Source organism: Mytilus galloprovincialis, chromosome 8 (assembly GCF_965363235.1).
Source record: "Mytilus galloprovincialis chromosome 8, xbMytGall1.hap1.1, whole genome shotgun sequence".
NCBI lineage: Eukaryota > Metazoa > Mollusca > Bivalvia > Mytilida > Mytilidae > Mytilus > Mytilus galloprovincialis.
In genome coordinates, this window is record NC_134845.1 from 2,085,028 (window position 1) to 2,210,320 (window position 125,293).

Consider the following 125,293-nt stretch of genomic DNA (forward strand, 5'->3'; position numbering starts at 1 on the left):
CCTTCCGGAGCACTCATGGGTTTTGCTGTGGTTCGTTTTGCATACATTCTTTGTCGTCAAAGTTGTGTTTTCTGTACTGCTGTTTTGGTCGTTTTTCATTTTCTATCGCGGCATTGTCAGTTTTTCGACTTATAAGTTTGAATACTATTTTGATATCTTTCGTTTCTCTTCTATACATGGAATATTATATTTTGCCACTAGATTTCCAAATGTCGCGTCACTAGGCGGCTTAACTCATTTAATTGAAACATGTTCTTTCCGTACAAAAATTTAAAAATTTAAGAAAATATATTCCCTTGAAAATGTTCTGCCGTAGGGGATGACCGTTGCGTTTTTCTTGATTTACTTTATGTACACTTGTGAACAGTTGTATGAACAAAAGGACCTAAATAATGATAAATATTATATCTTTTTGCAGGAGTGCCAGCGATGGATTCTGTTTCACAAATGATTTTGACAGTAAATAGACAAATTTTGGACTTCTTTTTTTTTTTGGAATGACTGCACAAATATGTGTACTTTTTACATTACATGGTCGCCTTTTCAATGACGTAATCTTGAAACATGACGTTGGAATAGGAATAGGAATCTATAGGAGATGAAGAAAAATTGACGCAATGTGGCACCGTTAAAGTCCACAATTCCTCTTACAATAAAATAGAACTACAATAGAACTTTAATTACCGAAGAACGTTGGTAATAAAAACTGATTATCTCTTTTTACTTCAAATGAATTTAGTTACATACTATAACTAAGGAGACTGTATATTTGATAAAATATTCAGATATTTCATGTTGAGACAATGGGCGTTTCTGACTTTTAATCATTTATACAATCGTTAGTTTCGGTAAAAACGACAGCGTTTGTCAGCTGTGTAAATTGATAAATGGGTACACAATAAAACATGTCAAAAGCAGACAAAACCTTCGGGGTTCAACAGTCCACCAAATGGTGTGATTACTTTGTAAATGTTCACGATGGACCATCAAACGGTTCTGCCTCCTAATTCTGATTATTTCAATTGACCATCAAACGGTTCTGCCTCCTAATTCTGATTATTTCAATTGACCATATTCCCCGTTTTTCGATTGTCTCTAGATCCATGTTAAGACCTGGGTGTGCGCTTTGTTTGCTAAAGTGAACAATATTCATCTCAACGATTCATACGCATTTTATGGATTCAATCAACGGCGTGGTAAATAAAGGGTGATATATAAGAGTAAAGAGTGTAAAAATGTATTAATGCCAAGCACGACATTTATATGAAAAAAAACGAAAACGCCTTCCTCTTGATATGTTGTTAACTTCTAATAAATGAACTTGGGACATTTTTTTTTTAATTATCTGAATCCACTTCACGGTAAATTCTTTCCTTTTCACGCCTTTCAATAGCTGCTGTTTTTTTTATTGCGAGCATGTTAGTTGTGTCTGATATACCGGTATGTCTAGATTTTAATGGGGTGATCTACAATCTTTTGGATATCTTGTTCATTCATTTCATAAACGAGCAGGCGGTTTAAAAAAAACGCAGCTCAGTGCATATGGAAAATCTGATTTAAAGACCAAAAAAGACATAACATAAATTTTGGGAAAACTGCACATGCGTAGTTAGTAAGCAAATATTTTAAGCCAGTTTTCGATCTCTGTAATGTGTTAATGTACGTCGAACAAATTTTACACAATTAAAAACATGTTGTTAAATTTAACAGGATTTATAAATATGTTTAAGTCTTGTAATAAATATAATGTAGATTGAGCGTGGGTGAAAATGAACGTTTCATGCATTACTGTAGCGGGGGGGGGGGGGGGATCGTTTAAAATGGAAAAAAATCAAGAAAGAGCTCTCAGATTCATCTATAAAGATTATGATAGCTCATACAAAAAACTGCTAGAAAAATTACCTTCTTTAAAAATAAGAAAAATTAAAAACAATTGCAAGAGAAACATTTAAAATAACCCACGAGGCAATTCTACGCTACCTTCATAATTTAATTGATATCGAAATTAATGAGTATGATTTAAGATCACAAGCAACATTAGTACTCCCGAGAGTCAGAACTACCAGGTATGATGGAATATCGTTCCGCTAGCTATAATGCTGCACAAATCTGGAACGAGCTGCCGAACCATTGTCGAATGGAAACATCTTTTGACCAATTAAAAAAATTGGTACATGGGATCCAAATAACAGCTCATGTCAGTGTAGTGCATGCATATAGCGTTTATGCCTGTGCTTTTTTGTTTTTGTTTTTTGTATGACTATTCGATTTGTGCTTATCATATTATAACAGTAACTTTATTTTGCATACTACATGCATTACGTTTACATGTCATTTATGGTATCTTACTATGGTCGGGTTGTTGTCCGCTCTTTGACACATTCCCCATTTCCATTTTCAATTTTATACTGTACATGTATGCTTTAAGTTGTGTTATGTTCATGACTTTGGTATGCGTGTATATAATTTGTTATTTGGTCGATTTGAAAAGCTCACTTGACTATCGACTTTAAATCAATATAAACAAGAAGATGTGGTATGATTGTCAATGAGACAACTGTCCACAAGAGACCAAAATGACACAGAAACTAACAACTATAGATCACCGTACGGCCTTCAACAATGAGCAAAGTCCATACCGCATAGTCAGCTATAAAAGGCATCGAAATAACAATGTAAAACAATTCAAACAAGAAAACTAATGGCCTTATCTATGTAAACTCTGAATTGAATTAAATTGAATAAATAAAAATTTTAAATAACTGCTTGAATGCGCGGGCGAAATTGGACGCCCAACTAGACCCGAAACCGAAATAATAATACCGGGACAGAAGTATATATATATAGACGTCTACAATAGTTCTGTCTGGTTCTCTATATACTGGTTTGAAAGTGTATGTCATTGATGCTAAAATTGTTAACATATTTTTAATGATTTTATATTTAATTTCATCAAGCAATAAAAATAAAATCTGATAACAAATACAATATATATATTATACATATTATAGTCACGAGGATTTCAATGCCGTATATAACATATAAACAAACAACAATCCATCCTAAGACCCATGTACAATTTGGCAAGTATGGTGGCGTTCCATATTAAAATATATTCGTGCTACTCTACACCAACATGGCATTTTACATTTTCATTTTAACAGTTTGAAACTTCCAACAATTCAATTGTCCTGCTAAATAAATCCTTTAGACTAATACAAATGTGTCTCTTCTACAAATGCATGCATGTAGGGAATTTTTTGAAAAATGCGGCTAAAAATTCTTCAAACTTAATTTTCTATCAAAAAGATTCTTTATTATTTCCGAAAATTTGATTATTTAATAAATAACCTATATCATGTACATATATACAAATAAATATTCAAAAATAATCAATAGCGTATATGCATCTCCTTATTCTTTATATTAAATATTGATACATGAATTAACAATATACACGTTTGTTTGTGTTTTATATACATAGCACCATAAACATAGCTGAAATATACATCTTTGTCTAATATCACATACATCAAAAATATACATATACAATGGTTTATAGATCACTTTTAAAGCACTATCCAAAAAACATGCGATTTAAACAGAAAACATTTCGTAAAATAGTCTGTATGAGTATTGAAACTTAGGACGAAATAGCGAAACAAAGTCATCAAAAATACATATAGATGTTCGCACAGGAGGCTCTTGTTCCGTATTGCTTTGACATCAATATAAGAAAGGGTTTTCCGGAAGTAAAGTTTTGTTCCGTTTTGTTTTAACTGTGATGTCCTCCTTATCACCTTCCCCACCCGTAGCTTCCATAAGTTCATTAAACAAATCAAGTGTATCCTGACTGGATAACGTGACCTCCATTGGCTTACGTTTTGTGTAATGGCTATATCTTTTATTGTTTGCATACCCTTCGTCATCAACTCGGTCCATCACGCGATCATACAGCACGCGCCTTTGTTCGTCTGCGTAGAAATAAATTTCGACAACCCGCGTGACAATTGCTTGATTTTTTCGCCAAACGTGGAACTCATAATCGATTGGTGTAAGTCTCTCTGCTGTCACTATAACTGTGATGATAGCTTTCCCATCTCTCATTTCCAAGTCTACGTTTTCAGTAACTGTGTCGTAATTGGAAGTCGTGATAAATTTCGAGCTTGTGCCATCTGCTTGCTGAAGTGGTGGATCTCCATAAATATCCTCGTGGTGGTGCTTGACGTCCAAGGATTGTCGAATGTCTTTGGCGTCCATTGTGGAGAGTCTGGCGAGCAGTAGATTGGTCAAGTTTTGTTTTGAACGCGGTGCCCTTCGTCTTTCACCATCACCAGCCTTTCGAGTAACTACAAAACATAAATTAAACTTTGCATCAGTTTGGTTAGTTTGGCATTTAAGAAACATTGGAAAGACAGCCAGAGGCGGATTTAGGGGGGGGGGCCCAGGGGGCCCGGGCCCCCCCTTTTTGGGAAAAAATTTGGTTGCTTATATAGGGAATCACTGAAGCGTGACTGGAGCGGGCCCCCTCTTAGGTCAGTCAGCGGGCCCCCACTTATGAAAATTTCTGGATCCGCCACTGACAGCAGCCGATGTAAAAGTTTTTTTAGAATGAAAAGATACCTACGTGACTAATAATTCCATTAAAATTATATTCATTCATTCATTAATGTTTAAAAAATGTTTTTTGGGTTTCTTTTTTGCATTTCAATCCAGTTTTTAACTCAATGAACAATAAACTGTACTATAATGGAGAAAATTATAAGAAATATTAATTAATTCAGTACCCTCTTCCCCCCTTCAATATAAAATTCTTCAAATGTCATGTATATTTATTTACTAGTATGTCGATTTGTCAAGATAATAATGAACCCTCTATGTGGTTTCGTGGTAGAGTGCTCAAATATTGGTTCGAACCAAAGCAGGGTCGTCCCCAAAACTTTAAAATTGGTATCTGTTGCTTCTACACTCAGTACGCGGTTTTAATGAGTGAGAGCAAAGATCGGTCGTCCTGGAGTCAGAATAATGTTTCTTAGTAAGATGTCCTCCTGTGGACTTTCGCATAAACTAGCACATAGGCTCAGCATGTCAATCCAGTACAAACCTTGACTCCTTTCTGAATGCCCAGCGACGTATGTATTATTGTAACAATTATAAAAAATCATTGTAAAAAATTACTTTGCTCTTCATGGGCACTTTAACCTGGAATAAAAATATTTTATCTTATCTTATCTTATCTTATGTGACGAATGTTTATGGGTGTTTTTTTCAACGAGTCAAACGGGTCGTTTCTTCTCATTGTCGAATATCTGGACATTAATAATGAACATCAGGATATAAGCAAATTTCATAAGAGATATAGTAACGAATAATATATTTTAAATGTATTTCTAGACAGTATCAATAAGTTATCGGTGAGCAAGGTTTTTTTAACTTTCGATTGTACCTAATAATGAGGTATTATTTAAAGCAGAAAAACGGACAATGTGTGTGGAATTAATTTGGTATCTTTTGTTTCAATATTGTCTGTTAAAGCTATAAGAGATACAAAAGTAAAACCAATAGTCAAACGAAAACAAATTACCTACAGACTTAATTTAATCTGTTCAGATGTGAATGCGTGCCCTATATACCTTTTTCGTTTCATGATCTTTCATCAATATAAACTTCCGCAACATAAATGACCTTATGGAATTTAAAAGTTTGAGATTTACGATTTTCAATTCAGTACATGAATGTAGTCTTAAATCGTGGCTGTTTAAGTATTTAAAATTTTAACCTTTATTGTCACTCAAACAAATAAATAAATTTTATTTTATGGACACACTGACCTATTTGTGTCTTGTCACTTGAATTTACTACGTACTTATGTCAACAATTTTTTGTCTGTCTGAATGCATAGAGTTACGAAAACTTTAATAATAATTTTATAACATTTAACAATTATGTTTTGTTGCATGTCATGCATGATTAACGTTATTCAAGTTTTAATAATTACTCAGCATCAAAACACCATATTATATATGTTATATATATAACGACACATAATAATTATAATGATTTTCGACAAAGTAAGTGGAGCTTGACTTCCGTTATGTAAGACTTGATTTGAACCCCTGGTCACTTCTTTGTGTTTGTCTAGATATTTGTAAGCCCTCAACCCAAATGTAGGTCTATTTGATTGAACCCCGTGTTCCCTGTTTATGTCTTAATGCTTGAAGACCTCTTATCCTATTAATGTATGTTTATATACTTCAACCCTTTTTTCCCTGTTTATGTCTTAATGCTTGAAGACCTCTTATCCTATTAATGTATGTTTATATACTTCAACCCTTTTTTCCCTGTTTATGTCTTAATGCTTGAAGACCTCTTATCCTATTAATGTATGTTTATATACTTCAACCCTTTTTTCCCTGTTTATGTCTTAATGCTTGAAGACCTCTTATCCTATTAATGTATGTTTATATACTTCAACCCTTTTTTCCCTTTTTATGTCTTAATGCTTGAAGACCTCTTATCCTATTAATGTATGTTTATATACTTCAACCCTTTTTTCCCTGTTTATGTCTTAATGCTTGAAGACCTCGTATCCTATTAATGTATGTTTATATACTTCAACCCTTTTTTCCCTTTTTATGTCTTAATGCTTGAAGACCTCGTATCCTATTAATGTATGTTTATATACTTCAACCCTTTTTTCCCTGTTTATGTCTTAATGCTTGAAGACCTCTTATCCTATTAATGTATGTTTATATACTTCAACCCTTTTTTCCCTGTTTATGTCTTAATGCTTGAAGACCTCTTATCCTATTAATGTATGTTTATATACTTCAACCCTTTTTTCCCTGTTTATGTCTTAATGCTTGAAGACCTCGTATCCTATTAATGTATGTTTATATACTTCAACCCTTTTTTCCCTGTTTATGTCTTAATGCTTGAAGACCTCTTATCCTATTAATGTATGTTTATATACTTCAACCCTTTTTTCCCTGTTTATGTCTTAATGCTTGAAGACCTCGTATCCTATTAATGTATGTTTATATACTTCAACCCTTTTTTCCCTGTTTATGTCTTAATGCTTGAAGACCTCTTATCCTATTAATGTATGTTTATATACTTCAACCCTTTTTTCCCTGTTTATGTCTTAATGCTTGAAGACCTCGTATCCTATTAATGTATGTTTATATACTTCAACCCCGTGTTCCCTTTTATGTCTTAATGCTTGAAGACCTCGTATCCTATTAATGTATGTTTATATACTTCAACCCTTTTTTTTCCCTTTTTATGTCTTAATGCTTGAAGACCTCTTATCCTATTAATGTATGTTTATATACTTGAAATCTTCACGTATGCCTTTATGTTTGAACCCTTTGTTTCACTTTTCAGGTACATGCCTTTATGCTTGTACCCTTGGTTCCCCTATTCATGTATGCCTTTATGTTTGAACCCTTTGTTTTCTTTTTCATGTATGCCTTTATGCTTGAACCCTTGGTCTCCTATTCATGTATGCCTTTATGCTTGAACCCTTGGTCTCTTATTCATGTATGCCTTTTTGTTTGAACCCTTTGTTCCCCTATTCATGTATGCCTTTATGCTTGAACCCTTTGTTCCCTTTTTCATATATGCCTTTATGCTTGAACCCTTGGTCCCCTATTCATGTATGCCGTTATGCTTGAACCCTTGGTCTCTTATTCATGTATGCCTTTATGTTTGAACCCTTTGTTCCCTTTTTCATATATGCCTTTATGCTTGAACCCTTGGTCCCCTATTCATGTATGCCTTTATGCTTGAACCCTTGGTCCCCTATTCGTGTGTCTCTCTATGCATGTACATTTATGTTTGGATCCCTCGCTCGTTTTAAACAAGATTGAAATATTTGACAATGGACGTGCCAGAGGACGGGAAAATAATCGTGTTCTAGACATTTTTCGGTCTCTAACGATTAGTACAGACCTTTATAGGATAAGACGCAAAAGATCCATAAAACAATTCAACAGAGACAACTTATCCAATACATGCTTCCATATGCTTAGAGGATGTGCATCAAGTATTGGACAGGGATTTATTGTTTTATGTGCTAATACATCTTACTATCATGGGACAGTGATATAACAGAAGCATTTTACTTTACAAAGTAAAATCTAACTTTAGATATAATTTTATAATATTAAATACTTGTTATATATAACATGTATAATCTGCATAAACCGTTGGAGGCGTAGAGGAATTATATTTTAAGATATGCTGCATTAAAATATTCAGGAATTTTGATATGAATATAAAAAAGATGTGGAACAAACGTAAATGATACAGACACCCAACAACGAAGCGTTACCAAGCATAGATAATATTTTAAATTGATAAAGAATGATCCTGCAGATTTAAAATGGTATGTGTGCATTAAATGCATTATATGCACTGTTTACATACGGATTTTATATAAAAAGTAAATTAAGGAAACAAGTAGGAGTAAAAATACTTCGTTTGACTACCCGAGTGTAAATAGTAATATGTTGAATGTTCCACTCTATCAAATTATATCAAGGTAATCTTTTATCAATAGTGTGCACTTACACGCCCCCTCTCAAAACATGTATTCAAAGCATATACTAATGTGAAATGATGTTTACAATTTTGTGCATTTTTAATTCATTATTTATAACTTGTGATTCATTTATTCATTTAGAAAACGGTAAACATGAACCTGTAGTAAAACACAAAATTATAATATTAACCGTTAAAGATATAACTGTTAATTTTTCCATAGTTTTCATGCCGATGGTGGGTGGTTCTCTCAGTGTTCTTCCATTAACAAAAACTGTCCGCCATAAAATATACTATTAGTGCAGAAAGTGGAATTAAAACAACCCAAAATCAATCAATTAATCAATTGTTCTATTTTTAAATTATACGGTATTATTAAGGATTAGATATTAAATAAGTCTTGGGCGCGATGTTCAAATAAATTTTAAGATGAAGAACATCAATAATAGCTTTATTGTAAAAGTTCAATTTCTCATATTTTGGGACTGTTGTCCGATGTTGAACCAATCTACAATTTCCTTTGAACATGGGTATTTTTTTTCTCAGAAATTTTCAAATGTAGGGCAATTTGAAGCTATTTTCAGTATTTTTAAAACCTAACGGCAGCCTAGTTTTTATAAGATATTGCAATATTAAAAACTTTTTTTTGTATTTAAAGGGAAGTTATGGAAACGAAATTCAGACCGAAGCAGAAACAACGTTACGAGACAAAAGCTCATAAGTCTTCACTTAACATGGGAAGGGAGGGGGGTAAATGTTCATGAGTTACTTTTTTAAGCTTTTAAATTGATTTATTTATAATATTAATTAACACGAATGTTCAGCATTCTTTGGATCAGTCAGCAGATTATTTATCTGTACATGTATACATGCGTATGTTTTAAGGTCACAAAATGCATTAATAACTGTCTATTAAAGACATTAGATCCCTAGGGGCTAAGGAGGGGAGATCAGATATTAATCCTTCTGTATCAAATACAATATGACTTTAAGATGATACACAACTGGCCAAGAGGCATACAACTACATACATCAAATACCTCAACGTTTTCAAGTACATAAGTAGAAATGTGGATGCAGTTGGAAGATTTTTCAACATAAGTCAATTTATATCAGCTAATATGTATATAAAAGAAGAAAATGTGGTATGATTGCCAATGAGACAACTATTCACAATAGACCAAATGACACAGAAATTAACAACTATAGGTCATCGTCGGATTTCACCAATGAGCAAAATACCGCATAGTCAGCTATAGAAGGTTCCGAAATAACAAATGTAAAACAATTCAAAAAAGAAAACTAACGGCCTAATTATTGTAAAAAATAATATGAACGAAACACAAATAAGTACCACAGCAACAAACGACATCATCATGATTTATTTCCTCCTTTATCTCTCTTCTTTCCTTAATATTGCAAATCGTATGTTTTGAATAAAGACAACAATTCAGAGAGAAACATAAACAGAGGAAGTTTTAAAAGTTTTTGGCAGTATACTACATTAGAGAGGCTTAAGTTAAACTGCCAGCACTATTTTAAAACTTTAAGGGGATATAAATATAAGGAAGATAAGGTATGATCTCCCATGAGACCATTCTTCCCCGGAGACCAACTTACGTAGAAGTTAAGAACTTATGTCACTGTACGGCCTTCAACAATGAGCAAAAAACATACTGCATAGTAATCTATACGAATTTACGTATACCACTAAGAAGTGCGTGGAATCCTCGCTTGGCTCTTTCATTTGATCTTTGGTAAGCAGGTTTATAAAAAAAATGTGTATAAACATGGGGATGTATACAGTTAAAAAATGAATTTAATGAATATTATCTAAACAATTTTTTTTCAAATACTAGTGTGTTAATGACCCATAGTTGATTTTCGTATTGTTAAATGCTTGTTTCAAAACGTTTAAAACCGATTTTTTTTTTTTTGAGAAATGCATGTCGGATTAACCCTTCTGTGGACTATTCCAATCAGTACACGTGAACTTCCTTTGATGCTGTGGTATTTGAACATATTAAGAACCACGTACCTTTATCTTTTGTTAATTGTTTATTTGTTTATTGAGAGAAGACAAAGATATTGCGACATTTTTTCAAATTGAAATCTCACGTCAGAAATCAAATCTGTTCAATGGACAATTTATATCATAGCTAATTTGTAAAGTTAAATATTTAATAGTTATAACATTATTTCCCAGTTCATTCTAACGCCTAACCCTTGTAAACTAGACAGTACACTCATATAAAAACAATTTATCATCGTAACTCCAATAAAAAATGTTATATCTTCAGGGTGGGGTGTCACTTTATAAAATACATGTAGGATTTAATGTGTATTAAGGTGTTAACAATACATGTGTTTTATCTTATCAATCTATACTACAGAACGAGTCAAATCGATCATTTATTATAACTTTGTATAGGTAATTGTTCATTTACTAACCATGAAAAGAATTACATATTAAAAGGTTTACGCAAAAAGGTTTACGCAAGCATAAAATTTGTAAAAGTAACCCTTTGACCTGTTTCTACAAAGTTGTTGTATAAGTTACAAATTGTTTTAATTTACAGGTGTTCCTATTTAATTTAAACAATTAATAAGCAGCAAAATTGAAATTGAAAAATAAAACATTAATTCATCGAAATTTCAACTGATCACGATAAACAATGAATTCCCCCTTTTTTCGTTGAATGATCTACCAACGTAATGTGCTTTCTATCTTTTGATATGGAGCAGAATGCTGGAGAATAACCCAGAAAGACAGCCAGAGTCTTTCTTGATTTAACACCAAATGTATGAGGAATAGTTGTAAAATATATGGACTAGAAAAGATATCAAATAAAGAACTGACTACCAAAGAACAGAACAAAAAGATCAGATGACCACCATAACACAACTGAGATTAAGATGGACACACCTAAGAAGATCAGAATAACATCACCAAAAAAGCTCTGAAGTGGTCATCATCGGAAGGTGAAAGGAACAGAGGAACACCAAAAGAAACACGGAGAAGGACAATTGACAGTAATTTGAAAGCAAAGGAAAGACCTGGATAAAATAGAAAAGATTGCAAAGGACAGACAACAGTAGGGAGATCTAGAGTGGTATCAGCCTTATATGCCAGTCAGCATGAGGATTAATATGTATTCCACTGAATGACTAAAAAAAATAGATTAAAAAATGGAGTATTATTTTTTCCAATTTTCATTCGGATTAAGATTACATTGTTTTCTCCTACATTTGGCCCTACACAATTTTTAAGAGAGACGTTATTCGTTTTACCAGGTTTAGTTGATAGAACCTTTTATTGACTCAAAGTAATTTGTAATTTACAGGACTGGACACAAGTAAATGTTGGGTTTTTTTTAATCAGTAATTGATATTTTGAGTTGAACATCACGAAAACCAATTTAAATGTAAATATATATTCGATCTTATAGAGAGTCACATGCAGCCATTTGAATTAGATCACTTAAAAAGATATAGGAAGATGTGGTATGAGTGCCATTGAGACAACTCTCCATCCAAATAACAATTTTTAAAAGTAAACCATTATAGGTCAATGTACGGCCTTCAACAATTATTCCTTCTCACTTTCTAATGGATTCATTATTGATTGCCTAACGTCCAGTTGCAAATATTTAATGCATTTTCAGGACTAGGACGATAAAGATATTTAAACAATCGAATCGATCATAATTGCATTTTGTTAAAATAGTGACCCACATGTTCATTAAAGTCTCGACCAAACAAAAGGTTTACTTTATAAACGCAAATCACTATTAACTAGATTGTTTAGTATCATCCAAAAGGTTTCCAAAAACAAACAAAACAAAATAATGTTTCATAAATATTTCACATATTTTAGGAGCATATTCATGTAAAATACGTTTAAACATACTAATTCGTGTGTACAACGTTTGTATTATATAAAGATTTGGATACAGTGAGTTTGGTTACGTAACTTATAGGGTGTTTACATTTAAAACTGCACTTTAAATTACAGTGATTATTACATTAGAAAGGTAAATTTTAATGTTACAGACGAAGACATCCGTTTGTTTAACCACAACTGACATTTTATTTAATTCAAAACATTTCTATATATATATCATTTTATTCTGGTATCACCTAAGTTGGACAAAGGTATACAGAAAAACACATTAGTTTACATTACATTGCATATATGTACATTTGTTGAGGAAGCATTAAATATGAGCCAAAACAGTCAGAGGTTGAGAACAAAACATTTCAGTAATAAGACTAGCTATCAACACTACATGTGATTGTTATCCTAACCAAGCGATCGTGAATTCATCTAAGTTCCAATTGTCTTGCCAGTACGTATATTTTTGCCGTCCGTTCGATACCAAGTAATGTTAGAATAAAGTTCCTGTCGTTTAATAATTTTCAATTTTGAATTGTTTTACACTACATGACATATATGTAAATGCTATTGACCTTCATATTTACTTTAACATATACAAAACATAGTTAAATAATGCGTATTTATTTGTTTTTGTGAGTGTCATTAAATGATATCAATCAATCAAGTAATTATTTCCTTCAGTACTGTTCTTTTGCGTTTGTTAAATATGTGTAATGGTATTATCTTATTTTGCCCCTTCAATTTAATTTGGAATAAAGTATATTCTATTCTATTCTATTCTATGCATTATTTCTTATACGTAGTTGCTAGCATTTCATGTTCAGATCGTTTAAATCGACATTAGTGATCGTGTGAACTGAACAACGGGGATATTAAAAGCTTACAGAAGGAATAGAAGTTTGCATCAGTTCTTTTCCAAGTGGCCAGCCATTGTAAGTCGTATCAATAATCTCATCTTAGCTTACATAACCGCCAATTGACGAAGACGTATGGCCCCCAGGGTACTTCATGGTAATCCTTCAGTGTTATAAAATATAGATTTTATCATTTCTATACACATCTACTGAAGTTTAGTAACTTACTAGAATTTGAAATATTCACTAAATTAATGTTTATTTGTGTGTAGAAATATCTCGAGAAATAATAAACACGCATGCCAGTTTACTTAGTGATTCCTTTTTATCTGTCCAACTTTTTTAGTTTGAAATTGATGCAACTTTTAAAGAAAAATTTGACCTATGACGTTACAATTATAAAGTTAAAAAACCATGGTTCAACTAATAAAGTAATTGGAATTTTCTCTGAAGCGACCGATAGTGCAAATATAGACATCATCAATATAATTCCATTGTTACGAAGTCACGAGCAGCCCCATTATTATACATGTAATTCATTGATACTGTACCGACATTCATCACAAACTTTTAGTAATTTTACGCTCAAATAAAATAAATATACATGTTATTACAATGTACATATTTTATGACAGTTATACACTTTAAAGTAAGGAAGATTAATAGAGCACATTAATTTACATAAAATAAGATGACAATCTTAGTATTCAATTTCTTTTCTGAATGGAATTAGGTTGATGTTCGAGTTAGTCTCAAAAGGAAGATTAAGTGTACTAATATGAACTTATATTGTCAATATCTACAGTAATCTTTAATATTCCAGCATTCTCAGGAATTGCTACAATAATAACATTTAAACATTAAGATAAGATTTCAAGGTATGGCAATAGTTTTGCAATTTTCGCTTAGGCAAGTTACACTTAAGATCACTTTTGGAGTGCGCAAACTAACTACATAGCATTATAAAAAAACTGTATTTCACCCACTCCTCACCCCACCCCACAAAAAAATTGAAATAGAAACCCATGATATCTACAAAGTAGCATTACCCCACCTGCAAAACCCTAGTCCTCGTCCGATATTGGTACCCGTTTATTTTTATTTGACGGTATTAATCTATCTTGCGACAGATTTTAAAAGAATATTAAACACTCCAAAAACCTGATATAAAAAACTAACATAATTGTAGACATAACAAATCAGATATTTAACACTTACCATTTTTGGATTTAGAAAATCTGTCAACAGTTTCAAACGCCATATTCTCCATTTCTCTGATATCTTTCTCCTGTTGTACCCTCTTTTCCTCCTCGTACCTCTTATATATATCCTCATCACTATGGTACAGAGGATTAGTCTTACTCATGTTAAACTTGTTGTCAAACATATTAATGTTATCATTGTACTCATCCAGATTCTCATCGAAATTGTTCTTAATCAGTATATTACCCCTCACGACGCGCATGTCTCGGTCAACATCAGTGTATGTTTTCCTTTCTGGTTCCGGCGTTCCTTGGTAATTTTGCTGGTGGTTAAGTATACTAGATAACTTCGACTGGTACCCATCCATTTGGTCGTACGATTTCTGTCTACCACTACTACCACTATTGACCTCGACTGATGATCGGAATTGACGACCTTGACCCTCGGCAGCAGGTCGTCCTACATTTAAAGTTCTTTCGGTGGAATATCTCGGTGACATAAACTCAGCATTTCCATTAAAAGCAATCGGTCGATTATGTCCCACATCTATAGAGCTTACATTTCGATTCTGGTCTACAAATTGTCCACCAGTAACGTTGTTGACGTTTTCTGTTTTCATTGTAGTTATAGTTTTTGTTGTCTCTTCATATTCCATTGTTTCCTCCTTGACGTCATCAGAGGCACTCGATTTGACAACTTTATATTTTCGTCCGCTGTCAACTTCGTCTGTCGGTGGTTCATATGGCCGATGTTTCTTTGCTGTATGCCATTTTGGTGACTCGTAAGGGCCTTTGACTAGAGCTACAGATTTATACACGGGTCGTTCTTGAAACTGTTTCGAGTCAGTTTCGTCAATCCTAGCCACGATTGTGTGTTCCTCCTTCGGTTTAGCGATTTGACGATTCTCCTCTTTGTGTGTAACGATTTGATATTCCTCTTTCGGTTGTGTCATCACCTGAACACCAGTAGTTACCTTTTGTGGAATAGGTTCTATCTGGAGAAGGTTGTATTGAGGAACCTGAATTTGTGGAACCGGAAGTTGTGGTAACATAAATGGCTGTTGAACATAATAAGGATTAATCTGAGGTATCGGAGGGACGGAGGAGTTAGCCTCTACCATGTAAGCTGCTGACATGGCGTTAAGTCCACTTTTGTCGTACGAAGATGATTGATTAGTCACTTCCTTCTTCATGTTCACATCTTGGTTGCCAACGTAACTAGATTTACCATCTGTTACCCATGGACCGTCAGAAGACATTTCGTAAGACTGTTTAACAGTTTTAAGGGATGATGAACCATACGGATTCTGTTGTGGAGCAGAACCATCTTCGTACTCGTACGATGTGGTCCGTTTATTGGAGGAGCTGTCACTGTATCCATAAGGCTGCAACTGATGACCTTGCCTTAATCTTTCGTCCGTGTATTGTCCCGACTGATAGCGGTTGTCAGTTTCAGTATATTCCATTGAATTCGGATTATACAAACTAAGTATGACTTCCTCAGCGGTATTATAATCAACGCCCGAATTTCCATGAGCTCTGAGATTATGAATTCTCTGATATGACGGACTGCCACTTTTAGGACTTGCACTATCATATTCCGAGCTATATCTATGATCAGAAGTGCTGTACTCGTAGCTTTCATCAGTAATATCCTCTATCATATATGTATCCCCTTTATGATCTTGGACTATATATTGATTCCTATTACCATGATTACTCGGCTCCGAAACTACCGGAAGTGACGCAGTATCTGACTTGTCTCCATCCTCCTCCTCTTCCTCTACAACCCGGTGTGTGAGAGTTGTAATCACTAGGTTCCCACCATTTAACTTTGTGATCGTCTGGTTAATTTCAGGTATAATATCGTCATTATTTTCTCCATTAAGTTTAGATATGGCATCAGTCAGGAGTGCAAGATTCCGTTTTTGTGCTGTCTGCTCTTCATCATTAAAACCATCACTATTAACAGAGCTTGATGTTTTTGTCGTTATCTTTTTACCCCCTTTATATTCCGACATTTGGGAGGTTTTAGTATTTCCCGACGATTTCTCTGGCATTGTAGAACCAGTCCTTAGTTCCTGTATTATCGCTATTTTGGAATCGTTAGATGCACCACCGATTGTTTTATTATCCAAATCTGTTGTATGTACGTCCACAGTTGTCGAGAATCTATGGTCCTTATAATCTAGATGAGGATTTAAAGGTGTAAAAGTTTTACCTGTAAAATTATCAGTCACATGATCACAGCCTGCGGTATGACACGCGTGAATGACTTCACTTTCTTCTGTTGTATTTACATCAAATGTAACTGATCGTCTACTTTTGTGCTCCGTATTATTATAATCTTGTGTATGTTTATTTACTTTATTGTTCGTTAGAGGTAATTTTTCCACTTTATTTGTAGCTTCAAGCAAAGATGTTTGACAGTCTACATCTATTTCTTCTTCATCTTCCGCCTCTTGTAAAAAGTCAAGATTAAGTTTCAGGGCAGATCGTAAATCCTCTGTATTATCAGTGTTTGTATTTTCGTGTGTTCCTGGATCATCCGATGAAGTTTCGTACTGATGTTCATCGCTTCTTATTTGAGGCATTTCCACCTCATTTGTATCATAATTACTTTCTCTTTCATTAATTTCATCTATTTCACTAGGAATAACTTCGCCGTTTTCATCGTATTGAGTAAAATCACCTCTAGAGTTTATTTCAAAAGTCTGGTCTCCCCGACCAGTCGTTAAAACTTCATTTTCTTTAGCAATCGCTGTTTCTACTATATATTCCCCTTCCACAGAACTATCGTCTTGCTCAGAACTATCTGACGATTCTGATTGGTCAGAACGTTTAAGTGAAATGTCATGGTTTATTTCAGATTTTGCATTGTATGTATCAATATTGTTATCGGTCTTTCGGTTCTTTGTCCGTTTTGCTAACCAGGTATCCATTAAGTCTAGATACGTCTGACACAATTCTTGTTCGGTATTTCTTAAAACCTCATCCATTGGAGGTGTATCGGTAGATCTAGCAATATCAGGATTTATTGGTGAAGTATTGCTAGAAAAACGAACAACATCAGAATTGCTTAAAACTTTTTGCGTGTTTGTCAGATCAACATTTCTATTTTCATTTTTATTATTAGTACAAGAAGTTTGGTAAGAATTTGTAAACTGTAAAACATCGCCTTCCGTACGAGAATCATGTTTAATGCCACTTTCTATATTATTTTCCAGTTTAGTACTGTGATTGTTATACTGTCTAATTTCATACCCACAATTTCCTTGTTCAATGTCTGTCATTGCGTTATTTTGTAGTTTGGTGGTATTAACTTCAGGTGTCTCCCCATTTACAGAAGATACGTTATCGATATCTATTAAGGTTGCTTCATTCACATCTGCATTGCTAGCTTTTCTTCGATCCAACCCACCTAGACAAGGAGATGGTGGTGCTCCTGTTTTAGATGTCTCAATTTCTATTTGACCTTTCAACTTCACATTATTATTATTTGAGTTCGCCGAAATATGACTATAACTTTTAGTTTTATTATCAGATTGGAATTGTATTGAATTGTCATTATAATGTTTTGCAAGACATTTAGTTTTTACTTCGTTATCATTGGTAGAAACAGATTTAACACTTTTGTCGGGTGAATCAATACTGAAGTGAGGCTCTGTTAAATCGACGCTGATTGGTGACGGATCGACATATGTTTCTACAATTGATTCTTTAAATTCCTGAGGTAGCGTTTCAAGGTTCGGGTTAGATTTCTTCTTTCTTGGTGGTTTTTTTGGAGGGGTCTTTTTCGGATATATATTTATAACATCGGCACATGTGTCCGTTCTATTTATAACATCGCTACTTATGTCCGTTCTATTGTGGTCCATACGTAAGACACCCACAGCTTCATCTTTAGTTGTATTTAGATTGTCATTTACAAAAGTATACTTTAACGGAATATCCGGTTCAACTATTCTATAATGTTCAGCGGACTCCTCGCTTTTCTCGGTAATTTCTTCAACAGTTTCTATAGTCAATTGTAAATTATCTATAACTCGTTGATCTTGTACATGATACAAGACGTGAGATGAATCACGTTCTTCAGTTTGTAGGATATTTTCCTCAACAGCGAAATACTTTGTCTGATTACTTGGTGATTCTCTAGAGTTATTTGTAAGCTGTGATCCGTTTGTTTCGCACTTTTCAATAGGTCTTAAAGGTAAAACCGACATTTCAGCTGGCATATCGGCAATTTGTTGTTCTCTGTTTTCTTCTAAATTAAAATTTTCAATATTTGTATTATTATCATAGCCATTTATTATTTCTATAGTATTATTTTCAGACAGGGATGCAACCTGTTCTGTATACTTTGGAGAGCTTAATTCAACTTTTAAATATGACGTTTTTGTTTCACAACTGTTTGCATGTTCCTGTGTAGTAGAATAATGTAATAAATCCGGCGTATATGTTCCGGATATATCATCTAAGTCGTGAGTGTCGTTATTGGTTTCACTGTTAATGCACACATCCGAGGTCAAAATTTCCTCGCTTGATACATACTGAGTAGAAGCTGCAGAGACACTAGAAGCACTGTTTTTCATTGAACATGTTTCATTGTAATGAATACTATTACATTGTTCAGGCCCATCTAGTGCATATGTATTTTGATTGTGTGGATAATTATCATTTACGATTGGTGGTTTAAGTGTAACATTCAAATAACTACTGACATTTTCGGTTTCATGTCGTTCTGGTAGAGACGTCGGTTTTTCACCACTGATAGGTTTTTGTTTCGATTTTGGTAATCGTTTTTCCAGCTCTGACTTTTGTTGATAATAGGAAACAGGCTGTTCAGAAATGTCTTTTCCAAGTAAAGTTGTCGTTCGTGAAGTGACATTTTCTTGTCGAAAAGATATCGGTGGAGATGACAATTCTGGTAAAGCGTTGTCAGAAAAATAACACGAATCAACTGTATCCGCTAAATCTCTTTCCGCTAGTTCTCTTTCTGCATCTTTTTGTTGATCACTTGCATTTTCATGCGATTTATCCAATAGTTGAAATGGTAAATCTATGTTTTGTTCTTGAAAGTTTTCATGTTTATAAAGAGTACTATCAGACTGGGTTTCTAGTAAAGGCGTTGGTATATCTATTCCTCGTTCTTGAAAGGTTTTATTATTTTCATATACTGGTTGAGTTTCTATGATTGGAGTAGGACATTGGATCAGCCTCGGTTCCATTTGACGTGAGGAAGGCGACGATTGCGAAAATTTACCTCTATGTTCTTCAATTTTAGAATTCGTTATTTTATCCCAGTCTTGTTCTGACTTATTTCCTATTCCAAATTTAAAGATAAGACGATCTATTTCAGTTTCCTCTTTATTATCTTCCGACTTATCAGAGGATTGGTCAATGTTTGGATGATTTGATTCGTCCTCTCGTGAAGGATATCGTTTACGTAAGAAACTTTTCAACGCATCAGCAGAAGTTACCGATCTGTTAGGATCTGTTCTGTTGAAAGGTGGACTTGATGTTTCCTTTTGCTTTGACGAAATTCTTACTCTGTCGCTGCCAAGTTTTTGGTAGTTTGAATTTTTATCATTGACTGATTGTGTGATTTTTTTCGGACTATTAGCTTTTCGGTTGCTACCAGCTCTATGAAATATGGGTCCATTATTGAAACTCTTAGTGTTCGACCGATCCACGTCATCCTCTGTAATGTTACTTCTATTTTTAATTTCAACTGGTTTTTGTTCAATGTTATCTTTACCTACAGCTATTGTGTTTGCGATTCTTTCACTAACGCTTCGTTGTAATATTGACTTCCTATGTGCAGGAGCTTTATCATATGGCTTTGATTCTATTTTTGTCAGATTGTCATTGCTTCTGTTATATTCTGTGTTTACTTCTGTATGATGAACACTTTTAAAAAGTAAATCGCTGTTTTCAGTTTGTCTGCTTTTGTCTACTAATCTAGGGCTATATGTCGACTTTTCATTTTGATTTGATCGAGGTGAATACAGTTTGTCAGATGATTCGTTCTTGTGATTGTCAATTTTATTTTGAGTTCTTTTCTCCCAGTCGTCTTTCACTTTATAATCAGGTTGCAAAACAAAGTTATTGACCTCTGTATTATTTCTATCTTTACAACTTTCACCTGTTACGGATTGATGCAATTCTTTATCAATGTCTTCTTCGTCAGGATATTGTTTCTGAAGGAAATTTCTTAATGCACTCGTTGAGCGCATACTACCTGTTCGATTAATTGATTCGTTCGTCCTTGTGTCAAGTTGATGTTTGTTTTGTATGTGCATGCTCACCGAACGCTGTAAACTATTAGTATTTTCAGCAGATCCAACAGTCCACAAACTGCCAGAGCTTGCCATACTTTGATTGTTTGTATTATTGACCATGTGTGATTTTCCCGGCAATTCTCCTTTTGGGCGAACTCTTTTCCTATGTTCTGGTATTTGGTGAGGTTTATTTCTACTGTTACTGATGTTCACTTTATCTTTGTGTGTCTGATGATATTGCCCTTCTCTTATGATATCGTCAGAGTTCACCTTAAAATCTGAGACGTATGTGTCTGTTGGGTTAAATCTGGCCTGTTCGTGTTGTGGTTTAAAAGCTAGATTCTCTGTTGATTTAGAACGTAGGATGTACGGCTCGCCACGTTCGTCATAAGATTGGCGTAACGAAGAAACACTTGCTTTGTTGTTAATGTTAGATAATGAATTAGTCCTCTGTGAAGGTGTTATAGTCATTTTAGCGACAGACAAATATCTGTTGGAAACGTCATTGGCACTATTATGTCTTTTGAGCGAACTTGTCCTTGAACTTATATCCATGTCCTTAGTAAGTGAATCATCCTGTGACGAAAACATCTTTTTTAAATGAGACACGTATCCTGGTTTAATTTTTTGCCGAACGGATTGTTTATTGTCTTTTAGTTTTTGCACTATGGGTTGCCAATCGGAACCTTCAGTGGTTTCTTTTACCTTTCGCTTACGTTTAACTTTTTCTTTCGGATCTTGAGTATTTATCGTATAAAATCCAATGTTGCTGTCCGAATCAGAATCAGCAAATGAACTGTCATGTGACTCTTGTGGAAGACTTAGTTTGAAACGTACTGAATCTTTTCTGTCCAGAGACTGTTTTTGTGACGAACTCCAAGAAGTCATACGCTGACTTGATGTCCTTAAAATCGACGCTCGCGTAAGTACCGGCGTAGAAGTTTCTGGAACTACTTGATTCACTTGGGTGTGAGCATGCGTGATGCTTTCCTCCATTCCATTTGTATTGAAATATTCTTGCACATTCGGAGGTGTTGAACATCCGCCATGTATAAACCCGGAGTCAAGAGACGAGAACGAGGTAGAAGGTGACAGTGTCGGAGTATCATTCAGTGAGGAGTAGATTATTTTGGGTGTTCTTCCTCTCTCGTGATATGTCGGTTTATCTCCCCTGACTAATGGTGCAGTGAGAGTTTCTATCTTTTCCATTTTGTTTTAAGTTTACCTGAAATAAATGTAAAATAGTACATATAATATCTTCTAATTATAATAAACAGTTTTACAATGCATTTGAACAAAAATCATTAGCACACAAAAATATACAATTTGTGCATGTTTGCCTAATGAATTGGCGTACACCTCTATATGTATATGATGTTTTGTGTAAGAACGATCCCTTTCTGATAATGTTGGTTTTTTAAAATTATTAATTGTTTCTTGTTGGGCCACATTATGAACCCTTAATGAATATGTATGGCAAATTTGCAGATATATCTAGGATTTTGTATTTGTCACTCCTATATTTCTCTTGCAAAACACTTTTTACAGAGGATGACCTTGAGGTCACTCCGATGTATTGTTATCGCTGAAATTTCCGTCATTCATAAATTCTAGTCAAATTAGTTTTGGGTTTTCAACACCACTGTAAAAAGTGCATTTTCATACCTGCGATTTCTGTTCTCCGGGTTTACGATGTTTCAACAAAATATGGAATCATTTCAGTTGTTGATTTAGTGGTGAAAATTTGACTGAATTATATCTTAATTAATACGATTTTATATGTTTAATTGGTGTTTCAGAAAGAGGTCAGGTGCTCTTGTTCATTCATAAAATTATCGTTCATTCATAAATTTATCGTAAAATAAAAATCACTACACAGGTTATACGTGTAGTGTAATGACCACCTGTAATCTAAAAATAGCGGTCTCACTAATAACGACAAGAAGCGTCAAGAACGGACAAGAAGAATAAATTAAGCGACAAGAAGACTATTTAGCGACATGAAAACTTCTCGTACCGCATGAGGATGACACATATCAAATGAACAATTATGTGTGGACTTAGTTTTAAGAAATGATGTCAAAGTAACACTATGAAAATATTTTTAGTAAGCTGAAATATATATTTATTTTTTACATGTTTATGTCTTGTAAGTTATTTTATTTCTGTCCCATTTTTCAACATTAGCGTCTCGAAAGGTGAAATGTTTTAAGGTGGTACCCAACACCTTGACTAAAATTTATTTGGCTCGTTTAATTTTCATAAAATTTTGATAAAAATATTTACTTTGACCCTTTGACAAAAATATAAAAATTTCAAAAAATTTGAACCAACCAATTTATCAGAAAAATTACACTGGTTATATAGCAGTTTCACAAACACTCATTTTGATCATTGAGAAGCTTAATATTCCCTTAACAACACAACGTTATTAAAACGTTAGCTGATTATACAGAGTTATCTCCCTGTAGTGTTAGGTACCACCTTAACTGAATGGTTAATTTAAATTAATTATGAAAATTGTTAAAATTAAATAAATAAAAGTAATTATTGCCCAGTTACAAACACTACCAGGGGATAATCCATAATTACCCCAACTTTAGCCTGGTAATTAAACTTGTTGTCTCCTTATGAAATATAAAACATATTATAAATGATTTCCTGCTTAAGTCTTTTATTGATATAAAGTCAAAACCTTCTTGCTTTTCACTAGACAACCATGTCCTGTCAGGTTTAATTCTTATATATGTAGATGAAAAATAAAAGTGTCCTAAAACATTAACATGGCAGCAATTGCTTTTACAGCCTTTAAGGCTTTGATTTTTTTACAGAAGAGTGTCCACCATGCACTCGCCCTGCACTATAATAATAGTAGAATAGAATTATCATATATACAAATAGATGAAAATGATATTTATCGGTCGTCCAACTGTCTATATCAATCTGCTCAGCTCTTAATAAAACTCCATATCACGGCTTTGTGACGTCAAATACGTTGACTTGGCCTTAATAACTTTGACCCGGACATATCAGCGACGTCATAATGTTTTAACCGACGTTGATAAGTTTGACCCGAACTTATCAAGTCAACTTCCGGTTGCTGGTGAAACTAAGACAATACTTCCAAAAGACGAAAATACAGCCCGATGAATCGATTATCAGGTTATCGGCATATTAATATTGTAAAATATCAGCTGCTCGACATTATATGAAGGCTTTTTGATCTCGTTCGCTGCGCTTACTCGACAAAAAGCTTAATATTATGTCTCGCAGCTGATATTTTACGATATCAACATGCAGACAACCTGATAATCGGTACATACATGCAATCGTAATATTAATAATATATATAACAACAAACCAGTGTATTCTCTATGACTATTATTATACAAGTATAATAGTCCAAGGTATACTGATTTCTTGCACTACAATATAATAGTTATTACGGTGAGGTTGAATTTCCTGTCATTTATTCATCATCCAAGCACGAACTTGTATCAGAAAAAAATATCTCTGTAAATTAACCCAAGTTTCAGGTATAGAGATGTGATCTGTTTCTGTGATATGTGCTTTTGACCATCCACAAGAACCTGCGGTCATCCGATGTTCAGTACTTCAGTACTTTGATTTATTTTGATATGATTAGCTACCTCTGAACATATTTAATCTTGACATTACGATTTTTGTCCTGTTCGCAGAAATGTTACTATTGTGAAATAAATCTTAAAACTAGAGATACTGCAAATTAAGTGATGCGTTTTTGCGTTATTTTTATTTTCAAATGATTACGTGGGTGTTTTTTGTTGTTGATCTTTGTAACATGAAGCAAATTCACAAAATTAAGAAGTGAAAGAAAGTCAATGTTTTAAATGTATGTTATTTTGGATACAGCATTCGCAGTTGAAATTATATACACTTTGTATTGTTTTGGAAACTAAAGTCTCGATTAAATTCTTGAATAAACTAAATGTTCTAAACAGGACCACGAAAACCCCAGTGAAATTAAATGTAATGTTTAATGAAACGCGCACATTGTAAATAGATAAAAGTTTGAGCTTTCTGGGGTTTTTTTTAATGATTTAAATATTTTGATATCACAATCGGGTAGGACTAATCAGATTTGCCTTTTTATCAGTCGGATTGTGTTTATAGCTCCTAAGTTCTTAAATCTAAATAGTATGGCACATCATATCGTATACTGAATGATATAGAGTAAATCATAAATTATATATACGGCTTACACTTGCAACGTTGAAATAATTATGTTGACGTAAAGATGCATTCTACGAAGGACATTTCAGACTAAGGCAAAACACTGAAAGTAGTGACGCTTGGTCCAAGCGAAAATAAGTTCAAAATTCGATATTTGCAATTATAGATGTATTCTATCAAAATATTCCTCAACTATTTCGTGTACATTGAATAGAAGTGGATTACATTCTGATTTGAAAATTATTCAGGAAAAAAATATTCTCAAGTGTGTGCATATTTTGATGAGATATGCATTATGTATGGTTATTGTATCAAATGGACCGTTGTTTTAAGAAGGTTTATTATGGTATCATATATAATAAATCAAACTATATTATTGTAACAAGTGGTGCCATCTAAATCAATGTTCTTTGTTTACATATTTTATCATAAATAGCAAAATCAATGTTGATTTAATAGATAAATGTGAGTTTTACCAATAAAAGTCCTGATAAATATAAGTAACATATAAATCAAAGTGGACCATTACAACATTCTTCTATCTAGTCCCATTTATGCTTTCTCGAGTCAATTACCGTAAACTCCAGAAAAATTCTCGTTTGAATTGTTTTACATTTGTCACTTCGGGGCCTTATAGCTGACTATGTTTTATCGGCTTTGTTCATTGATGAAGGCCGTACGGTGACCTATAATTGTTAATTTCTGTGTCATTTGGTCTCTTGTGGAGATAATAGTTTTATTTATTATAGAGAATACCATAATACACGTAATAAAAACAAAAGACTATGAGTTGTCTCATCAATCATACCATATCTTCTTTTTTTATATATGTGATATTACTTACTCCTTTGGAATGTGTGCTTCTTTTATAATTATGTCAAAAGCTGGCCATTCAATCTGTAACGTAGGACTGCTTTACTGTTTCATTCTTGGTGTACTACATAAATAAAGATAGATAAGTTATATTATTTAAATCAAAATCATTAAAACATTAAATGGTGAAAAAAAATAAGCAAAACCGAAAAAGTTATGTAAAAAATATCGAATTTACAAATACATGTGACAGTTGCGCTACAAAATGAGTTTGTATTTTAGTTCTATAACGAAATAAAATTTGACAAGGTTAGAATGTGGCGGACCTAAGATTAGTAGTACTTAATGAAAGAAACAAAAGATACACAAAACAAGTCAATATTATTCATAATGATTATTCCTTTCCATTCTCAATTTAATCATTCAATGTTCCACGGTTCACTTTTGTATAAGCATGAATATAAAGTTAAGTTACGCTGATTTTGTGTAACTGTGATGTGAATTAAAATAAGTTACGATTACCGTACATGTAACAAGTCCATGTCTTCAAAAATCCAATAGATGATGCTAATAAGAATAAAAAGAGATATAGTCCTTGGTGCGGGAGCACAACAACACATTTAAACAAAAATAGCTCACCATTGGTAACTTATGGACAACATTACTTATGTAGGACGTGTACTGAAGTATGATATTATTTTCCAATACTGCACATCTTATCCCAATTTATTTTGAACTGACGTGAGGTGGGTGTACATTCCACTGTTATCCTAACTTACAATGATATCTCATATATAGGTAAATATACACTCTAAAATGCATGCTCATGGTGCAATTTTTACTCCCGCAGTGTAAAAAAAATCATTTGAATACGCCTTAAAACTATTGGCAAATATTTAGCATGTTTCTTTTGAATAGTGCGATCGAATCCAGTTATAACATTTTTTAGGACATATTTAGGCAGGAGTTTGCGAATGATCATCGAACGTGAGTGTTCAGACTTTGACCTTCAGTAATGATGCAGTCGGTGTTTTTGTTAGTATAAAAACAAAAGGAACATTTTAATCTTATTTCAATTTTATTTAAAAGTCAAGGATATTTCATCTATATAGACTAATGTCACTAATAGACTATATCTCTTCAACATTGGTGACTTTATTTTCGAGACTTTTAAAAGAATTACTTTATCTTTCAAAAAGATAAATTAAAACAATGTCTCTTATCACGGACTAAAGCGATAACCGTAACAACACAGAGAACTGTCGCTGACCTGGACGTAGGTTGCTGAATGGTTTTCGTTTAAAATTATATTTCCTTAAGTAACAAAAAATAAAGCTCATACCACATATCACGTTATATAGGGAGACGACAAGACAAAATATAAATTAATTTAAGAGAAAAACAACGGCCTGATTAATTTCGAAACGAATAAAAAATGACATGTAGAAACAAACGATATCTACTAAATAACAGGTTCGTGGCATTGGACAGCCATAGCTGTCGGTTTCCGAGCGCCTAGGAAAAAGGCGTTGAAATCAATGTTTTCAGAATGCAGTACTTGAATAGTAGAGAAATTAGGTAACTCCATCCCCCAGTTTGTAGTACTTTCTATCAAAATGTGAAGAAGGTCTTGCTCACAACACTAATGCGATGACATTGTATTTATGAATAATTACATTAGTTGCATGTTTCATTATAATACGTTATTCGGATTGACTATCTGCACATCACGTGTTATTCCCTAGGCAATTGCATCACACAATAAAACTTACCATTCATGATAACACGAGGTTCCACAATAAAGTGCACAGGTGAATTAAATTAAAAAAAATGATAAAATTCGTGTTTTCATGAGCCTAGCTAAAAAATGTAATTATAAGTATTGAATGCTTCTTTTTGTAACTTCATAGGGTTGTAAAAGCGTTGACCGTGCGCACATTTTTAGCGCTTCATACAAAATGTACTTCGGTCAACGCTTTTACACCCCAATGAAGTTTCAAAAAGAAGCATTCAATTCTTAATTAAGTCACTAGTGTGTCAAAGAAGTGCATTTACTATTCGTTCCTGTCTATATATAGCTTTAATTGTACAGGTTTTCAAATAAATTGTCGAATAGATGTAACATTCTGTTAGAAATTGAAATTTATCATTTTAAATAACTTGCATGGTTGAAAAATATTGAAATATTTCATTTTTTTTTCATTTCACAAGTAAAACGACTGACTCGTACGTAATGCTCGTTCAAGATATTAACTATCTGTCGACATAATCCTAAAACAATCACCAAAGTCATAAGAATTGGCTATGTATACTTACATTTATAAATGCTAAATTCCAAAACTAAATGCAATAAATACATGGATGTCGACGCACTCAATGAAAACATTCACTACATACTATCAAGTTTATCCATCCGATAAGTTAGTATTATAATTTATGTAAATTTTACATTATATTTGATTCTTTTATTAAATTTCAAGACTGTTCACATTAGACTTATTAATAACATCAATGCTCAGACGTATCTTACACATAAACAATTTGTTGATCACAAATCCTCACAAAAAACAATGTTGATTTTGTAATAGTAATCTGAAGATTTAGACCCGACAACAAAGTTTTAATTCGTTTAATTCCCAAAACATTAAATCTGTTTAGTCTTTAACATTTGACTTTTACTGCGGTGTAATGTTAATACCCTGTATTTAATCCATCAACTTCTAGTTAACTGTTTTAAATGGCTATTTAGAGTATTAAATACTTGACCAGTTTATCATTATTTTGTGTAAAATACAACAGTGATTCGATAATGCCTTCTTATTAAACAAAAGAACGTGAAGGTACCAGTTCTTTTATTGGCTATTAAACGCCCAATTTAAGAAAGCAGTCACCCGAATACGAAAGAAATAACTTTTCCTTATCTAAAATAAATTATCGTCATATAAGGCCAAATTAAGAAAAAGAAGTTTCATGTCCCTCGTGTCGCTTGTCTCGTAATCTGATAGCTACATAGAGGTGGTGAAAATAATTGCCCTCCAAGACACATCTTAGCTGGCCAAGGGTTATGATCCAGTCCCTTTCTGTTCTAACCCTTGGTTAACGAAGATGTCCAAGACGGTGACTTAAGAATTATCAGATTTAGCGCGCGCAATACAGGAGCGACAACGCTCTTACTGCCACTCAGTCAGATTATTGTTAAATCTGGTTGTTTATTTTGGTCATGTTTATATATAATAATTAAAACTTGTCATAAAAAATCCACAAAAAATGAGGACGTTAGTGTTTTAATCGACTTAAATGAGTATCATTAATTTAATATAGTGATGCTAGTATTTCCGAGTAGAATGCAAAAGTTTGATTTATAGAAAGAAAATTCATCGAAGATACCGGGCTTAAAACTATAGACGTTTAAAACTATTAGTCAAGGGGATGGGCTTCTTATTAATGGAGATATGGTGGTCAAGTCAGAACATATGTTTCCGTATGTGGAAACGGATTAATATAAGTTGCAAAACTTGATTTCCTATCCATTATAAATACATATATGATTAAAATGGAGAATGGAAATGGGGAATGTTTCAAAGAGACAACAACCTGACCATTGAAAAAACAACAGTATATGTTTCCAAAATTTCCCCCATCCTCCCCAAAAAATCAAAGGACAACTCCCCTAATGCAGATCGATTATACCATTTACCATCCGCCTAGCTGAAGCTACTCCCTACACATGTTATTGTTCGCCATCATTTATTCGTCACTGATACTTTATCACGACGTTTTAGTTCAATACGATTCCGTTGGCTCAGGATTTTGTCTCTTAAGCTTGGTTGGTGTATTCAAAATACATTTTACAAGTTAAGAAAACCGGGGAAATATTGTCACCTTTTTTTTTTACTGATAATTTAAAAAACCCAGATATACCAAACAAAAGATATTATGGCATCAAAATTCATTGTCTGAAAATTATATCATTCGAGGTAAGAAATTTGTATAAAAACTCATCGTAGGTACCAGGATTGAAATTTTGTATTTGCGGCAGACGCGCATTTCGTCTACAAAAGACTCATCAGTGACGCTCGAATAAAAAAAAAGTTAAAACGGCCAAATATTAAAAGTATGAAGTTGAAAAGCATTGAGGACCAAAACATCCTAAAGGTTTTGCCAAATACAGCTATGGTAATCATTTGAACAAAATAATAAGAATCAATAATACTAATATTCACTTTTCTGGCCTGTCTGAAATTTAAACCTTGAAATCTTAAGCTCATATTTTAAAACAAAACATGTTAAAAATTCTGAGGTGAAATAAAACAATAGATCTAAATACCACAACGATAGATAGACATCTAAAGAAAGAGAATGTCACTTCTGCTCTGTCATTATTCTAATACAACAATTACAAACACTTTAATAACCATTACTCTGACACAAATCTTTTCACTTCATTTGACATATTGATTTATTTTAATTCAAACAATAAAATAATGCGGGTTAATCTAAGTAGATCACCGTATATTTTGATATTTACCAGTTATAATATTGTTAAAATTTTAAAATAAATCAAGAAATCGAGTTAATAAATAAATGCATCTCTACATGCATCGAGTTTCGCGAATCCCGCATTGCCTGTTGCCTGACAGTCGTTTAGGTGGGAAGATAGTCAATCACCTAGAATGTAGATCTCTGGAACAAGCTAAATAGTTTGTAAGCACTGAATGGTAAAGATTGCTTTAATTTATCAGTGGGAAGAAATTTTGAATATTTCATGGTTATAGTTGACTTAACAAAGAAAGATAACTCAAATTTTCAAGAAGATTTTAAACAAGAGCGCACACCTTCATTACTTCTCATTGTTATGATGTTGATAGTCTAAAATACAAAGCTTTACTACAACTTTCACATAATCTTAACCACATTCAAGAAAATGAGGTCAAGGTCATATAAATCTTACAAGTAATACATGTACACCTTACAATCATTTAATACCATTTAGTTGACCTATTGCTTTGTTTCTAAGAAACAGACTTAATCAAGAAATCTAAACATTGAACCATGAAAATGAGGTCAAGGTTAGATGACACTATGCCAGGCAGACATGTACACCTTACAGCCATTACATAAAACAAATATAGTAAACCTATTGCTTATAGTTTAAGAAAAAAAACCAGACCAAAACACAAACAGATGCTCTGCAGGGTGCAGCTTAATACGACCGCAGAGGTCAAACCCTGAACATTTGGGGCAAGTATGGACACAACATTCAAGCTTGATACAGCTCTGAATTGGGATTGTGATAAAATAGTTGACACAGCATAGGTTTCTGAAAAGTATGAAAGTGGTCTAATGAACTTATAATTTAAATTTACCTATTACAGTCTAATATCCAAAATCCAATGTTTGATGAATTCAAATGAAGTTTAATTTTGGACCCTTTTGACCTCAATGTGGACCAATTTGTTAACAGGGCCTAAAAAAATCTAAATACATGGTTAGATTTAGCATATTAAAGGACCCCATATATTCAATTTTTGTTGAAATCAGTTTGATTTTAGACCCCAATTTGGACCAACTTGAAAACTGGGCCCCTAATATAAATTCATATACATGTTAAGAGTCAGCATATCAATGAACCCGAAGAATTCAATTTTTGTAAAAATCAAACTAAATTCATTTTGGACCCTTTGGACCTATATGTAGACCAATTTGAAAACGGGACCCAAAATTAACAGTTAAATCCATGGTAAGATTCGACATATCAATGTACCTCAATAATTCAATTTTTGATGAAATCAATCAAAAGATTAATTTTAGACCCTTTGAACCTCATGTGGACGAATTTAAAAATGGAGATCAAATTCCAACCAGATGCTCCGCAGGGTGCAGCTTTATACGACCGCAGAGGTTGAACCCTGAACGGTTGGGACAAGTATGGACACAACATTCAAGCTGGATTCAGCTCTAAAATTGGATTGTGATTAAATAGTTGACACAGCATAGGTTTCTGACACAGAATGAACGTGGTCTAATGAACTCAAAATATTGTTTTTGCCCTTGAGCAATTCACTATGCTGTTGAATATTAATACTCTCAAAAAAATGTTTGAAGAAATTTTCTTTTTATTTATGAAATCTGAAATGAAAAGAATTGAACCCCCCCCCCCCCAATTTTTTTTCCACATCCCCCTTTCCTTTCAAATTTCTATTGGAGTTTGCAACAATAACTGCTCATTTTAATACATCATAAAATTTTAAAATGTAACAAAAGGTGCTTGTTATCACCGAATGGTAAAGATTGTTTTAATTTATCAGTTGGTAGTAAAAGTGAATATACATTGTATATTGTATAAAACAATGATTTAAGTTGATTCAACTACTATTCTGGACAAAGAAAGATAACTCCAATCAATTGAAAATTTCTTGCTATTGCACAATATTGTGCAATTAGATTTTTCTTGCTATTGCGCAATACTGTGCAATTGAAAATATTTGCTATTGCACAATACTGTGCAATTGAAAATTTCTTGCTATTGCACAATACTGTACAATTGAAGATTTCTTGCTATTGCTGAATACTGTGCAATTGACAACTTCTTGCTATTGCACAATACATAATATAATAGTTTTGGATCCCGATTTGAACCTACTTGAAAACTGGGCCCATAATAAAAAATCTAAATACATGTTTAGATTCAGCATATCAAAAAAGCCCAAGAATTCAATTTTTGTTAAAATCAAACTTAGTTTAATTTTGGACCCTTTGGACTTTAATGTAGACCAATTTGAAAACGGGACTAAAAATTAAGAATCTACATACACAGTTAGATTTGGCATATCAAAGCACCCCAATTATTCAATTTTTGATGAAATCAAACAAAGTTCAATTTTGGACCCTTTGGGCCCCTTATTCCTAAACTGTTGGGACAAAAACTCCCAAAATCAAACCCAACCTTTTAAGGTCATAAACCTTGTGTTTAAATTTCATAGATTTCTATTTACTTATACTAAAGTTATGGTGCGAACACCAAGAATAATGCTTACTTGGGCCCCTTTTTTGGCCCTTAATTCCTAAACTGTTCAGACCCCAACTCCCAAAATCAATCCCAACCTTCCTTATGTGGTCATAAACCTTGTGTCAAAATTTCATAGATTTCTATTTACTTAAACTAAAGTTATAGTGCGAAAACCAAGAAAATGCTTATTTGGGCCCTTTTTGGCCCCTAATTCCTAAAATGTTGGGACCATAACTCCCAAAATCAATACCAACCTTCCTTTTGTGGTCATAAACCTTGTGTTAAAATTTCATAGATTTCTATTCACTTTTACTAAAGTAAGAGTGCGAAAACTAAAAGTTTTCGGACGACGACGACGCCAACGTGATACCAATATACGACCAAAAATTTTTCAATTTTTGCGGTCGTATAAAAACTTAATACACGGTTAGATTCAGAATAATTAAGAACCCCAAGAACAAAACCCCATTGAAATTGGTCATGAAATAAGCAATTTATATAAATATTTGTTAGACTCAGATCTACGTCCGGCCTCTAATCGACGTCCGTTCCTCAAATCGACGTCCGTTCCTCAAATCGACGTCCGTTTCACAAATCGACGTCCAAATCTGACGTCACATTCTCAAATCGACGTCCAATATTTTGATACTCTAATCGACGTCCAATATTTTGATACTCTAATCTGGCACTACTTGCCAAAACTACACCCGATTGATTGTTGTCGTCTTAAATCAATGTCCAATATCAATATATAATAAATTATTGGTCACAGATAAGGCTTTTATTTTATTCGTTTGAATTGTTTTACACGGTCATTTCGGGGCCTTTTATAGCTGACTATGCGGTATGGGCTTTGCGCATTGTTGAAGGCCGTATGGTGACCTATAGTTGTAGAGAGTTGTCTCATTGGCAGTCATACCACATCTTCTTTTTTTATATCAATTGTTTACACTTATACATGTACATAATTTATTTTTCAATCCGAAATAGGTATCATGCATATTAAAGTTTTTCTTGATATTAATTAAAGTTAATCCATTTGATCCACACCAAGGAGCGTGTGTCATTCCTATTCATAATAATTAGGCAATTAGTAATGCAACCCAACGACTAAGAAAACCAAACGACATGTAGGAGCTTTATTCAGTCTTCATCAATAAACAAAATAAAGAAGCACAGCCAAGCATATTCAAGTCTAAATTGAAAACTACGTTCAAACCTATGACTGCGTTGGATAAAAACCGCGATTTTTATGCGTGTGCATGTAAAACAAATTTCGTTGTAGAAGAGTCTAAATACAGCACAAAACATTTTCCAAAAATATATACAAAGTCTTAGAAAAGTATTGTTTTTTGGTCCCCAATTCCTAAAACAGTTTAGGCCATAACCCCCAAATCATTCCTTACCTTCCTTTTTTTTTGGAATGGAACCTTGTGGTATAATTTCAGAAAGATCCATACACTTACACACAAGTTATTGTCTGGAAATTATAAAAATACATATTTTGACCCCTTGTTCCTAAACTGTTGAAACGCGATACCAATATACCATATAATATAGTATCAAAACTCAACACTGAGCAATGAACCATGAAAATGAGATCAAGGTCAAATAAAACCTACAAGAATAACATGAACATCATCAAAATTTCCATACACCGAATATAGTTGACCTATTGCATATAGTGTTAGAAAAAGACCAAAACAAACTAGAGGCTCTAAAGAGCCTGTGTCGCTCACCTTGGTCTATGTGAATATTAAACAATGGACAGATGGATTCATGACAAAATTGTGTTTTGGTGATGTGTTTGTAGATCTTACTTTACTAAACATTCTTGCTGCTTACAATTATCTCTATCTATAACAGTACTTTCTGTGGAAAATGTTATTGAAAATCTTCAAATTTTAAGAAAATTGTTAAAAATTGACTACGAAGGGCAATAACTCCTTAGGGGGTCAATTGACTATTTTGGTCATACTGACTTATTTTTAGTTCTTACTTTGCTGTACATTATTGCTGTTTACAGTTTATCTCTATCTATAATAATATTCAAGATAATAACAAAAAAAAACAGCAAAATTTCCTCAACATTACCAATTCAGGGGCAGCAACCAAACAACCGATTATCCGATTCATCTGAAAATTGCAGGGCAGATAGATCGTTACCTGATCAACAAATTTACTTCCTGTCAGATTTGCTTGTAATGCTTTGGTTTTTGAGTTATAAGCCAAAAACTGCATTTTACCCCTATGTTCTATTTTTAGCCATGACGGCCATCTTGGTTGGTTGGGCGGGTCACCGGACACAGTTTTTTAACTAGATACCCCAATGATGATTATGGCTAAGTTTGGTTAAATTTGGCCCAGTAGTTTCAGAGAAGATTTTTCTAAAAGATTACTAAGATTTACGAAAAATAGTTAAAAATTGACTATAAAGGGCAATAACTCCTAAAGTGGTCAACTGACCATTTTGGTCATGTTGACTTATTTGTAGATCTTACTTTGCTGAACATTATTGCTGTTTACAGTTTATCTCTATCTAAAATAATATTCAAGATAATAACCAAAAGCAGCAAAATTTCCTTAAAATTACCATTTCAGGGGCAGCAATTACCAACAACAAATGTCCGATTCATCTGAAAATTTCAGGGCAGATAGATCTTGACCTGATGAACAATTTTACCCCCATGTCAGATTTGCTCTTAATGCTTTGGTTTTTGAGTTATAAGCCAAAAACTGCATTTTACCCCTATGTTCTATTTTTAGCCATGGCGGCCATCTTGGTTGGTTGGGTCACTGGACACATTTTTAAAACTAGATACCCCAATAATGATTGTGGCCAAGTTTGTTTATATTTGGCCCAGTACTTTCAGAGGAGAAGATTTTTGTAAAAATTAATGCAGGACGACGACGGACGCCAAGTGATGAGAAAAGCTCACTTGGCCCTTTGGGCCAGCTGGTGAGCTAAAAACTTAACTAGAACCACTGAACCATGAAAATGAGGTCATGGTCAGATGACACCTGCCAGTTGGACATATACCCCCAACAATCATTCTATACACCAACTAAAGTAGACATATTGCTTGTAGTATCTGAGATATAGACATTTTCACATGAAAGTGAGACGGGACACTGGAAGCTTGCTAACATAAGGCATCTCTAACATGCTGGGCAAGAGTTAGACAATAGCATTTTGTAAATATGTGCATTCTAACAACATTCATTTTTATTTATACATTTATAGCACCTATAATCAGAATCAGAAATGCTGATTGAAATTGATATTAATGTACTATTTTTATTTCGGGGCCAGCTGAAACATGCCTTTGGGTCTGGGATTTCTTTAGCTGTGTTGAAGACCAATCAGTGGCTTTTGCTCTTTGGTCGGTTTGTCTCATTGACACATTCCCCATTTCCATTCTCAATTTTATCTGGTTCAAATAGAGGCTGTTAGTAGGAAGACATGTCACCAAACCAGAACACATTCATTATGAGAAGACCAGTATTTGCTCTTAACAGAAGCATCAAATTTTAAATCTGGTTTGACCGAGAGGAGCTCAAACTCGGGAAAATCCCTCGCTTGAGGCAAACATGATACCACAGCTTAAGGCCAATGCGGTAGTAATTTAAGGCTGAAGAACTGACAACACAAGCATGATGTTTTATATAGTTTTACTGACATTAAAGATGTTAAATTAGCACTATGATTGGAGCTGGGTAGAATGTATATCACAGTCCTGCATGTATACAATCAAACAAAGGACATAAACATAAATTGCTGTAAAACAGGAGGGATTATTGTCTTTAGAATTTGGAAAGTCATTCGTATACCATGGGTGCCTCAATAAGAGAATAAGTGATGACCTCCTCAGGTTTGAACCACAGATCTATTTCTCTCTTGGCACTTTCTACTGCATCACTACCGTGGCATATATTTCTGAAAGAAAGAAATTAATATGAAATACAATATTTAGTAGATGTTTAGCAAGTAGGGCTTTTTTTCTCCTCATTGTCTAATAAAGGGTATTACTGAAATGAATGTTGATAAGCATTCCTTTTTTCTTGCATTCTGTTACTTTTGTCACGAACAAAACACAAGAGGCTGTCACAACGACAGCAAACCGGATTTATTAACATTTATTTGTGTCCTGGCAATATCACAAGAACCATTACTGATGAATGGTGAAAGTGAAAATCGTCAATATCAAATTTGACCTCCATTTTGTCATCAGTATCAACATATTAAAATTTGAAAAGCTTAGATTGAATGGTTCATGAGTAAATGCAACAACGTGAATGGAAACGCCATTTTACAATCTTTCAAGAACCATAACTCCTGAACGGTAAAAGTCAAAATCGTCATTATTGAACTTGACCTCTATTTTGTCATCAGTAACAACATATAAAAATTTTAAAAGCTTTGGTTTAATAGTTCATGAGAAAATGCACAGACATGACTGGAAACACCATTTTACAATCTTTCAAGAACCATAACTCCTGAACGGTAAAAGTCAAAATCGTCATTATTGAACTTGACCTCTATTTTGTCATCAGTAACAACATATTAAAATTAGTGAAGCTTTGGCAGAACAGTTCATGCGTAAATGCACGGACACGACTGGAAACTCCATTTTTCAATCTTTCAAGAACCATAACTCCTGAACGGTAAAAGTCAAAATCACCATTATTGAACTTGACCTTCATTTAGTTGTCAGTAACAACATATCAAAATTTTAAAAGCTTTGGTTGAACGGTTCATGAGTTAATGCACGGACAACATTTGATCGCTGCCTGCCCGCCGTACATCCCCAATTCAATAACCCACATTTTTGTCACAAAAATCCGGTTAAAAATGTTGGTAAAAGAAGGAAAGTTTCAACAATGGCGATTAAAAACCAAAATTCCTCTATAACTTCTTCAGTCAATAATTATACACAATGATATTCTAATGCTGAAAAAGGTCATATTTTTTAAGGGGTCATCCATAATTGTCAACCATTTTCCAAAGTGTACAAAACGTACACTTTTTCAGACCCCCCACCCTCCCTCAAAAAGTGTACATCAACCATTTTCAGATTTCAAGAGAAGAATCAGTCATTCTTAATAAAAAAAAAGAAGATCCTGTCTATTATATTTTAGTTTAATATAGAAATTTGCATTGAAAAAAAACTAAAACATATCTGACTGTTTTATTTGATGACATCTATCTGTGATCATGGTGATGCTTGTGTTTTGTCAGAATAAAAAGTACAAAAATTAGTGTTTCCCCTATCACACAGTGGGAAGGGTAACTCCAATAAAAAAAAGGGTACCTAGAGCATGCAAAAGATTAACAAAAGGGCACATAAATGATGCTAAGAATCAAAGAAAGGGAAATGCATGGTTATATTGCATTGGTAAAGTATGGACTGACAGTTGTTGATGGAATCAGAGCTCAAGACAGCAGTCAATAAAAGTGTAATATTTTAAAACATTTTGAGTTTTTAAATTTCCCGCCTGTATTTCTATTTAAAAGATCCCTGTAAATATGCCATTCATGGCACTACTATCGTTTATGTATATATACTGTAACGTGTACATATATTGGATATTTTTTAAGTTAAGGTTAAACTTCATATGGAGGTGCTCCTAATAAAAGGAGGCTTATACTAAGAAAAAATAAGTTTACTTCCGGTTTACTGGTTTACTATTTTGGAATGCATTACAAGGAAATTAATCGAAGGACCAGTTTAAAATCTTTTCACAAAATCGCGTCTTGTCAAAATCAAAACATTCAAAGAATTTAGCATGTTAGTGTTTCCATCAATTTAATTTTGTTTATTAAACAGAGTAAAACGATATCGATCAATAATAAAGTAGGTGAAATTGACAATCGGGAGTACTGAGAAATGCTTGCAAACTTTTTGTTTAAATAATTTTACTAGTTCATAATTTTGAAAGATTTAGTTTTCATATGATTTGATCTTTTAATCGTTCAATCCCGATTGAGTAGAATTATGATATCGAAATCAATATCATCAAGTGGAAATAATAAAGAAGAAATAAGAAGAGAAACACACCCAAGCCAATTCTCGATTTTATAAATTCCGGAAATAAAAAAAAAGCGTACGGTAAAAATGTTGATTTTTTAACCCCCTCCCCCCAAGTGTACGTTTTGTACACTTTGGAAAATGGTTGACAATTATGGATGACCCCTAAAGGTGTATGTGAAACTTTTAATATAATACAGGAGTACCAGCAAATTAATCATTTTCTGAGCTTTTCTTTTTCAAACATCTTTGACAAGCTTCTTACATGTCTTTTGACTTCATGGTTCCAATCTTTTTATAAATTTTGTATGGACATTGTATGCTGTCCAACTTTTCCCCCTCTACAAGTTCCAACACTGATGATATTAAATTATTATCAAACTTTTAACATTTGGAAGCAGAATGTGATCTTAACAAGTTTCCGTAGTGACCTACCTTCCAAGATCAACACAATAATCTCCACGAATTGTTCCTGGAGCAGAGGCTAATGGATTTGTTTCACCCAACATTTTACGTCCAGTTTTCACAACATCTTTGCCTTCAAATACCTGTAGAAATACAGTAAAGCTGATTATTATGAAGAAACAAAATTTGTACAGGACATAAAGTAAATGATTACATACATTGTACTTGCAATATAAAGGAACTCCTGAAATCAGAGTAATAATTCATGTTAATCTCACATTTTTGTCCATTTTTCAAACATCACAATACTAAATACATGCAATTGTTTTTGAATTTACAGAAATCTTCAAGTCCATTCAGGTCTTTACTTTAATCCATTTAGCCTTATGTCGGAGATTTGGCTTCCAAACCATTTTTTTTTCTAATTTCCAAATTCAAAACCTAAGACCATGCCATTGTTAATTACTTCCACTGGTTCAAAAAAAAGGATTCCAACCAACAATGATTAAAGGCTGAAACATTTACACTGTGGATTTATTATTATTTGTTGCATACCAATTTTCGTGGGTACAGGTCCACCACACAATTAAATGTTTAACGAGAGACAATTTTTCTATAGGCTTGTATGCAGATCGCTGCAAAACAACACAATTAATTATCCACAAACATACAAGTTTTCCTTTATCCACAAAAACAAATGAATCCACAGTATATCAGACCAGTGTTACATTATTTGACCAAATACCCTGAGCTGGCAAGGTTTTTTTGTGTGTATCTAACGTATTCCCATGTACTATATATAGTCTTCATGATTAAAACACAAGCATTACAACCAAATAAAAATCTCTTAAGAGTTTAAAACCAACATAATACATTGTAATATTTTCAAATTCTACCGCACAATAATCTTATATTTGAAATTCAAACTTTTTGGTAAACAACTTCTATACATTGTACATACCATAAAGAATCAGTATGGGACATTGCAATAATAAAGTAATTCTCCAAACCAATGAAAGAAGACTTACACAAGCACACACTGGTCCAGAAGAGGACATGTATTCTACCAACCCATTGAAGAAAGGTTTGCTAGATAAATCAGCATAGTGCTTCTGCATAAATTCCTTGGATGGCTGAAACATAAAATATTACAAATTATTTGAATGCATAATTTTAATAACAATTATTGCAATTGCCTTCCTCTAAATCATTAACTTATTCTTCAAATAACTTTTTGCATTTATGTTGAATTTGAATCATCATATTTTACTGCTATTTCTTTTTGTTTTCATTAAACAAGTCCTTTTGACTGTAGCCGGCAGCGTAGGGTATTGCAGCCACTATGTCGCCTGTACCATGTTTACCAACCGAGGGATCATGATGGGAGATTGGCCAGGTAAGCATGAGAGGTCCCTTATTAGCAAGGCAGGCAACATTTATGCCTTTTATCTAAATATGAGGATGTACATGTAACTCCTGTGTCCTGTTCCCTCGGTAAGGACAATGATTCCATCCCATTACTTGCTTTGTAGCTGCAGCCTAGGAGTGATTTACTCTTTGTACATATGGCATTTACAGCTGTTAACGAAAGAAAACTTGCAGGTTTATAATTCAAACATCAATACATGTTTGTTGTTGGTGAAAGAAAAGACACCCCTCCCCAATTCAATAAATAGGAATTGTGTCCATACCAAACTTTATAATGGGACATAACTCTGTCACAAATGGTAAAAGTGACGCTACCCAAATTCCTAATACCGTATAGAAGGTTATTTTTTCGCGAGTGTAAAATTTCAGTTTTCATTCAATGAGGTTTTTGCTATAAAAAAAAATAAGTGTAAAATGCATTTTAGTTAAGTGTAGGGGTGGACATTTTTGGTGCTGTATTCTCTTCATTAATTGTCTATTATAGAATGGATCCAAAGCAGCTATGTACTATTTAATATATTTGATGTGGGATTTGTCAGTAAACAAGAGGCTCTCAAGAGCCTGAATCGCTCACCTTAATTCTTTTGGTTAAATCTCTCATCAATGATTATTTTGGCTTTTCAATTTATTTAAATGTTTTTTGGATCGTCCTATTTTCTTCAAAAGCCAAAAAAAATAATCATTTTCTCCTATGTTCTATTTTAGCCATAGGAGCTATGTTTCTTGACATACAAGGAAATAAAATATAAAATTTATACTAGATACTCTGAAACTCATTTAGCCTAAGTTTGGCTGAAATTGATACAGCAGTTTCAAAGGAGAAGATTTTTTAAAGTAAGTCAACATGATGAACAAATTGTGAAAAAAGTCTTTAAAGGGCAATAACTCCTTAAGTGCTCAATTGACAATTTTGGTCAATTTGACTTAATTGAAGATCTTACTTTGCTGAACATTATTGCTGTTTACAGTTTATTTCTATCTATAATTATATTCAAGATAATAAACAAAAACAGCAAAATTTCCTTAAAATTATCAATTCAGGGGCAGCAACCCAACAACAGGTTGTCTGATTCATCTGAAAATTTCAGGGCAGATAGATCTTGCTTGACATGATAAACAATATTACCCAACGTCAGATTTGCTCTAAATGCTTTGGTTTTTGAGTTATAAGCCAAAAACTGCATTTGACCCCTATGTTCCATTTTTAGCAATGGCGACCATGTTTGTTGATAGATCATAACTTCGGATACAATTTACAAACTAGATACCCTAAGGAACATTCAGTTAAAGTTTGGAAGTATTTGGCCCAGTAGTTTCAGAGGAGAAGGTTTTTGTAAAAGATTACTAAGATTTACGAAAAATGGTTAAAAATTGACTATAAAGGGTAATAACTCCTAAAGGGGTCAACTGACCATTTCCATCATGTTGACTTATTTGTAAATCTTACTTTGCTGAACATTATTGCTGTTTACAGTTTATCTCTATCTATAATAATATTCAATTTATCTCTATCTATAATAATATGCAAGATAATAACCAAAAACAGCAAAATTTCTTTAAAATTACCAATTCAGGGGCAGTAACCCAACAACAGGTTGTCCGATTCATCTGAAAATTTCAGGGCAGATAGATCTTGACCTGATAAACAATTTAACCCCATGTCAGATTTGCCCTAAATGCTTTGGTTTTTGAGTTATAAGCCAAAAACTGCATTTGACCCCTATGTTCTATTTTTAGCAATGGCGACCATGTTTGTTGATAGATCAAAACTTTGGATACAATTTATAAATTAGATACCCTAAGGAACATTCAGTTAAAGTTTGAAAGTATTTGGCCCAGTAGTTTCAGGAGAAGATTCTTGAAATAGTTTACGACGACAGACGACGACGGACGCCAAGTGATGGCATAAGCTCACTTGTTCCTTCGGGACAGGTGAGCTAAAAAAAAAGGTGGGCTAGCTGCACAACCGTAGCTCTTTTTTTTATTATTTTACTGATTTTTCCTATTTCAAAACGTTAGGAATTGTGACCCAGGTTCAGGCCACACTTATTTCCCAATGCAAAGCTTGTCAATTTATATAGTTCGTTTCGTTAATTATTTTTCTTGGATATAACGTACCGAATTATGATTGAATATTCATTTCCTAAACACTATTATATAATTATTCCCATTTGTATACATTCTCCGCCTATTTTGTTCAGCCATATTGAATCTCGTGTGACGTCACGGAAAACAATTTCTAAAGAAACGAACTATATAAATTGACAAGCTTTGCATTGACGGTAAACAATATTTTTAGGGTATTCAATAAGTGCGACCTGAACCATTTTAAAAAATGGAAAATCCGTAGGTCTATGGTCTGCAAATAGTAAGATAGCATAAGCACCTAAGAGCTATGGTTCCCCAGCTAAGGGCCAGCTTGTGCCCTCTACGCCACCGTCCGCCCTGATTCTGGTTCGCCCTAGTTTCTGTTCGCCCTAATACCTGTTTGCCCCGAGTCCGTTCGCCCTGATTTTATTTTTTAGTATAGTGTTGCGTTGTGTTTATATAATTGAATGTGCTGAAGACCGCTAGTCTACAATTTCGCCGAATATTTGCGATGTTTCATGTTAACTTGTCCAAAGCTAGCTGCTATATATATATATATATGAGGATAAGTTTCTGTAAATTCAAAGACTACAAAGTATTTGACATAAAACAACTAAAGACTAACATGACTAAGTTATTTATATATTTAACTTTATTGATACATTTTAACAATTTTAAACTATTCAGTAACAGTTATAACAAGATCAATTCAGAACTGTACTTCACACACATTTATTTACTAAACGAATATTTAAAAGCACTAAATAGAATGAAGTGAAAAGCATTGATCACTTGTCATCAGTTTGTTTATTCATCCTTTTTTTTTTATATAATTCAAACTGAATTTTACCCATCCAAGCTGACGATTTTATTTCAAATGACACCTAATCAGCAATCAAAACCCAATCAACAGTAATTATAAAATAAAAGTGTAACAATGCAGACAAGAATTTTATTTAATTAATATACATTTGGCAAATATTCTGTATATAACTTTTAATAGATATACATAAATTTTATATATTTCGTTCATTGATGTAACATATATATACATATCATAAATGAATATAGGGCGAAAGAACCCAGAGCGAACGGACTATCAGGGCGAACAAACTCAGTGCGAACGAACCTAGGGCGAACATGTTATCAGGGCGAACGATCCCGATACCCCTCTGGATCAGCCACTGGTACGGACACTGACAAGGGGAATAAAAATCTAAACAACCTTTCAAGAAGGTAATAATTATTTGGACTAGGTAACTGAACTTATTCTGAATACATATGTCTTGAATTTCAAGAGTTGAAAGGCTATATTTATATTTTTTGGCTTTGAACCCTGCGCAGAAAGGCTTCAAGTTGTCTTGAATAGAAATATTTATACATGTATTTGTCATCCCACGGATTAAACAGTTAAACTGTAATATGTTAGTGTGTTCATGTAGTCTGAGAGCTGACATTGAACTCACCTCTACACAATATATTTTTTTTATAATTTATAATGCATTTGACATTTTGGGAAAATATATCACCTGAACTAATTTACATGCAACCAGTTTATAGCCTCTATTGTTAAATCTTTTGATGATTTCGCCTGTTAACCCTCTTTGAACACCATCAGGTTTAACCATGATGAAAGATCTTTCGTTGTTGGCAGCCATTTCTGATGAAAATTGTGAGAAAATGGCTAAGAGGGTAGCAACCATGTGGCAGAAAAGTGAAAAAGGAAGTTGAACAAATTTCGCCGGTATCACGTGTATACAGTTTCATTGACAACAGATGGCGTTCTAAGCAAGTATAGTCTGTTCTACATTTTTTAATAATGTATAGTCTATTGCAAATTAGTTGGGAGATTTCGTGGAGGTCCGCGTTTTGAAGGGTGTTTTCGGTGAGGTCCGCGTCCAGTGACCGTCTTGCAATCTTCCTCCTCTTCTTTTTCTTCTACATGTGTCTATGTATATACTTCCAATTATGGAACACCTCCGCAACGGATATTATGCAGACGGGAGTTAATTAAAACTTATCATCAATTCTCTGTAATAATAGACCAAATATGAAAAATTTTGGCCAGATTATTATTTTTCGATTACTTTTTTTTAAGGTGAAATGGTCCAAACTTACAGTCAAATTAAAAAAAAATCAATAAAAAAAATCTGTATAGTCTGGTTGCCATGGAAACAACATGACATCATATGTATATATTAGTATAGCAAGGAGAAATGGCTAACATCGTATTTTATGGTAAAAATGAGATAAAGCATAACATTTTTTGTTATTTTCATGGGTATAAGAGAGGAATTCAATCATTTAAACTGCTAACTGACAAATTTTTTGAATAAAAACAGTTTTTTGGTTCAACGGGGGATCCACCTAACACACAAAATCGGCATGATTTTTCCCTATTTTTGTAATTTTGTACATCTGATTTTAGCGAAAACGCAGAAATCCTCACATAAAGGACTATATAATATAAAATAATGGATGTTTTGTCAACAAATTGCTGCAAAAAAATGGATGCTTTTTCAACAAATTGCTGCAAAAAAATTCTTGGGTAAATGTTGCAGAAAGTTGTCAAAAGAGGAATACTAGTCATTGTAATTTACCCTGAAATTCCCCTTTTTTAGGTTCTGTTTGTAAATAAATATTTTTCATATGAATATTTTCATGATAAAATAGTCCTTTCTTATGAAAAAAAACTATTTTTAGATGTATTGAGGGTAAATATATCATATAACATATTCCAGCAATTGAAAATTTCATGATCAAACAAATTTGGATGTAATTTCGAAAAACGAGTTATTTCCCCTTTTTGAAAATCTTCGTCCGTCGTCGTTAACTTTACAAAAATCTTCTCCTCTGAAACTATTTGGTTAAACTAAACCAAACTTGGCAACAATCATTATTGGGGTATCTAGTTTTAAAAATGTATCCGGTAACCCGGCCAACCAACCAAGAACATAGGGGTAAAATGCAGTTTTTGGCTCATAACACAAAAATCAAAGCATTTAGAGCAACTCTGACATGGGTAAAATTGTTTATCAGGTCAAGATCTATCTGCCCTGAAATTTTCAGATGAATCGGACAACCCGTTGTTGGGTTGATGCCCCTGAATTAGTCATTTTAAGGAAATTTTGCTGTTTTTGGTTATTATCTTGCATATTATTATAGATAGAGATAAATTGAAAACAGCAATAATGTACAGCAAAGTAAGACCTAAAAGAAGTCAAAACGACCAAAATGGTCAATTGACTCCCTAGGGAGTTATTGTCCTGTATAGTCAATTTTTAACAATTTTCATAAAATTTGTAAATTTTTACTAACATTTTCCACTGAAACTACTGGGCCAAGTTCATTATAGATAGAGATAATTGTAAGCAGTAAGAATGTTTAGTAAAGTAAGATGTACCAACACATCACCATCGATTTAAATGTATACTTTATTATGTTTTGACCTCTTGTACACGTTTGTGTCTAAGAAAATAAAATATTTTGTCTTGTCTTGCCATCACCAAAACACAATTTTGTCATGAATCAATCTGTTTCCTTTGTTTATTACTCACATAGACCAAGGTGAGCTACACGGGCTCTTTAGAAACTCTAGTTCTGAAACAATAGCATAACATTACAACATAGAAAAAGTGATACTTATTAGAATTAGCATCTGCCTAAAGTACACTTCATTCCAAAATTACGGTTTTTTAACAAAGATGTAGTATTTTGTCCTCTAACCTTTACTTTAATTTGAATTGAAGAAAACAATTACCAAGTTATATGTTCAGTTTTGATTCAAAAGAGTTTTTACTTAATTACTCAAAATAAACCCTGTAAAATGTGATTTTCAAAATCCCCAATTTTTAACATAAAACCCAAATTTTCCATAAATATAATGAACTTAGTGATGAACCCATTTTGCTTATCTCTGTATTTAAAGAAAATCATTTGTAGTATCCATCCCAAAATTCTTTGATTTTAGTGCCTCTCTATTTTTAAATTTTTTGTGCAAAAAAGAAAAAAAAGAAAAAATGTCCCTACCCCCCCCCCCCTCTATTTTTAAGGTTTACATTAAGTTTTTTTTATTGTCAACCATGGGTCAGTCATTTGAACAAACATATTCAACACAAACACCAACATAAATATAACATGTTAGTTGGTTTATATGGTGGAAATTGTCTGGTATGATAGCAAACATAAAAAATTGACCTACATGAACAGTTTACACCCCGAATATGAACCAATTTGAACTATCCGCCATTGATTTAAAATATGTTTACCCAGAGATCTTTTTTCATTAATGATTAGCTAAATACCTAATCTTTAAGTGTAGTGAGTCATGTGTTGGCTATATTTCTGCAAAAAAAATATTTTAGGGACCAAATTTGGTCGAATTTGACTCTTTTTGCTTAAGATCCACAGTACCTAAAATAGCTATTAGCTCTGACATTCTTTACTGTATTTCACCGTATATGATTTACTTTAATAAATATATCTTTATAAAGCATATTCTGTTGTTCATTAAATGGTAAACTATTAAAAGCTATCTGACATAATAAATGAGCTGTTCATAGTTGAAATTTGGTCATTTTGAGGTAAAATTTTCCTTGGTTGCTAAGGGAAATTATGTTCCTTAGCAACCGACAATAAGGACTGGGATGATTAAGATTTTAATGTGATTTTTATGAATAATGCAACTAACTTTGATGTTAGAGGTAGTTTTTCTCTCACATTATTTTTTTTTTATGTGGCCAGCTGCATATAGAATTGATGTTATATTGTGTGCACTAAAAGTTTTCAACAAATAACATAAAAAATTTAGATTCGCTGTACACGGATAAAATCTAAACTATTTTTCAAACACAACCAAATCACCTACCATGGCAGCATTTTGTCCAATCACAGAAATGATTTTCGAGCATGCGTATTCTGTTGCCATAGTTAAGCGTCCTTAAGTTCAAAGGGCACAAACCGAAACTATAGCGACTACGTCGGAAAAATATAGGGTGCTTTATACAATGGAAAGCTCAAAAATCCAAAGTTTACGGATTGGAATATAAATGTAAATAAAAAACAAATAAAAACTGGACAGGATCACTTAAGCTAGCTTTATATAGTAAAAATAAAGGGGACACCCCTGCCTCTATCTTACAACATATGTAATATGCAATATTATTGCAATATTTACCGGTGAAGTTTTGTTTTCTTATACAAATTATCATACTACTGATCACTCTAATGACCGATTGCTTTAAAATGTGCCGGTATTTTCGTCGTGAATTAATGAATACTCTGAACTATTGTTTATAATATATTTGACGGACATATTTTAGGTTAGAATATATCTCATACCTTGCGAACGATGGTGATAGTTCCGTTGAGAATGGAAACACACTTCTTAATCTCAGTCATCAATTGTTATTTATTTTTTTATGTTCTGTGGTCAGAATGAGCCTGATTGAAAATTGTCAATTAAGCAAAATCATCCAAGATACCAGGCTTATAAATTCTTCGAGATATAACTTTTGTTCCGACTTTCCGTATTTTTTACAAAGTCCAACGGTAAAGTTGAAAATAATTGATGTAGAATCTACAGCTACTTTTTAGTTTATCCACAATTAGAACATCCGACCATAGTTTTACACTTAAAAAACTTAGTGATAATTCTAAAGAATGTAACCAATGATTTGTATAATAAGAATCTTACTATAAAAATCCTTGTTAAAACAGAAAAGTTATGCAGCATTTTTCCATTCTATAGCAAAATTACTCCTTAAGCAATAATTCCTTCATGTCATGCTCTATGCTCATTTTAACATGGGTAGGCATTATATTTGTCGATATTTTACACTGAGCGTTAGCGAGTTGTAAAATGTGGTCAAATGTAATGCCTACCCATGTTTAAATGAGCATAGAGCATGACATGCATGAAGGAATTATTTCGATTCTAATAGGACCAATACTGTATTTTTATAGGTCGAAGCGTACGAAAATACCGTAAAAATCTTTGGCTATTCCCGTTTCCTCCCCGAGGAGTCTGTACATTACATTTACAATTTGATAAGTTTTTAAAAACTACGTGCAGGGAAAATATATGTTGTTTAATGAAAATATACAATAAAAGTTTATGTTAGCTGCTTAAATGTATATATTTTAATGGATAACGATTGAAATAACGTTAATATAAACAGTAAATTCGTGCGCATGTGTCAAACATATTTTGTGCTCATTAGAACACGGCTTAATTTACAAAGTGTAATAAGGACGCGATATTAGAATTCTAAATTGTATCCATGTAATTTTTTCTATGTACCCTATAAACACATCTTGGGAAATCAATACATAATTAAATACGAAAAGGTGACTTAATTAACTAGTTCTGGGGTGAAACAGGAAGACTTCTTCTTCTTTGTTTTTTTTATATATTCATTAATGATTTGATTAAAGATTTTCACATTCGAAAATTCTTTTCCAATAAAATTTAGTAATGTTGAATTTTTTATTTTGATGTATGCAGACGAGGCTCATATAATATTGATTCAAAATTGTAAAGGACAAAAAAAATACCTCACAACTCGGCGACAAAAAAAAAATTTAAAAAAGGAAAGAAAAACAACAATCTACAAAACACAACATAGAAACTAATGACCAAGCAATTCGAACACAAAAACATGGGGTGATCACATACGTTCTAAAAGGGTAAAACGATCCCGATCCAGATAGTGACAAATTGAATGTGCTTCGTAAATTTGAAGTAAATGGAGATAAATCAGAAGTGGTAGTTTTCAACTATTATAATAGAGAATCATTATATTGAAAATGTCGATAGATTGATGTACAAGATAGATAAGAGAGAGGCTAAATATACCAAAGGGACATTCAAAGTTTCAGTGGTTGTCGTATGTTAGTGTATAACATTGTTGTTTTTGTTTTATTATATTGTACATTGATAAGACCGTTAATTTTGTCACATTTGTCTTTTTAAGGCCTGTTATATATGACTATGCAGGCTTTGCTCATTGATGAAGGTCGTACGGCGACCTATATACATGCAGTTGTTAATTTATGTGTTACTTGGTCTTGTGGAGAGTTGTCTCAATGGCGATCATATACCACATCTCTATTTATATCATGAAAAAAAGACCGATGAACAAACTGATTTTGGTTCAGATTTTAGCAGTAATAACCGTCGTGTTGCAAAGGTCAAGTGAAGAATCGGTCTATTAGGAAACCGAACAATTCCGTGTTCCGGCATCGTTCGTGACGAACATACCCATTCAGATGTGTTTTTGATATGGCTATAACTATACAGCTGCAGCGTATGCAATTGTTATATATGTACGCTATTATTATTCAGATGTGTTTGTCACAAATGACCAATGATATACTCCAGAAAAAAAATTCTGAGGCACGTGCATTTGGTCCAACACGGCGTTTAGTATCCTTCTGAAGACTGTCATGGTATTTTCTGTTTTTCTTCGAGTTATATGTATTGTAACATCCCATTGATGACTTTTTATCACCCCATTGCTGTCGTCTGTCTTTTTCAATGATTATAATTTTACACTCGCATTCGGTTCATCGTTGTGAATTTAATACTTACATGTATAACATTCCTCTATGCATATTAATTTTTTTAAATGAGTTAACAAAGTACATTACAATTCAATTCAATTCAATGTTTTATTACATTACATCATATTTTGAACTTATTACAGAAACCTTTTCATAATTGCATAAATAAAAAATGAAGTAAAACCTCCATTAATGAAAGAAGAAGCGGGGGGGGGGGGGGGGGGGGGAGGGGGAAATTCCGAACAAACATCTTCATTTTAAAAAGTAAAATCACAAAAATACCTAACTCCGAAGAAAATTCAATCGGAAAGTCCCTATAAATCACATAGCAAAATCAAATAACAAAACACATCAAACGAATGGGCAACAAATGTCATACTCCTGACTTGGTACAGGCATTTTTAAATGTAGAAAATGGTGGATTGAACCTGGTTTTATAGCGCTAAACCACTCACTTGTACGACAGTCTCATCAAATTCCGTTATTTTACTACTCGCCGACTTGTTTCTTTATTATTATGAGGCTGACTTCATGCAAGAACTTCTTAGGAAGAAAGATAAGAAGTTAGCAATATCCTTTAACTCTACTTTCCGCTATATAGATGATGTTCTTTCACTAAACAATTCAAAATTTGGTGACTATGTGGAACGCATCTATCCAATCGAACTAGAAATAAAGGATACTACAGATACAGTTAAGTCGGCTTCATATCTTGACTTACATCTAGAAATTGACAATGAGGGTCGGTTGAAAACAAAACTTTACGACAAAAGAGATGATTTCAGCTTTACAATTGTGAACTTTCCATTTCTAAGTAGCAACATTCCAGCAGCACCTGCATACGGGGTATATATCTCCCAATTGATACGATATTCCCGTGCTTGCATTTCCTATCATGATTTTCTTGATAGAGGTTTGCTGCTCACAAGGAAGCTATTAAACCAAGAGTTTCAAATGGTGAAGTTGAAATCATCCCTTCGTAAATTTTACGGACGCCATCACGAGTTGGTTGACCGTTATGGAATAACCGTTTCACAAATGATATCGGATATGTTCCTTACGTCGTAACTACAATCCCCTTCCCTTTCATGAATATGACCTACCGAATTAGACTATTTACCGGATTTGTAATCACATAAGCAACACGACGGGTGCCACATGTGGAGCAGGATCTGCTTACCCTTCCGGAGCACCTGAGATCACCCCTAGTTTTTGATGGGGTTCGTGTTGTTTATTCTTTAGTTTTCTATGTTGTGTCGTGTGTACTATTGTTTTTCTGTTTGTCTTTTTCATTTTTAGCCATGGCGTTGTCAGTTTGTTTTAGATTTATGAGTTTGACTGTCCCTTTGGTATCTTTCGTCCCTCTTTTCTATTACAACGATGCGTGAACAAAACAGACATAATTATATTTAGACCATTATATATAGATATTCAATTTTCAGTAACTTGATATGGTAAAAAATGTTAGAGTGGGCAATGTTATACCTAGGGTTGCCCTTTTTGTTTTTGAAACTCTCAAATAAGTCACGCAATGGCAATACAGAGGCAATGAAAATATAATAGGTTAATATTAAGTTTATTCTAAGCATATAAAAACAAAGCGTTGAAGTCAATATGGCTCATCACCTTCTATACTTAAATCAGGGACAGTCTTTATTATAACATGTCTATAGACGACGTACTGTCCTTAAACTGACTGTTCTATAATTTCTGATTAATATTTTGGTAATTCCTTAAACCATTGTAGATAGAAATATGCGGCTTCCGCCATTTTTCTTTTCCCTAGAATTTTCTTCACTTTCTAACCAATAATTAAGCCCACATATCCAGGACAGTGCGCAAGCTGTAAGTAAAACAAAGATATCTTTATATATTTTTTTGTTTAGTATGTGTGTTATTTTTTAATAATTAATAAACTTGATATAGATTGCAAGTAAATATGTTCCATAAGTGTTACGCACAAGCTGCGTTTTTGACGCAGGTACACAGGCAAATTTCACTCACATCAATTTCACGTGAATTTAAATTCATGTGAATCTCACGTGAAATTCACGTTAATTTCACCTCAAACGAGCTTATACGTGAAACTCACGTGAAATAAGTTTTTGTGAGTTTCATGTGAATTTAATGTGAAACTCATGTGAATTTCACATATTAAAAGTCACGTAAAAAATTTAATGTGAAATTCACAAATTTAGTTAAAATCATGAAAAACATCAAATTTTATTGTTGTAAATTTCAGGTGAAATTTATGTGAAAAATTTCACATCAGATTCATGTGAATCTCAATTCATATTCACATGAAAATTTTCACGTGAGTTTCATGTATCAGCTCGATTGAGGTGAATTTCACGTGAAATTTTTCATGTGAGATTCATGTGAAATTCATGTGAACAAATTTTGCCTGTGTAATTGATACTCACATCTAAAAAAAGTAATACTATTTTCAATTCTGAATTATTTTATGTACATAGATGTACATACATCGGCATTGAACAAAATCGTGTGTTTCTGCAAAGTATTTTTTGACAGTTACTGAATTATTTAGTGTTGTCATAATAAATTGTTTTCGTTTTTGTAATAACTATATGTAAACTCGGTAACCGTGAGGAACACAGGTGAAGTAATATTTCGCCGGACAATAAGTAACCGATTAGGGGTGCTCAAAGCCAAAAATATAAAATACCAAAATATCTCTATATAATTATATACAAATGATCCAAACAGACTTTCGTGAAGTGTTATTTTGTGTTGTATAATACAACACTCGGGTGACTTATACTATAAGGAAGTAACCGTATCACAGAAGATCACGACCCTAATTTGATTTCCCAGTACGATGCTCTCTGTTCTATAACATATATGTAACTGTAGTCACCTTTTCCCAGAACGTAGAAGATCGAATCCTTCATTGATTTTATCCAAACCCATCTTATGAGTTACAAACTCGTCTACCATTAGTTTTTTATTCATGTACTCCGTCACTAAATTACTGATAGTTTTAACCTTGTAATCTGAAAAATAAATTATACCAATAAATAAGTTAAATGTCGACCTGCTAGCCAAAAAATAAATAAATAAAATATCGGCATAAAAGCTGGAAAAGAACTATGAATAAAAGGAGATGTGGGTATATGAGAACAATCCTTTGACATATTAAAACAAAGTCATTTTTGCCCGGCATTTGGTAGACGCCTTTAGTACACGTAGTTCTCTGTCGAATCGTTTCTCTACATCTTGTGCCTTTGAAAAACGTGACCAATATAACGTTCTAGAGCAAAACTTAACAGTACATCTTCATTACAGCTTCTGTCAAACATATATAAGCTAAATAGAAAAAAACTGAACAGCTTTTGTCAATGTAATACTCTTGACTCAATCATTCCTATAGTATCTACTTCATTGAAGGTCATTACACATACTGTTACATAATTTATAATGGGTACTAGTATTATATATCATTCTAAAGGTAAATGCAATATTGTATCTCTCTCCCACCAGCATAGAGTATAATCCAATCATCTGTCTCTTAAAATCATTGAAAATCATTGACATGGTTTGTGAAAAAAAGTACCGTTCCTCTATGACTTACCTCCATACAGAGATCCTATAACTTGTTTTCCCATGGTAATAGCGTAAGGGTTAGTGACTTACCTCCATACAGTGATCCTATAACTTGTTTCCCCATGGTAATAGCGTAAGGGTTAGTGACAAATTCGTCTGTAATGGGAGCAACCCCAATAATCAGCACTTTACCCCAACATCTGTGAACGGAGTCAAAAGCCACTTTCTAAATTAAAATAATTTAAGCATAATGCAATAAGTATTGATAGATTACCTTTCAGATACAGACTTTAAAAAGATACATTTAATTTATTTGCGAATCACATCCCCCTCAACAAGCAGATTATTTACAATTGATGTAACATAAAGAAAAAATTATAACAAATAAAGTAAGAAAAACTTATACAATGATACACACATTTAATGCTACAAAGTGTAGTCCAGTTCTACAAGCGGAAGGGTTTATAGCTGACTATGCGGTATTGACTTTGCTAATTGGTAAAGGCGGTATTTTCTCATTTGCAATCATACCACATCTTCTTTTTTTAGATTATATACGTAGCGTGAATCAAATACCACCACTGCTAAAGATCGAACGTATATATGTTACAGTGAATTTGTATAATCAGTGATTATGTAGAATCCCTGAAATTTTCAGGGATTATGTAGAATCACTGGCTAGTTTAGGGATTATATATAATCACTAAAATTTTCAGGGATTATGTAGAATCACTAGAAAAAATGTTAGGGATTATACATAATAACTGAAATGAAGAAATAGTTTTATTTATAAAGAAAATGAATAAAAGCCAAATAATTTATTCTATAAAATCATATATCAAACATCAATATAAACATTAATTGTAACATGTTAAGAAAAATACATCAAAATGATAACCCCATTTAAAAAAATGTTAGGCACAGTATATTAAAATGTTAAACGCAATATATTAAAATAATATGCGTCACATCTGTTTCTATCCCAATATCCACATTAAAAAAAAAACCTTTTCCTTCACATATCGAATCAAATTTTTCGACAATCCTATGAAAAATAAAGCGTTCAGTAAAACCATCTCAAGGTATCCCGAAAAGAAGGGAATGAGCAATCTTGAACCTGTTCAAGCAAAATACCATGTTAATTGACCAGGCAATATTCTTTTTCAGACTTTTTGTGAACAATTGCCAATGATTATGTTTTTTGGGTTTCCCTTTTCTTTTCCCCTGTAAAATTGCTATGAGAATATTACACCAAATACCAGCTTCCTCTAAATTTTGTTCTATTTATCAATCCTTAGTTCTGCCTGTTTTATCATCATGACCTTTAGATGCGTAAGTTCTCTCAGTTGAATTTTCTTGTTCATTTGAAAAAAAAATATAATAAAAAAACAAAAAAAATATAATAAAAAAAAAAAAAAAAAAAACATCACAAAACAGATGTTCCATAATCTTCTGTACCACAAATAACAAGCTCTGTGGATTTACAAATAGCAACAAACAATACATGTAAAGTAATCGCTATAAAGGGAATGTTGATTATTATTAATTTTGAAGTCTTTAACTTTATCTCGAAACCCTATGTTGGTTATATATTTAGATTATCCACTGTGTTTAAAAGCAAAATTATTTCATCTGGCAAGGAATATGAAAGAAAAAGATGATAATTTGTCTATATTATTTATTTTTTAACAAACAAAGGATCCTTACATTATTGATAATCCCTGAAATCATATTAGGGCATATGTAGAATAATTATTGAAATGTTCAGTGATTATGTAAAATCACTGGTCATATTCAGGGATTATATATAATTACTAATGATTTCAGTGATTCTACATATTCCCTGGAAAATCAGGGATTCTACATAATCCCTGATTATACAAATTCACTGTAACATATATATGTATACAACCCAATGCATGTCCCGCTAATCAAGGATGCATTTTTTTGTTTTACTTGGCACACCGGCCGAAATACCAGGTTCTGTTAATTGTTTATGTCAAGCTTATACATGTATAGTGTATAGACAGATGCTTGTCTTTAATTTATTAATCTATCGTACTATTGTTGTGTTTACATCTCATCAAGGATTTATATAGCAGTAAGGACGCGAATCTCTTGAACAGTTTACATAGCAGACTGTAGTGAAATAAGTGGCGTTCACAAATCGTACAAAACTCCTTACGTATAATGTTTTTCTTCTCGTTCCGTTGGTTGACATCGTTCGGTTTTATCAGTTTTTATGGACTTCCCCCTTTTTGATTTACCTAGGAGTTCTGTTTTATTGTTATACTTTCTTCATACATTTATTGAAAGATTTCTTTTGTGTTAGGTTTATCGTTTGTAATAACATGAAGATCGTCTAAATTTGTCTGTGGTTCTTTCTATCGCTAATTCAGTAAATCAAGAGAATTTAAGAAAAGTAACAGTGAATATTGTCAGTGTACACAGTCGGGATTCTACTTTGTCGAGATTATCTCCCCATTACGCCAGTTCATTTTCACAATCGTAAAAATGGAAGTATAATCCTGACTGTCCGACTGTACATGGAAGTAGAATCCTGACTGTCCGACTGTACATGGAAGTAGAATCCTGACTGTCCGACTGTACACGGAAGTAGAATCCTGACTGTCCGACTGTACACGGAAGTAGAATCCTGACTGTCCGACTGTACACGGAAGTAGAATCCTGACTGTCCGACTGTACATGGAAGTAGAATCCTGACTGTCCGACTGTACACGATTTGGTTTGATTATTTACATTAAGTTTTATCAACAGACGATTTGGCTTACCATGCATTTAAATGGATAGCTAATCATAGTCTTACCATCATCAAAACATTTAAAAAAATGCATACTCCTACCATAGTCTTGACATTACAAATACATGCAAAGTGCATATTCTTACCATAGTTTTAACATTGCCAATACATTCGAATGCATAGTCGAGTCCACCGTTTGTCATCTTTAACAGTACATCTTGAAGAGGATCCTTAAAATCTTTAGGATTCACTCCCTCCGTCATTCCAAACTTTTTCGCTATATGTTAAAGAAAGTTCCATTAAAATTTTCAAGAATTATTTTATACTTAATAATACAGTACATTTGTGCCGTATATTTATCAGCATTGTGCAAAGTACAAAGAATGAAAGAATTGAGGTTTCAGACTCACAGCAGAGAAGAATTCTTTCTAAGTAGAATCCATTTTACATTATTTGAAAATAATTAAGCTACCTGTTTTTTTCTCTCGGTATAGCTGACTTAAGTGGTTTTCTGAACTGGATTTCTAGATTTGTACACGGACTTTGAAGTTTAACAAGCATAGTAATCTCCGGAGAGATATTCCATTATATTTTTTTTTACTTTTAGAGATATCATTGTATCTTTCGAAATAACAGAGAAATAATTCGCATGCAAAAAAGAAATATGAAAAAGTCCTCACCTATTTCAAATTTGGCTGGATTGGTGTCTATTCCTATGATCCGAGACGCTCCTGCATTTCTACAGCCCATGACAACAGCTAAACCAATGGTACCTAATCCCCATACAGCACATACTGAACCGGGCTCTACCTAACAATAACGGTAAATCTTTCATAATTTATATTCAAACTTTTACAGTTGACCATGTTGACTTCATTCATTTAGTCTTATTCATCACATACTAAAATATCAAGCCATGATAGAAAAACGCTACCAATATTTTTTTTCTTTTCTGAGGTTTTTTATGGTACTGAAATCAAATGCAAGTTGTAGGACTGCAGAGTCTCTCCATGACAACTTTACTGGCAGCAATGTATAGAAAAAACAAACAAAAACTTCAGGCCTTGCAACAAGTAAAAGTTTCACTACTTATTTCATCGTTCTAGTATACAATTTTATCGAAATAATTAAATGTTTCCTTTTTGTTTTTAAAAGCGTACTTATGCACATTTATAGTATGCATCACATTAAATATGCCTAGGTAAATGCTATTTCATCCCAATAAATTTAAAAAATGATTCATTCGGTTCATAATTCTATTTTATCCGAAAGCACAAAATGAAACGACAAAATGTAAACAAATTCTTACCTTGGCAGTATTGATAGCAGAACCATATCCCGTTGCAATGCCACATCCTAGTAAACAAGCCTTGTCTAGTGGTGCGGCTGGGTCTATCTGCAATACAAATGGCAATCAGGTCTGACATTAGACGGTAGAAGCTAATATCGAACATCTCTAAGCCTCAGAAAAACATGCAAGACTAAGGACATGCAGAGGCTCCTGACTTGACACACTGATCAAAGTTAGAACAAAGAAACAAAACGCAAAAACATTAAAAAGATAAGAACAATTTGATTATTTACTGGAGTTCAGATAATAGACAGGAATACTGTACCTTGACACAAGACCACTCCGATGCCACTGTGTATTGGCTGAAAGTACTGGTGTTCAGATAATGATAGACTTGAATACTGTACCTTGACACAAGACCACTCCGATGCCACTGTATATTGGCTGAAAGTACTGGTGTTCAGATAATGATAGATTGGTTTACTGTACCTTGACACAAGACCACTCCGATGCCACTGTGTATTGTCTGAAAGTACTGGTGTTCAGATAATGATAGATTGGTTTACTGTACCTTGACACAAGACCACTCCAATGCCACTGTATACTGACTGAAAGTACTGGTATTCAGATAATGATAGATTGGTTATCTGTACCTTGACACAAGACCACTCCGATGCCACTGTATATTGACTGAAAGTACTGGTGTTCAAATAATGATAGATTGGTTTACTGTACCTTGACACAAGACCACTCCGATGCCACTGTATACTGACTGAAAGTACTGGTATCCAGATAATGATAGATTGGTTTACTGTAAAATTGAGAAAGGAAATGGTGAATATGTCAAAGCGACAACCACCCGACCATAGAGCAAACAACAGCCGAAGGCAACCAATGGGTCTTCAATGTAGCGAGAATTCCCGCACCCGTAGGTGTCCTTCAGCTGGCCCCTAAAATATGCATAATAGTACAGTGATAATGGACGTCATACTAAACTCCGAATTATACACAAGAAACTAAAATTTAAAATCATACAAGACTAACAAAGGCCAGAGGCTCCTGACTTGGGACAGGCGCAAAATTGCGGCGGGGTTAAACATGTTTATGAGATCTCAACCCTCCCCCTATACCTCTAGCCAATGTAGAAAAGTAAAAGAATAACAATACGCACATTAAAATTCAGTTCAAGAGAAGTCCGAGTCTGATGTCAAAAGATGTAACAAAAGAAAATAAATAAAATGACAATAATACATAAATAACAACAGACTACTAGCAGTTAACTGACATGCCAGCTCCAGACCTCAATTAAACTGATTGAAAGATTATGTCTTCATCATATGAATATCAGGTACAATCCCTCCCGTTAGGGGTTTAGTATCATACTATCATAAAATATATGAGAAGAACATAACCCGTGTCATGCCAACAACTGTTTTTTTAGAAGTAAATGTGTTTAGTTCCGATGCAAAGACCCTATCAGTGAATCAATGTTAAAGCCAAAATATGCAATCTTTAATGACCTGACAACAGTATCGTAACTATATCCCCTTTTAATAAGTCTATTTAAAGGTTTTGTTAGTTTCTGAGGAGAATACTGACATTTTTGTGCTTTATAAAGAATATTTCCATAAAATTTTGGATGTGAAATACCTGAACGTATAAGATGTCTGCATGTTGGGTTATATTTACGAATTATTTCCTTATACCGGTGATAAAATTTAGTAAATGTTTTGACCAGTTTGTGATATCGAAAACCCTGGTGTAATAATTTTTCAGTAATACATAAATTTCTCTCGCTAAAATCTAATACATTGTTACATACACGAGCGAATCGTACAAGTTGAGATATATAAACACCATAAGATGGTGACAAGGGAACGTCACCATCTAAAAATGGATAATTAACAATAGGAAATGAAAAATCATCTCTTTTATCATAAATTTTTGTATTAAGCTTCCCGTTTATGATATAGATATCAAGATCGAGGAAAGGGCAGTGGTCATTGTTATCATTAGCTTTATTTAAAGTAAGTTCTACAGGATAAATTTCTTTAGTATACATACTGAAGTCGTCATTATTTAGAGCCAATATATCATCCAAATATCTAAAAGTATTGTTAAATTTTTGTATCAAATGTTGTTTTGATGGGTCTTTGCTAATTTTAGTCATAAATTGTAACTCATAACAATACAAAAACAGGTCCGCAATAAGTGGTGCACAGTTAGTCCCCATTGGAATTCCAATAACTTGACGATATACGGAATCTCCAAAGCGAACAAAAATGTTATCAAGTAAAAATTCAAGTGCATAAATAGTATCAAAGCATGTCCAATTGACATAGTTCTTTTGTTTATTGCTACTAAAAAATGATCTAAAAGAGTTTGAACATATGTACTCGCATTCCGACTTTTTAAATGCCCAGTTAATTAGGGATGTGAATTTTTTCTTAATAAGAATATGAGGCAAAGTGGTATATAGGGTAGAAAAATCAAAACTTTGAACAGATTCAAAATCACCAATATATGCATGCAATTTATCTAGTACTTCCAACGAGTTTTTGACACTCCAAAAGTAATTAATTCCACTATTTTCAAAGGCCTTATTTGAACAATTTATTATCAGGTTTTTTATTGTACCAAGTGTACTAGTAAGTAAAACAGACAATTTAGTAGTAGAACAATGGCTGGAAGATGAAATAAATCTATATTTGTAAGGTTTTTTGTGCAGCTTCGGAAGCCAGTACATAGTTGGGACTTTCATTGTGTTTGGTTCTGCTTGTAAAGAAGTAGCTAAAAGTTTATGTTTGTTACAGATGTCGTTTTCTGAAAATGAAGTCAGTTGGAATGTTGGTGAATTCGTGATTTCCTTTTGCAGAACCTCTATATAAAATTTACGTCAAACAATAATGATATTATTAGCAGCTTTATCAGCCGGGACAAAAACAAATTCCTTGGCTAGTTCTGTTAGTTTATTTTTGATACGCGAAATAGGGTTTTTATAGTTTTTGTTGAGGGTAAAATGTTCTTTAAAATGTTGTATTCGAATATCAACTATCTTCATTACTGAATTAATAAAAGAGTCCAAAGATTTTTTGTCAGCTTTTTCCCGTTTTACCCATTTCAAACAGTAGGCGCGGAGTGAGTCGTTGATGATATTACGACACTCATTCCAGTTAATAGTTGACGGGGGACGATATTTAGGTCCTTTACTGAGGAATGATTTTAACTCTCGGTCGCGAACGATGTTAAGGTCTCCTGTTATAACATGGGAAATTGGTCCATAGGTGTATTCTGAATTACTGCAATTACACGACATAGGTGTATTTTCAGTGATATTTACATCTTTACACAATTGGCTATAATTAAACACATATTTTCGGGTAGATTTCTTGTAAATATAACAAATGAGAGGGAGTTCAGTATTATCAAAATATCCAGGAATTTGGTCTTTAACAGAATGGTCGTTAAAAATACCGGCAATATTTACAAAATCAAAACCTTTATTGACATACTTTATTTTAATAAAATGTTTTTTATGATCTTCAGGTCGATCAATTTTTGGAAACAGTTTAGAATAACAATATGCCATTATAATTTGGACAATTTCATACTTAGGACTGTAATATGAAATTGTGTTGCAATCCTCTAAAATTTTATTTAATTTATTTATAGATAAAGAACAAAGCTTGGTTAACAGATAATGTCTGCCGTTGTTTTTTGAAATGGAAATTAGGTCCGAAATATTTGTATGGTTGGTCCGAAATTTTCTTTGATTGCGATTTTTTCTGCGTCCATGAGAACGATTTTTACGAACAGTTTTAGAAACTATATCCAAAATGTTAACAGAATCGGTTCTTGATATATTGCCAATTCCCATGATATTATCATTAAGACCGAGAGGGTAGACTGTCTGTAATTTTTTAATCCAATTTAATTCATTTATTTTTCGTGATCGTACAAACTTGGAATGAGATTCACCAGGCTGCTTATTTACTACTTCTAAAGGTTGAACTGTTAAATATTTAATAGGATGACTGTGCTTCTTAAGATGTTGATAAATGATACTTTTGAATTTATTGGGTCTTTTAAAACGATACAGGTGTTCTTGCGTGCGTTTAGATAAATATCGCCCAGTTTCACCTACGTACTGAATACCGCATCCCGGTTTGTTTCATGTGAGTAAATAAATAATACTGTTTGTTTTTCAAGTAATATCAGTTTCAAAATTTAGAGAAAATGTGCGACCATTAAATGTGGACCTTACTGTATTGTTGGTGGAAAGACGGGGACACGTAAGTCATTTTTTGGCATGACACTTATCGATAGAAGGGTAACCACGATTTTTATTGTTAAAAACGTTAGCTATAGTAGTATTTTTAGATAAGCGATTCTGAAGATTGAGACGTGTAGATACCCTTTGAACGAGTTTAGTATTTAATATTTTTGACACAAGACCACTCCGATGCCACTGTATATTGACTGAAAGTACTGGTGTTCAGATAATGATAGACTTGAATATTGTACCTTGACACAAGACCACTCCGATGCCACTGTACACTGACTGAAGGTACTGGTATTCAGATAATGATAGATTGGTTTACTGTACCTTGACACAAGACCATTCCGATGCCACTGTGTATTGGCTGAATGTACTGGTGTTCAGATAACGATAGATTGGTTTACTGTACCTTGACACAAGACCACTTCGATGCCACTGTATACTGACTGAAAGTACTGGTGTTCAGATAATGATAGACTTGAATATTGTACCTTGACACAAGACCACTCCGATGCCACTGTATACTGACTGAAAGTACTGGTGTTCAGATAATGATAGATTGGTTTACTGTACCTTGACACAAGTCTGAAGACCATCAAGATTCCACTGTATACTGGCTGAAACTACTGGTATTCAGATAATGATAGATTGGTTTACTGTACCTTGACACAAGACCATTCCGATGCCACTGTATACTGACTGAAAGTACTGGTGTTCAGATAATGATAGATTGGTTTACCATTACAACTAAACCGAACAGTTCCATCCAACATTCCTCCCTTCAAATAATGTTCTCTGAAAGTTAAAGATACAAGTACAGCCATTTGGTTTAGTTTTGCAAATCCTTATAGTATATTAACTCAACTGCCAAAAAAAAACTCCCCTACGAATAATTATCATCGTTTTATAACAAATTTATTGCTCAGAAATACAAAAACGCACAAATATTTAAGCAAGGCTGATATAAATGTCAAGATGTATTTCGTTGGTCTATAACGTCGAGTCAAAGGTTCATAAGTTTGGATGCTTCCAAATGCATACATTATTCGTTAGAAGCCATACTGTGACCTTACGGCATGTCTTGGTTCGTATGTGTTGTAAGGTTTACGCCTTATTCCATTGTTCCTTTCAAATGAATGAAATATGCATTCGAATTATACAAGATACAAAATTGAGAATGGAAACGGGGAATGTATACATTCAGTTTTCCATATCAGAATGGTGTTAATCATATATTTTGTAGTATTTTCCCTTATACGTAAAATTACAAAAAAACGAAAAAGTGGTATATCGCAGCTTTTGTTACATATATGTAGAAATATAATCAAAAGTATTATGATTCAACTTGATGACAACAATTATAATGTTCGTGAAAAAGTAAGTAATTGTATAAATTATAAGATTTGTTTAGTTATACCCTTTCAACACTTCACAGACATTGGTTTTTCCACTCTTACATGTTCTACACTGGTTACACTGCCCCATAAACGATGGAATCACGTGGTCACCTATTAAAACAGCGTCATTACTTAGTACTAATTATGTGTTATATATAATTTATAGAATGTACTGTTGTACTCAATACAGTATTTAACTTGCTACAGCCCCCATAGGTAAATATGCAAAATTACGAAACTAAAAGTTATCATTAATTGCAAATTTGTAAATCACTTTTTTAAACCAGGACTGTACACATTCATACTCTAAGACGTCACACGAGTTAACCATGACATTGAAAATTAAAAGATTTATAGATTTAAAGCTATTGTTAAAATTTAACAGATAAACTGTTCAAGTGTTACAGATATATGATATAAATTTTATTGAAGGCTAAAATGTAAACTTTCAGCAAGGCTGATATAAAAGTTTTATCATTATAGCATTAGCATTCTTAAAAGTCCCGAATAATTGTTCTAAATTTCCATAAAAAGTTATGTTTAAAGGTAAGAAACAGAAGGATATACATTGTATATCGTAACATACAGTTTTATAAATGGATAGAAAGTATTCTATAAGATTCAAGCATGATGTTATTTTCTAGTATACTGTTCAAGTGTTATAGATTTATGATATAAATTTTATTGAAGGCTAAAATGTAAACTTTCAGTTTTATCATTATAGCATTTGCATTCTTAAAAGTCCCGAATAATTGTTCTAAATTTCCATAAAAAGTTATGTTTAAAGGTAAGAAACAGAAGGATATACATTGTATATCGTAACATACAGTTTTATAAATGGATAGAAAGTATTCTATAAGATTCAAGCATGATGTTATTTTCTAGTATACTGTTCAAGTGTTATAGATTTATGATATAAATTTTATTGAAGGCTAAAATGTAAACTTTCAGTTTTATCATTATAGCATTTGCATTCTTAAAAGTCCCGAATAATTGTTCTAAATTTCCATAAAAAGTTATGTTTAAAGGTAAGAAACAGAAGGATATACATTGTATATCGTAACATACAGTTTTATAAATGGATAGAAAGTATTCTATAAGATTCAAGCATGATGTTATTTTCTAGTATACTGTTCAAGTGTTATAGATTTATGATATAAATTTTATTGAAGGCTAAAATGTAAACTTTCAGTTTTATCATTATAGCATTTGCATTCTTAAAAGTCCCGAATAATTGTTCTAAATTTCCATAAAAAGTTATGTTTAAAGGTAAGAAACAGAAGGATATACATTGTATATCGTAACATACAGTTTTATAAATGGATAGAAAGTATTCTATAAGATTCAAGCATGATGTTATTTTCTAGTATATCAAACTTCGTAGTGTATAAATGTATATTGATTTTTCATTTCAGAGTAAAGGCGAAAAATCACATATACATGTACGTTTCATATTTAACACAGTAATTCAAATTTCTATATTTTTTTATCATACAATATCTCCGATATGTCATGGTAATTCTCAGAAGATAACAATAACGAAACTAACAAACTAAAGTGAGAATGCTTTTACCAAGAAAGTTGAATAGAACAACAAAGGTGTGAGTTAGCTGTTAGACTTTTTTTTTAACATGACTTCACTTTGGTTTTTTACCGCTAGGAGAGATGAGTTTGCCCCATGTACTTATATATAGCCAATTTTATTATATAAGTATATGACACTATCTCGTTTGACCCATGTGCTTTATCGATATCCCTCTGATTCTGTCCCTAAAATAGTTCTAGTACCAGCTTTAAACTCCGTCACGCCCTCTCCAACACTCTCTACGATACCAGCCCCCTCGTGTCCCAGAATAGAATCCACAATCCAAGGTCTCGATCCACCCAAGTAGTTTTCATCACTGTGACATATACTAGAGTACATTATCTACAAATATAAACAAAAATGTGTTAAACAGATGTCTTTTCTACAAGTTGAGAGAGATAATGAAAGAAAAAAACAAAAACCAGGCGCCGATCCTACTACATGTGAGTTGAATACTATGATCCGGTCCCTTCGACTACTGTATTTTGAAAAGGGGGTTCCAACATCAGGAACACCATGAAAAGTTTACATAGTTAAAAAAAAAAGAAAAAGAAAAAGGGGGTCTAACCCCCGGAACTCCCCCTTGATCCGCAAATGAAAAAAAACCACACTAGCTTACTAGAAGGAGCACATTGACTAGTTTGTTAATGTCTTAACCCTCTGCCTTTTCATTTCGATAGGTGGATTATCAAACGATATCGTAAAGTACATCCAATATAAATCAACAAACAAACAGCACTTTACAAGGAGGCATTTCAAAAATACACCAAGAAACAAGAAAAAACGAAAACTGGCACAAACCATCCTACAAAAAGGCAAAGGTTGAGAAACACATATGGACTTAACTTACGGACGGACGGATGTACACACAGACACATATTTCAATAATTACTTGATACATTCCGAATAACATCCCATGAATGTTCAAATTTAATTTAGTTACCTTAATTCTGAGTTCACCAGCTTTCGGTGGCGCAACCTCAATATTTTCTATTATCAGTGGTTTCTTGTGTTCCCGCATGACAGCAGCCTTGCATTTTATAATCTGAAATAGATTGGTATGGCAAGCCGTTCTCGTCAAAACTATGTTTAAACCCTTTTTTCGAAAAAAATACACACTGAGATTTAAAAACTTAAAATAACACACTGAGAAATCGAAATTACACACTGAGATTTAAAAAAATTAAAAACACACACTGAGAATTCAAAATTACACACTGAGATTTTAAAAAGACACACTGAGATGAAATAAATTGAAAAACACACACTGAGAATTGTTAATTACACACTGAGATTTAAAAAATATACACTGAGATTAATATGCAAATTACTAATGAATATTCATGAGATGAATAATTCAACAGATTAATATCTTGATCTCAAGAACTCTTGTCATTATAATGAAATGCGATTCCTTCAACCAACATTCGTAATAAATTTCAAGACTTAAAAATCGCTCATATTCATAAGTTTGTTGCCTATCCTGATTTTGCAAGGTAATATTTTATATTTGTGTTTCGTTTATATGCTATAATAGACACTTGAGTAAAAATTTCACTGCATTCTTTGGGTTTTTTTTTGCAGATTGTTCCAATGTTTTCTTATAATTTTAATAAAGTTTTTTACCATTTTGTTATATTTTGTAATAAGAGTAAGTGGGTATTTTTCTTGTTCTTGTATTTATAAAGGTTTTTTTTATAAATAATTTGGAACCAAATCGAAGGACTAACGAGTTCTGTCCCCTAGTTGTTTTAAGCTTGTAATAGATTCAGATTAAGTATGCTAATTAGATATGTGCGCATAAAAAGTGCGCACAAATCTCAGTGTGTAATTTTAAATTCTCAGTGTGTAATTTCAAATTCTCAGTGTGTGTTTTCAGTTTATTTATTCTCAGTGTGTGTTTTTGAAATCTCAGTGTGTAATTTTCAATTCTCAGTGTGTGATTTTCAATTTTCAGTGTGTCTTTTTCATTTTTGTAATCTCAGTGCGTCTTTATGAAATCTCAGTGTGTAATTTTTAATTCTCAGTGTGTAATTTTTAATTCTCAGTGTGTGTTTTGGAGTTTTTAAATCTCAGTGTGCTTTGTTGCAATTCTCAGTGTGTAAATTTTTCGAAATATGGTTTAAACATAGTTTTGACGAGAACGGCTTGCCATAGATTGGGGAACATGTTAAATTCTGAAATAGATCGAAAAACATGTCAAAGTCTGAATTATACTTTCATGTGTTCCCGAATGACAGTAGCCTTGTATTTTATTATCTGAAATAAAATGAGTGACATGCCAAAGAATACGACATAGATTAAGGATATATTATAATTGACGAGTAGTCTAAAATAAATTAAGGATATATTTTACTCAACAATTGATCACACAGTAATGTTATAATGTGGAACAGACTAAAAGATGATTTTAAAGTCTAAAATAAACTAAAAACATCTTCAATTCTGAAACAGACTAAAGACATCGTTTTGGCTGAAACGATTAGTATGAAATAAATTACGCAGAAAAATATTAAAAGTATCTAATAATCTGAAATATGTTTAAGGTATCTTATAGTCTGGCATTCATTATATATAGACGAAGTAGGAAATAGATTAAAGACATCTTATAGTCTGTAATAGATAAGGGACACCTTATAGTCTGAAATGTTTAATGTCATCTATTTCTGAAATAAACCAAAAGCGTCTTATAGTCTGACATGTATAACAGATAAACTTACTTTCCATAATCAAATGAAGTAATGAACTCTCTTCGTAAAAAGAAACTGGTTGGAATTTTGGAGATACGACTGATACTTTTTAAACTTTGATAACAATGATTTATCTCGAATGACACCGTAAGCTTTCCCCACGACAATACTGTTTTTCTATAATTTTGAATTAACCAAGTGTATACTATTCAGATAACAAAGTACCGACGAGGCAAACTTGGACGGATATTTAATGTTGTACTCAGTCTCTCAATAACCTGTCATATAAAGATTGTTTGTCTGAAGATAGTGACGATGGCCGGTCACATCTCAAAAAGTTGTCTGCGTATTGTGACGACGGCTGGTCATATATACAAAAAAATCGTTTGAAGATAGTGACGACGGCCGGTCACATCTCAAAAAGTTGTCTGCGTATTGTTACGACGCTGGTCATATATATATATATAAATCGTTTGAAGATAGTGACGACGGCCGGTCACATCTAAAAAATTTAGTCTGCGTATTGTGACGACGGCTGGTCATATATATAAAAAATCGTTTGAAGATAGTGACAACGACCGGTCACATCTCAAAATGTTGTCTGCGTATTGTGACGACGGCTGGTCATATATATAAAAAATTCGTTTGAAGATAGTGACGACGGCCGGTCACATCTCAAAAAGTTGTCTGCGTATTGTTACGACGGCTGGTCATATATATATATATATATAAATCGTTTGAAGAAAGTGACGACGGCCGGTCACATCTAAAAAATTTAGTCTGCGTATCGTGACAACGGCCGGTCACATCTTCAAACATGTGTGTCTGCATATCGCGACGACGACCAGTCACATCTAAAAACGTTTGTATGGACATCATGACGACGGCCGGTTATATCTATAATTATGTTTATCTGGACATCATACGACGGTGGTCACATCATAAAAATGTTTGTCTGAAGAACGTGACGATGACCGGTCACATCTAAAAATTGTTTGTCTGAAGAACGTGACGCACCGGTTACATCTAAAACTGTTTGTCTGAAGAACGTGACGACGGCCGGTCACATCTAAAAATGTTTGTCTGAAGAAAGTGACGACGGCCGGTCACATCTAAAAAATGTTTGTCTGAAGAACGTGACGCACCGGTCACATCTAAAAATATTTGTCTGAAGAACGTGACGACGGCCGGTCACATTTAAAAATGTTTGTCTGAAGAAAGTGACGACGGCCGGTCATATCTAAAAATGTTTGTCTGAAGAACGTGACGATGACCGGTCACATCTAAAAATTGTTTGTCTGAAGAACGTGACGACGGCCGGTCACATCTAAAAATGTTTGTCTGAAGAACGTGAAGATGACCGGTCTCATCTAAAACTGTTTGTCTGAAGAACGTGACGACGGCCGGTCACATCTAAAAGTGTTTGTCTGAAGAACGTGACGATGACCGGTCTCATCTAAAACTGTTTGTCTGAAGAACGTGACGACGGCCGGTCACATCTAAAAATGTTTGTCTGAAGAAAGTGACGACGGCCGGTCACATCTAAAAAATGTTTGTCTGAAGAACGTGACACACCGGTCACATCTAAAACTGTTTGTCTGAAGAACGTGACGACGGCCGGTCACATTTAAAAATGTTTGTCTGAAGAAAGTAACGACGGCCGGTCATATCTAAAAACGTTTGTCTGAAGAACGTGACGATGACCGGTCACATCTAAAACTGTTTGTCTGAAGAACGTGACGACGGCCGGTCACATCTAAAAATGTTTGTCTGAAGAAAGTGACGACGGCCGGTCACATCTAAAAAATGTTTGTCTGAAGAACGTGACGCACCGGTCACATCTAAAAATGTTTGTCTGAAGAACGTGACGACGGCCGGTCACATTTAAAAATGTTTGTCTGAAGAAAGTGACGACGGCCGGTCATATCTAAAAATGTTTGTCTGAAGAACGTGACGATGACCGGTCACATCTAAAAAAATTGTCTGAAGAACGTGACGACGGCCGGACACATCTAAAAACGTTTGTATGGACATCATGACGACGGCCTGTCATATCTATAATAATGTTAATCTGGACATCATACGATAGTGGTCACATCATAAAAATGTTTGTCTGAAGAACGTGACGACGGCCGGTCACATCTGAAAATGTTTGTCTGAAGAACGTGACGATGGCCGGTCTCATCTAAAATATGTAGGCATCGTAATAATGTATTAGTTTTTAACTTGCATCAAGAAGACAATTGCAATAATAACTTAATACATGTACTTGAAAAAAAATAGTTCTACCTTTCCAGTGGTGTCAGCCATCTTGTCAACTCTGCGGAAATTAGACGAAACCTTGAATGTGCTCTTGTTTTAATAAGATAAAATAGATTTGACACTTAGGTCACCAGTATAGAGATATAGGCATGCCATTGAAGAGCTGATTATGCAAATGCAGTGATGGACTAGAATTTTTATCTATCCATGTAAATAGTTCGGTCGAGTTAAGTGATTTAGTATTTAAACATTGAGGGGAACTCTACGATAATGATCTATTAACTTACACATGTTATATTGATAGGTCTAGTACTTATGAGTTCCATTCTCAGCACATACAATACAAAGTTCATGGTACTGCCTTAAAACTATATACTGGTACAGATGGGTCATATGTTGGTGCATACAGATGATATATGTTTATCATAGCCAACCATGCTAGACCCCCATGTTTACCCAAGGTCCATACATCTCTGTAGTATAACATGTAGTAAATCATACAATAACTGTATAAGTCGGTAAATTAAATTTATTATGTAATTACTAGCTAAGAATGTGTAAGAAGGTTGTAAAGTTCAAATTTCGAAAGCTCACAACTGTCACATGAACACGTAAATCGTAAAGTGTAATATTTTTATCCTGACTAAAATAAATTCTGGTGGTGGATATACTGAATTCATACCCCCCCCCCCCCTCGATGGGAGAGACCTGGTGGAATCTGTTCTGTCTCTCTCTTTCCTAGTATTTATAGCGTCTCTGTAATCCTGATATTGTACAAGGTTATTTAACGTCCACCGAATACATGTACTAGTTTGTATTTTAGGTTTCGTATTTTGAATAAAGTTATTATTTGTCTACAGGATACATCCTTTTATCAACAATGGAATATAATTCACCCAAGTATATCAATAGACACTTTTGTAACTGTGTTATTCACTTCACGATAAATTGTCCAAATATAAAAAAGACGATGTGGTATGATGGCTAATGAGACAACTCTCCACAAGAAACTAAATGACACAGATTTTTTTTTATGATTCTTAAAATAATTGTAACACCACTTGTGTTTTTAACTGCATTACACATTTGTTGCTCTGTGATTAGATTATGTTATAACCCCATTATTTTACTACATATATCATCAATATTAAACATAGTGGGTCATACTCATTATTTGGTAAGAATTAATAGACATGCAAAAAAGACGAAAAAATGGTCTCCAACTGATGTCCCTTTTCGAGAGTCAAGATCGAATGAAACAAGGGTTTTAAAGATTCTTATTTGGAAATATACTGAGCAGTATACAAGAAAGAATAGGGCCATATTCAAATTTAACTAAATCAACTTTAAACTTGGTCTGTTTTAACACGTATTTATGGCAAGCCGTTTTACTATTTATTCTAACTTCAAGATATCTCATATAATATATAAGATATCTCATATAATATATAAGATATCTTATATCTTATATAAGATATCTTATATAATCCAATTTTTATAAGATATCTTATAAACTTTATAAGATATCTTATAAAGAAAATTATATGAGATATCTTATAAATTTGCAACACTAGGCATACATATTGAAAGCTAACATTTATAGAATATTGTGAATACACTGGTATAATAGCAATTACCAAAAATACTGTAGAACACCCAACAGCCAACCAGACTCTCATGAAGACACATACACACAAACAAAGACCAATAACCATAAACAATAAATGGTTGTCCAGATAACTACAACACATGGTTCATATAGCTACAACACATGGTCTAGATAGCTACAACACATGGTCTAGATGGCTACAACACATGGTCTAGATAGCTACAAAACAAGGTCCAGATAGCTACAAAACATGGTCTAGATAGCTACAACACATGGTCTAGATAGTTACAACACATGGTCTAGTAGCTACAGCACATGGTCTATATAGCTACAAAACATGGTCCAGATAGCTACAACACATGGTCTAGATAGTTACAACACATGATCTAGATAGCTACAACACATGGTCTAGATAGCTACAACACATGGTCTAGATAGCTACAACACGTGGTCTAGATAGCTACAACACATGGTCTACATAGCTACAACACACGGTCCAGATAGCTACAACACATGGTTTACATAGCTAAAACACATGATTCAGATAGCTACAAGACATTGTCCAGATAGCTACAACACATGGTCTAGATAGCAAAAACACATGACCTAGATAGCTGCAACACATGGTTCATATAGCTACAACACATGGTCCATATAGTACAACACATGGTCTACATAGATACAACACATGGTCTACATAGCTACAACACATGGTCTACATAGCTACAACACATGGTCTAGATAGCTACAACACATGGTCCAGATAGCTACAACACATGGTCTACATAGCTACAACACATGGTCAAGATAGCTACAACACATGGTATACATAGCTACAACACATGGTCCAGATAGCTACAACACATGGTCTACATAGCTAAAACACATTGTTGACATAGCTATAACACATGGTCTAGATAGCTTCAACACATGGTCTAGATAGCTAAAACAAATGACCTAGATAGATACAACACATGGTGCAGATAGCCACAACACATGATCCAGATAGCTAAAACACATGATTCAGATAGCTACAACACATGGTCTAGATAGGTAAAACACATGATTCAGATAGCTACAACACATGGTTCATATAGCTACAACACATGGTTCATATAGCTACAACACATGGTCTAGATAGCTACAACACATGGTCCAGATAGCACAACACATGGTCTACATAGCTAAAACACATGATTCAGATAGCTACAACACATGGTCTACATAGCTAAAACACATGATTCAGATAGCTACAACACATGTAGACCATGTGTTGTAGCTATGTAGACCATGTGTTGTACAATATGGACCATGTGTTGTAGCTATATGGTCTAGATAGCTACAACACATGGTCTAGATAGCTATAACACATGGTCCAGATAGTTAAATCACATGGTCTAGATAGCTGCAACACATGGTCCAGATAACTACAACACATGGTCTAGATAGCTAAAACACATTACCTAGATAGCTACAATACATGGTGCAGATAGCCACAACACATGGTCTACATAGCTAAAACACATGATTCAGATAGCTACAACACATGGTTCATATAGCTACAACACATGGTCTAGATAGTTAAAACACATGGTCTAGATAGCTACAACACATGATTCAGATAGCTACAACACTAGGTTCATATAGCTACAACACTAGGTTCATATAGCCACAACACATGGTCTAGAAAGCTACAAGACATGACCTAGATAGCTACAACACATGGTGCAGATAGCCACAACACATGGTCTACATAGCTTAAACACATGATTCAGATAGCTACAACACATGGTTCATATAGCTACAACACATGGTCTAGATAGTTAAAACACATGATCCAGATAGCTACAACACATGGTCTTGTACAACACATGGTCTACATAGCTACAACACATGGTCTAGATAGCTACAACCCATGGTCTAGATAGTTACAATACATGGTCCAGATAGCCACAACACATGGGCCAGATAGTAACAACACATAGTCTAGATAGCTAAAACGCATGGTCCACATGGCTATAACACATGGTCCAGGTAGCTACAACACATGACTAGATAACAAAAACATGGTCTAGATAGCTTCAATGCAAAGTCCAGAGAGCCAAAACACATGACCAAGATAGCTACAACACATGACCTAGATAACAAAAACACATGGTCTAGATTGCTACAACACATGACCTAGATATCAAAAACACATGGTCTAGATTGCTACAACACATGGTGCAGGTAGCTTTAATACAATGTCCAGATAGCCTTAACACATGACCTAGATAGCTACAACACATGACCTAGATAACAAAAACACATGGTCTAGATTGCTACAACACATGACCTAGATAACAAAAACACATGACCCAGATAGCTACAAGACATGGTGCAGGTAGCTTTAACGCAATGTCCAGATAGCCAAAACACATGACCTAGATAGCTACAACACTTGACCTAGATAACAAAAACACATGGTTCAGGTAGCTACAACACATGGTGCAAGTAGCTTTAACGCAATGTCCAGATAGCCAAAACACATGACCTAGATAGCTACAACACATGACCTAGATAACAAAAACACATGGTCTAGATTGCTACAACACATGACCTAGATAACAAAAACACATAGTCCGGATAGCTACAACACATGGTGCAGGTACCATTAACGCAATGTCCAGATAGCCTAAACACATGACCTAGATAGCTACAACACATGACCTAGATAAAAAAAAACACATGGTCTAGATTGCTACAACACATGACCTAGATAACAAAAACACATGACCCAGATAGCTACAACACATGGTGCAGGTAGCTTTAACGCAATGTCCAGATAGCCAAAACACATGACCTAGATAGCTACAACACATGACCTAGATATCAAAAACACATGGTCTAGATTGCTACATCACATGACCTAGATAACAAAAACACATGACCCAGATAGCTACAACACATGGTGCAGGTAGCTTTAACGCAATGTCCAGATATCCTTAACACATGACCTAGATAACAAAAACACATGATCTAGATTGCTACAACACATGACCTAGATAACAAAAACACATGACCCAGATAGCTACAACACATGGTGCAGGTAGCTTTAACGCAATGTCCAGATAGCCAAAACACATGACCTAGATAGCTAGAACACATGACCTAGATAACAAAAACACATGGTCTAGATTGCTACAACACATGACCTAGATAACAAAAACACATGACCCAGATAGCTACAACACATGGTGCAGGTAGCTTTAACGCAATGTCCAGATATCCTTAACACATGAACTAGATAACAAACACATGATCTAGATTGCTACAACACATGACCTAGATAACAAAAACACATGACCCAGATAGCTACAACACATGGTGCAGGTAGCTTTAACGCAATGTCCAGGTAGCCAAAAACACATGACCTAGATAGCTACAACACATGACCTAGATAACAAAAACACATGGTCTAGATTGCTACAACACATGACCTAGATAACAGAAACACATGACCCAGATAATTACAACACATGGTGCAGGTAGATTTAACGCAATGTCCTGATAGCCTAAACACATGAACTAGATAGCTACAACACATGACCTAGATAACAAAAACACATGGTCTAGATTGCTACAACACATGACCTAGATAACAAAAACACATGGTCTAGATTGCTACAACACATGACCTAGATAACAAAAACACATGACCCAGATAGCTACAACTCATGGTGCAGGTAGCTTTAACGCAATATCCAGATAGCCTAAACACATGACCTAGATAGCTACAATACATGATCCAGGTAGCTACAACACATGATCCAGGTAGCTACAACACATGATCCAGGGATCTACAATACATGATCCAGGTAGCTACAACACATGATCCAGGTAGCTACAACACATGATCCAGGTAGCTACAATACATGTTCCAGGTAGCTACAATACATGATCCAGGTAGCTACAACACATGGTCCAGGTAGCTACAATACATGGTCCAGGTAGCTACAACACATGACCGTGATAGCTATTACACATGTTCTACATAGCAACAACACATGGTTTAGAAAGCTACAATACATGGTTCATAGTTCATAGAGACACAAAATGTTTTGATGAATTGATTGAGTGAGAAGAGAAGGTGTCTAAATGCCTTTAGGTCAAAAACAAAGCATATCAATCCTAATGTGTTTTCTTAGCCACATTTAGTCTGTGTATTATAAGTACTAGAATATCAAGTAGGGCACTTTACCTTCTTATCTGGTTTTGACCCTGGCATACTTTCAAAATAAAACACCAACATGAATTAAATAATTTATTGCACACCTCCCATCAAAATATACAAAAATAATTGTACAATGAATGACTTTATAATTACATTCTATGCACTTAACCACAGATGAATTATCTAATTAAAAATATATACATGTTGTTCACAAAGTGCAATCAAATATCAAAAATCAACTGTTATATTGAGAAAAAAATATCCCTCCAATATATTAAAAACATCATTACATTTCCCTTTTATTTTTAGGGCAAGTCACATTTGTTTATTTATAAAACAAGAGTGCACACACTGAAATGTCTCGCCTTCTTTACTAATCATTGATATTATGTTAATACTCCTAAATATAAAGCTTTATTACGACTGTCACATAAACTTAATATTAACCAAGAAAACTAAACATTGATCAATGAACCATGAAAATGAGGTCAAGGTCAGATGAACCATGCCAGGCAGACATGTATAGCTAACAATGCTTCCATACAACAAATATAGTTGACCTATTGCTTATAGTTTAAGAAAAATAGACCAAAACAAAAACTTAACACTGAGCAATGAACCGTGAAAACCAGGTCAAGGTCAAATAAAACCTGCACGACTGACATATAGATCACAAAATATTTCCATACACCAAATATAGTTGACCTATGACATATAGTATTAGATAAAAAGACCAAAACTCAAAAACTTAACTTTGACCACTGAATCATGAAAATGAGGTCAAGGTCAGATGATATCTGCTCCCTAGACATGTACACCTTACAATCATTCAATACAACAAATATAGTAAACCTATTGCATAAAGTATGAGAAAAACAGACCAAAACATCAAAACTTAACTATAACCACTGAACCATGAAAATGAGGTCAAGGTCAGATGACACCTGCCAGTTGGACATGTACACCTTACAGTCCTTCCATACACCGAATATACTAGACCTATTGCTTATAGTATCTGAGATATGGACTTGACCACCAAAACTTAACCTTGTTCACTGATCCATGAAATGAGGTCGAGGTCAAGTGAAAACTGTCTGACGGGCATGAGGACCTTGCAAGGTACGCACATACCTAATATAGTTATCCTATTACTTATAGTAAGAGAGAATTTAACATTACAAAAAATCTGAACTTTTTTTTCAATTGGTCACTGAACCATGAAAATGAGGTCAAGGACAATGGACATGTGACTGACGGAAACTTCGTAACATGAGGCATCTATATACAAAATATGAAGCATCAAGGTATTCCACCTTCTAAAATATATAGCTTTTAAGAAATAAGCTAACACCGCCTCCGCCGCCGCCTCTGTAGCTGGATCACTATCCCTATGTCGAGCTTTCTGCAACAAAAGTTGCAGGCTCGACAATAATAAAATTGTTTAAATATTTTATAGACACTAAATCTCATTGTCTTTGATGTCCAGCAGCAAGTATTTCATGCACAGGTCAGTTAGAACAAGGTTATGTTGATTTTACAATTTTACCCTTTAAGGGGGCTCATGGGTATAAATTGTTTTTTGAGAATTATAGGATTTCACTTTTTTGTTCTACAAATAAACTTTATTTTATACTTTATAGAAAAAAAAAATAAAATAAAAATATGGGGTCACCATTCATATCAGCTCACAATCTGCCTTTGAAAGAAGCATGCATTTTTGTTAAGGTACAAAATGTACTTATTTTCAGTTGAACTAATAGGAGAAACAAAGGTAATATTGAATTTAAAAAAGATCTAAATTACAGAAATTGCTGAAATTTTACAATAATTTAGTTTAAGTACAGTTTATTTGAAAAAAATAATAAAAAATATAGGTCACCTATGTGTTAAAAAAGTTATTTCAATTTTAATGCAAAAAGATGGCATTTTTTCAACAAAGGGAGATAACTTGGAGCTTTTTCAATGATATAAACATTTTAAAAGTCATGTTGGGCCAAAACGGATTGATATTTTTGGTTGATTTTTGTCCAATATCACAGAGTAACAACTAATAGTGTAATAAATACAATTTGTAATGGAAAAAAAAGTTTCAATTCTTACAACAACATACAAATTGAATATACTGTCATTTCTATACCATTTATAAAAGACATTGCAAATCAATATCAACTTAAACCTGCTTCATATATTTGCAAAATATTAATTTAAAAGATGATTTTAGATTTAAATTATGATTAACATTTCTGTATGCTCAAATAGATATGTACTTGATTATCTGACACTTCATTGTCTTTTACACCCATAATCATTATACTTCATAAGTAGTCTGTTCGTAACAGAGTACAAATATATTTTCTTTGAAACAATGAATGATAAAGACAAAAGAACATAAAAATGATGAGTAACTAATATTTAACCAATCCTTATTTAAGTTCTGTATTTTGGATGTTATGATATAAATAATGTGTCAAGAAGAAAGTTGACAGTCAAATTAAATAAAATAGTAGGGATGGTACTCGAGAACGGCTTGGTAGTAACAAGTATCGATTACCAAAATGATACTTGACTAACCAGTGTCCTGATCGAAAGTTGTTGCTTTCTTAAGCTTCAACAAAAAATATTTTTATTGAGAGTGCCTCCCTGGAAATTATATATTAATCAAAATTAATAAATGTTACGTTTGGTTAGTTATGAAATTGACCGGTCCTTTGATGTACTAATTAGAATATAAAATTTTCATGAGTGACTTGCAACTCTTATATAATTTTACACTAATCAATAAGGATAAAATACCTGACAAAGTACCTTACACTGTTATATCATTAACTATTATTTTATTATGTAACCAATTAAGTAATTAACACCTGACAGCCAGGTCTTTTAACATATAAAACAATTATTGACCAGCGGAACAGGGAAAAATAGATAGTTTACACAAAACTCTTTACTTATCAGAAAGTGCATAAATTTTCGCAGAATTTAATTTCACCATTTCCCCTTACCTGCCAAAATAAGTGCAAATAAACACCCCACGAAAATAACCCGCAATACGGTAGTACTTGTAATAAATGAGCTATTAATAAACGCATAAAATTCCTTGGACTATTATTTATTCCAAGGTAATAATGTTGAGGGTTTTATGATCATAAGACAACTACCCACAATACATTACATAGGTATAATTTTGTGTTGTCATTTTGTTAATGTTTTACCAAGCAAGTACTCGAGTATCGCTCAGTAAAGCTAACAAGTAATGCATTAGAAAATCTTCACCGAGTTAACATCTCTATAAAATAATAATTATAAATACTGAAGTTTGTAAGGACATTTTGAGTAGATTTAATCTTACAGATGCCAGACACATAAAATATCACTTATATAAACAGTACCAATACAGTACCAATACAGTACACAATATCAATTATATTTTCTGTAAGATTTCTTGTTCGACACAAGTAGTTGTTTGACATTGACCACATTGATTCAGTTCAAAGGTCAATTCTCAAACTTAGTTTCATTTTGTTGTATCTGGTTTCTTTTCCTTTATTTCTGGACAGAGTTCAAGGGTCAGTAGATTTACAAGATCCTGTAATATTGACAAATATATATAATTAACATTACAAAATAATACAAGATTACAGAGTTAGTTTCAATGATTGATTTTCTTCCACAATTTAACTATTATGTGTTGGGTCAATATTTTCTTGATTTTCTTTTGAAATTTGAATATCATATTTCGGTTTAGTACAGTCAAAATTTTAATACATGTTTTTATGCTCCCTACAGGTGCGGGAGTTTCTCGTTACATTGAAGACCCAATGGTGGCCTTCGGCAGTTGTCTGCTCTATTGTCGGGTTGTTGTCATTTTGACACATTCCCCATTTTCTTTCTCAATTTTATTTGATGGTATTACCCATCTTCTAAGTGTTTGCTTTTGTGCTTTTTTTTTCTTCAATATTTATTCAAAATCTGTTTCATTAATTTCTTTATAATTTAATTTCTTGTGTCAAAGACAGAAAAAGGGAGGTGCAGAAGAAACTGCAGATTACCTTAAAAATTTAACCGAAAACCAGTTTCCAGATTAAAGAAAAATAATAGACATCAGATAGAGAGAAGGATACAGCAAATAAACATCCCAGGATATTTATAATCATGATTTTATTATTTATAAAGCTATAAATACTTACATAAAATAATTGTTTATTGAGTCTAGTATCCTGTAGCACTTCAAATATCTTAATTGTACCCCTCCGTCCATTATCCTCTCCTAGTAAGGTCTTTATAGCATCTGTAATGAGGAATAAAATAAAGGTTAGTTTACAATAAGGAAGTAAGGGGAAATCTTTAGTATAATTCTCTCTTTATATATCTGAAAAAAAGTTGAAATCTTATATTCAAAGTATTTTAAAGAAGACACTCTCAGGAAGTATCAATAGTGAGGGCTCAAGAGAAGTGACCTGTACAACCAGGTTCAAAAGTCAGATTCCAATATTGTCAATGGCTGGGATTAGGGCAGATTGTTTTAGTGCTTTCAATTGGTAGAGTTATTGTCCTTGTGATCAGTGAACAAATGTCAATTATAAGGTTTTTAATGGAAACAGACAGGTTGGAACACAGGGAAATCATAAATTTTCCATCTATTGTGTGATCTTGGCTACAAACAGCTTTCCATTTTAAAATTAGGTGACTGCTGAACACGTTAGACAGGTGACCGCTGAAACGAGTTTAACAACAAGTAATTGTAACAGGATGCTGTTATGAAGTCTCCTAAACATAATTCACCATTTCCATGGTCCCATATTTAATTTGATTTGTTTTATTGTCCCATACAAGAATATATATGGTTTAGGGGTGGGGATCTCAACCGTTTCCAAGTTTTCACAACAGGAGGAGGTGGGGTGACCCCCAGGGACTTCCCCTATATTTCATTTGATGTGTTTTATTGTCTCATACAAGAATATATATGGTTAAGGGTTGGGGATTTTGACTCTTTACAAGTTTTCAAACAGGAGGGGGTGGGAGTAACCCCCAGGGACTTCCCTTTTATTCTATTTGATTTGTTTTATTGTCCCATACAAGAATACATATGGTTTAGGGGTGGGGATCTCGACTGTTTTCAAGATAATAGCACATAAAGGTGTCCATAATACCATATACCCCACTAGCACTATCATTTACTATGTTCAGTGGACCGTAAAATCTGGGTACATAGGAACATTACTATCACAATAAATTTATTCTGAATATTTGTTCAGAGAGAGTTATTCAACAAGGTCTATGAAATAATTCAACATATTTGGGTAGATGGATTTTCCATAAAAACCTTACATGGGATTAAATTTAAGGTGCCTTCCCTGGTTCCCCTGGATGATTTAATGGAACAGTCCTGATGACACATGCGAGTTCTACCAGAGTTTTTGATTGTTCATACCTGGCATATTCTGTAAGAATTTTTCCTTAGCTTCCATTCTTGTTTTTAGTTTTTCTTCGTCACTTCTGGATGATTCATTTTCAGCCAGTTTTCCATCAGGCCACAGAGAAAGTGTGAATTGTTGTATGTAATAAATTATCATTGACTCAGAAAATATCCAGTCTACTGTCTCACACAGCTGTCTGGAACAAAAAATACACAGAAGTTTATTATTCATAGTTTGAAACAAGAATTCAATGTTTCTTTTCACAACTTTTCAATATTTAGTCATATCTGGCTTCAGTCTGATACTTTTCTAAACTTCCATGAAAACTACCATGCATTTTGATTTGGTGTGTCTGTAACAATGAGGAAACTATTACACTTGATAGATTTATAATTTTTTGGCACTGCTTTGTTAATGTTTTGATATTTTTTTAGTTATAAAAATCAAAATTTGCAAATTTTAGCCGTTAATAACTATGAAGTACACAAAATACGATTTTTCTACCCAAAAATCATAATTTTATAACCCAAAACTGCAAAAGTTTGAAATTTGTTAGGAGTTTGTACAAATTCCAAACACTAAACAATGCCCATTTCAAGTATTTCAGTACATAAACAGCATTTTCTGTCAAAAAATTATAGTCTGGCTTCAATTCTTCCAAATTTTTTCTAAAAGAGAAAAAGATCCCTTATTTCAAATTCAATTAAAATCCTTAAAATTTCACCTGACTTTGACCATTTTCAACAAAGGGACTCACCATGTTTACAATTTCATCTTGGTATTTAACAAAGAAAGACAACTTGTGTTCACAATATGTTTTTAACGGGAAATTAAAAAGAGTTTTTCCGACTTCTGTCCTGAGACCAATTGTCATCTGTCTGAACAATGCTGTTGCTTGAATCCCGATAAACTGGGATTTGTTGGCAAAAGTGTTGAACAGTTCAAACTAACCTGTTAATAGTTCTACCAAAAGTCACCTCTACAAACATAATAAAACTTTTCCTCAGCCATTTAAACATTCCTCTTGATTCAAAAATCTCATTCACCAGTTTATAGAAAGGTTCGGCAATAGAATCTACGTTTCTATCCAGTTTGGTCCTACAAAGTAGAAAGATATCATTAGGTATATGAGTGACCATGAAGTATGATGGACATAGGCAGTGGTGGATCCAGAACATTTTGTAAGGGGCCTGCTCCAGTCACGCTTCATTGATTCCATGTTTTTCTGACAAAAAAGGGGGGGGGGGGGGCACAGGGCCCCCTGGTTCTGCCTATGATAGGGTAGTCAATTTATTTCTCAAATGTCTGGGTTCGCCAAGGAAGATATGTGATTGCTCACCATACATTTAAACATGAAATGGTGATGGATAAGTTCTGGAATAGGACACGCCAAAAAGCATTTCAATGAAAATAAAATAGAAGAGTTACAACTTCATGTCCTGAAGTAGAATGGGTGCAAGTTTGAATAAATTCTGTATCAATAAAAATTTTGTTTTGGAGAGGCTGTGGGTTAAATGCTCTTCAACTTCGTACTTCATTTGGCCTTTTTAACTTTTTTTGGATTTGAGCGTCACTGATGAGTCTTTTGTAGGCGAAACCCGCGTCTGTTGTATATACAAAATTTTGTCCTGGTATCTATGATGAGTTTATTTAAAGCAATTGTAATAACATTAAATTGACATGAAATCACTTGAAAGACCATTTATAATCTATTTTCTATGCACCATGAATGACAAAGGTTTATATGAAGTCATGAATACTCTTTCTTCTAGAAAAATCCATATCATCACTCAAGTAGTAAGAGAAAGAGAATATATTTATATGAAAAGATGGAAGGAAAATTTAAGAATTAAACTAAATATCTCTTACTCTTCCTCCCTGCAAAAAAGAAGTTCATCATCACTGTCATGGGGGTCTGGTTGTCTGGACGGAAATCTGTAAATAAATCAAGTAAAATATTTATTGTGTTAATGATAATGAATGGTCTTTGTGTCAGTTATAAGTCAATTGTTCAATGCCCTTTTGTAAGAATTTTGTTTTCGTTTCTTAGTCTAGAGTTGGAAGCCAAACAAAAACTGGAATTGTTGATTTAAAAATAATTCTGAATACATGTATCCTTCATCTTTACCTCTGACAGTGGTACTGTAATCATGTCACTTTTATGCAGTGTGATATACTTTCAATGGCATTATGGCACAATATAGTTATTCTAAACGCATTATGAACATGTGTTTTCTTCAAATTTTGGTTTTAATTATTTGTTTGTTTCTGAGTTTAGTGTGGCATCCATTTCACTCAACTAGTTTACATAATTGATTATGAGCCAGCTAATGCTTCCTGGTGATTGATTTCTTGCTGTGTTGAAAACCAATTGAGGCTTTGGAAAGTTATCTGCTCTTTGGTCGGGTTGTTATCTCTTTGACACAATCTCTGCTTCCATTATCTATTCTTTTCATATTTTTTCTATAATTTGTACTGTAAATATGAATATATTTCTGCTTGATTTGATCTTATACAAGATATTAGTTACTCATAATTGCAGTATTTACTTTTTGAGTATATTAGTAATTTATGATTGTAATATTTACTTCTTGCGTATATTAGTTACTTATGATTGTAATATTTACTTTTTCAGAATGGTTCTGAGGAAGAAGTTACTTTTCTCTAACTTGTTCTGTTTGAAGTATTCTGGTGAAGGAGACAGGAAGGCATACAGAGCCTCACTATGAGCCATTCTCTCATCTTTTAAAATAACCTGTAAATATTTATGAAAAAAGACAGAATATTAAAATTGTCTCCCTTGTATAACATGTTATTCTATTACTCAGATAATCAATATTTATATCTTAATTAAAATTGTACACATAATGTATATAAATCATTCTTGTATATTCCTTTGTTTTGAAAGCAGAATTTTCTCAACAAATAATGCTTTTGAATGGAAATATTTTTTCATATATGGTCAGCTTTTCAAAGGATAAGAATTTAGGGATGTTCTAGGGAAAATGTTTGAGAGATCTAGAGTTGGACCCAAATGATATTTTTTCTGTGGGTAATTGGGTGTTCAGCAAACACAATTTTATTACAAATGAGAACAAAATTATATGTGGTAAGTTACAAAAAAAAAGTGTTTTCCAACATCCCATATACATTTTTCCCTAGAAGAGCCCTATTTTTTTCCAGTGAAAAGCTGACCATATATGAAAAACAAATTTTCCTTTAAATTTCACTTTTCTAAACCTGATTAGACATACTTTTTGTTATTAATCTCAAATGTTCAAACACTTGAAAATTCCATATAGCAGTCTACATATTTTTTTTATATTTATACTATAAAGTATTTGATTAGATTTGATTTAAAGTATTTACTTCTAGGTAACTACTGAGTGTCTTCTTACTCTCCTCTATAAACTTGTCATCAATGGTGGTGAATCGGCCTGCTGATGGAATGTCTTTCTTCTTCAACCAGGGACCAATCTATAACACAAATAAATGTAAATTTGGGAATACTTAAATACTTCATGATATTATCATCTACACTACTTCTGGAAATTATCTGAATCAATATCATAAACTATCAAACACTATATGCTTATCATTTCTGTTATACTGTGATGATTGATCCTAGCTATAAATCTTGAAGTGTTTCACATAATTTAATAATATTTGATACATTAGAGTTCTAACACATTACAGACTTTCATCATGGGATATTAAAAGAACAATTTTCTAATATCTCCAATAGCAACACATAATTTATTTGTTCAAGGGCAATAACTCTACTATTAAAATATTTTGTTTTTGAGTGCAACAATCATATACGGTTTATGATTGATATATTTTTCACAAAAATTCAACAAGAAATAAGCTGTTCAATTTTATACATCATTTTCATTTTTTAAGTGTCATTTTTAAACTTACTTTAAATTGTTGATATAAATCTTTAGATAAATTTCTGTATTAAAATAATTAATGAGAATTTCAATGTGAGAGCATTTATAGTGCAATTTTCCATATTATTTTCCTTTTGAAACTGCAAAATACCTTTCAATAAGTTGATCAACACTGATTTTCAAACTTGTTTGAACAATTGCTGATATAAACCTATTGATATTAATATCAGAAAATTTGACAAAAAATGTAAGCATAAGAGCTTTTACAAGACTGGTTTTGACACTTGTTATTTTTTTGTCCACCGCTCCATGTTCTTTCAAACTGAATCTGGACATATGTAAATAGAACAGTTTTTTTGCTGGTAGCTATGCACCCAACATCCCGTTAATATATACCCAATAATGGGTTGCTATACATTTAAAAGACGGAGGAAAGATACCAGAGGAAAGTTAATACATACCTGACACAATTGTTCATTCAGAGTCTGGAATTCTGCTAGGTTCCTGGATACAGTCCATCCATTAGAACTGTTTTGTAGATTTTGACTGCCCTCATCTCCTCCAATGGTATAAACAACCAAGACATAAACCAGTATCTTCTTATCTTGTTCTTCTACTAACTGAAGAACATAAGGTACTTTTAGCTTTTATAAAAAAACATCAATTTAACTGTATCGGTTTTAAAAGCTCCTATGTATAATGCTCCCTTTGATATTGAGTTGAAAATGCAGAAATCAACTATTCAGATTTATTAACTAAAATTACAAATAAATTCAGCTATATTACAAAATTCTCTTTTTTAAACTATTAGGTATTACAATTGACAACTTTTTTGTATTCATCTATATAATTTACTTATAAAATAGTACCCTTTCAGACTTGAAACAGGTCATTCAAAGACTAACCTCAGCACCATATACATGGACCCTCCATTGCCCCTGGTTCTCTATCCAGGTCCTGGTCCTCAGTATGTGGGCCTCTCTCATTCTTTTCTCCATTTCTAGATTCTCAAGTTCCTTTTCTATGTCTTTTTCTACTTTTTCTATCTGAAAGAATAATTCTCATCTGTTTTAATTAAAAATTTTGAGCATATGGTTTCCTATTTCATGAGGCTTATTTTTAGCTGTTCTGGTTTTAGTCTACTTGTAAATTCAGGAATTATTGTGTGCATGTATTATTGCTACAATTGAAGAATGGACATGCATGCAAGAATAATATTTGCAAATTCAGGAAAAAATGGATAAAGATATATCCATCAGGTATCAGAATGCAAGTTCTTATTATTGTGATACTCAGTCGCATTATTTGCATTAATTAAAACCTCAGAATAATTTCTAATTTTAAGTATTTAAGAGTTTGTGTTTATGGAAGATCGTAAAATTTTGTTGATTTTTTTAACAAAACCTTCTAAACACTGCATGATTAATTGTTTGATATATGATGTAACCAAATATCTATAATTGATGATTGTTTTAACCTTAAACTATGCCAATAGTTTTCTCATTTAAATTGTTTTACATTTGTCATTTCATAGACTTTTAAAGCCAATTATGCAGTATGGGCTTTGCTCATTGTTGATGGCTGTTCAATGATCTAAAGTTATTAATTTCAGTGTCATTTAGTCTTTTGTGGAGAGTTGTTGTCTCATTGCCATTGACAATCATACCAATTATTCTTTTTTATCTTATAATTAAATTGTATTATGTTTCCTGACTGAATAAATCTTGTCTAATACGCCAGATTTCACTACAACATCATTTTATTCAGTCAAATGAGTCTATAGATATGTTAAGTTTTTGCTAGGTACATTTCATAACTTCAAGTCGTCAGCTGCATTGGTCTTTGTGGCCCTCATTGCATGTAAAGCCTGGGTTTTATTCAAGCAGTTGAGTCTATTATATGGCTAGTTTTTGTTTTGTACATTTCTTACCTTCGAGTCGTCAGCTGCATTGGTCTTTGTGGCCCTCATTGCATGTAAAGCCTGGGTTTTATTCAAGCAGTTGAGTCTATTATATGGCTAGTTTTTGTTTTGTACATTTCTTACCTTCGAGTCGTCAGCTGCATTGGTTTTTGTGGCCCTCATTGCATGTAAAGCCTGGGTTTTATTCTCTATTTTCTCGTCCAGCTGTTGGATTCTGGCCTGAGCCTCGTAGGCCTGACTGGCAAACATTTCTTCATCTTCATCTTCAGGGTCGACAAAATGGTCTTTGGGCTCAAACAGCAAGTAATCTGTAGAATAACCATAATATCATGTCAAACAAGAGGCTCTAGAGCTTGTGTTGCTCACCTAGGTATATGTGTATAATCAACAATGAACACTCTTTAACATTGTAGACAAGAATAGAATTCATGACAAATTTATTTTTTTGATGATCTTGTAATTCTGACCATTTAGTCTGTTTAGATTCTCTTAATCTTCTTCAGTCTTTCTTCAAAACACAAAAGCGCATAAAGAATTTTACTTATTTGTAGATCTTGCCTTGCTGATCATTTTTGTTATTCAAATTATTGATTTTGATTTTGATTTTTTTATCATACAAAGTAAAACGCAAAAAAAAAATGGTTTATATATCATCATCAAAGTGCAATAACTCTGTTAAAGAGTCATCAGAAAATATCCTCCTATTAACTTAAATGTAAATCTTGTCTTGCTTACATACATGTCAACCTATGACAATGGGAAATCATGTCATGACATGACATGATATGTCAAAAAGCGTGTGAAAACGCGTGACGTAGATGCGGACTTGTTAATATGAATGTGGTAATGTTGTGAATATAAAAAACAATATATATTCTAGTGTGAACTTTTATTGTATTAAACACTGGTCTGTTATGTTGCTTTTAAAGCACCACCACTAGGTACATATTCAAAACAACTGCCAGTTTCAAGTTTAGTTGCATTTATTTAATAACAGCACACAATACAAATGTAACATAGTCAAGTTCTGATCAGAATTCAGTGTCAATTTCTTTATAATTGAAAAGGCTCTCCCACAGTAGGAATTGATATTTGACTGAATTAGCTTCATCAAGATTTGAAAGAATGTCATAGTGTTGGGTTTTTTTTGGCAATGTAAAATGTCATCTATTATCTCTGCCATTGCCTGGTTAAAACTGAGTAGTTTATCAGAAGAAAGCTGGTACTATGAGAGCTGATCCAACAGCTCTGTGATATTTTTATCCCCATGGCCTGTAGAAATCTGTTGCCGTTTTGGCTAGATTTGAAACTGAAATTGAAAAAGAAAATGTTTTATAAATTTGATTTCCATTAGATAAACATGTTAAATGCTTATTCAAATAGCTACATTTTATATCTCCTATCACATGTATTGTTTTTTTATCATTGCAACATAGAATGCACAAATTATGCGTTACTTGTCACTTGATCATTTAAACTCGAACTCAAAAATATAATTTATAAATCTTGAATCTTGCCGTACACATCGTTTTGGCTTAACAATCTGCACTTTAGACGACGGTACAGGCCCTGAAAGTGACCTCTTTCTCTGCCCATTTCCCCTATAAAGTGAATTTGAAAGAGAGTCACAAAATCGTTAAAACTAATCACAAACTACTTACCTTTTTAGCCTTTTACTGTTTGTCATATAGAAAATAAACAAATGTGGCAGCCAAACAATTACTTCGAATTTTTCGGTATTTATCGCTGAATAAGGAAAAAACCCGAGAATAGCGATATCACTAACGACCAAAAAATAAAAAGAACGAAAAAGCGTGTAATTGCGTGTAAAGTGGCGAAAAGCGTGTACACGCCATGTGACAAAATCCTCGCGTGTAAACCGTGGAAAAAGCGTGTATTACACGCGAATATCATGTCACTTGACATGTATGCTTGCTTATCATATCTGCTTATTAAAGATGAACCAGGTCAACAGACACCATGACATGAGAAAAGCATACATGGCCCACTAAACATCAATGCAAGTATCCTCATGAAAATCTGCAGTTGTTAGCCATGGTCATCTATTTGGACAAAAGAATCAATCGTTTTGACATATATGCTGATTCCAAAATACCTCTTAACTTTGTCTGCAGGGTTTGAATAATAAATATAAATTTGTGTATAACAAACCTTTAGATGAGTCAGATTTCACATCGAGTGTACCATCCTCTAGACTTCTGATATATCTATTATATATATCACTCACAAGGAAGGATGGATAATGCTGGGTTTGTAAGATATGTTCAATGGTCAACTGGCCTTCATAAAACTTATCTGGTCCCTGAAATATAATGGAATTTGTTCGACTGCATACAAAAATTCATTGATTTACCAGTAGTGGTTCCCCCAAAATTAGCATAATTACAACTTTAACAAATTGTTGAAGCCACTGATGCCCCCCACTGAAACATCCAAAGTTAGTATTGCTTTTTTGTCAATATACAGATGAATTTTAAGTGTTTTCATTTCTCTGTTTCTTATATGCAAACCAACTTATCTGGTCCCTGAAATATAATGGAATTTGTTCGACTGCATACAAAGATTCATTGATTTACCAGTAGTGGTTCCCCAAAAATTAGCAGAATTACAACTTTAACAAATTGTTGAAGCCACTGATGCCCCCCACTGAAAACATCCAAAGTTAGTATTGCTTTTTTGTCAATATACAGATGAATTTTAAGTGTTTTCATTTCTCTCTTATATGCAAACCAATCCGGTCCACTTTCCCCTGAATGTGATCTACCGAACTAGTCACTGGATTTGAACTTACTTAAATCACTTCCTAACAAGAATGTGTCCCTATGTACATAGATGCCTCAGCTGCACTATCATTTTCTATGTTCAGTGGACCGTGAAAATGGAGTAAAAACTCTAATTTGGCATTAAAATTAGAAAGATCATATCATAGGGAACATGTGTACTAAGTTTCAAGTTGATTGGACTTCAACTTCATCAAAAACTATCTTGACCAAAAACTTTAACCTGAAAGGGGACAGACGGACAAATGAATGGACCCATGGATGAATAGACACACAGACCAGAAAACATAATGCCCATAAATGGGGCATAAAAAAGACACGATCCCTATACATACCTGGTTTCCCAACATAAATGCTTCCATTCCTTTGATGGTAGTTTTATCTAGTTTGACAATACTATTGCTGCTTGCTATGAACTGCTGATATATTTCACTGGCTTGATGGTGCTGTAGTTTCTGGAAGTAGAAGATATATTTCAACCTTAATCTAGATGTAATTTCAACAATGTTGTTCATGAACACTATAAATGATTGACATATTTGCCAATCTTTCTATGTTATTGTGGTAAATATTAATTTTGCTATTTTTGACAGATTTATGAAGCATTCTTCTATTTTTTTTTTTTTTAATATTTAAAGAATTATAAGTAAAATTAAAATGAATGGGTGGTTGGGGTCTAATAAAAGTGACTCCCATCTTCCTTAATACACCTAAATCTGGTCTGGGACAGCACTAAATATCCTTCAAGGAGTGTATGAATGAGATGGCTAACAATACAATTTTATACAACATTTTTTTATTCCAAGGGCCATTTCTCCTCTCAAATAGTAGATGGAACCTGATTATCAAACTCTCCAAAGATAAAAGGATTACAATGCAATATTTATAGATTAAAATTTCAAAGAAAATAATCATGTAAACAAAAATTGACCTGCTCCAATATTTTTAATCATCTGAAATGCTTGAAGATGACCATTGATATACATTTCATAAATTCTATAACAAATGTGCTATCAATGCAATTATAGATTTAAAAAATAATTGCAAGGGGCATACATCCATTGAAATTAGTATATCAGCACTGATTTTTTACTTTTTCCGAGACATTGCTTCATCAAAATTTCTCATAAGCTGTATAATCTGACAACCAGTATTTCCATGTTCCCTGCACCACTTGTAGCTAAGGGAGATAATCTGACAACCAGTATTGCCATGTTCCCTGCACCACTTGTAGCTAAGGGAGATAATCTGACAACCAGTATTGCCATGTTCCCTGCACCACTTGTAGCTAAGGGAGATAATCTGACAACCAGTATTTCCATGTTCCCTGCACCACTTGTAGCTAAGGGAGATAATCTGACAACCAGTATTTCCATGTTCCCTGCACCACTTGTAGCTAAGGGAGATAATCTGACAACCAGTATTTCCATGTTCCCTGCACCACTTGTAGCTAAGGGAGATAATCTGACAACCAGTATTTCCATGTTCCCTGCACCACTTGTAGCTAAGAGAACACTAGGGTCAAAATTAAATAATGTAAATATCTCTTCAATATCAAAAATGTGTGAAAATATTTCTTTAACAAACCTTGTCCATATTCTTCAGTTTTTCAACAGAATTCCAAAACCTGCAAGTAATAAATTTGATTATAAATTTCCATATCAATTTAAAAGAATAAAACATACTTCATTAATTATGATGCCCTCATGCGAATGATAAAATGTGAGTTTTCTGAGGAGATTTGTCACCTATATTCTTCACATTTTGGTATGGAGAACTTCAAAAAGCACCAAATACCCATGTTCATATCATTAGGCAAGATTGTTTTAATTTCATCAAACCTTTTTCAAGAAATTGCAGATTTATAACAAATTCAACAAAAGAACAGAGTTCCAATGTCCAAGGTACAAGGGCAATAACTATAATTATAAATGTTGTTTGTTCTTTAAAACTTTTTAATAATATCTTGGGATGAAGGCTTCAGAGCAAATGCAATGAAATTTCCATTATAAGACAATTCCCAAGGGGCAAAACTTGTTACAAATATTTGATCAGTTAAAAACATTTGATCAGAACTTATCTTTGAAAGTTTCAAAGACATTGCTGATATAACAACAATGTGTCTCTAGTATACAGATGCCCTATCCGCATTTTCTATGTTCAGTGGACCGTCTCTAATTTGGCATTAAAAATTAAAAAGATCATATCATAGGGAACATGTGTACTAAGTTTCAAGTTGATTGGACTTCAACTTCATTAAAAACTACTTCAACCAAAATCTTAAATTCTTTAACCTGAAGCGGGACAGACGAACGAACGTAGGACGAACAGACGAATGAACGAACGGAGGCACAGACTAGATAACATAACGCCATACATGGGGCATAAAACCTATGACATAATTTTCATATCAAAATTCTCTCCAATAACATTGTAATTTTCCATAAAATAAGTATTTTCAAGTGGCATAACTCTTTTAACTCTTTTTGAAAAAGTTCATCAGTCACCAATCTACAATTTATCTGAAATATTTCTGATATTAACCTATAGTATAAGTTTTATAAATAACTGGCAAGAATAACACCTGTCAGAATGCTAGTAAGGCCAGACGGATAGATGGATGCTATTTCTATTTCTATATCCCCTGCAAAAGCATGTGCAGGGGAAAAAAGTGAAATGGATGAGGCAGGCTATACAAGAAAAAATATAAATGATATCTTTGTATATTTGTACAGCTTTGTTGTTCAGCAACACAATAATTGCACATATCTCAAAATGAAGACAATTATATCACTCATAATATTTAGTCAGATAAAATAAACAACTGTACCCCATCAATGAATCTTGATCAGTTTTCTTTAGATATCTGGAGAATTCTTCCCTACCATTGGCACTCTCCATTATCTCTTGAAATGTCAACACCTGAAAAATAATTATAATAAATGTGTAATAATAGAAAAAAAAGGTTACTTTAAATTGAGAAAGGAAATGGGGAATGTGTTAAAGCGACAACAACCCAACCATAGAGCAGACAACAAATCTTAGATTTGTGTTAAGATAACATTTTTTCTCTCAGTTCAGGTATATTTTGTTCATTTATTTTAAAATAAAACAACAAACATATTCACAGGGACTTTAAGATGCAATTTAATCTTTACTTGATAGATAGTGTTTTTTTCATAATAGCTAAGTCATCTCTTTAAAGGAAATTTAATGATTTTTAAAATCTGAATTATAATAAATGGTCACTGCCATTTTTGATAGTTGTTTATGGTTTTCAAGCAAAAGTCTAACAGATAACTAATTATTTTTTACCAAAAGATTGAAATTGACCAATTTTTCAGTATTTTCTATGTACAAAGCGATAGTGACAGCGAGGTTTAAGTCCATAAAATTGAAAAAAATACCTTTAACTTGCTGTAAATAATTCACCTAATAATTTTGTCAATGTTGGTTTTTATTTCCTTTGCTACAATTTTTCAATTTAAAGAAAGTCTAATCTCTCGTACTTGTTAGTCACAAATTTTACAAACTGAAAGTTCTAAATTAATAGAATGCACTACTGTCATGACTGAGAAGATAAGGAATACTGTATAATCAGGCTATAAAAAGAAAAGAATAAGTTACTCATTTACTTTAAGGTGTTCATAAAATTCCTCTGCAAGTTTAATTTTCATCTGAATATTTTGTTTACATAAGTCATCTTCTCAAAACTTGTATCATTGTGTCATTGGGTAATCAAAAGTTGTTTATTGTGTATTCTGTATAAAACCTTATCACAGTGACCTACTTTCTGACTTGTTTCCATGGTATCATCCTGAAGATCATAAGCTTTATATTCTGGTCCACCAAGGTAGTGTAATCTCTTCTCTGATTTGGTTTTTGCAACTGACAACTAAAAATAAAATCAATTTTAATTAAATAATGTTATTAATATGTCACTTATAATACAGCCTTTAACAATAAGATACACTCATAATGTATATTTTAAATAGAAAAGGTTCTGACATGACAAAATGTAAAGGAATTCAAACAAGAAAACTAAAGTAATGATATTAACAACAAGAATGTGTCCAAAGTACACGGATGCCCCACTCGCACTATCCTTTTCCATGTTCCATGAACTGTGAAATTGGGTAATAACCTAATTTGGTATTAAAATTAGAAAGATTATACTATAGGGAACATATGTACTAAGTTTCATGTTGATTGGACTTCAATTTTATCAAAAAATACCTTGACCAAAAACTTTAACCTGAAACTCCCACTTTCATTTTCTATGTTTAGTGGACCGTGAAATTGGGGTCAAAAGTCTAATTTGGCTTCAAAATTAAAAAGATTATATCATAAGCAACAAGTTTACTAAGTTTCAAGTTGATTGGACTTCAGCTTCACCAAAAACTACCGTGACCAAAAACTTTAACCTGAACGGACACACAGAAGGATGAATGGAGGCACATACCTACGCACAGAGGACGCACAGACGGACGAACGGAGCCACAGACCAGAAAACATAATGCCCCTCTACTATCGTAGGTGGGGCATAAAAACAAATATGACAGACAGCAATCAAAGATAGCAGTTAATTGTATGCCTTTGACTTTGGACTGGCAAGTACAGAATATAGATAAAGTCAAAGTTGTATGAAAGAATTCCTAAATTGGTTAATTGTCATGTTTCACAGATGACTACGGATGAATTCCTATTTTATCCTGAAAGTGGCTCAATTTCTCTCACTAAGACATCGCTGACCGTTTGACTTATCTAGAGCATCTGAAACCAATCCTCTTTTGGGTTCATTTTGCTTTCTTAGGGTTCATATTGCTGAAAATTAAGTTTTCTATAAAGAACTTGACAGACAGTCATTCGTCTTTTCATTGTGTTTCATTGCCTTGGTGTTTTTTTTACTTATGATATTTCATTGACCACTGGGTACCTTATGCCTCTATTTTTTGTTTTTCATGACAATCATTTTGTTTGTTGTCAATTCAAAACACATAATTTAATTCTACATGTTATAACAAACCTGGTTGGTATATCTCTTCAGGTTTCTGGCTTTCAGTAATTCTCCTTTCCCTATCCCTGGGGTGGGACTTGTCCTATCTATAAAAATATCTCATTTTAACATGTTTTATAGTAATTTTTTTCTAAAGTGTACTGGGAAGTTTTTTGTAATTCTTGATCTTTAAAGATATGGGTCAGCATGGGAAATATAAACTTCTGTTTAGGCACTATCACTTCACAGATTTCAACATTTTCCAGAATCACAGTTTATCTATAAAAAAACAAAGTTGAGAGTATGAGTATGAATTTCAGACTTGCTTCACAAGAAAATTATCAAAAGCAGAACTTCATTCTTGAAAAATGACTACTGCAGATTCATTTTTATAGGATAGCAATTTGGGGGATTTCTTGGGTACAGGGGAATAAAAAATTCCCGAGGCACATTAGTATAACGGGAATTGATTGTCTTCTTGTGCATGTGTAACACATGTATGTGTAGGCGTAGGAATTTTTGGCGCCAAAAAATTAGGTTGTAAAGTGACTGTTTTATATAGTTAATTCTAGCCTGTACTTTGAACTGTGAACATCATATTTTTGAGAGGTTTTTAAGGAAAAGAGATTTGCATAATTTTGTATTTTGATAAATATATTGATTTTTATGTAGGTTGATTGGCTATACAAACGTAATCGTATTTCGACTTTTGTACCAAAAAATTTTCATAGCCCTTGATTCCTAATGACTCGATTTCTATTCTATTTCAATATTTACAAACAAAATTATGTTTTTCTTTTTCTTATTTGATAAGTGAGGTCCAACACTTATAGTTTCGTTGGCATGGACAAAAGGACACAGGTTTCCTAAAAGGGTTTTTCCTGGACGGCCACGAAACATTCATTTATTCAGTTATTCAAATACAAAAGGTTAACATTTATAAGAATACATTTTTGTTGAACAATGGTGTTATTGATTCACATTGTATAGTATATAATATGTTTATATTGATCATTTGTCTTATTAAATCGGCAGCTCACAATTTGAAGTACTCGAGCTAGTCAACAACATAAGTGTGTGTTGTGTTTTTCTTTAAATAGTTGAGTTTTGACAATGTTAGATGTATTAAGTGAAAAGAAGACCCACAAATTAACCATTTTCTTAACAGACAATTTTATACAGGAATATGTATACTTTGGCAAAACCACAAAATCAAATATCCAAAAAACAGAGAATAGTTTATATCAATCCATAAAAAATTGGCACTCAAGAAAATAGATGTATCCATAGTAACCTATCTACATGATCTATCTGACTCATTTCTAATATTTTTTCCATTTTCCAAGATTTCTTTTTCTCATGTTTTTATATTCAACATATCATTTTTTTTTCATAAAGACAAGCACAACATTGATTAATCTATTATGTATGTTGTTAATGTTTTTTTAACACAACACTAGATATATGTAGAAAATAAACTCCCTACCAGATATAGGACCCTGTTCTTTCTTCAGGTTATCTATAGTAGTAGCATGGATTATTTCTGTGAGGATGTTGTATCTATAAAATAAAAGTAGAGTGTGACACAGATGTAAATATGCAAGAGTATATGTACTAATACATACCTAATGAAATTTTGATTTCTTTAAAGCTTATTAAGGGACAAAACACAAGAATGGTGAAGATGACATCTCCCAAATTCTAACTTGAATTGTGTTGTGTTTGGTGGTATTAAATATTGCGTATAAGATTCATAGTATTTGGTTGAGGCAAACTTAAGTTAGAGAATAGAAACCAATATAGGGAATTATGGATGGAAGTACAGAAGGACACACAGATTCTGTATTACAGACACAAAGGTAATTCTAGAGTGAGCATGGTAAAAAATAAATTACATTTTTGGGTTACTGTGATTTTTTTATAGACAGTGAGGGATTTAAAATATGGTTATTTGGTGGGAAGCCAGAACCACAAGTATTTTATATTTGGCCTTACCTAATTTGTTTAAGGTGTTCTATATCATTACACTTATCGATTAGCTTTATAAAATCTTCATAGGTGGCAGCATAGGTATACGTCTTCTTAGTATCTTCGGACAGTCTTTGACGATAATCAATGTAACTTATTAACTTCCTGTTGATGTAATCTGGGTCACAGAGCATGTCTACTGCTGGCTTCATAACTGAAAGTTAAACAATAATTCTTAAAATGTGTAACCTGTTTTGTGTGAAAATAGTTTGTAAATAGAAATTAGTTAAATTAATTACATTTAACAGAATTTCCCTGTTTGTACTAAACTCCTAATGCAACTGAATTGCATGATGTTAACCATTGTTGACCTCCAAATGTTTGTATGAAGGTCATTGGCATAGACAATAATGGCTGAGTCATGTTGGTTATGCTCTCAATGTAAAAAAGAGACAGAAAACTAGTGCCACATGTCTTTTTTTTAGGATAAATACAAATTTGATAAGTCTTGATGATGTCATAATCAACAAAAAGAGGGCTGGATTGAAGTTACAACAATTGGAACATATTTGTGACATAAACATTCCATTAGGGTCAACTAACTCAAAATGGTGGTCTCTATCTTGGGTAACTTTTAACTTCATCACTTCAGTTGATTCAACAGCTTCTTTATGAGCAGCAACCCTTTAAATAGTTATTTGCTCCATACTGGATGAGCTGTGAAATGATGGCAACATAAATCACCAAGCATTAATATTTCATTCAGCCAATGTTGAACAAGCACAAAATAGATAATGTTTTGTAAAGTACAATGGTCGGAAGACTTACCGGCACCTGTTAATATTTCCCTCAGTAAATGTCTTAGACTGATACAACTTCTATAATGGCTTGGTAGAAGTACAATCAGAAAAGCATCACATAATTTTCTTAGGAATTCTAGTTCAGTGTCTTCATTAGCTAACCATGCATGGAGAATAAACTTCCTTTGATCTGGTCCCTTGCTTGAGAAATAAAATAACAAACATTAATTAGTCATATTTGTAATCTAATTTAAATCATTTAATTAATGTATTTTCGTGTATACACTTTTTCTCAACATGCTATTTTTGTTAATACATGCTTTTATGTTCTATATTTTGTTTAGTAAGTTTTATCTTATTTCTCATGTGATGTTCAACAAGAACTCAATCAGAAATTATTGCATGACAATTCATCATTATCAAGCTGAAGACTTTAATATAAAATCCTTCTCTTCTATAGAAGCAAATAAAACTTTGATGGATGTTTATACCTAAGATCTTTAGGATGGACAGACAGAATAGAGCTTTTTTGAGTACTTTCACACGCTTGTAGGAAATACAGGACTGTAGGACTGTAGGACTGCTTACATTTTCTTTCTAAATTCTTGGTTAAGTGTCTGTTGTAAATTACCTGGCAGAACATAAGCGAATTTTATTGAAATGTTGATACATAAGTTCCATCACGTCCTGGGTCATCACTTTCACTTTATCTATCTTTGACAGTCGTGAGCTTAAATTCTCCAAGACAATCCACATGTCATTTCTACAAAAAAAAAAGAGAGAGAGATTGAGACATTGCTTTCACTTTATCTATCTTTGACAGTCGTGAGCTTAAATTCTCTAAGACAATCCACATGTCATTTCTTCAAAGAAAGAGAGAGACATTGTTTGAACCAACCAAAAATGAAAAAAGAGAAACATATTGATAATCTTTTTATTTATCGCTATTTTACAAATGATCCTTTCGTCTTGCTGACTGATAATTTTCTTTCTCAGGGGAGTCGAATGATATGAAAATTATCGCTAGAAATTAAGGACGCACGTGCCCGTCGTCATAGGTAAAACAGCGTTAAACAGTTTATCATTGGTCATCTCAACTGGATTGCTTTTCTTGCTTTCGCCATACTCGTTGAAATGATCAATGATAATCTAAATCTTTTAATTTCAAATTATTAAATCAGTCATTAACAATTCAATTTAACTTCTTTTATAAATCTTGTATATCATGTATATATAATGCAAGCAATTAAATCTTTGTTTAAAGTTGTTTTTTGTTTGTGCTAAATTATTTTCTCAGTAAAACTAATAAGACATTTCATGTGCAGAAGGTTGGTTGTTACCTCATGTAGCTAAAGGGCATCACCAAAAATACCAACTCTTAGGAAAGTTTAAAAGGAGGGAGTCATTAAAACCTGACAATATCAAACGTAAGACTTTTTAACCAAAGCAAAAAATAGAAAACAACTGACTGGTTCCTGATTTAGTACCTGTAGAAGATGGTGTGTTAAACCTGATTTTGTAATTAACTAATGGAACTTCCCATTTGTATGGCAATTGTTTATAGTTCTGATATATACAAACACACAACATTTCTGTAGGAGCCTATTCTGAGTCTATTGAACTAAAATGTTAAGAGTCCATGTAATGACTTACTTGATTGCATTTGTTGCTGTTGTTTGGTCAATAGACAGCTCTGTATACCATGATAACATAGAATCTCTGATCATGTAATGACTTACTTGATGGCATTTGTTGCTGTTGTTTGGTCAATAGACAGCTCTGTATACCATGATAAAACAAAATCTCTGATCACAAAATCCATAACTTCTCTTACAGCATTGTCAATATTACGAGACACAACTACTTTCTTCTGTTCTTCTAATGTTTCTGATTTCTTTTCCTATTATAATATATTTAATTGATAGTTACTTGGAAGACATACATATATATCATAATTGACATATATACACTGAACATTCTCATGATTTAAAGATAATATTTGATAAAACCTGTTAAAAATGGTCATAATGGACAATACAGTCAAACCTGAGAGAAAGAGCAAGGTTGTCTTTTCAGGTCACCATTTCATTATCCCACTGGAGTAATTACAATGTATTTTGAACCTCAATTCAAGTCACCCCTTGTAAGGTAAGTTTTCTCTGGTCCCAGTGGTGACCTTTATTTACAGGTTTTACCGTACTTCAAATTAGCAATATGACTGATCAGTTTTTTCTGTTTGGTTTTTTTCTATCTAGTCATGTCTAGTATCTTCTATAGTTACAAATGTACAAAAATCTCAATTATCTTTTGTGAAATGGATAGAATCAAAATCTAGGCATTTATAAAAATTTGTTTTCTTTATCTTTTATGATTTTCAAGGTACATGTATATGACAATAAAATTGAGAATGGCAATGGGGAATGTGTCAAAGAGACTACTGGACTATTTGACTCTTGTTTTCTATTTTAAGCCATGGCAGCCATAATCATAATCTGAAACTATACATCTTTCATTTTAATTATTTCTTTAGTTGATACAGCTGAGGAAAGATCTTGTATTGTCATTTGTCCAGAAAACCTACAAAGTGAATACCTTAAACTATGGAAATTCCAAAGCACTATGAAAGAAAAGACTGTTACCATCATTTTCTCCAACAATTCCTTAATGTTAACTGGTTCTGTAGGCTGACTCGAAGGTTTGTATTGTTTTCCTCTAACAAGGGACCAGGACACACTCAGGTATATCCCTAGAACTCCTACCGCTGTCATAAACATCAGGAATAAGGATATAAACAACCAATCATAATACTGCAACACTGCTGCTATGGAAATGGCAACACTTAGAAAAATTATCTCCCTTGTATTCATTATGATGTCTGATAACTTGATCTGTTATACCATTATAAACATGATGCCTTTAATATGATCATTGTGCATTTTGTTCATGCTGTTCAACTAAAAAATAAATATTCATATCTTATATTTTTTCATATCCAGTAATTTTGTCATTATGTTGTGATTATGGTGAATTACAAACAAATGATGTGAAGTTGGATAACAAAAATGTTCTTGTGTTTGTCATGTCGGATCAATAAAGAAGTTAGAGAGGGGGAGGGGGGTAATGAAAAGAACATTTTATATTATTGTGTCTGGAACGCTCAAACTTTAACAAATGTTTAAAATTTTAAAGCCAAGGATGTATTGCTGATTGGTATAAGTTTTGAGGAGCATTGTTTTACCATAAGAAGTAAAAAGAATAGCTAATGCCATTAACTTTATCTGAAGGAGTTGGAACCTTAGATTCTCTATAAACTTTTAATTCATAAACAGAAAAATTTGGAAATTTCTTATCTGTATAAATGAGCGTGTTAGCACTTTCAATCTATCTTACTACCAAAAATGAATTAGTTGCATTTGATACAATTTGTAAACTAGAAGTTGTAACAATCATTAATGTATTCATATATACTTTTATGTTATTTATAGTTAATTTAACTTAAACTGAATATTCTCCCTGGGTTACATTCATTGGTAAATTTAACAGGGATACTTGATGGAATGCTGTACGTCACCAGGTTTAACTGTTAAACAGCAATATTTGCAATATAAAAAGAATCAATTAGAGTGTCAAAGAAAACAGAAGAGACTGACTGCAACAATATTCAAGTGTCTATTACATGTTAAACTCTTAATCAGAGGTCGTACAAGGAGTTTTGAGCTCATGTCATTTACTGAAAAGGTTCACCACTTGGTACAGACACATGTATCCAGCTGACAGATCAAAAAAACATTAAATTCAAAACTACTTTTATCTTATCCCTTTCCTCCACAATGACGTCTTTTGACAATCCCCCCCCCCCCTTTTACTCCATAATGATGCCTTTTGACGCCTGTGTAGTCCCTCAGTTGAAACATCTAACCCTAAGATAAATCTGAATCAGACTTTATAAAATTTGTATCTAATGTCATGAATGTAAAGAGGATATTCAGGAGAATATCAGACTGGAATTTCATTGATGATATTAGTTTTACCATGTTTACCAATGCATTTTAATACTTTAAACCTGATGATTTTTTTTATTGAAAAAATCCTATGCAAATCAAGTATTTTAAAAAATAATTTCCATGGAGGAAAGGGTTATAATGTCAGATTGCAGTTATAAACATATAATGCATGATATTATTATCCATGTTATCCAAAGTAGGGAACGAAAAAAGAGGATTTTAATTACCAGTACGAAAAACCAGCTCTGTCTGTGACAAAAAATATCACATCTTTTCAATGTTTGAAAAAAGAAATGTCAGCCATGTAGTTTAGAGGAATAATAAATAACTGAAGAAGGCCAATGGCCGAAACGTCTGAACAATTGGTTTATTTATACAATTACAAAAAATATCAATAATGCACATGTTTGAGAACAGTTCTTTCAAATCTTTTTGGTTGGGTAAAGAAACTGATTTATAGAATGATAAATATTATAATTCTAATTGTTTTTAACTGCATTTGTTCAAGTGTTGCAACTGATATCAAAATGGATATGCTTGTTGTTTGTCAAAGTAAATTTCAATAAGCATATTACATGTACATGAATCAAAACCTTTTATTGCAATTTAGACTAGTCATTTTCATTTTTTTTTTTTTTGCTATGGTGTTGTCTAGTTGTCTTTGAGTTATGATTTATAAATTACCATTGATTACTGTGGATTCATTATTATTCATTGAATACCAACTTCCGTGGCTTTTGTGGGAACAGGTGAACCACGAATTTAAATGTTCAACAAAATCAAATTTCTATTAGTATTACTAAATACAAAATGTGTTAGCTTGTATGCAAACCTTGGCACAACCAAGAAATAATATATCTTTAGCTCAGTCGATATACACACTGCCTTATAACATTGTATAAAAGAGGGACAAAAGATACCAGAGGGACAGTCAAACTCATAGATTAACACGAATGTGTCCCAAGTACACAGATGCCCCATCCGACTTATCATTTTCTATGTTCAGTGGATCCTGAAAATGGGGTAAAATCTCTAATTTAGCATTAAAATTAGAAATATCATATCATATAGGGAACATGTTTACTAAGTTTCAAGGTGATTCGACTCTAACTTCATCAAAAACTACCTTGACCAAAATCTTTAACCTGAAGCGGGATAGATGGACAGACGGACGGACAGACGCACTGACCAGAACATAATGCCTATAAATGGGGCATAAAAAGCAACTGACAACGCCATGATTAAAAGTAAAAAGACAAACAGACATATATAAAAGTACAGAAGACACAACATAGAAAACAAAAGATTAAGCATCATGAATCCCTCCAAAACTGGGTGTGATCTCAGGTGCTCAAGAAGGGTATGCAGATCCTGCTCCACATGTGCACCCATCCAGTGAAGAGGAACCTTGAGGAATCCTGTACTGGAAATCAACTATAAGCTGGCATTTAAGGTAGCGCCTTCCAGTGATTTTCCGAATCTGGGTCCGTTCGCGCCCATTCACGTTCGCACCCGATCACGTTCGCGCCCTTTCACTTTCGCACCCTACACGTTCGCGCCCAAGTTTTATTGGTTTTGTGTTTGATAACTTTATAACCAAGTTTTGGCAAGTGTATTCATATTAGTATATTTGTTGTCATTGTCTCAAAATAAAGTGAGACAACGTGTTTTTTGTTTTGAATAAATTTTAATCATGTTTTGCCGGATAGTGTATTGTTAAAATATTTTTAATCATTTAAATGAGATTCTGACGACCGCGATTTTCTGGTGGAACAAATCTAAAATATTAATCAATTTTGGTTAGTGTATTGCTATAATTTTTTATTTAATTGTTTCAGATCAAAGGGACCAATCTGTTAAAAAAAAATTATCTTTTGTGTTTTTCATTTAAAACTTTCAATGTTTTACTCATACGAAGCTAAATAATTGCATTATTTACACCAAGGCAATTTAAAACAACAATCATGTTTTTCTAATTATTCAACTGGAACTTGATTTTAAATTGGGTGCGAATGGACCTTGGGTGCGAACGTGCGAGGTGTGAACATGTAGGATGCGAAAGTGTATTGGGCGCGAACGGACCTGATACCTGATTTTCCTAGTGTTTAAGGGAAGAGGCCCAGGGCCCATGCAATTGGGAATAGAAGTTCATGAAATGTTAGATTTGCGGAAAATATATATGTTCGCACCAGCCCTATATGCCCATGCAACTTGGTCCCCAAAATATTTTTGAGTGCGACACCTCGATGAAAATTTCACCCTCGTAAAAAAATTTTACCGAGGGTATAGTTTGCCGGCCTCGATGGTCGAGAGACCCGCGGTGATCAATTTCAAGAAATTTTTAAACAAAATACATGTACCACAGTACGACACCAACAAAACCTTACAATGATGTCTATATACATTGGGAATTTTAGAGCTGAAAATTGGGGGAAAAAAAAGCATATTTCTCATTGGGATAGGGGCCCATATTCGGAACCAAATAAGAGGGTTGGAAATCCCTGCCTTCCTCATAATAATGGTTTCCAAAAAGTAAAAAAGGTCCATCTCCATTTCCCGTCCCCATTGATGAAGAGTTAAGTTATCCTGACAACCTACTGATTTTCCTGTAACATGCATTCTCAGTTCATTATTTACACTGTGCTATAGTAATTAAATATCACTACATTTATAGCGTTATGAGCAATAACAGTACCAAAAGCTGTCTGCAAATTTCAGCTCTCGGGATGTCACGTAAGACGCGAGATTAAAATTTCGAAGTTTTTATGAATATTTAGAAAACGAAGTTTAAAAAATTAAGTTATTTTGATAGTTCATTTTATGTATTTTTTTTACAAAATTTGACTTTCGCTGTAATCTCTTATTGATTTGTATTCAAATGATTCGATCAACAAAAATTGTCGTTAATTCGTTATCTACGAAATATGAAGCGTATTCCGATAAATAAATTTAACAAGTGCCCGGATAGAGAAGTAGTAAACAGATGAGAAAGACCGGCATGTTATGAAAAGCTCAAAGAATTTCACCGTTTTATGCTAAGAATTGAATGACAGTTGTATAAGAAAGCAATGGAAGACGAACACGAATCTGGAAATTGGTCCCCTACATCAGAGGATCTGCTAGAAACTCACTATCCTTTGCACAGAGCTTGTCGCGACGGTGACCTCGACGCTATGTCTTTGTTGTTGTCAAATGGTCCAAACTTTTACCAGGAGGATGGTTTATATGGTTGGACCCCTATTCATTGGGCAGCAAATTTCGGAAAGGTTAATTAAAACTCCTTTTTCATATTTCCAATTTTATCACCAGGCTATGTTTTGTGGTTATATTAAATACTAAAGATATTATTTTGTATATTTTTTCTGATATACATTTATAACCCATTTTCGATATTCAAATTATCATGTAAATTATTAAAATGTAAACAAAATAAAGAGAAAAACCCAATCAAATGAAACTTATAGTGCAGGTTTATAAAAGTAATGTTATCAAATATTTTTAAAAATTGTTAAAGGAGGTGTGTCCATAACATCCAATTAACACCTTTAACTTGTATACACTCATCAGACTATACAATCAATTACTTTTAATCTTCAATCAGCATAATCATGATAAAAATCGTTTAATGAGGCAATACTCAAAATAGAATTATGGAAAATATTTATTTTTTAATAACATTTTCTTCTTGTTTGATTTAAATCATGTTAATGATTTAAGTTTGTAATTTTTTAAATTATGTCTATACATTTGTAGGATACTGATGCATTAGGGTTGTAATTGTGATTATTTATTTTTAGTTTACATGCCTTATGCGTTTGATAGAACAGGGTTGTAATTGTGATTATTTATTTTTAGTTTACATGCCTCATGCGTTTGATAGAACAGGGTTGTAATTGTGATTATTTATTTTTAGTTTACATGCCTTATTCGTATGATAGAACAGGGTTGTAATTGTGATTATTTATTTTTGGAAAATGACGCAGTCATTGTTCCATTACTGGCGACCTGAACTTCATTACATTTCTCTGCCTACCGCGCTTGGTTTCGTATTTACTATTTTCTATACAAACTGGAATCTGGTTGTGTTATCATTAATTATGCATGAGAGGTCATTGTGTAGTAATCAGCCAGGAACCAGTTTACAAACTAACTGGTTTCTGCTTGTATTCCACTACACTCGGACAAAGTGTTGTAGTTTGACGGGAACCAGTTTAGAATTTGTAAACTACAAAACGTAATCGGTTATTGTTCATTCCGTTTTGGTGTTTCATACCGACTTTTATGGTTTGAATAAGCTTAAGACCCTTCAAACATTAATGTGATAGGTATATTAAAGACTGTTTTACAAAAGGATGGAACTGTTTTGCTTTCAAAGTCGTACTATAGTGATATCTGTTATGTACGGATTTCCACTCTCACCGGTTAATTTCTTTTTTTACACGTGCTTTTGAAACTTCCTGTTTAAACATCGCAAGTTTTAAAATTGTTATTCGAGTGAATTTAACTTATTTTTACAATCATGAAGCGTTCCAGAATCATTTTCAAGCAGTTCTTCTTCTCTTTGATGATGGAAAATAGGTTTTTCTCAAGAAAATACCGCAAACGATCGCAGAGGAATTGAAACGTACAAGTCAAGTCGGCACCTGGTTAAATTGGCATTAGTCAAATCGGCACCTATTTGACGTCAATTCGGCATCCAATAATATTTGTTATAATATTTTCTATTCAATTAATTAATAACTGTTACCAAGTACATAGTGAATATGTTGTTGTGTATTTAGGTAAACAACGAAACCAAAGTGAAATTATGTTGTTGTGTATAAAGGTAAACAACGAAGCCCTTACCCAAGCTGTTGTTTTAACAATTAGACAATTATTAAAAAAAAATGGAAAACTATGAGTCCCTTTCAATAAATCAAACTTTCATGCCAAATAATAAGCAAATTTAAGGTGTTTTTTTTCAGTAAAGTTTAAAAAGCATTAAACAAACAATCCTGTAAAATGCTCAACTGGTTTAAATAATGCATAAAAATATCCAATATCTCATGTATTAGTCCAAATAATTATGACGTCTGGCAAGGCTATTTTATTTTTTTTCTGTGACGTCTTCCTACGAAGTTCGTAGGAAGGCTTTCTTAGGAAGGCGTCCCAGAAAAAAATTAACATAGCCTTGCGGTCATAGAAAGGTGTCCCAAAATAAAATTAAAAAAGCCTTGCCAGACGTAATAATTATTTTGGCTTCTCATATATATATCATTAAAAATACACCAAAAATGTCATTTAGTTGAGAAAAATAAATATATACAAAATGTACAATGAACACCCAAAAATGTGAAAGTTAGTACAGTCGATTCCACTTAATTGCATACCGCTTAATAGCATAATTCGGTTAATTGCATACTTTTCTCCTGCACAAAACCATTTCCCATTCATCTAATGTTAAATTGTACGGTTAAATGCATAGCCCCACAAGTGGCATTTCGGTTAATTGCATAGAAAATAATCGCCAGCTAGATATGCTTAGTTAAAACTGACGAGATGTTTTGACCGGAAACAGCGATTTGGTAAGTATATTTTTTTTGAATGCATCATTATTTTTGATATTATTTCACATTTACTTCTGTGTTATTTAAATAAAGTTTTAAAACAGTTTCTTTCGTGTTTATATGATTATAAAAAAGGCCTCGATGTGTACACAGGTAAAGTTTCCCATATTCTATTTTAAGCCTCGAGGTCATAAAAATGTCAATCAGCTGATTGTTGTAAAAACACAACCATTCTATGATCTTCTATCTCAAAAGGTGTTAATTATTGATTGCATTCAAACATTGTTCATAGATTACATTTTGGGTGTATTTTTAAAACAATAACGCCTGCTATCCAATGTGCAATCTCGTAATTTGGCTAGGGGTGATCTACATTTATGTTAAATATTACAGGGCATTTATATATGGTTGAAATTTCATACATTTCATACATCAATCTTTCATTTTTAATATTTTTTGAAAAGAACATTAACTTAAAATTATTATATTTTCTCACTTTCAACACTCGTGTCCAGCAAATAACCCGTGCAGGGCCCCATTACATGTGCTCTTTGCATATACGAAACTAACGAGGTTAAAGTAACAGTGTTACATCACTGTGCAATCGGTAAATACTGCATATTAAAGGCAGTTCATTACACATTTGTTGTATCAAACGATTATAAACTTTGTAGCATTGTTCAACAGTTTGTTTTAATCAAAGCGTAACAATATAATTTGTACATCCGGGTCATAGAAACAAATCTATTTTTAGAACAATTTTATTTTCGTATCTCAGGTAAAGGAAAAGTCGGTACATAAATAAACTAAAACTAAATGTGTTTATAAACTTTATTGAAAGAATAAACAATGAAATAAAATGCATGACACTAGACAAATAACTTTTATTAGAATAAATAATCATTCAAGATGTAAGAGGATTATGGAGGTTCATCTTTCTTCAGGATTTCCTTTTACTGATATGCACTATCGAAGTTATTTGACTCCGTATTTTGGCATTTCGGATATAAGCATACTCCGCTTTATTGCATAATTTCGTCTGACAAATAGGCTATGCAAATAACCGGAATGTACTGTACATTTGTATTTAACTCTTTTTGCTTAAATACTGAAAAAAATTCTGGCAACCCCTTACTTATTTTTACTCTTTTTGCTTAAAATACTGTTAAAATATATATTTAACATGGGTGACGAATTGACTATATCAGGTGTCGATTTAACCAGGTGCTGATTTGTCCAGGTGCCAATTTAACCAGGTGCCGGTTTGACTAGAATTCTTTGACAAATGTTTGAAATTACCTGAGTTTCATTAGACCTTTGATAACAGTAACAAAAAGATTATTTACTTAATATTTTGTGGTATCAGGTCTGTTCGCGCCCAATACATTTTCGCACCTTGCAGGTTCGCACCTCGCACGTTCGCACCCAAGGTCCGTTCGCACTCTACTCATTCACGCTCAATTTTAATTCAAATTCAAGTTGAATAATTGGAAAATCATGATTGTTGTTTTAAATTGCTTTGGTGTAAATACTGAATGTATTTATAGCTTGGTATGAGTAAAACATTGAAGATTTTAAAGGAAAAACACAAAAGATAATTGTTTTTAACAGCTTGGTCCCTTTGATCTGAAACAACGAAACAATAAAATATAGGAACCAAAATATAGCAATCCACTATTATAACCAAAACATGATAAAATCTATTCAACACACAGAAAAAAACATAGTCAGAATCTCACTTCATTTTGAAAGAAGTCAATGAAACAAAGTTATAGCAATACACTAACCAAAACATGATTAAGAGTTATTCAACACAAAATAAAACGTTGACAAAATACCACTTTAATTAGAAAGGATTATTATTATTTTTAACAATACGCTATCCAAAACATTATTAAGATTTATTCAACACAAATAAAAATGCTGTCTTACTTTATTTTGAGACAATGACACCAATTATACACTTGCTTACAGAGTTATTAAACACAAAACCAATTAAGATTGGGTGCGAACATTTAGGGTGTGAAAGTGAAAGGGGGCGAACATGAGTGGGCGCGAACGGACCCGGATTCAGACTATGTACCAGTGAGAAATATACAAGCCTTTCTACGGTATTTATTTGTACAATTCAGGTAGTCTTGACCTATTCATTTGTCTTAAAAAACAGCCAGTTGTCACCTTCACTTCACACACACACATATATACGAATATCAATTATATGCTTACGAGACATGTTGCATTGTTAAACTAATTACGGTATGTGAAAATCAAGACTTGCATAAAAACTATCCCAATATTAGAGACAGTGGCGTCATTTTTCTTCAGAGCTTTCAGCTCTTTGATTAGTTTACATGCCTTATGCGTTTGATAGAACAGGGTTGTAATTATGATTATTTATTTTTAGTTTACATGCCTTATGCGTTTGATAGAACAGGGTTGTAATTATGATTATTTATTTTTAGTTTACATGCCTTATGCATTTGATAGAACAGGGTTGTAATTGTGATTACTCAACAGAGAGGTTAAACCAGACCCCATTACATATGGCAGCTCACAGTGGGAAGGCACACTGTTTAAAATGGCTACTTCATTCTGGGGCTGCTATAAACAGACAGGTATTAATAGATGTTTATCTTTCAGATGAGGCTCATTGAAGGGGCACCTGTCCACATCCAAATACAGTATTGAGCTTGTTCATTTTTATACTCATTACAAAACAGCAGTGTACTCTCACCTTCAAAATTAATTTTTTAGTCAATGACTAATATAAATACATGTAGTTTTCAATTGTTTGATTCAAACTTTGTCTCAATACAGTACAGTCATGCATTGTACATATTGATATTATATATATATAAACTAATACTTACATTTACAAACTTTATTGCTGTATTGTAATGATATAATGCTGAACACAAAGTTCTCAACTGACCCCTCCCTCATAAGAAAAAAAAGAACCCCTTCTGTGAGTCTCAAAATATATATAATTATCTTCACAGCTGGCTTGTTTAAGAAAATTGGTGATAGAAAGAAGTGTTGGTTTGGATACAATAACCTCTAAGTTTTCCCAAACAGCTTTACACTTTGCTGCACAGTCCGGCCAGTCTCACTGTGTTCAGTGGCTTGTGCAATCTGGGGCTAACTTACTTATACAGGTACACACAATTATCTACTAAATATTCTCATCATTTCATTTACACTAGTTTTATTACATGTAGGTATTTACATTTTGTATGAGTTTGTGTGTCAGAGACAAAGTGTTTTAAGTTCTGTATTTGAGGTATGTATTTAAAACCATGACATGTATTCTCATTCTTGAAATGGAATCCTGCTATGGCTGCTGATGTCAATTACTGTAAGCTTAGTGGAAATTAGTGAATATGATTGAATTAATGTAAAATCTTGTACCAATTGCTATCAGAATTTGGTTACATAAAACATTGATGATCCTTATAAATCCAGTCAACTTAAAAAGAGGCTATTCCAACTACATCCAGGTTAAGAGACAAATGGAATAAATCCCTTACTGCTGTACAGGCAGACTCTTGTGAGCTTCTAGTTAAGAAGTTGTAATTTAATTAATTAATTGAATTAAAAGAGGGACGAAAGATACTATAGGAACTGTCAAACTCATAGATTGAATATAAACTGACAATGCCATGGCAAAGATTAAAAAGACAAATAGACAAATATTAGTATGGAAGACAAAACATAGAAAACTAAAGACTAAGCTACATGAACCCCACCAAAAACTTGGGGTTATCTCAGGTGCTCCGGAAGGGTAAGCAGATCCTGCTCCACATGTAACATAGTAGATTTAAAATGATCTTTATTCAGAAGTAAAAAAAATATATATCCAAAACTCCTTTATCAACTCATAAATGTTATTCATTAAATGCAAAATGTCTGTGTTTTTGTATCACAAAAAGAGTAATTGACTAATTGTATCTATTTATTACATTTATTGACATTATATTGCTTGAAATTTTGGATTTATTCATTATACTTACATTGAAGGACTACATGGGAGAAACAGCCTTACATAAAGCTGCCAGAACAGGCAATATGGAATGTGTCAGTCTACTTATATCACAGGGAACTAAAGTGTCGTAAGTTTATTTATATCACAGGGAACTAAAGTGTTGTAAGTTTTTGCTTATTTTATAATAAAATGATATTGGCAGTTTTCCCCAAAATAAATTTGACAGGTACTCCATTTAGAAAGATGCTTCAAATTTCTGGATACTACATGTATATCTATAAGTCAGCTATATTTTATGTATGGAATGATTGTACAATGTTGTAAGGTGCCAGGTATTATACCTTTGACAGGGTTCATCTAATGTGTACATTATAAAAGCACAGATTTCAAGTTGCATGGTTCCCTTAAAACCCGTAGATTTGTCACAATAATTGTTCAGTTCACACATTTGCTTTATTTGAGGATTGCATTCATTATGCCAAATCACTAATCAACATCCACTCTAAAAAAAAAACCAACAGAAAACAGAAAAGGATAGATGCACTAAAAACAAATTTCTTCCTTAATCGTGTATATATGTTATCTATTGTAGAATTAAAAATCACAATGGGCAGACACCAAGTCAGTTAGCTGCTGCTTGTGGGTACCAGGAGTGTGCAGCATACATAGAGAGAGCATCACAGACAGAGCATGCTCAGGGAGTGTATGGTCTCCCCACTATTAATCCGTCCAATGGTCTCACACAAAATAGTCAGGTTGTTCCCAATGGCAATGAAATGGAATTAGATGATGACATGGAAACTGACCTTTCGGTCTTACCTGAAGGTCACCGTGTCAATCCGCTGGCAGGAACAAAGAGGAGCCGTGATGATTGTGATGAGGAGGAGTGTAAAAAGTCTCGTCGTGATGGTATGATTATACATTGTATACATGGTGTATACAGCTACATTTATATATTATAAGCTAGTTATTTTTCACTCTGGTCATATGCAATGTTTATTTAATATGCCTACATTTAATATATCCTTTGATCAGTAATGACTTTGAAAACCATATCATTGGTGACTTACTTGGGATTAATTTTTCAAAATTTCAAATCTGATGATATGTAAACGGCTCCTTGTTTAAAGACACGAGGATGTATTTAGTAACACAATTATAGATTGTCAATTGTTTTTTTTTTAAGCCAGAGTGTTTCTCAGGGACAATCTCATTGAAGGGCAACAGCCCTAAAAAATGAAATGTGGGCAGCGGCTGAGAAACATCCTTTAGTTTGAAAGACCATTGACAATCTGTTTATTGCTATTTTGCCGATGACATCATTAACATTTACATTGACACTGACATGTGTGCCCTTAGATTCTAGCATTAATTTCATATCCCAAGAGAGTCGTATGATTTAAAACTCATCACAAAAAAAAAAGCAAAATACCAAAAAGCAATAAGATAAAATATCTTTCCCTATGTTGAGAACAATAGGGACTAGGAATGTGTGATGAAAATTGAATCATTACTCTCAATAGTAAGCCACAGACTAATTTGTGTGATTTAATGTTTTCTCATTACATCATAATGTCCATCTTTTATTCTTGTGTCATTTATTTGAATTTAAAGTTAAAAAATACTAAATGAGTTTTTCTTTATCTATTATCAATGATTATATTTTCAAAATACCGGTATACAACTTCAAGGTATTTGGAATTATACAAATTTTGTCAAATGATTTAGAATTCACCGGTATATATACCATGTATACATGATGATCAAACTGGTGCTTTTGTCGCAAAACAAATATCTTCACCACACAATGTGTAATGACCTGTTTCTTCCAAATACCCACAGTTCATCTTGTGCAATTGATTCATAACATCCATATCATTGAAATTGGAAATTTGTCTGTACTAACTTACAAAAATAGGCATTTCACAAAAAGTTAAAATAACCCAATGAAAAGGTGTCAAAATACACCATAAACCTTTTTAACATTGCATTTGACCATTGAAAACTAGATTAGAGCTCATCTGAATCAAACCAATTTTCAGTAAAAGTAGCTTGAGGTCTTATATAATCTTCTTCCTGTCTATAATGAAAGAATAATACCTACGATGTATTTAAAGGAGTAGGTCCAATAAGACTCATTTTTGGCCCCAAAATATAGTAGTTTTACAAAATTGTTAAAATGAAGAATTTTAGTTATTTATTGGACAGTAGAATGCTTCTGCTACATAAATATGGGCTGTTTTTGACAATACGATGCACATATATCAGGTACTGGCACCATTAAGTCATGCTAAATTACTGAAATCTTCACAATTCTAGCAATTTAGTTCAATTTTAGACAGTTTCCGTGTAAAACGAAAGTGGCAGCATTCATGTTCAACCTAAATATTGCAATGTAAGTTGTATTTGAAGATAATACATAACATTTAAAAAGTTTGAGGATGAACACGGATGCGGCCACTTTCATTTTTGACAAAAACCATCTGATAAGTGACATTTTTTGGCATATTTGGTAGATTTTTCATATTTGAGCTTGAATCGGATCATTTTTAATGACTAAATTAGTTTAAATCTTTCACTTAAATTAATTGAATCAATTGAATTAAACCCTAGAGTGATTGAAAAGTGGTCAAAATCTTTCGTCAGATGAACCTGAAATTTGAGGCCAAAATCGGTCCTTATCGTGCCTACTCCTTTTAAAATCTTTAAATATTTGATAAATTTAATTGATTTTGGAATATTAATTATCTAATGTATAAGATGCAGAATTTTTAAATGCTACCATAATTTGAAAGATTTGATTCAGGTTTGGTTATATGCTATAGTATAGTACAGTAACACCAACAAATTGCTTGTTTGTCTTAAAACAAAACAAAAAGTTACATCAGGTCCAAACATTCTTTAATTTGTACTGTGGATAGAACATTACAAGCTACATGTTATGTACTCAAAATTAACTTTAACAGCATGTCTGACAAATATTACTACACAACTTATACCTTAGACGTCTGATGCAAATCAAAGCTGAGAATGCTACCACGATACATGATATTTTCTACTGGGTACCTTTACTTTACAGCCCTGAAGACTTTGGCTGTTGAGAACATTAATATTATATCATCTTATCAAGCAATTCTTACAATATCTACTTCACCATTAAATCCTCCACAAGAAGAAGGAGCACCTCCGTCACGTCCGCTAGATGAGGGCTCGTTAGCTGACGGAAATTGTTCCTTGTTTATGTAGAGGTTAGTGAACCATGATGTGCTCACTCAAGCATGCATTTCATTTTCACATCATTTCATGATCCCATTCTTAGTTGTGTTTTGGAGATTGCATGACATGCTTTTTATCCTTTTGATTCATGGTGTCCATGGCAATGTTTTCAGGTCAACAAATTACCTATGCAAAACAATGATCAGCTGATGAGAAAAATATGTTAATTGATTATCAACCTCAGATTTCTAGCTCCTAATCCAAGAGTTTTTGTAAGAGTTGTAAATGTTTAATACACAGTATTAATAAATTCTTTTCCAATACCAGCTTCAAATTTTCTGTTAACGTGTATCATAACTTCAAGGCTTTACATTAAATTTCAATTTGATAAAATTTAAATTATTGTCTTAAATCTTACAGTTTGAAAATGTGCTCTTTAGAAAGATTGCAATTTGTCAATTTATCTGATTGAAACATGCATGTAGATCCTGTTGTAATGCTGGGCTGACAATGCTCCAATATTACTGAGATGAAAACCTTTTCCAATACCAGTCATTGCTTAATTGTCTATGCCTTCAAATATTCTGAGACTGGAATTTCCTTTGTTGACAGACACAAATTTTTTTTAAACAGAAAGCATGTACCCAGGATCAGATTGTCAATTTATTTTCCAACTGCTATCATTGTGCAGTGACCAATTTACCGGGTAACCTTATTTCAGAATTTCTTTCCAGTATGCTCAGTATTTTATCAAAGAAATAGCTGAATGGATTCTTACTTTTTATAAAATTCTTGTAAAGATATACCCATGGATTTAGAAGTCTTCTCTCTATGGAAAGTCTCCAACTTCAAAATGTTTATATGATTGGTTAGGTGTATTATTTCAACATTAATGTGAAACTAATGGAGGAGGTACTTCTCTCCCTTCTGGAACACCTGAGATCACCACTGTTATAAGGGGAGGTTGGTGATTGGTCGAGCTCAATATTCAGATAAGTGTTTAGTGGAATGTGTTTCTTTTACTTTTGGCCATAGTAATAGTGTCTGTCTTTCGTCAATGTTCTTTATTGTCTCTATGAAATCTTCTTAATGATGATTAAACTGTGAAAAAAGTGAAAAGGAAATAGCAGATTTCAGTTGTCCTTAACTAATCTAATCATGTTATTGTCGAGCCTGCAACTTTTGTTGCAGAAAGCTCGACATAGGGATAGTGATCCGGCGGCGGCGGCGGCGGCTACGGCGGCTACGGCGGCGGCGTTAGCTAACTTCTTAAAAGCTTTATATTTTAGAAGTTAGAAGACCTGTATGCTTCATACTTTGTATATGGATGCCTCATGTTACGAACTTTCCGTCAGTCACATGTCCAATGTCCTTGACCTCATTTTCATGGTTCAGTGACTACTTGAAAAAAAAGTTCAGATTTTTTGTAATGTTCATTTCTCTCTTATTATAAGTAATTGGATAACTATATTTGGTATGTGCGTACCTTGCAAGGTCTTCATGCCCGTCAGACAGTTTTCACTTGACCTCGACCTCATTTCATGGATCAGTGAACAAGGTTAAGTTTTGGTGGTCAAGTCCATATCTCAGATACTATAAGCAATAGGGCTAGTATATTCGGTGTATGGAAGGACTGTAAGGTGTACATGTCCAAATGGCAGGTGTCATTTGACCTTGACCTCATTTTCATGGTTCAGTGGTTATAGTTAAGTTTTTGTGTTTTGGTCTGTTTTTCTTATACTTTATGCAATAGGTCTTCTATATTTGGTGTATGGAATGATTGTAAGGTGTACATGTCTAACTGACAGGTGTCATCTGACCTTGACCTCATTTTCATGGTTCAGTGGTCAAAGTTAAGTTTTTGAGTTTTGGTCTATTTTTCAAATACTTTATGCATTAGGTCAACTATATTTGGTGTATGGAAATATTTTATGATCTATATGTCTGTTACGCAGGTTTTATTTGACCTTGACCTCATTTTCACGGTCCATTGCTAAGTGTTAAGTGTTTGTGTTTTGGTCTGTTTTTCTTAATTTATAAGCAATACGTCAACTATATTTGTTGTATTGAAGAATTGTTAGCTGTACATGTCTGCCTGGCATGGTTCATCTGACCTTGACCTCATTTTCATGGTTCATTGATCAATGTTTTGTTTTCTTGGTTAATGTTGAGTTTATGTGACAGTTGTAATAAAGCTTTATATTTAGGTCTATCAACATAATATCAATGATTAGTAAAGAAGGCGAGACATTTCAGCGTGTGCACTCTTGTTTTTAAAATTTAAGTAGTTTTTTCTTGAACATGTTGAAAAAGTTCTTCTTATATATTACAATTGTACTTTCTTTACTTTGAGTCAGTATCCAGAAGAAGCTTAACGTTGACCTTATTCATTGTAGGCTAGCTTTTCTGTACAAATCCTTTGCTTTCCACTGCTTAAAAGCTTTAGTAGGCTTTGAATAGGCAGTGTATATTAAGTCAGAATTGAGTCATACCTAGCTTTATAGAGAGATTTATAAGAATACAAATATACAGCAATTTTAGCAAGGCAATATTTGTGTTCAGCATGTTGAGGATCACTGAGTTTATGATGAAGTTTTTATATGATCAAAATATATATGAATGCCTTGAAATGATGACTTTTTTTAACCATTTGTTTTTTGCAGAAGTCACTTTTACCTGTTGGAAATGACACTTGGACTAATGTCACTAATTGGCGATTGAAAATATTAACAAAATTATTTTTGAAAGGAGTTTAAATCTTGTTTAAATTATGCCAATTATCATTTCATTTAGGCTACAAATTGTGTAAACATATAGTAAATTACTTTCAGAAATTATTTCATGAATTTATTCACCAAGTGAGCTTTTCCCATCACTTTGCGTCCGTCGTCTGTCGTCCGTCGTCGTTAACTTTTACAAAAATCTTCTCCTCTGAAACAACTGGGCCAAATTAAACCAAACTTGGCCACAATCATCATTGGGGTATCTAGTTAAAAAAATGTGTCTTGTGACCTGGTTAACCAACCAAGATGGCTGCAATGGCTAAAAATAGAACATAGGGGTAAAATGCAGTTTTTGGTTTATAACTCAAAAAACAAAGCATTTAGAGCCAATCTGACATGGATAAAATTGTTTATCAGGTCAAGATCTATCTGCCCTGGAATTTTCAGATGAATTGGACAACACGTTGTTGGGTTGTTGCCCCTGAATTGGTAATTTTAAGGACATTTTGCTGTTTATGGTTATTATCTTGAATATCATTATAGATAGAGATAAACTGTAAACAGCAATAATGTTCAGCAAAGTAAGATTTTAATGAGTCAACATGACCGAAATGGTCAATTGCCCCTCTAAGGAGTTATTGTCCTTTATAGTCAATTTTTAACAAGTTTCATAAAATTTGTAAATTTTTACTAACATTTTCCACTGAAACTACTGGGCCAAGTTCATTATAGATAGAGATAATTGTAAGCAGCAAGAATGTTCAATAAAGTAAGATGTACAAACACATCACCATCACCAAAACATAATTTTGTCATGAATCCATCTGCTTCCTTTGTTTAATATTCACATAGACCAAGGTGAGCGAATTGACTAAAATACGATTTAAATTTTTGCGATATTGAGAAAAAAAATGTTTTAATTCATATAAAATAATTCAAAATGAGAGTTAAAATTTTTGCCATTATAACCCTAAAATTGAGAAAGGAAATGGGGAATGTGTCTATCACATTTTTCATATTAATAATAAATACATTGCAATAATTTCGGAATTTACAGTTACAGATTTAAGGAGCTGTTGTTTTGTGTATAGCATGTCATTCTTGTACATTGTTTAAATTAATTAATACAAAGTTCAACCATTGTAATAAGTCCTAACCATACAATCTTATTTCTCAGATGTCCTTTGGGAAGAAAATAATCACCTTCAATTAAAGCAAAATGGTTTTAACCACCAGGGAAGATCTGCAATGTCATGTTTTGATGAGAATATAAATAAACATATTCCTCAACCTACTGTTTCCTTGATAGCCCAGAGAACACCAAAGTGTTCTATGTTATATTCACACTTTATATAAGTAAGTATATCAAAGGCCACTAAAACACAGAGGGGACTTCACCTTTGGAACTGGTTAGGCATGTAAGCTATGGACAATTTACTTTATTTGACATTTTTTTAACACAAAAAAGGGAACCAGTCTGAAATTAGTGATTTCAACCTATAAACAAGGGATACTTTTAGGTAACTTTTTATTTCATGGATTTAGAATGAAAATCAAAGAAAAAAACATGTGTAAATTGACTTGAAGTATTATTCATCAATTTATAGTGTTAAATTGAATCAAACAAGATATTGCAGATCTGTTATTTAAAAAAAAGTTTGCAGTTGTAGGATTATAAGATTAAAAAAGAAAGGGTTTATTTAAATTTTGACTACAATTGATAAATGATATTTTTGGTCAGGATAAAGAATATTACATTTGAAAAATTTCCAACCAATGAATTTAAAAAACTCCAGAACAGATTTTTATGTTCTAGATTTGTCTACCTGTTATTCATCAATTATCTCTTTTCTTTTTCAGAACCAGAACATTGGAATAACCAAAATGGTTTACTTCAAAACACTAATGGCTTTAGTCACCATGGCAACTATCAAAATGGCTTCATAAAAAATCAAATGAATGGATATAATAACCACATCAATGGAACGATTCCTAATGAAATCAATCAGCACTGCAATGGAAAAGTAAATAATGGTTTCTTACACTTTCCAAACTTTTTCAGTCAAAATGGCAGCCTTAAAAATCAAAATGGCCTTCCACACATGGATGCAGCAAATTTACCTGTAAACAACAATAGTATTTGTATATCAACAAGTACAGAGGAACACTACAGTAGCATAACTCATCAACAGGGTTATGACACCCTCTTGGTGCAGTCACTAGGGAACCAGTACGATGGCTCTTAAGACAGGGATACAGTGCAATGACAAATGTTAATGTTTCAAAAGGCAGTTGTATGCTCGGTGCAAATTGATCTTAACTTGTCATAATCATGCTTTGTTTTCTATATATATCAGACTGATTTTATAATGTAAGCGTAGGTATAGATTTTGATAAAACTGTTAGCATAGGTATACATGTATATAGATATTGTTAAGGTGGCTCGGGGCCTATTAAAAGTTTCTATCAGAAGTGCCGTATTTTTTGTTATTTTATTTTTTACAGAAATTAAATCAAATTGGTCGAAAAAAAATAGGGGGTCACGGACCATTTAAGCTCAAAATTTTACTTTTAAACAGGTATGTAAAAGGGACCATTTTTCAATGAAATGATAGGGAAAATAGAGGTGTTGACATAATTTTATCGGATTATCAAAAAAACGTTCTATGACACTTGATCCAAAACTGTAATATAAAAAGCTGAAATATAGCTTCAAAGAATGAGCAATTAAAAAAAGTAGGTCACGGATAAGGAAAAAAATATATTTTGCCTTAAAACCCAAATTTTGGCGTGAAAATGGTGAAAATGGGTGAAATGTCACTTTGACCATTTAACAAATACGGATTATAACGAAATTATTCTATAATCCACATAACTACAATGATTTAACATTTCTAATCTATCAAAATATTTAAAAAAATTATATCGAAGTTACGACAAATACTTTTGTAATTCATGCGTGAAATTATGCGCAGTCGAATAGTCCCGAGCCACCTTAAAAACAAAAATCACATTTAGAAGCCATTTTATTACTAGACCATGTCAACAATTACTGTTCTCAATTTATTATTCAATATACTAAAGAAAATACATTTTATTCATGGCTAACAGTCATGACAATATCTGTTCGAGAACTAGATGTTTGAACTTTCTGTTGTATAAGAAGTAATGTTATAATGACATAGAAATCTAGTTGTTAGCGTTTTATATTGTATTTATGAGTTATTGTTAAGTTTTTGTTAGATATGAATAAGAAAATACTATGATTAAGCCTTTTATAATTAGCTTTTATTTTTTAACAGTCATGGAGAACAATCTTGTAAGTTTTTAAATTTTAATATTTATCTGTAAATTTTTTGAATTATCTCCCTTTTAAAAAATCCTATACATAAAGTCTTTGAAAGAGAGGTTCTTGTCCTTTTTCTTTCAAAAAGCTAGCTATAAACAAAGAACAATTTTTGATTTTTTTTGGTTTTGAAAATATAAATGAGCTTTAAATATTTAAGAGTTGTGGAGAAAAATCTTATAAGTTTCTGAAATTAATATTGATCAGTAAAATTGTTGAATTATCTCCCTTTTGAAAAATAATGTACATAAAGTCTTTGAAAGAGAGGCTGTTCTCCTTTTTCTTTCATTAAGCTAGATAATAGAGAATAAGACCTTGTACTCAAAATGTTATACTGACTAAATAAGATCTTAAAAGAGTGTTTTTTTTCTTCTCAAAATCAGCATTAATTAGGTTGTAAATTAAGAATATGATTTTTCTGCATTATGAATTTAATTCACAAATTTTAAATTTCCAAACATTTAGAAAAAATATGTTCTCCACACAAACATTGGAAATTAATTTCATTAAAATTATAAAGATACATGTATTGATTCATTTACTCTATCGTTCTTTTGGTATTATAAAATATTTTAGAGAAAATGGTACATTTGGAAATTTAAGATAATAATCATTATAATATCCTTTGAGCAAAGATCAAAATCAGGATTACAAAAACAGAGGTTAAACTTTCAATTATTAGTATAATATCATGTGATTTCTGTAAGATAGTATAATGTCATGTGATTTCTGTAAGATAATATAATGTCATGTGATTTCTGTAATATAGTATGATGTCATGTGATTTCTGCAAGATAGTATAATGTCATGTGATTTCTGTAAGATAGATAAGACATCATTTTCTAGTTAGAAGAATCTCTTGTTTTGTTTATTTTTTCTTGCCTTAGTTGTAATATTTTTTATACTTTTTGTTTATTTTAGTACCTAGTGTTTTAGCTTATTGTTTATTTACCATGCCTACTATTTAAAGATTTGAAAATATGGCATACAGTTAATTTTAAATTACTTTGGATGAGGTTATATGAGGGAACTTGATTGTTAAGGAAGTACAGTTGATATAAATCCTTAAAGTCACAGTCTCAGGCTTTTGTGTATTCCTGTTAATTCAGAAATCAATGGTTGGTTTTATTAATGCAAAATACAAAATTAGTAGGTTTGTTAGAATAAAAACTCAAATTCCCTTTTTCAGTTGTAAATTTTTCTTCACAAATTTTTTAAAATCACATTAAATAGATCTTGCATTAGTTAGATCTGACAATTTTACCAGTTATCAGTGATTTTCAATAATTTGTAAACTTTCAGTAATAAAAATACAGTTTTAACCCGTATATATTTTTCTTTTTATGTCTGTTTTGTTTTATCAATTATATCTACTTGTAATTTAAATAAAGCTGAAATATTCAGTCAAGTAAAATTTGATAAAGAAAGCTAAATTGATGCTCCAAAATTGATAAAAGCTTCCCTTATTAGAATAAATGCATAAAAATGGGAGATAACTTTCCCTAGTCTTACTTTTTCTTTTGTTATCAATATTTTATTTGATAGATCTATATAAATATTAGAAATATTTGTTGTAAGTTTTATTTTATTTCTGTAAATTCTGAGTATTTATTGTAAATCTTTAATGAATTGTATAAATAATTATGTACTGCTATCTAAGTACTTTGAGTTGTAAATCATGGATTTTACTGATGTCAATACACCTTATCTCTATTTATTTCAAAACGATAAGTCCTTAAATTACACAGTTTTTTCATGACGTCACAGCCTGTGTTCTGCCCTATTAAAACACTATTGTGCATGAAACTCTTCAAAGAGACATGTTTAAACCATTGTTAACACTTCAAACAAAGCATTTTTATTACTTTGAGTTTAAAAAAAAATTGGACCGTAATGTCCATAAACTTTAAAAATGTTCAGTTTGTAAACTTTTGCCCCATCAGCACATTACTGATGACACCTAACCCAAACAGGAAGTTGTCTAAGTGAGTGTTTTTCCCAGGTTGGATTAAATAGCAATAAGGTGTATTAACAGATAGATTTCTTTCTTATATACAGTTATCTCTGTATAATTGTAAATGCAATGTAAGAAATAAACTCAATTTCAATTTTCAAGTGATGGATTTTGCCATTGTAAAATATTCATCCCCCAGAATTGAAGGACATCAAGTATGAATGTCTATCAACATGATCAATTCTATTTATGAAATATATATATTAAAATATTTCTGATGAATTTGTATACGTCTTGCTATATGATTCCATAATAATATAAAATAAAAAATCTCAAATTGTTGCAATTATTTCTGAGTTAACATAACTTTTTAGTCCATAAAGATCTCATAATACTTATTTTGTCATGTTGATGCAAACTTTTTGCATTTTTTGACTGCATTGTATAATTCATATTGAATTAAACTAATTATTTATTTTACAGTTTTGTAATTTGTTTTCATAACTAAAATATTACATGTCTTTTAATACTAATGGCAAAATATTAAGTTTATTTTAACACAACTTCTGTTCAATTTTCATATTTTTTTAATTCACCATATAGTTAAATTATATCATTGTTTTGTTAAGATGACCAATCAAATCATGAAAATGTTTTTTAAAATAGTATTGTTTATTTCTGGTTCTCTCTGATATTTAGTTTTATTTGTTCATACTTGTGTTGCCCATGATGATCTTATTATATTTTGTCCAGCACATATTTGCAACAAACATTAGAGCAGTAATACATTGTTATTAAATGTGTGTTTCTCAAGAGCAAGCAATCTAATGAAAACTAAATCCTGAAATCCTTGTTCTGATAGGCCTTGGTGTGCGACATCAGAACAATATACAAAGATTTCACTTTAATTAGATTGAAGATCAAGCTAGCTTACATATATATATATATATATTGTTTTCATTCTTTGATTTATTTTAATACATTATCTATTTATAAAGATCTCATGTCCTGATAAAAGCTTTTCATTTTGAATTTTACCAGCAACCATTGTTTTAGGAGGTTCATACAAAAACACTCTTTATATGCAACAATTCAAAAAAAAAATCTTAGCACCATGAATAAATATTAAAATGGATAACTCACAGATCAATTATTAAACTTTCAAGACTCATTTTGATCGAAAATAAATTTTTGAAATGTAAATCTAATTATGTCACATATTGTGTGCAATATTCCGTGTTTTTACCAATATATAATCAGCACTGCCATTTTGATATGTCATTCACTGTTAAAAGCATCATAGATATTTATAGTATCACATACACAATAGAAAAAGGTGGAAAGGAAAGTCTTCAAGATGCTTAAGTCTTTAATGACTCATTTTTTGTGGAAGAAAATACACTTTCATGTTTTTGATATTTATATGGTTTATAGTAAAAAAGAAATTTTGAAGATCTATCGATTAAATGAATCAATAAAATACGTATTTTATAGTGAAAAAGAAATTGTAAAGCTCTATCCATTAAAAGAAGCAATCACATATAGAAAATTCATAATATAGAAGTCAACGCAATAGACATGTTAAAGATCTGACTAACGTTTTAATATCTCATTTGTCCTTTGTCTAGATAAAATTACAACTAAGATATTATGAAAACTCTTAATAGGTTGTTTTACTGACAATTACTTCAAGATTGAATGTTTCCACCTATTTAAATATTAGCTATATATGACAACTAAGATTAATTTTTATAAGTAGTGCTTTATATGCTTTATTTTCATATCATTATTTGAAAAATTCTATGATGGTGACTCATTATATTATATTTGATCTCAAATTACAATGGATTTACTTGAAATGTATCAGAGTTGTAACATATCATTATATGAAAAGATTAAATATTTATAGTATAACTAATTGCCGTATTTGAATATCAAAAATAAGACAACGCGTGACCAAACGACGCATTGATTAAACGAGTGCGCAGCACGAGTTTAATCCATAGCGGGTTCAGTCACAAGTTGTCTTATTTTTGATATTCATATACGGCGATTACTTATTCTTTTTATTACATTGGCAAATGGCTTTTTTTTATGAAATTAATGTAAAAAATGTAAGGAACTATATATTTTTCCTATGCATTGACAATTTGTTTTGATCCGACGTTATCAACGTCTTGACAACGCCTATTGTTGTATGACGTCAGAGAGTGAAATAACCACGTTTATTTCACATGTGAAATTATCGGTTTTTATCTAACTGGGAAATCAATGTAATTCATTGCAACCAATGTAATAATTTGGAATATTATTTATATTTAGCCGTGAAAAGAGCAACATATGTCATATGAGTTGTAAATATACTCCATTTAATTTTTAAATTTCTAATTAATAATGTAATCAGACCCCTGTGTCTTTGCAAATTACTAAATAATAGACTTTGATATCTAGTCCAAAACTAAATATAGTAATTGTGCATTATTTCTCATCTTCTACTGCAATATAAATAATTTGGGGGCATCATTTAAAACTCCTTGAAAAATTACTAGAAAAATAGGCTGACACCATACTGCAATATTTAGTCTGAACGTCTAGTGAATTTGAAAAGATTTTACAAAATATTAAAATCTTATTAAAAAACTGGGAAGTTGTTCTTAACAACACAAAGTAGTTCCATTTTGTATGTTAAATTTTGAATAAAATTGAGAATGGAAATGGGGTATGTCACATTTGTGTCAGAGAGGATATT

General features: G+C 32.7%; 5 protein-coding genes across 9 annotated transcripts; 1 reads left to right on the forward strand and 4 right to left on the reverse strand.

Annotated features, from left to right (window-relative positions):
- Positions 1-2,921: 2,921 nt before the first annotated feature.
- LOC143084853 (uncharacterized) lies at positions 2,922-28,289 on the reverse strand. Its single transcript, XM_076260905.1, has 4 exons — positions 28,121-28,289; positions 25,836-25,928; positions 14,515-22,004; positions 2,922-4,349 (listed from the first exon to the last, which is right to left on the reverse strand). Exons 3-4 carry the CDS (start codon positions 21,986-21,988, stop codon positions 3,727-3,729), a joined length of 8,097 nt encoding a protein of 2,698 aa, XP_076117020.1. The 5' UTR covers positions 21,989-22,004; positions 25,836-25,928; positions 28,121-28,289; the 3' UTR covers positions 2,922-3,726.
- Positions 28,290-36,468: 8,179 nt separating this feature from the next.
- LOC143084854 (uncharacterized) lies at positions 36,469-44,539 on the reverse strand. Its single transcript, XM_076260906.1, has 4 exons — positions 44,293-44,539; positions 40,276-40,380; positions 39,278-39,390; positions 36,469-36,750 (listed from the first exon to the last, which is right to left on the reverse strand). The coding sequence occupies exons 1-4, from the start codon at positions 44,464-44,466 to the stop codon at positions 36,633-36,635; spliced, it is 510 nt and encodes a 169-aa protein (XP_076117021.1). The 5' UTR covers positions 44,467-44,539; the 3' UTR covers positions 36,469-36,632.
- A 7,347-nt stretch (positions 44,540-51,886) lies between these two features.
- LOC143084855 (alcohol dehydrogenase class-3-like) lies at positions 51,887-70,322 on the reverse strand. The gene is made up of 11 exons (XM_076260908.1): positions 70,183-70,322; positions 66,147-66,248; positions 65,407-65,545; positions 63,639-63,729; positions 62,884-63,016; positions 57,961-58,047; positions 57,332-57,461; positions 56,798-56,928; positions 53,981-54,116; positions 53,205-53,340; positions 51,887-52,169 (listed from the first exon to the last, which is right to left on the reverse strand). The coding sequence occupies exons 1-11, from the start codon at positions 70,201-70,203 to the stop codon at positions 52,139-52,141; spliced, it is 1,137 nt and encodes a 378-aa protein (XP_076117023.1). The 5' UTR covers positions 70,204-70,322; the 3' UTR covers positions 51,887-52,138.
- An 8,901-nt stretch (positions 70,323-79,223) lies between these two features.
- LOC143084856 (sorting nexin-25-like) lies at positions 79,224-104,508 on the reverse strand. Its single transcript, XM_076260909.1, has 23 exons — positions 104,376-104,508; positions 100,413-100,727; positions 99,513-99,673; positions 98,405-98,536; positions 97,802-97,974; positions 97,001-97,187; positions 96,492-96,565; positions 95,036-95,112; positions 93,800-93,904; positions 92,840-92,931; positions 91,597-91,636; positions 90,345-90,464; positions 89,381-89,531; positions 87,332-87,516; positions 86,193-86,333; positions 85,749-85,907; positions 84,764-84,871; positions 84,022-84,149; positions 83,264-83,329; positions 82,346-82,492; positions 81,409-81,590; positions 80,165-80,265; positions 79,224-79,563 (listed from the first exon to the last, which is right to left on the reverse strand). The coding sequence occupies exons 2-23, from the start codon at positions 100,638-100,640 to the stop codon at positions 79,492-79,494; spliced, it is 2,829 nt and encodes a 942-aa protein (XP_076117024.1). The 5' UTR covers positions 100,641-100,727; positions 104,376-104,508; the 3' UTR covers positions 79,224-79,491.
- A 209-nt stretch (positions 104,509-104,717) lies between these two features.
- On the forward strand, positions 104,718-119,681 carry LOC143084857 (uncharacterized). 5 transcript variants are annotated; one of them, XM_076260913.1, is made up of 6 exons: positions 104,718-105,043; positions 110,323-110,478; positions 111,341-111,432; positions 111,898-112,214; positions 114,385-114,553; positions 119,105-119,242. In XM_076260913.1, the coding sequence occupies exons 1-5, from the start codon at positions 104,846-104,848 to the stop codon at positions 114,549-114,551; spliced, it is 930 nt and encodes a 309-aa protein (XP_076117028.1). In that variant the 5' UTR covers positions 104,718-104,845; the 3' UTR covers positions 114,552-114,553; positions 119,105-119,242. The 5 variants fall into 5 exon arrangements, with proteins under 5 accessions (XP_076117028.1, XP_076117027.1, XP_076117029.1 ...); XM_076260912.1 differs by lacking the exon at positions 114,385-114,553 and adding an exon at positions 118,422-118,600; XM_076260914.1 differs by lacking the exon at positions 119,105-119,242 and adding an exon at positions 118,422-118,506.
- Positions 119,682-125,293: the final 5,612 nt, after the last annotated feature.

Coding starts and splice junctions, on each gene's coding strand:
- LOC143084853 (XM_076260905.1), bottom strand. CDS start 21,988: ATGGAAAAGATAGAAACTCTCACTGCACCATTAGTCAGGGGAGATAAA. Junction 4,350..14,514: donor ATTTTCTAAATCCAAAAATG/GTAAGTGTTAAA, acceptor TATGTTTTGTAG/TTACTCGAAAGGCTGGTGAT.
- LOC143084854 (XM_076260906.1), bottom strand. CDS start 44,466: ATGGTTGCTACCCTCTTAGCCATTTTCTCACAATTTTCATCAGAAATG. Junction 39,391..40,275: donor CTGGACCAGTGTGTGCTTGT/GTAAGTCTTCTT, acceptor GTATTTCTACAG/GTATTTGAAGGCAAAGATGT. Junction 36,751..39,277: donor TATTGTGTTGATCTTGGAAG/GTAGGTCACTAC, acceptor TCTTTCTTTCAG/AAATATATGCCACGGTAGTG.
- LOC143084855 (XM_076260908.1), bottom strand. CDS start 70,203: ATGGCTGACACCACTGGAAAG. Junction 66,249..70,182: donor TGGCTGACACCACTGGAAAG/GTAGAACTATTT, acceptor AATCTATTTCAG/ATTATAAAATGCAAGGCTGC. Junction 63,017..63,638: donor GTCTGTGAAGTGTTGAAAGG/GTATAACTAAAC, acceptor TTTAACTTTCAG/AGAACATTATTTGAAGGGAG.
- LOC143084856 (XM_076260909.1), bottom strand. CDS start 100,640: ATGAATACAAGGGAGATAATTTTTCTAAGTGTTGCCATTTCCATAGCA. Junction 87,517..89,380: donor GAAATCTGACTCATCTAAAG/GTTTGTTATACA, acceptor GTTATTCTACAG/ATTACTTGCTGTTTGAGCCC. Junction 84,150..84,763: donor CACTCAGTAGTTACCTAGAA/GTAAATACTTTA, acceptor AAATATTTACAG/GTTATTTTAAAAGATGAGAG.
- LOC143084857 (XM_076260910.1), top strand. CDS start 104,846: ATGGAAGACGAACACGAATCTGGAAATTGGTCCCCTACATCAGAGGAT. Junction 105,044..110,322: donor GGGCAGCAAATTTCGGAAAG/GTTAATTAAAAC, acceptor TTATCTTCACAG/CTGGCTTGTTTAAGAAAATT. Junction 110,479..111,340: donor GGGCTAACTTACTTATACAG/GTACACACAATT, acceptor CTTACATTGAAG/GACTACATGGGAGAAACAGC.